We start from the raw sequence: 109,463 nt of genomic DNA, 5'->3' as shown, positions 1-109,463 counted from the left end.
ACAAGGCACCTTCCAAAATGGGTGACATTGAAAACTCTTTAAGGGATTGCCAGGATGTTTAAGAAATGCACTTGCATGATCAGGATTCCTTTTCATAGTATCCAGATGGCATGAATTTGTTACGGTATCAGTCACTGGATTGTTTGGTCCAGATTGGATTATTTTCAATCCTCTGTCATATGGCTGGACTATTGCTGAGTGCGATGGAGACCAACATATGTGGCTTGTGCCTCTGAATTTTGAAATCTGATGGAACAGCTGAGAACATGGTAGTCAGACAGTATCATCAGTTGTCATGGTTGCAACCCAGCTGAATGCAATACATTGTTTCATGGGGATGGAAATTGTGAATATTGTTGAATACATGTTAAATGAAACTTTGGTGCATCACATCTGATGCCCTTTATCAGTAAAGATTGATTCATTGTGGATGTCTTTGTACATTTTCTCTTCTGTATAATATTGAATTGATTGGGATAATATTCAGCTTAGAATACAACTACTTTCTGCAGGTTTTTCAGTTGACAATTACATTTGCATCTTGTGTATTCACTCGATCAAAATACTGTATCAACAAGCCTTAAGGACCCGCTTTCAGTTCTTAGATGTTGTACAAAAGATTTTCATTGTGTCTTGATAGACAAGGGCATTATTCGAAAAATGATCTTGGTGCAAAGAGTTTAGTACGTCTATGCTGAAGCCACAAAAAATTTAGATTTTCATCAAATGTGAGACAAGAGGTTTGTTTGCATATTTCGTTTTAGACCAATTACTTAGGAAGTCACTATTAAATGCAGAGGCATGTGATTCACATTTCATCAATGTTTGATAGTACTATGTATATACTGTATTTCTTTACCAACTACCGCCTCCGTGGTGTAGTGGTTAGAGCGTCCGCCTGGAGAGCGTAAGGTCGCGGGTTCGATCCCCGACTGCGACATACCAAAAAGACGTTAAAAAATGGTACTTGTTGGTCCCTGCCTGGCGCTCGGCATTAATGGGTACAACAAGGACTGGTCGGCTCTGAGTCAGTATAATGTGTCCGAGTGGGGTATTCATGCTTCACTGCGGCATGGTATCTCAGTGGGCTAGCACTGTAAAACCAGCTTAAGTCTGGGCTAGTACAAGCAGCGGCACATACACATACACATGCATGCACGTCGTCATATGAGCGAAATATTCTCAAGCACGACGTAAAACCCAATTTCACCTCACCTCTTTACCAACTAAAGCTAGTAAGATTGTGATTTTCTTATAGGTACAGGGTAATTTTAGTCTGTACTTGGTTGCAGACATGCATTTGAAATTACATGCTTGAGAAGTGAACAAACAATTGTTCTTCTTAGAATTACTTGGACCAAAACATTTTCATCTTTCTTTTTCATGTTCATGTTCTTGCTCTATCTTTAGTCGTAAGAGGCGACTAACGGGATTGAGTGGTCAGGCTCGCTGACTTGGTTGGCACATGTCATCGTATCCCAAATGCGTAGGTCGATGCTCATGTTGTTGATCACTGGATTGTGTGGTCCAGACTCGATTATTTACAGACCGCCGCCATATAGCTGGAATATTGTGGTGTAAAACTAAACTCACTATCTTTAGTCTGGCCCTTTTTTTTTGTCTCAACTATAAAACTGTTAGAACTTGTGAAAAAATACGCCCCAGCATTTTGGTTGATGAAATGTGTAGTCACATGCCTCTGCTACTATTGAGCTTCTCACTGATGCAACCTATATGCTACGTATGCTTTTAGAAGTTGTGAACATGAAGCGGATAACCGTACAGTATTAAAACACTCTAGAACCAAATGTGGTGATCTCCACACTAAAGCTAAAATTAATACCTCTTATTCAGAAACTCCATCCTGACTAAACAAAAATGCAGTCCCAGCCATGGTATTGTGGGCTTTAGCTGCTTCTGACACTGGATACACGTTGTTTAGTACTGTGGTGAATGGAGATGAAATTCTAATATTTTGTTATGGCTTAGGTATTGAAGTTACAGTCCTCTTTATGCTAAGAACAGGCCCTACTTCTGTTTTTGTTTTCCATTCCACTTCTGTTTGTTGTTTATCAGGTGCTTTTGCAATTAGGACTACGCTAATTACTGACGCAAACATTATATTTCGTTTTGTATCTGTATATGCCCCAGTCATTGAGCAATTGTTGTATATATGGACATGTCCACATTATTGTACATTGTACAGCACAGTACAATAACTGTTCATTGTTGGTGGACCACCTGTCGTATTGACATAATGTACATGCTGTTGAACAGGGTCTGGAAATATAATCAGCTTACTATACAGAACTTGTTTTGTGTTGATGCCGTCACTGGACGCAATTCATGATTGCGGACAGTGGTAATGTTGAATACATAAAAAATTTAATATTATGTTTTGTCTTTTATGTGTAGATTTAGTCCATTAAACATTGAGTAAGAGTTTGAATCAATGCCTTGCAAAAATCAAGTGTTCCCATGGAAACAAACAAATGGATTAATGGAAAATAATTATAGTGAGTGTGAGCAGGCTGTGAGAAAACACAGCTCGGACATTTTTGCATGGATCATTGTTACCTATCTTGGGCCAGTGGTGGAATAATTAATTACAGTGATACTGGTTTTCCCCCAAAGTATAGTCACACTGCATACACCACTGGAGCTGTGGAGTAGTGTCCAACACTGGGTGTTTTTATGCAGCTTGAAGCAGGCAGGTTAACATCAATCGTTGTATAATACAGGTTAAACGATGGGAATATTCTTGATAATCTTTGGTGATGATCCCATAAGGTGATAAGACAAACAATTGTTAATGTCTTGGGTTACATATACTTACCCAAGGTCCTATACCGCTGCTTCAGATGTCAGTACAAGGATGAGGCTAGCTCAGATTTCTGGTTTGTATCTCTAAATGGACTTGGGTTTTGGTGTACCACGCACTGGTTTTCAGATTTAAACCTGCTTGTATCTAGTAATTTAATCTCTGAAATAATGAGTCAGTTAATATTAAAATAGTCACTCCTGTTTCTAACCTTGAAAGGATGATTCTTGATTCTTAATGCTTCATACTTTAATTACACTGTAGGTGCTTGAAATTATTTGCTATTTAAACAGGGTTCCTTCCACAAGGCCATCATACTTCCTGTTGTTGAGTTTGTTATAGAATAGGAGTTGTGAGAAAAGAGGCCCAGTATTCAATATATTTTTCCTGCTTTATGCATAGTTTCAGTATAGTTGGACTTATTAGATTAGGGATTATCAGTAAGGTATATACATCAGAACACTCCTGTGTGTGGTTGACATGATTTAGCTTGTCTTTCAGACTTGTAGATACAAAATGTATTTTTTTAGTGGAGTATATTTAGTCAGTGATATATTTAAATCGTCAGATAATCATCCGTATTGTATTAAATCATCTACATCAACAGCAAGGCTGACACTGTGAAGTAGGATGTGAGACTGACTTGAAAGTGCAGTATTATGTGGTCACATGGCAGAGTATGCACTGGTCATGGAACACCTTTCTAGATCCATCATACTTCCTGGTTTTGTATATGCTGTGTTCTGGATCAATTAAAACAATTAAGATCTAGCTGATTAAGGCTTTAAAAAGAAATACATTTTTGGTAGCGATGTTGGATGTCATGAAAAGTAATGGTTAAAAAAAAAAGTTCTATAAACGGAACAAAAAAAACCACACCTTCACATCCAGTCTCTCATAACTCCACCGCACCCCTTTCATGCTCACCTTTTCTGCCCTCACCCTCATCATTGTCTGTCATAACCAAAGCATTTGAGCTACATTTTTTTTTCTTGTAAAGAACATTTAGGTTGTGTGTAAAACCATTTCTAAAGCGGTATAATATACGTTACTGTATTGAGACTGCATTTAGTATTGGATGCAAGTGTTGTCAGTTTGTGAAAACATCATTTCTATGTAGCTATAAAAGTCTTCCAGAGTTTAGTATATGAGCTGAAAATGAGAATTTTGATGATATTTTCTCAGATTTAATTTGTTTACAGAGTTGAGGTTATTCAGGGTTGTCACAGCTTTGAATATAGAGGCCTGTTTTGAAAAGTCATTGAAAATGGTTAGTGCTTTAAATTTTCCAAACCAAATCACCATCTTTCGTAAATGTCCTTAAAGATATATATATTTGCATGGCTTGAAATACACACTGCTGAAGCCTTTTAAAATGCGAGGAAAACAATTTATAGTCTGTTTATTTATAGCCAATAACTTTGGAGACTTTTCCTTCCAGCTTTCATCTGCATCTTTTAGTCTAATATTCCAGATTCTGTTGATGAAAATTTATAAGCAAGTGAAATGAAATTAGTTAACAAGGCCATTTTTATGGGAGCCTTGAAAAAAACTTGAATTTTGTGATATTCTGAACAAAACCCAGTTGTAAAAAATGCTGTAAAGGCTCAAAGGGAAGTACAAATATCTGATATCTCATCGGATGCTGCTTCTGATTGGCAGGTTTCATCATCAGTACTACAATGTTGGCAAACAACAGGGACATCATGGATCTGACTACATGCAGGATACAAATTTCCATCTTGGCAGTTAAGAAACTCATTACACACTTGGAATGACTAATTTTCTTGCAAAATGTTACAGGAATATATTGGACTATATGGTTATCAATAAGTAGTTTATTGAAACAATATGAAAACAAAGGTTCTTGCTTTAACCCTTTTTTGTATGTGTGAAAGTGGAGTAAACTGTATTAGTTAGATCCATCAATGAGATCACCCCAGAGGTATGGTCGTGCTGGTGTTAGTTTTTACCTCCAGTATGTGAGTAAACACCACTGAACTTTGACTGGAGTCCTGAGCAGTTTCCTTGTCATGTAGATCATCATTAGCTGGAAAGTCTGTTACATTACTTTTACTGATAATTAGACAATTATTGTATCTCCTCCCGAGATGTTTTGACTGTTAAAGAACGTCCATTTGATAGTCAGTGGCTGGGATATGTTTGTTGAAAATGAATGTATTTTCAGCTATGGTTTGAAGACAATTTTTTGGAGAGGAGCCAATTAATGATATATTTTCACAGAATTTACAAAATATACATTCTTTTAAAGACTCTTGACAAAAATCTATTATTTGCAAATTATTTTCTGGAAAAAATTTTAATTTCCAAGTCTCTACCCCCATCAATCACCATCCTCTGAATATCAAATGGTTGGTCGCTTATGGGCCCGGTGATGATTTAGACCAGGAAGCAGTGAAGCATTTTTCTTTTTACATCATAGAGTGGGATGTTCCTTGATGCAGCTCAAGTGAAGCATCAGGGAAATACCTACAGCTGACCGCATTTCACATAGGTCTGTATGTACATTGTTTTAATTGTGAAGTAAGGCAACAGTTTGTGTAATATGTTTCAATAGAAGTGTCTGAAGCCTGATAGAAGAGCAAGATGGATGAAGTTGTAGAGCTTTGCTAAACAGATTCCGAGTTGGTGCATCAGGCACATCGTGTCTTCTTTCTGGTCGCAGCCAAACTTTCATCTGCATTGAGTGTACATTATGTATCATACGTCCAGTATATCATATGTACCACAGTGTGTGTATTACTGTAAATATTGTATGATTTGCTTCATTCTTGAGGATATATTTTCATGATAAACTAATTGATATCATGGTAAACGTGTTCTTGTTTTCATTTATTGTCAGCTTTTGTTTCATGGCCAAGCCATACAAGGGAAGGACTCAGTGTTGCATGCCTTAGGTTTGCCAGAAACCAATGATAACTGGTTCAAATCTGATGGTTCCCTTGGGTAATGATGTTAGATTTTTACTAAAGGTGGTCTTCATCAAAGTGACATGTATCTATGCCCAACATCACTCTCCTCCCACAGGCTGACAGGCTGTGATATTATTATCACCCGCAACGCTTTTATGGGGTATTAAAATGGACTGGCGTCCGTCCGTCTGTCCCGTCCATGCACATTTGTCTTTTCAGGAGAAGAACTCTAAAACCTTTCAATGTTTCTTCACCAAACTTGGCACATAGATTGGTCTGGTGGTGTACTTGTGCCTTTTGGTATTTTTGGATTTTGAATAAAATATTTTTGGCATTTCCATGGCAACAAGCTTTTGACTTAGACTGAAATTGGTGATAGAATGAGGGTAGACTTGATGGCTAGATTGGCAGGTCGGTTTGGGAAATATTGGTGTCCCAGTGGGTCATGATGCCCCACCACCCTGGGAAGTTGCTCTGTCTAGAATGATTGTTTACAGGTTGCTGTACAATAACTTGCTTTTGGTGAGTGGGTTAAATAAGGCACATTTTGTTGAGTCATACAGTTCTCATTCTTGAGGTGAGGTGAGGTGAGGTGAAATTGGGTTTAACGCCGCGGCTTGAGAATATTTTGCTCATATGACGACGTGCATGCGCAGTGTGTATGTGCGGTTGCTTGTACTAGCCCAGACTGAAGCTGGTTTTATGGTGCTAGCCCACTGAGATACTATGCCGCAGTGAAGCATGAATACCCCACTCAGACACATTATACTGACTCCGAGCCGACCAGTCCTTATTGTACCCATTAATGCCGAAGCCAGGCAGGGACCAACAAGTACCATATTTTAACGTCTTTTGGTATGACGGTGCAGCTCTAACCACTACACCACGGAGGCGGTTCTCATTCTCAAGGCTGAACCTTTATTTGTGCTCATATTCAAACATAATTTGGTTTACTGGACAGTGTTTCCTCTGAAAGTGGAAGGACTGTGGTTCGATTTCGGTTGGATCATACTAAATGTTGTTGAGATGGTACATTTCCTTACCCTTCTTGTTGATCTGCTTCAGGGGATATAAAGGGGCGGTGGGGTAGCCTAGTGGTTAAAGTGTTCGCTCGTCACGCCAAAGACCGGGTTTGATTTCCCACATGGGTACAATGTGTGAATCCCATTTCTGGTGTCCCCTGGCGCGATATAGCTGGAATATTGCTAAAAGCCACGTAAAACCATGCTCACTCATGGGATAAAAGAACTGGTTGGCTTGGAGTCTGTAAACTGTGTCTGAGTACAATATCCTTCGTTACATTTGTGGGCTGGCACAGTAAAACTGATTAAGGTCCTGTTGTCACTTGTCACTATGAATGTCAGGCTTCCATTTTGTAGAAGCAAGGGTGACTGAGTGAGTTTGATCCCTGGTGATTAGGTGCCTCACTTGACAGTGATTGGACTCAATCCCAAAATAGTACTAGAATCTGTACTTTACACAGTGTATTCCCATTTTTGTGATGCGAAGATAATCTAGACAATGTTGGAGTTTTGTTGTCAAGATGCACCACCATCTTCTGTATCCTGTGATGTGGGAGTATCGGAAAAAAGATATGGGCCATTAAGGATGACACGTTTGTCCGAAAATGAGGGGCACTGATCTACGGCTTCATCCCGACAGTGAACATTGCCACCTTGGTCACGGCTACGATTTGCCGGCGGACGGAACTGAGCTTAATATGAAACAGGACTACTATCTGTGAGGAAACCGGACAGTGTTTGTACTCAAGTTCGCGGTTATGGCCCAAGTAGCAGACAAATGGGTAGAGAGAATAGAAGATATCTGCCTACCGCGTGGGACTATGGTGCATCTCAGAATTTTATTCAACTTAGGATAAAAGCTGTTTAACAAACGATCATAGTTTCAAATCGCTATTATTGGTTTGTATTACAAGGGAGTATGCACAATAAAATGAAACACCGAGAACAAATAGAGTTGGTCTAAGTTAACGCTCATCACGAACCGCACGTGCCTTTGTTTCACTGATCCAACCACTGCGCTTATAGTAGGTAGACTTGATGGTAGACTATACCTGTTACCACCATCAGATACCATATTTGGATTCGAACCACTCACATACCACTTCCGTTTCAACGGGCCATTGTCACTGCCGATACTATCCCATGGTTTGGAAGGATATTTTTACAGAAAGTCCGAAGACGTGGCATTGTTTCTAGCAGTTTTTGCCATCATCGCATCGATTCGTCGAGCGACAAACCACTTTGTCTGAGACAACTTTCAGTAGTCAACTTTCTCTTTATAGCGAACGATATTTCAGCAGCTCCTACTTTTCACAACTTTTGTGGAACAATCGAACAGGCAGTTTCGGAGAGTTCAAGGATTCTTCCCCAAAAGCTGTTTGATCAAGGTTCCCATATTCAAGGGTGTGTTCGTGGTTGGGTTAAAATGATAATTCTGAGGATGCTGCAGTCGAAGCTCGAGATCTTGGATGTGTAAATAAAAACAACGAGATCATTTCCGTATCCATAAAAATCTCCACCAAGAACATGGTCGTTCTTTACCGTGAATATATTCCGGAATGACTATGAAATAAGTGTATGGCAAAGCGGCATGACAGCGGTTTGTGGGGATGTTTCTGCCAAAGTCGTGAAACTTTGATGAGCTAACCTAACAGTTAAACCATACTCCCAAGAACTACAACCCACATGTACAACGTTTGAAGCTACTTCTTTAACGTACAATAACTGTCCATACATACACTTTCAATTCAGTTCAACCAATATCTGATTGACAAGATGTGAGTTTTGACCGGATAAGCAGAATCACCGGTGCCATTTGTAATGGAAATTGTGATGTTTGAATGGGGTTGTAAAGTTAAACTATAGCAATTGTTAGATGTATTTTTAGAGAGATTCACAGTTCACTGTAATGTAGGAGTCATGTCATTTCATATGGTGACACATGTCATCGTATCCCAGTTGTATACATCGATGCTCATGCTGTTAATCACTGGATTGTCGGTCCAGACTTGATTATTTACAGACCGCCGTCTTATAGCTTGAGTATTGCTGAGTGCGGCTTTCAACAACCCACCAACCATTCAAACAATTTGTCTTTCAATAGTAAGTGTCTAGTGCCCGAAGTTGCACAGCAGTATTCCTGCCCTGTGACGGCGGTCTGGAGACAAACCAGACAATCATGTGATCGATGATCCAGAAAAAGCAGTTGTTTATTCTGAATTACTACAACAGTGTAGAAGTACACAGATTCCGCTGCTTACAGGTGAAGAAAACGTTGTGGTCAATGATTTCTATAGATGAAGCCACATAAAATGGAAAACAATGCAAGTGAAACAAGGACATCATTAAAACCCAATACCCCACCTACCCACCACCTGTCAGTCGGGTCTGTTGTAAACATAAGGTCTCTAATACTGTGAGTGAGTGTAGTTTTACGCCGCACTCCTCTAATACTGTGAGTGAGTGAGTTTAGCTTTACTCGGCACTCCTCTAATACTGTGACATGATGTTGATTAATGATGGTCGTTTCTTGTAAATGTTACTGATAAATGACTGCAACATGAATGACTGTAAGGCATCATTAAACAGAGCCTCTTCCAGACGCCGGGGCAGCTGTTTGGGCGTCTACAAGAGAATATGCGGTAAATAACGAAGAGGTGAACATATTCAGCCACCATGTGTAGTGGACATATACATAGATAGAACAGTAAGCAGACGAAGCCATGTCATTTATAAGCAGTTGAGAGCGAGCGAGGTCAATAGAGAGGCCACATTTCTACAGGTCTGGGCTAAAATCTAGGCCTGAAATAGTTCGGTGTCAAGTTGTTAAAAAATTGCCAATGCTTTGGGCTAGCTCCGTCGTGTCGCTCTTATATCGTACTAAACTCGTTGGTTCATTTAAGTGAAATTCTTCAAGCAGAGTTTCAGTTGTAAACAGTGTCAGTGTGGACGTGTTGTAGGAGTTTCGGCGGGGCGACCAACCACGACTGTAGTCGGCTGAATACACCTTCTCGACAGTGGGTGCAGCAGGGTCGCATGGTGGCCTACATCATTCCCCGACTGACCTCGCTGTTGTTTCCGTGCAGCACAAATATTGTTCATGATGATAGCTTTCATTCGACAATAGAAATATTTTGCGTCATTACACAGAACTATTGTGTAAGGTGTTACTATTAGCAAAACGACCCAAAAATAACAGACATGCAGGAGTGAACAATATAATCACCGTCCGTTTGTCTCCAAATGAGAACGATGACTTCGCCAGTTTCAGAAACTCGTTTATTGAAAATAAATATATAGACAGACAGACAGACAGTATTTATTCAGTAAAGAGGCCCTCGCCCATAATACAATCAGACTGACATTGTATTTAGTGGGAGAGCAAAACAACTTTGCAGCTCTATGTCCTGGAGTTCAATTTCTGTACATGGTATAAGTATAGGCCAACATTGTATATGACAGCATCATTTTTGCTTTGCAAAAGATTTACGACAGAGTAATGAATAAGTGGTTTTTTGGTGAACTTTGTTATATATTTCGTTCTAAGTATATCACAGGCATTACAAATAAATAATACATGATATTCATTTTCTATATAATGCTGGCGTCTGGCTTTACAAAAAGGACATAGCCTTTCGTTATATTCAATTCCATTATACCTGCCACATTCAACAGCCGTATTAAAATTACTGCATCTAAACCTTGATATAGCAATTCTTAAATGCATAGGGGTATCACAACATAAATATCTTTCAACATTTAACAAAGTTTTGAACTCCTTGTAAAATATACATTTAGGAGATTCACTAATTGATGAGAACCAAGACTGTTTTAAGTTATCACCTAGCCTTAGCTTGAATAGATACACAAAATATTCCACATTTCCAATTTCTTGGCTTAGCCAAGCGTAACCAAATCCATATTGAAACAGGATGTGCCTAACTTTTGTTACCCAGGGGTTACAGCCTGAGCTATCTAGTGATCTTAACATTAAATAACATTGATGTGGGAGTCTATTTTGTGGCATATGTAAAAGTCTACACCAGAATTTGATCACTCTTGAAATGTACAAATGCTGTAATGGGAGTCTGCCACACTCGCCAAGAACCATACCATTTAATGTAGTTTTTTTCACCCTTAAGTATCGTTTACAAAATGTAATTTGCACAGCCTCTATTATTTTGGAGTGACATGTTTCCCAGATTTCAGAGCCATAACAAAGAATAGGCACAACCATTGAATCAAAAATATTAAGTAGATCAGTGCAAACTATGTTACCAATATTCCTCTGGAAACCATTTAAAGACATTATAGCTTTAGAGGCCTGAGATGCAAGACATGTCTGGGCTTTACTCCAGACAAGCTTGGGTGTGAAAACTAATCCTAAATACCTATAAAAAGAAAACGTTTCAACAGGGGAACCATTATAGAACCATTTCTCATAATGACGAAGAGGCCCCCCATTTCTAAAGACAATAATCTTGGTTTTGTTTAAGTTAACTTTCATCCCTGTACTATTACAAAAGCTCTCTAAAACATTTAATTATTTCTTTTGAAGCAAATTACACCTGTCAGATAGTGCTGAAATATCATCTGCAAACATAAGTGCACATAGATTCGAGAAAAATTGATTGATGAAGATTCCCTCCATTTCTAATTTCTTATACAGATTATCAATAAATATACTCATGCCAATAATGGTTGAACATCATGTCTAATTGTATCGAATGCCTTCGAAAAATCTATGAAGAGACAATAGAAGTTTCCCTTCTTTTTGCAGCAATACTTTTGAATAACAGCCTGGAGAATAAACATTTGATCCACAGTAAAGTAACCAGCTCTAAAACCTGCCTGGGCCTCATTTAATATGTTATTTTCATCACACCAAATTTGTAGCCTTTTGTTAAGAACTGAGGTAAAAATCTTACAGAGTGTGTCAATAAGTGAAATGCCTCTGTAATTGTTTATTTCCTGATTTATGTAAAGGGCCTATGATGCTCTTGCCCCAGCTGTTTGGGAAGTATCCTGTATTCAAAATATTATTAAAAAGAAATATAAGTGGTTTGATAATCTTTTGTTGTGTTGCTTTAAAGAACTCTGTGGCAAGCCCATCTGGTCCAGGTGTCTTGTTGGTTTGTAAGTTTGAAATACTTACTAATATTTCCTGTTCTGTTATTGGTCTGTTTAGTATACATGAGGAGTCCATGTTGGAAGTACATGTACTACAGTGGGAGGTGTAGTCTGTTTGAGTGTCTGTACTGAGGAGCTCTACAAAAATATATAGTACCGATTTCGACTCATCAAAAATGACTGAATGACTGACTGACTGAGTTGGGTTTTACGCCGCATTTAGCAATATTCCAGCAATATCGCGGCATGGGACACCCGAAATGAGCTTCACACATTGCACCCATGTGGGGAATCGAACCTGGGCCTTCGGCGTGACGTCCGAACGCTTCAGCCACTAGGCTACCCCACCGCCCCTGGTCTTGAATGAAGTCGGTGTTGTAAGTCAATGTCGGTTTACATCAAAGTGGCTATAAATAACCCTGTTTCGACCAGACAAACCAATGCTGTTGTCGAAACCAGAATCCAGGACTCACGTTATCTAACCCAATGCTCACCCCTTTCACAGACACCTGGTGTCTGATTTTCAGTGGGCCATTTACAGCTATTTTGTCCTTCACACCAAATACAATCCGTTTCTGATTACGTCTGGATCACACCAACGTCTATATTTACCACATCAGGTAAATACCACATTATACTATAATATTAACAATATATAATCTTATAATACATAATAATATATCATAATATAACACTATATCAGTAATAGTGTATGGATAATATACACACATGAGAATAATGCAAAACCATCCTTGTACGATTCCGTCCACATTATAGGCATGTGCTTCTGTATCTTTGTCAAATAATTACGATTACTTTTCACAGCTATTTTACCCTTTTGCATCAACTGAAATTTGTTTCTCGGGATAGTTTAGACTGCGTATTTTTTTCACCGACGTTCTATATTTACGTAACCTGGGTCCCCGAGTTTATCATCTCCAGGGTCATTTATCAAGAAATACCTGTATTTGCTGGGAGACATTAAACCTAACCCCTACTGTGTTGTACCTCCTGAATGCCTTAACTTGAAAGGGCGGTGGGGTAGCCTAGTAGTTAAAGCGTTTGACCGTCACGCCGAAGACCCGGGTTCGATTCCCCACATGATTACCATGTGTGAAGCCCATTCCTGGAGTCCCCCGCCGCGATATTACTGGAATATTGCTAAAAGCGGCGTAGAACCAAACTCACTCACTCACCCTACATGGGCAGAATATGTGAAACCCATTTCTGGTTCCCCCGCCGTGATATTGCTGGAATGTTGCTAAAAGCGGCGTAAAACTAAAACGCACTCCCTCACCCAGGTTTTCTATTGCTTAACGACCCGTGAAGGTTCGGGTTAGAATTGCTCTTCAGTAACCCTTGCTTGTCGTAGGAGGCGACTAACGGGATCGGGTGGTCAGGCTCGCTGGCTTGGTTGACAAATGTCATCGTATCCCAACTGCGTAGAACGATGCTCGTGATGTTGATCACTGGATTGTCTGGTCCAGACTCGATTTTTTACAGACCGCCGTCATAAAGCTGGAATGTTGCTGAGTGCGGCGGAAAACTAAACTCACTCACTCACTCTGTTGCTTGACCAGGGTCATCCGAGGTATTGAAATCGACAAGCTCAATTCCTGCCTTTTAACAACGGAATAACTGGGACCAGTTCTAGTGTGTGTTTCAGCAGGGACGCCTTTTAACCCAAGGACTCGTGTCGTATATGTTGCGGGTATGTTGCACTCGGAATAGATCAAGGCCGACTATTACGTAATTCGAACGGCCTAGATACAACCCAAATGTTTTAGTATGGGGCACGGTGTTCCTGAACTATCACGTGAGGTGACAGTCATCGCAGCTGTGTCCCACATTTTGACATTGAGTCCGCCGGGTCCCATTTAGCCAGCGGAATGTTTGATAGATAGACTTGCTCTTGGTCGTCGCTTTATCGTATTTTTGAATAAACATATTGCAGCTACTTCAGTGGCTTTAGGTTGTCTAACCAGACATTTTTTTCTGTTAGTGTTTCAATCAAACCGTCAAAACAGGACGAATTACATTGTTTGTCTGCCGATACTAGAATGAGGGGATTATGTTGCTTTTGCTTGCTCTGAATGTCACTTATTTCGTTTTGATGTCTACAGCTATTCTGCGATGATTAAACATTTCAGCAGCTAGTGAAGGTAACTTTATTCACGTATTCATTCATAAGAATGACCATTAATGTCTGTGCGGTTGTAAACGTAAAAGCCCCTGCACCTGAGGCTTTACACATCTTGGTTTAAACACAACCAGTTGTCGGTATGGTAGTATTCACTTTCGTACATAAAGCTATTATTGAAGGGGTTGATTGATTTGTTGTTTGTTGTTTAACACCACACTCTATGATATTCCTGCTGTATGGCGGCCGTCTGTAGAGTCCAGGGATCAACAGCATAAGCATCATTCTACGCATGGAATACGGTGACGTGTCAACCAAGTGACGAGGCTGACCAGTCTGACCACCCGATCCCGATATCTGAAGGGAAGTGATCAAGAATTAAGACAATAATAATAATAATAATAATAGTAATAATAATAATAATAATAATAACTTAATTTACTCAAGTCTTTAATGAATTGCTGGTCGACTCAACAGATGGTGCAGACTTCGGAGTCTATTCCAATCAGAAGGGAATATTCCAAGGGGACTCCTTCAGTCCTTTGCTTTTTGTTTGTCTCTAAATCCTTTGAGCTTTCTGCTCAACAGTTAGGGATGGGTACACACACACACACACACACACACACACACACACACACACACACACACACACACACACACACACACACACACACACACACACACACACACACACACACACACACACACACACACACGACTATCTTGGTCAAACCATCTGAAAAACACACTACTAGAGTGTGCAAGAGCGACAGGATGGCCTGCAAATCCGCGAATAAACGGCAAGTAACTAGGTCGTTTGTCTGTTACATCTCACCAGATTGCCTGAAAAGTGTCATCAAAAAGTCCAGATCTAATACATCTCCAGGGCCTGATGGCATTCGAAACCGGTACTGGAAACTGTTCCCCTGTGTCCAAACACCATTACTTCAATGTTTCAATTCTCTTGTGGACACAGGTGATGTTCCTCCATGGTTCCGCAAAGGTCGCACAATACTCCTTCCCAAAAGGAGACTTGACTGATCCCAAAAACTTCCGCCCTATCACATGTTTGAATACTCAGTATTAAATCTTCACAGGGTGTTTAACAAGTCACGTGTCATCTTACTGCTCTTCCAATGATATAATTACCGAGAGCAGAGAGGGGCGAGAAAGGGATGCTGGGGGTGCAAGGATCAACTTCTTGTACAGAAAATGATTTTGGAAGAGGCTAAAACATATCCCCGCAAACTCTCCATGTGCTGGATTGACTACAAAAAAGCATACGACTCTGTCCCTCATGAATGGATTCTGAAGTCTCTTTGTTGTATTGACCCCCCGGAGCGACTACTTGATTTACTCAAGTCTTTAATGAGTTGCTGGTCGACTCAACTTGAGATGTACTCGCAAGGCAGGTGCAGACTTCGGAATCTATTCCAATCAGAAGGGGAATATTCCAAGGGGACTCCTTCAGTCCTTTACTTTTTTGTTTATCTCTAAATCCTTTGAGCTTTCTGCTCAACAGAGGGGAGGGTAACCATCCCGGACCTCCTCAGCACAGATCCCCAACACCGCTTATCATCTCCTTTACATGGATGACATCGAGCTCCTTGCCAAAGGAGATACCAATTTGAAAAAAACAGGTTCTCCTTGTCGAGTCCTTTTCTAATGATATTGGCATGACATTTGGGCTCGACAAATGTAATACTCCTCATTTGAAACGTGGCAAGGTAGTTAATGGTGGATCGGTCAAGTTACAGGGGGGAGGAGTTATTGAGCATATTGTGGAAGATCAGGCCTACACCTATCTTGGAATGCAAGTTCGAGATAAGCTCCAGAATGTCCAAATTCAAGACAAACTTCAGGCTGAGTACAAATCTCACTTAAAGAAAATCTGGAGCTCAGAGCTAAATGCTCGAAACAAGGTCAAGGCCACCAATACTTTTGCCGTGCCAGTCCTTTCCTATTCCTTTGGAGTAGTTGACTGGACAAAACAAGACATCCAGAGTCTTGGCCGCCTGACCAGAAGGATCATGTCTGATAACAGAGCCCACCACCCTCGTTTCTCTCCTAACCGCTTTATATGCCAATCAATTCTGGAGGTCGGGGTTTGATTAATGTGGAGGCTCTTCATGAATTTTATTGTGTACTTTTGCACATATTTATTTATCGGATGATCCTCTGGTGATGCATGTGAAGACTCATGATGAAAGGAAGAAATTCCACAGCTATTTTAAGCGTGCTAAGGTTGTTGGACAGAATCTGAAATTTGATGTTGATTTTGTTGATGGCGATGTAGTGCTGGACGGTACAACGAAGGGAGTAAACTAGGTGAAGTCCTTCACCAAGTCTGCCCAGAGTCGGTCTTTTGTGGAGAAGCTTTCTGAGAAACCATTGCATCGTGTGTACATGCAGTGTGTGGAACAGAATAGCAATCCCACCGACTCCTTCGCCTGGGTGAAGTCGGCTGGTCTCAAATGTGAAACTGAGGGCTTCCTTTTTGCTGCTCAGGACCAGTCACTTCCCACTCGCAATCGCCTAAATGTGATTCTTAAGGAGAATATTAACATGAAGTGTCGACTTTGCAATGAATTCACAGAGACTGTCCAACACCTTGTCAGTGGATGCCCTTCTTTGGCACAAACAGCATATCTTAAACGACATGATGGCATGGCTCGTTGCTTTTACCACCATCTTCGCCATGTCTGTGGCTTTGACTCCGAGGTCCACCCATGGTACGACCCTGAACATGTCCAGGGCGTCATGGAAAATGATGCTTTCAAACTTCTGTGGAATAGGCCCATATACAGCCTCAGAAGAATTCCTGCCAAGAAACCTGATCTTGTCCTTTTTGATAAAGCCAATGAATTTATTTATATCATTGAATTTTCTGTCCCTTTGGACAGCAACGTGATTGGCAAGCTTCAGGAAAAGCATGATTAATATGCGGACCTCGCCTTTGAAATGTCTCACTTGCATCCCAAGTACACTGTCGTCAGGCTCCCCATTGTTCTCGGTACCCTTGGTTTGGTACCTCCTGATCTCTTAGCGCAGATCAGTAGAGTGCCCGGGTTCTCCTCCGGGAGCACTGCCCTTCTGACACTCTGGGTAATGCAGAAGGCTGCAGTGTTGGCCCTTCATATTCTCCGGAAAGTCCTTGGTGGGTTCGACTAGGCAGCGTTTCCTGGGAGAAGTCCCATTCGCTGTCTGGGCTGCGTGTAGAGGGGGCAAGGGCCCTGAGCTGATGATGAGCCTTACCAGCCTGACTGTGCCAGGATCACCCGAACTCTCTCTGCTGCATACTGTCTTTAATCTGTAAAACATAATAATAATGTGTCCATTTATATAGCGCCAAACTCCACACCAGGTATGCTCATAGCGCTAACAATCAATAAGGCATTATTGAAGTCCGTACAACTTTTTGTAGAGAAAGGTTTTGAGGTGATGCTGAAAGTTTTCAAGGGGTGGAGACAGCTTAAGGTCATCAGGGAGAGAATTCCAATTGACCGATGCCATGTTCTGGCAAGACTTGTAGCCAAATGATTTGAGGTTCCACTTTGGTACACAGAGCATATTAGACGTGGATGAACGCAGAGTTCTTGTTGGCATGTAAGAGAGAGGAGTTCTTGAAGATACACTGGTGCAATACCATGAATGGACTGATAAGCAAGTGTAAGGATCTTATAGTCAATGCGAGCCTCAATAGGCAACCAGTGAAGAGACATCAGGATGGGAGTGATGCGGCAATGTTTTGGTTGGAGAGTAACTATGCGGGCAGCTATGTTCTGGATATGTTCTGAAGCTTTTGGATGGACGCTTGTGAAGCTGCAACCAACAAGCTGTTGCAATAGTCAAGTCGTGAGAGAATCAGTGTTCTCACCAAGGCAGCCGCAGCATCCTGTGTCAGGAGATGTCTGATCTGTCCAATGTTGCGCAGATGGATGTAACATTTTCTGCATACATCCGAAATCTTTTTCTTCATGGAGAGGTGTGTGAGTGAGTTTAGTTTAACGCCACAGTCAGCAATATTCCAGCTATATGGCGGCGGTCTGTAAATAATCGAGTCTGGTCCAGACAATCCAGTGATCAACAGCATGAGCATAGGTCTACGCAATTGGGAAACGATGACATGTGTCAGCCAAGTCAGCGAGCCTGAGCACCCGATCCCGTTAGTCACCTCTTACGACAAGCATGGGCTGCTGACTACCAATTTTAACCTGGATCTTCACGGGTAATTTACTTAGCGAACATTGACAGACTTTTCTAAGTGATCGATCCCCGGTAGTAGTGACACGCATGTACTGAAGAGCCTATAATAAAGGATGCATTGATGAGGGGCCATGTACCTGCAGCTGTTTCGACATCTGCAATACAGCATCGGAATGTACGACAAACGCATACAAATGCCTATTTTTTTCGTGAACCGTGATTTATGTTTCACCAAGGACTCTCTGTATTCCGAATTATGCAAAGAACGAGTTTGAAGCTACTCTTTATAGCTACCAAATTAACACACGGATCGGATCCCGACAGGCTGAATGCGGTTCATACTATTAATCACTACTTTGGTCAGACGTCATGCTTTGTTATGCCGTGAAGTGGGCTCATTGGGAGGTATTAAACAACAAGCAGTGGTCCGTGAAGTGGGCTCATTGGGAGGTATTAAACAAGCACTGGTCCGTGAAGTAGACTCATTGGGAGGTATTAAACAACAAGCAGTGGTCCGTGAAGTGGCCTCAATGGGAGGTATTAAACAACAAGCAGTGGTCCGTGAAGTGGGCTCATTGAGAGGTATTAAACAACAAGCAGTGGTCCGTGAAGTGGGCTCATTGGGAGGTATTAAACAACAAGCAGTGGTCCGTGAAGTGGCCTCAATGGGAGGTATTAAACAACAAGCAGTGGTCCGTGAAGTGGGATCATTTGGAGGTATTAAACAACAAGCAGTGGTCCTGAAGTGGGCTCATTGGTAGGTATTCAACAACAAGCAGTGGTCCGTAAAGTAAACTCATTGGGAGGTATTAAACAACAAGCAGTGGTCCGTGAAGTGGGCTCATTGAGAGGTATTTAACAACAAGCAGTGGTCCGTGAAGTGGGCTCATTGGGAGGTATTAAACAACAAGCAGTGGTCCGTGAAGTGGGCTCATTTTAAGAGGTATTAAACAACAAGCAGTGGTCCGTGAAGTGGGCTCAGTGGGAGGTATTAAATAACAAGCAGTGGTCTGTCAAGTGGGCTCATTGGGAGGTATTAAACAACAAAGAGTGGTCCGAGAAGTGGCCTCAATGGGAGGTATTAAACAACAAGCAGTGGTCCGTGAAGTGGGCTCATTGGGAGGTATTAAACAACAAGCAGTGGTCCTGAAGTGGGCTCATTGGGAGGTATTAAACAACAAGCAGTGGTCCGTGAAGTGGGCTCATTGGGAGGTATTAAACAACAAGCAGTGGTCCGTGAAGTGGGCTCATTGGGAGGTATTAAACAACAAGCAGTGGTCCGTGAAGTGGGCTCATTGGGAGGTATTAAACAACAAGCAGTGGTCCGTGAAGTGGGCTCACTGGGAGGTATTAAACAACAAGCAGTGGTCCTGAAGTGGGCTCATTGGGAGATATTAAACAACAAGCAGTGGTCCGTGAAGTGGACTCATTGGGAAGTATTAAAGAAGAAGCAGTGGACCGTGAAGTAGACACATTGGGAGGTATTAAACAACAAGCAGTGGTCCGTGAAGTAGACTCATTGGGAGGTATTAAACAACAAGCAGTGGTCCTGAAGTGGGCTCATTAGGAGGTATAAATAAGCAGTGGTCCGTGAAGTGGCCTCATTGGGAGGTATTAAACAACAAGCAGTGGTCCGTGAAGTGGGCTCAATGGGAGGTATTAAACAACAAGCAGTGGTCCGTGAAGTGGGCTCATTGTGAGGTATTAAACAACAAGCAGTGGTCCGTGAAGTGGGCTCATTGGGAGGTATTAAACAACAAGCAGTGGTCCGTGAAGTGGGCTCATTGGGAAGTATTATAGAAGAAGCAGTGGACCGTGAAGTAGACACATTGGGAGGTATTAAACAACAAGCAGTGGTCCGTGAAGTAGACTCATTGGGAGGTATTAAACAACAAGCAGTGGTCCTGAAGTGGGCTCATTAGGAGGTATAAACAAGCAGTGGTCCGTGAAGTGGGCTCATTGGGAGGTATTAAACAACAAGCAGTGGTCCTGAAGTGGGCTCAATGGGAGATATTAAACAACAAGCAGTGGTCTGTGAAAGGGGCACATTGGGAGGTGTTATACAACAATAAGTGGTTCGTGAAGTGGGCTGATTGGGAGGTATTAAACAACAAGCAGTGGTCCGTGAAGTGGCCTCAATGGGAGGTATTAAACAACAAGCAGTGGTCCGTGAAGTGGCCTCAATGGGAGGTATTAAACAACAAGCAGTGGTCCGTGAAGTGGCCTCAATGGGAGGTATTAAACAAGCAGTGGTCCGTGAAGTGGGATCAATGGGAGGTATTAAACAACAAGCAGTGGTCCGTGAAGTGGCCTCTATGGGAGGTATTAAACAACAAGCAGTGGTCCGTGAAGTGGCCTCTATGGGAGGTATTAAACAACAAGCAGTGGTCCGTGAAGTGGCCTCTATGGGAGGTATTAAACAACAAGCAGTGGTCCGTGAAGTGGCCTCAATAGGAAAGCTTGTTTTTCTTGATCCTTTGACATTGAGAATGTGGTGTCGAGGTCGCCGCAATATTTATTATGGCAATCAAGGACACTAAGACACATAGATGTCAGATGTTATTGTCATTTATTCCTTACATTTGTACAAAGTTGTGATCACGAGATGAGCGTAACAAATTATAAACAAACGTACCTATTAACAGTAAATTTACAGCTCAGACTATTGGCAAACTATGTACAATTGAGTCATTGAAACTGTAGAATATCATGGTATCTCCTTGTACTTTGTTACTGAAGCCTTATCTCGATACTGATTGTAGCTGGTGATCAAATCATATCATATTTACACAATATAACAGGTCTCCGAACTCCTATCATTTCAACGAAAAGGGACGTTACTCAATACAGTTACCTCCCTTGCCAGCCTAAAACACAATCTCCTTCCCAGCGTGCCTGTGTATATTATACTATGGAGAGCTCCGGGAACGGGTTATCACTGTAAGGAGTTTGCCTTGAACACCATGAAATCAAAGCGAAACCTAATCTGGGTACCAAGATTATGAAAATCCCCTCTTAACTCAAGCATGTTTGGCCACCCTTGTTATATGTGCGCGCTCCCTGTTGCACACATATGTGATAAGCTGTGTCCCGTGAATGAAACCTCTCTTGTGCGGACCTCAATAAACCAGACAACTTGGCATCAGTGAATGTAGAACGTATACCTCTATTAAGCGGATATATATCCAGGCCAGACCTTCAAACAACAGGCATCCTATAATCCACACTTTTGTAGTAGAGTTAATAATGTGAACGTGGAAGTTAAGAGACACCATAATATGTGGATATTCCTTCATTCGGCATTTACATTAAACTACACAAGTCACCATAGATCCATGCATCGGACACTTGACAACCGACAATATTCAAATTTATCTTACCTCACACATAAATGTCGCTTTCTGATTGGCTGAGCGCTCTTTTATTATTTTCAATGTACCCCCTTACAAGCGAGTAACATTTCAATGTACCCCGCTGTCAATGTCAACTCATTTTGTACTTCGTGGTAGTAATTCTTTATCTCGAATTACATTGAATCACGTATACGATGTACGGAAATTACCGATGTTTTGCGAATGCAAATCGATGGAAGGGACATAACTCTAAATCTGTTTTTCTTGTCAGCAAAATCTAGCGATGGCTACAAAAACATTTGTACCCGTGCTTCAAACAATTCAAAATAAGATAAATACGTTGTTCACTGGTCACGAGGGGTGCATGGGTTGATGTACCCTCGATGTTTGTTTATGTTCAGGGCTCAGGGAACGTAAACAAACATCGATGGTACATCAACCCATGTCCACCTCGTGACCTTTGACCAACTTATAATGTCCATACCGGACATGTCAACTCTCGCCACAATAATTCGTATCCGGACGAGTAGACACTCTGACTTCCGGGAACCCAAATTAAATAGTCGAACGTACACAGTAGTACGTCTATCGTACGCACTTAATCATCCCAGCATACACAAGTACATCTGATTGGTTGGTATGTACTATGTAGGCCTATTATACGTGTCTGTGACAGTTTAGGAGTGTCTTTGTTTTGTCCATTTGACTTACCAACCATCCATTCAAGGTCGAATGCTCGTTCTAAGCAATACGTGTTCTTGAAACGAAGTTGAAATGATCGTGCTATTTCAAGCGTCACGTGGTTTTTCAACACGTGATCTGGGCCCCGTTCCACAAAACGGTCGTAGCGCTAAGGCGATCGTCACTCCCATACTTTAACATAGCCTTACAACAGTCGTAGCGCTACGATCGCTTTGAGGAACGGGGCCCAGATTTGTAATTATAACAGTGGCGCGGGAATTATATCATGAGGTACAGGTCACGCCCTGTTATTATCGATTGATTGAGACTTTCAAATGTAACTATTAGTAAACACAGAGACGGTGAAGAAAACAAACTATTTGCATACACAGTTCCTAGGTCACGGTGCTCACACAATTCGATTCCCATTACACGCACACCATTCAGACGCTCCAACTACGCATCTCTATAACACGCCTACGTAAAATGTATCATTCTCGCATTGACGATAATATTCAGGTTTACTTCGAGCAGATCTTTAACTCTACTATATATTTACCTGAGTCAAGATCTGACGACTTTGATCCCCCAATCAAAATGAGGGTTGGTGGACTTATTGAGTGGCAATAACTCGTACTCTTAACTCGTTCGTTTCGTAATGTATTTATCAGGACAATTTCACTGGGAATGGTAGGATCCAGATAAACCAAGGGAGATCGGCTTCCCTGTCTCTAGAAACTGTATCCAAACAACTGATGCAGCTAACGCTTTTACTGAGGGAGTTTTGAAAGTGTATTAATGTAACATTATTGTTGTGCACACTTGTCAGACATAAATTTGTGTCAAGCTCGTCAAAATATAGCCAGCTAGGCAGAATATGTTCATGAGAATTGCCAACCTACGCAGACCGATGCAGTTTGTTAGTCAGGCAGGACAGGCGAATAGAGCAGAGCCGACAGACATCGTGAAGAGCGTGGACAAACCAGAAGAAAGGCAATTCAGGGACTTGAAGGGACGAATTGACCGGTCAATACAGCTATCTAGTACTAAGTGTCAGCATCACTTCGCCGCCTTCCCCTGGGAGCGTCTGCCGGACTCAGTAAGTTGTGTGCAAGTCGTTCACCCTGCCCCACAAATTGTACATTAAGCAAGAAAGACTACCATTCTTTCTTGACACTAGGCCTCGTGTTGTCTCAAGACCTAAGAAGCTTTACACTGAAGTCAATCAAGTCAGACATACAAAATCACAGTATACCAAATGATCACAGTTACGTAACAATAGAATGCTTGTAAAAACTACATAAAACCTTTGTTACACGATTACAGCGTGTAAACCTCTTATACACATATATACACATTTGGTTCAGATGATCTTGGGTTATTCGTCTCCACTCGCTCCTTGCCGTAACCATTCGGCTTCTCCCGGAACAATACGGGTCAGACCACTTCCGTGATGGTTCTGTTCCTCTGTGCCGAATGCATCAAGCACCTGTTAAAGTTAAGTGGAGTTTTTACTTCCGATTCCTGCACTAACTAGTTAACACCAACGTGAATGATCCAAACAAAACTACAAATATATACTTATTCCAAACCTCGGGTTCGTTGCCACAGATATTCTTCTATACTCTCATTTATCACAATAGGTGTAACTTACACCCCAAACCCTTTGCTATCTTACCTTCACAAATTCGTAAATGTTTCCCAAAATTCAATCTCAAAATCATTTCTGCTCTGTGAGAGGTCTAGACTTTCAATGTCTGTTCATGAATATTTTATGTCCGCTTCAGTTACAGATCTTAAGCACTTCTTTACATCGGGTTAAGAAAAATCTAAGATTACTCGCCTCGTCTCACATTATCGATATTGAATAACATAGCAATATCCACCAACCCTAAGTGTACGAAGTTTGTTTTCTTCCAGCCACGCGAGTGCGAGATACTTCATACACAACCACTGTCAATTGCTAAGGATCGAACCGGGTTTTCGGTTACAGCCAAACAACTTAACCACTACGCTACTCTATTCCCCCTTTATTGACATCATAAGACACCTTCAAGGTAGATGGCGTTTCTTGTTTTCGATAGACATGTGCATTTTCTGAAATCCTCGTGCAGCTGATCACGTTTGAGGTCATCAAGGTCAAAGGTTGTTGAGCTGTTTGAATTTACATCTGGCCTTGATGATGAAACAAGTTGGTGTGATGTGGCTCGCTGTACACTAAGCTTTAGGATCATCTTCGTTTAAACGTCCGTGTTTGGTTTGTTGTCATTAAAAGCCTCAAATCCAAAAAGTCGAGGTTGGTCGTACGTGTACTGAAATAAACAGAGATAGGAAAGTTAATAAATTTGACTTTTCATTATTGTGTGGAAACTTTCATTTTTATTTTTCAATATTTTCCTTTCCTCGCAGTATGTTTTTCATATGACAAACGTTTCTCAGGTCGTATAACATTTACCACTTTGATGACAACCAGAAGGATCATGGTGGTATAAACCTTTACCACTTTGATGGCAACCATAGAGATCATGGTGGTACTGGAAGCGTTTATCAGGTCGTATAAACCTTTACCACTTTGATGGCAACCATAGAGATCATGGTGGTACTGGAAGCGTTTATCAGGTCGTATAAACCTTTACCACTTTGATGGCAACCATAGAGATCATGGTGGTACTGGAAGCGTTTATCAGGTCGTATAAACCTTTACCACTTTGATGGCAACCATAGAGATCATGGTGGTACTGGAAGCGTTTATCAGGTCGTATAAACCTTTACCACTTTGATGGCAACCATAGAGATCATGGTGGTATTGGAAGCGTTTATCAGGTCGTATAAACCTTTACCACTTTGATGACATCCATACAGATCATGATGGTACTGGAAGCGTTTATCAGGTCGTATAAACCTTTACCACTTTGATGGCAACCATAGAGATCATGGTGGTACTGGAAGCGTTTATCAGGTCGTATAAACCTTTACCACTTTGATGGCAACCATAGAGATCATGGTGGTACTGGAAGCGTTTATCAGGTCGTATAAACCTTTACCACTTTGATGGCAACCACAGAGACCACATGCGGATCCTAGCCCGTTGACAGGGTACAGCTATGGGTGTAACTATTCATGGTGAATAGAAACCGTTCCAGTGGATGAATGTTATTTAATTTAATTCACTATTCATTATGCTTTGTACGTAATACCAAGGGTTTAAGTTGGGCATCAGATCACCGTACTCGACTCCAGATTTGACTCAATATCCCGTGATACATGTCCAATGCCCAGGTTAGGGCGTTGTCCGTCGCGTAGAACTCGCAAAGGGGAGATTTCTTTTAATAATTTCATACCATTAATCATTTCTTAGCATATTTTTATCTTAATGTGTTTATGTTTTATGAAGTTTGAGCTGAATCAAAACAAATGTAATTGGTTCAAAGTTATTTTGTGATGTGACGTTTCCAACACCGGTAGGTCTGTTGGGGTACGTTGATGGCAGCTGACACTAGGGGTGGTGTGTAATCCCAGTTTACGTCAGAGAAGAAAACCAAACTAACTTACGTGTACCTCTGCTAAATTTTTCTCATTTTGATAATCATACGGTAGATTGCCGTCTTCTCTGTCGTTCGGAGTACACAGTGTCGTCGCTGTCTCCGTCCCCCTTAGGTACGTTGCTTGAGATGGCGAGCACGCAGCCTGTGAAGAGCGGTTGAGTGAGTTGGTGAGAAGGTGAGTTTGTAAGTGAGTGGGTGGGTGAGGTGAGAAGGTGAGTGGTTGGGTAAAGTGAGTTTGTAGGTGTGTTAGGTGAGTTTGTGCGTGAGTGAGTGGGTGTGTTTGGTGAGTTTGTGCGTGAGTTAGTGGGTGTGTTAGGTGAGTTTGTGCGTGAGTGAGTGGGTGTGTGAGTTGATGGATAAGAAGGTGAATTGGGTGAATTAGTGGTGTGTGACTTACAAACTTAACCGGGAAGGGGTTTTCTTGGAACAGATGTTTACTACTTCAAGAACATATGACTTGAGCACATGATGAAGTCCTCTGTAATGTAATTCTTAAATTTACTTAAATTTATTCTGCATGTTAAATTTTTTTCCATCAAAACATTAAAACTGTAATCGTATAGTAGGTACCTGAATCCACTTCTTCCATTAATATAAATTATTTCAGTTAAACATTCTGATAAATGGTCGCAGGAAGTGAAGCGTACCACGTGCCATGAAAACAATGTTGATACACTCGAGCCATTATCTCTTTTAACATGAGCCCTCAACCAAATATGGCGAACTCAAAAATAGTGTTGATGTTTGAAGTTATAACTGTACCTTTGGATTTTTCGCTCTAAAACACATAAACTCAAACACTCCCAGAATGATTGCAAACACCAGACCACCGACGAGAATGTAGAACACACCCGCAACGTTGCTTAGCGACAAAGACCGCTTCCCGGAGTCCTGCGAGAGAAAATAAGATCGTTGACAAACTGTGCCTTTTTACATGAGTGAGTGAGTTTAGTTTTACGCCGCACTCAGCATTATTCCAGCTATATGGCGGCGGTCTGTAAATAATCGAGTCTGGACCAGACAATCCAGTGATCAACAGCATGAGCATCGATCTGCGCAATTGGGAACCGATGACATGTGTCAACCAAGTCAGCGAGCCTGACTACCCGATCCCGTTAGTCGCCTCTTATGACAAGCATAGTCGCCTTGTACGGTAAGCATGGGTTGGTGAAGACCTATTCTACCCCGGATCTTCACGGGGGCCTTTTTTACACGAGTGTGAGTCTGTTTACTCCAGGTAAGGTATAGCAATAGTACACAAGGAATACGATTCATACAGCTAATGCTGTGACAACTATGGCCTTGCCCAAAGAAAAACAAACAACGAACCAACCAACCAACAAACAAACCCACGACGAAGAACATATGAAGACAAGACAATGAACCCCCCGAGCACAGACCAAATTCGAACATATTAAAATTGTATGAAATAATGCCTCGGTCATAAAAGTATATATCAACAGTGTTATTGAAGTGGAAGACACCTTAAAGGGTTTATAAACTTTGATTATGTATTGACCTCGGCTTGCTTTTATATACCATACGTACATTTAACGGGGAGAGTGTACAATGTTTAACCGAGAGCTATGTCTTCTGACCTTTGATCCCCCGTCTATTCCACACTGGCCTTTCTCAAACCACCATTTGTTCTGTAGTGTGTGGAGAGTTCCATCTTCTCGCAGAGTTAAAACGGCCAGAGTGATCTTGTCTCTGTCAATGAAATTGTCAGTGAAAGAGAATGGACCGAATGCACCTCCTCTTCAAAATAACAAGGGCATTAATCTGGTTTGAAATCAAAATCTTCACTTCAACAAGAATTTTATATTGCAAATATCTTTGGTAATCGCTAATGATGTGTTCTTGTAGATTTTCGGTATAGATTCGTGATTTAGAAGGTAAACTTATTACGAAATACTGGAATATCTACACGAAGAAAGGTATGTTTGTCTGTTCTATTGTGATCTCCTTGAATTAAAGGTGAATATCAAGTATTCACTGCGCAGAACTACAAAACCAGAATTATCTCCCCTGGCTATCACTTGAACGTTGCAACAACTATACTTTAATAACTTTAAAATTCTACAAATATAAGTGTATAAGTATATCAGTAACTGTATTTTCTTTATGACAAAAGTTAAAACCACGAGATGGGTTAATTCTTGAAATGCAACTGTGTTATTGGCCGCGCGGCCTGACATACTGAAATAAAGAAACACACATCAGACAGTCATTGGTTTCTGTGGATCGTTCTATTTTAGTTAACTTTTACGTTTTATTTGGTCGTTTCCGCCTCATGGCTCCTCAGTAGGGTAACATGTATTATTTCATCTGTATTTGTATTGATTGCGAAAGGGTCATATGACCTTCTCCAAAACAAAATATTGTCCTCCCAAGCCAACAGACTTAAAGAAGAGGAATATTTTCAGCAAATCTGCGAGAGCGTAAGGCAAAGTAGTCACTTCCCGTGCCATTTGATTCAGTTATTCCTTCCTATCTTTGTCGGTTATTAAATGTTCAAGTTAATAAATTCTGTATGTAATTATAAATAGTATGTATGTATTTTGTAATACAAAAACAATTGACCATCAAACATGACAATGTCCCAATGAATAATAAATAATTGCTAAATGTTTTGTAACATATGTTATATTTGGGATTACACTTTCTTAATAAAGTACAAATTCTAGTACTTTTTTGAGTTGAGCCCTATCCGGGATTCGAACTCACACCCTCAGAGTCAGGCACCTAATCGCCAGCACACAAAGTCAGCCGCCTAACCCGCTCACCCACTGCGACTTCCACAAAATGGATGTCGGACAACTGGTAGTCTAGACTGCGGGCTTTGTGTACCCCTCTGATAGATGTTAATTGGCACGGCTCCCACGGCCGAAAGCTATGATTACACAATGCCATTTAGAAAGTGGTAAAATGTAACAGTGGAAGTGGAAGTCGCGGTAGCTGAGCGGGTTAGGCGGCTGACTGTGTGCTGGCGGTTATGTGCCTGACTCTGAGGGTGTGAGTTCGAATCCCAGATGGGGCTCAACTAAAAAAGGTACTAGAATTTGTACTAGAAGAACTAGAACCCCAAATATAACACATGTTACATTTGACCTTTCTAAATGGCCTTATGTAATCAAATGTTTTGTAGGTGTTATTTCCTACTTGAATAATTCTGGGGAAATGTAGGCAAACATACTGAAGGGCCTGATTAAAACACAAGCTCTCCTAAGTCAACAGCAGGCCGAGCAAAGCTTCTTAAATACATGAACAATCCATGTAAGTATTCATATTGTATATGGAATCGTCTGGTATGCACACACGATACTTCTGTCTTTGACTCAAGACACCCTTGCCATGGAATAACAGATTGACTGAAGTCACATATAGGAATTGGATACTGCCCTATGGAACATATCAATACTTACTCATTTGGGAATAAGTGCACCTAGACTTACAGAGGGCTCCATTTGGATATTTGTATCAACTGCTGAGAGTATGAGGTTGCGACACAGTAGCAGCAATATGGATTTGTTGTGATTTAAGGTGAAAATGCGCTACAAATAGATGATTTGTTACAATATACTCCATGTGAAGCACAATGCTTCCTCTTGTGTATAGGTTTCAACCAGCACGTCATCAAATAACTTAATGGCTGACAATCGCTACATTTGAACTCTTACGGAATATGTATATCATTTAACAATATGATTTTCAAAGTATCAAATTACCTTAATTCCGAGCCCCTTGGCGTAGCAACACACCGAAACCCTTTGAGTTGAGTTTGGGGCCCACCTTCAAGGTATCGCACGGCTTCCGGTTGTTTTCGTATTCGTTGAAGCAGGATTCCAATAGGAACGCGTACTTGCCCTTAGAGTCCCTGACCTTGGCAACGCCCTCTGCTGCCGACTTGACGAACACATCCGGGTTAGCGCTCATAAAGTTCCACATCTGTTTATACGTGGGTACCTCGGAGTTCTTGCAGGAGTTGAGGAAAAAGATACATTGTTAGAGAGAGATTGTTAAACCTGACCTATAGATATTCTGAGGAAGTGTTTGGTTGTAGGAAGGTCATTATTTGAAGGTGCAACTGGGATACACCCGACCACCCGATCCTTTTAGTCGCCTCTTACGACAAGCATGGGTTGCTGAAGACCAATTCTAACCAGGATCTTCACAGGTATTGAGATGTATGTATTCTTGGTGCACAGTTGCATATGTGGTTTTACAGCATATTTTTAAAGAAAACGCCGCATGACCGGACAGTAATTATTATTTGTATTAGAAATCATGCTAAACAAAGTGGGTTTGTTAATGTTTAGGTTGGCTCGATCACGTTCTTAATGATATCGTTAATATCTTTTTCGGTTTTCGCTTTTTTGCTTAAGAAAACATATTTCGATTATAGGCGACCAATAGCGAGTGTATGGCGATTCGAGCATGCACAGAGCGGTGAGTGAGTGAGTGTGCGTGTGCGTGTGCGTGTGCGTGTGCGTGTGTCTGCTTGTAGTACTAGTCGAGACCAATGCTGGTTTAGTACCACTAGTCAAATCTATACCATACCGGAGTTTAAAATGGAATCCGCACAGATTCTGATACTGAGCCGAGTAGTCCTTGTTGTATGGAAAGACAAGATAACAACAAATACCATTCTGAAGGCTTTTTTGAAGTTGTATCCCCTGGCTGACCTAGAGGTGCTGTGTCGTTAATACAGTCCTACTGGATGTCCCTCGCCTCTTTTGTCTGGTATCACCTGCCCTTGCCATACATGCTTATCGATTGCTGTACAGTGAGAGCTTTGATTGGCCAACCATTAACGGAACCATTTGCTTCAACTTTGAGCTTCCGGATGTTTGGTCCAGTAATAGCTGCTCTGTAGAAACACGATACCATTAAGGTTTTAGGTACTTGTGAACGTGACTCACTTTGAAAAATAGTAACGATGTTCCTGAATCAATTGTTCCATATTTGATTGCCGTCTGCTTCGCAAGGTCGTCTGCCGACTCTATAGGTGTAAACATCCGCTCTATAGTGAGGAAGGCAGCCAGGTTGGCAGTATAGGAGGATATGATTATGAGGACGAAAAACCACCACACGCCACCTATTATACGACCTGACACCGACCTGAAACAGAAGCAACTACTGAGGACGAGAAAACATTCAGAGGAAAATGAAGAATGGTTTTACATATCAGCTACAATATCTATCATCTTGAATGGAAATTCAGTTGAATTGATGTTCTCGGTAAAAACAATACTTTGATGAACTGTAAAGTTTTGAAAACACAAGATACCTTAATATTTACTTCATTGAAAATTATATATTAAAACTCAAACTCCTTCAGTTAGATGTTGCTATTGTAGTTCCGGAGTAAGGTTATATCTATGAATACGCCGTGCCTACTTGGAAGTGAATGTAACAAATGCTATATTTGGGATTACAATTTCCCAGTAACTACGATTTCTTGTTCTTGAGTCCCATTTGGGATCCGAACCCACACCAGTAAGGCACCAAATCGCCAGCACAGAAACTCAGCGATCTAGCCCACTCAGCCACCGAGATTTCCACAAAATCGTCCAACAAGTCTTAGTCTACACCACGTTAAATTATTTGTGTACCCCTCTCCATGGCTCCAATGGCCGAAAGCTGTGAGTAAACCATGCCTTTTAGAAAATGGACAAATGTAACAACTGGTATATTTGGAACAACACTTTCTCAGTAATCGGCGCACAAAATCATTATGCTTTTTTAGAAGAGAAACTTTATCAACTGTCTGGGATAAGGCATGCAGATCAATACTAATTATAATATATGCGTATGTATTTTCTCCTTTTAAACTGGTGTCGTATTAAATGATCATGAGTGGCGCAACACAAACGACCCCCTTTAAGATATTGTATCAATTGCTAGGAGCCCCAAAATTGGCATGTTTCAGTCAGTTCACAAGTCTCCAGATTACGTACCATCAGTCTAGCAATTAACACCAATTGCATAGGCAAACCGTTTCGACTAGTCTGCCTCACAGTCCCTGAACCGCATTACTTTCCCTTCTAAAGCCCAAAATGAATCTAGTCCAGATTTCCTCACGTTCTGAATCTCCTATCTCACTAGGGCCCATTTTCAATTTAATAGGTATCGTTAGTTTCTATCAAAATTCTCTCTATATAATATAAGATACGTAGAGACTAAGCATTAACCCACGTCTCGCCCTCCAACGTGGCACTGCAACTATTACAACTCCAGATCAAGACTTGAGATTGGCACCCTACCGGACCAAACCGTGAAGCTTCCCTCAGCCTATTCCTGGAATGGTCTTGAGTAGATACATCACATAAATAGATGTCCTCACAATGCACAATCGTATACCGTTATGCCATTTGTAAACAGATCATTGAACGCTGAACACAAACACGTAGAATGGATTCCTTTGTGTTTTGGGTCGATGATCTGAACTAAATTTAGTTCATATTCCTGCGGGTACATTCGCCACCGCCTGTGTCATTCTGGAGTTAACTACTATATTCGTAACCAACTCGTTTCATTCTTGGGAAGTCGAAAGCACTGTTTTGCAAAGTCGTGTTTCCACACAAAACATTGATAGCAGGGACGGCTTCCTTCATCGTACGGAAAATCGCGAGTGTTGGCGATTGAATAGGCAAATATGGAAATGGTCTTTAACGCCTATAATGTATATGCACGCAGCGGAATAACCCGTTAAACTCGAACGATGTGAACTCACCTCGGACAGGAGTCGCTTCCTTGGAACATAAGCGCACCCATGGAGAACCAGAATGAGTTGAGTAAGGAGAATTCGTTGGCTAGCTCCTCCTCTGTGGCATCGGGGCCCTTCTTCCACTCGAGTGGGCTGAACCTACTAACCAGGAATAGCCCCACACTGACCCCGATGTAGGCCACTGTGATGCACACCCAGATCTCCAGGCGCAGGGGCTGCATGAAGGAGAACACACCCGGCTTCTGTTTGTCCGGCTTCTTGATCATGATGCTGATGCCGAAGTTCATGAAAGGTTTGGAGAAGTCCACAAAACGTTCTCGATCAGCTGTGATTGTCAGTGGAGCTATTGCCATATCAGCTTCCTGAGAAACAAAATACAAGTTTTCTGAGGGATCGACCGTTTAATAGCGTGACAAAATGGTATTTCTATCCCCCAATTAAATGCTAATGCTGGTTTGGTTGTGATGTGAATAGAAAATAGGCTTGATGCGGTAACTGTTAACATGTTCTCTCTTTACTTGACATCACCTGCTCATCAGGTATCCTCGATAATCTCCAGGGTATACCTTCCGATAATCTCTACTAGTGTGGAGATACCCTGGTGATTATTGATGATGCCAAGGGATACAATGCGTGTCTCTTAAACACGCTGTGCATTATTTTCATCACTAAATCATTTTCCGACTTTAACACCCACTGGAATCTCTGTTTTTACATTCCATTAGGAAATCACCAACGCAGGTTAGCGTTGATCCCAACTATCTCTGTGGTGGTTTGTGAGTTGGTAGTGAGATGGCAACAGCTGTAGGTGTGATGATTTGTGAGTTGATAGTGAGATGACAACAGCTGTAGGTGTGGTGGTTTGTGAGTTGATAGTGAGATGACAACAGCTGTAGGTGTGGTGGGTTGTGAGTTGATAGTGAGATGACAACAGCTGTAGGTGTGGTGGGTTGTGAGTTGATAGTGAGATGACAACAGCTGAAGGTGTGGTGGGTTGTGAGTTGATAGTGAGATGACCACTACTGTAGGTGTGGTGGGTTGTGAGTTGATAGTGAAATCTCCAATGCAGTTTTGGGCTGATCAGAACTGTGTGGGTTTGTGAATTAGTAATAATGTCACCAATAAAGGCAAATTCAGTTATAAAGATATGTCTAAGCATTAATATTTAGATAATACCAAATAAATTAATATAACAAGTTATGGCAATGTGCCATTGTGATGTCTTCTGACGTTTCGAGTGAGTTCTCCAATCATCCCGTTCCAGGTGTTGGTGCTGTTGTCCTTCAACCCATAGGCTCCATCGTCCACCAGCTTAATGGCGAAGTCGAAGCCCACCTTCACAGACATAGCGTAGGACAGGTCAGCGGCGTAACCTAGCAACAAGGAACAAACACAGACGATCTCAGAATGAGAGAAATACCAAACGCAAGAACACTTAAATGTTGGCAAATCCTTCCTGAAGCGATGTGGTATGCTAAGCATGCCCTTTATTCAAAACAACTAGGTATAAACGAAGTGAGATTTATCAACTCGTGTTGATATAATTGATAACTCTATATCCCGAATATGGCCTGAATGCAATAAAAGCCTTGAAATCATTTATCATGAAATAGAAAACAGCAACACCCTCGTGTCGAACTACAAATGTTATAATTTTTCGAACTGATTGTCCTCTCCCTGCACATCTCTTCAGTTTAAGCCATAACTTATCTCTGATATGGTGTTGACGGATATCTCCAGCTTGCCTTTTTGTCTCAATAACATTGCATATGGAAGGGTCGCCTTGATCAGAATAACTGAACATTTCCATCAGTGTTAAATGTGCCTACATTTCGGATTAGCCGAAAACGTATTCTCAATCAATCAGAATTCGACACAAGAGCGTTCAACTGTGTGGAGACTCCGCTCAAGAATAGCTACTTTGTGTATAAGTATTACCCTGAAACCTGTCATTTCCAAGCTTTGGTCTTCCAGCGTCTTCCTTGGCCCACATCAAGAAAGGATCTACCTGAAAGCCCACACTAACGGTCAACAGTAAATAATCACTTCAGCTCCTGTAGAGAGAGCTGGACAATCGCCATAGAACGTAAACAGTCTGACTAACAATCCGATATACCAATCTATCCAATTATCTATGAACAAACTGAAACAAACGTTTGTTTTCATGTTTTAATGCTTTTGGAACACACCCGTACGAGAAATAAGACAAAAAACGTATTTTTATATAAAATGTTGGGCAAAAGAAACTATACCGAGTTTGCTTCTTATATACTACTCATCAAAAGTTTAGACTCACTTAAAACGCTCACTATGTTATGTGTGTATATGTATGGTTACATCGAAGATGAATTTGTCCACTAACTTGGGGGAACCAACTGCAAACCTTATGCAGATGAATTGCTCGAGGATCATGCATCAATTTTCTGAAATGCATGTACAAATATCGTGCATGTGAACTGCTGCGTTTTGGTGTAAAGATTTGTTAAGAGTTCGCCCAGTTTCATCATTTATTGATCTCATGACAGTAATCTTTTCAACGTTACGAATTTCTTTTACAATACATCAGTTCATGTGTAAAGAGTACCAGTATGGAATATTTTGCAAAAGTTCTAGTTTAGAACAGTTGACTGAAGTAAGTGGCTACAGTTACACTAGTGAGTCTAAACTTTTGATGGGTAGTATACAAACGAAACTTGAATGAATGTTGTTCAGTGTGACCATGTTTGCTTAGCCAGCACTTATCTGTGCAAGAGTTTTTAAAAATCATCTGTATAAGAAACATTGGTCAATGAAGACTTGGGCTTAAACGGATTTTTAATGAATTAAGTCTTAAATCAAGTTTTAAATCATATCATACTCAAAAACAACCGATAACAATAAAGGAGTGTCCTTTGTGTGCTGGCTAGTATTTTTACAACGGGGTAAACTACAGCTGTATGACCCCTCTGTGAGACCACGACAACACCCACGTCAGTGTGAAAAGCTGAATACATAAAAATCTACGCGTGTTCATACGGTTTTCAATTCATACGGTGTTCAATTCATACCACAGTGAAGCGACAATAATACATTAGTCAACACCAGTGTATAAGATAAGCCAAAGCCCAAGACAGACATCAGAATTTGTAGTAACAATGAATAATTTAATGAACCTGTATCGTGTATTTACTGTCGATCAGTCTATTCACAACAGTAGTTTTCAGAGAATAGATCTTAAGATATGGGGGACATTTACTCAGATGTATGGTCGGATCCAGAGGGGGTGGGGTGGGGGTGCAGGGTGCGCACCCCTTTGGTGCTGAAAGTTTGTTAAATGACCATTGAAACTCGGGTGAAAATGAAATGTGCACCCCTCCTTTTCTCAATATTGTGCATCTCCCCTTTCTCAAAAAGCTGTATCCGCCCCTGATGGAACATCTTATCTAAAAGCGGTCGACGGGCCTTATTTCATACACTGTCAATACTCAACTGAATATCCAGGATGAACTGAACGAAAAATATGACCTCAATCGACATGCTGATACGTAACTAATCAGTGATAACGATCTTAATCAAAGAGGAGCCAAAGAAACCACCTCTCAGTTTATCTTATGTTATGTTTGCTTGATCCGTACCCGAACATATATTCAGTTGACTGTACTGGTGCTTGATCATCTCTACTGCTACTGTGTTTTAATACCTTTCAAAATATTATTATCGCATACTAAACAAGAACTGACCGGTATTTTAATCATCGTATCTTAGTATAGGCCCGTCTACCATTCTCACGGGTTTCCTATTCTCGCGGTAAACACGTTTTCTGCCGAAATCGCCGATGCGCGACACTTACCGGTTGTTTACATCACCTACTGGTAACTAGGAAGTGGACCAAGACTGTAAGTGATCAAAATCTTGCAGTGTCACGAATATTGTGGAGTTTATACCAACTTGGACATGTCATTACTTTTTCCCGCCTTTTCCGGCAGGATTGCTCTTACATACACTCAATAACGTTAATTCCTGGTAATACCGCGAGAATGGGAGAAGCCTCGTTTCGTCAATGGCGGATGGCATTGTTTATCACCGGGCTCACGAGTGGTAATTCACCTGATGGATCTGGCAGCTGATAGATTTAGATGTTAGAGGAGAAGGCCCTTCATTTAAAAACAACAAGCATGAATACGATGTTTGTGTTATTTTTTCAGCCGATATCCGTAAGTACCGCGAGAATAGGAAACGCCTTCCTTCATATTGTTTCATTTTCTGGCACATTGACAACATCTAAACCATGGTTGTACTTCAAAGCTTACCCCAGTGTTCACTGAATCAATTTATTGCTACACAAATTTACCCACCAGTTTATCACTTTTAGCAAACTTGCAGGAATGAGTGAAAATTAAACAGATATAACATCCAATTTAACAATATACAGGTCCTTCAGATTTTTCAGTGACACACTCACCCCAACACAGAAAAACTCGGTATCTGGGCCTCAGTTTATATATCAACATGGCTTTAAACTGGTCATTCAGCTAACTTTAATTACATTAATAAATATTCAGGGTTGGCGTTTTAATGCATATTTACTTAGAGACCGGAAATCATTTCACATTTAGAATTTTACAATATTGCAAAAAAACTAATTCCACATGAAAATGAAAATGGAACGTTTTTAGTGAAAGTGTGAGGCCCATGTTCAGCAAATTGTCCATGCTCCTAAAATCACATCATTGCATATAAGCTTTTGGCAATATTAAATTTGCCTTTGGTACATATATCCCCCCAAAGTGTCTGTCGGATATGGAAATATTACGGCAAGTTTTTGAGGCGGTTGTATATGATGTGTGATAAGAAGGCAAAGTGAATTATATTACCAGTATCGACGTTATAATCTTGGTGGAGTTAGCTCCCCTGTCTAAATACTGTATATCTGGTAGATGGAGTGTGTCGTGCTCCTCGCTCTCGAACCCCCGCTCGCTGCTGTACCAGGTGCCGATCTGCAAGTGACAAGTGACAGTAACGAATCAGTGTGTATGTGAGACATGGTAATTATAGTAAGTGAAATTACAAACTGAAATACATTCTTCACAGGCCGACATGTTGGAATAAAATCGTTATGGAGCGTACAGAGATTCGATGCCCAGGGCTCCCTTAAGCAAAGCGATCTTAGCGCTAAGACTAGTTTAAATATTGCGAGAGTTTTGGTGGCATGGCTGAGGACCATCTGTCAGCTTGTGTCAATCGGGGTTTTCAGTCTCTTGGTTTCATACTTTTAATGTTGAATATTTCATGTTTCAGTTTAACTTTTAACAAATTAATCAGTAATCCCTTCAAATAATTTTGATATTTATTTCAGTCATGCACCAAGCGATCGTACAATGCTCTTTTTAACCCAGTATCCAGGGCAAATGAATACACCATTGCTACATTTGGCAGGCCAGTATCCATGGTTACTAGATACACTACTGCAACTTTCAATAGGTTCTCCTACATATCTTTATGAGCAGAGAATATAATTTTTACCTTGGAGGGACCATTGTCCAGACTGACGGAGTATACTCCGAGACTGTAGTCCTGCCTGAAGCCCTTCCTGTCGAAGGACAGTACGCCGGACAGACCTGTTGGCTGCATCTGTAAACAGGTGCCATATATTATATAAAGCCATGACCGATTGTAGCAATGCCACACCTTACAGGACAACTTCATTCTCCATTTAGATACATCGGCCATTTGTAAATCATAAATTCCTTTTCTCGTTCGAAATCAAGAAGAATTTGGGAATCGAACCGACCACCAGTGCATCCTTGCAGTTTAGTTGGTTACAATAGACCGTCGAGCCACCAGTGTCCCATTTAACTGAATGACTGAGTTTGGTTTTACGCCGCTTTTAGCAATATTCCAGCAACATCACGGCGGGGGACACCAGAAATGGGCTTCACACATTGTACCCATGTGGGGATTCGAACCCGGGTCTTCGGCATGACGAGCCAACCCTTTAACCACTAGGCTACCCCACCGCCCCGTCCCATTTAAGATCGGGTTGGGGTAATCAGTGGACGTAAATTCTCGGTTGTTTTCAGGGTTGATTATAAAGAAATATTAGCAAAACGGATAATTGATTTATAGATAATTGACCTCTTATGAAAATATTAGATTTCACTGGTCGCTTTACGCGATAAAGACGAAATACGACTGGAAACAATATTCCCCTTGTGGACTGGAAATCGTCTTCAGTAAACTATGAGGGTCGATATGACCAAGTTGACGGGGTGGTCATGGTCGTTGTCTTCCCATAATGTGGATGTTTGCTCATAATATCCATCACTAGTTTGGCCTGACCAGATTCATTTATTTACATCCTGCCGTCATGTAGCTGGAATAGATTGAACAATGCACGTGCAGACGGACGCATGCAGACAGAAACTCCCACGTTTTACCTGTTTTATTCTGTGTAGAATTTCCTCCCCGTGCATCCAGGGTACTGGCGGGTTTTTATCACAGGGTATCCCTTTAGTGTCGTTGTAGGTGTACAGGTCTCCTCGCCTGAAGTTGTAGCGGAACACCTCGCTGTCGTTCTGCATCATGCTGTAGATGGCCTGGCCCAGCAGATACACTGCATCCACCAACAGGGCCGCACGGACCTGAACATGGATAACAGTATTGAAGACCACGATACATTCATAGAGTGTTTAGACGACATGAGTCTAGGTAATAGTGAGAATATATGTATGTATATCCATGTATATCGCGTACCGTCAGGTATCAGGTAACTGCCAAAACAAATAGTGGTTAATAGCATGAGCAGCTGTCCACTCTGTCGGTGCACGAAGACACACAACCTGGTATCCCCTTGTCATCAAGTCTACCTCGGGGCTTATGACAAGAAGTGGACACCAATACTTTGATCTAATGCTCCACTGAATTCTTCGAGGAGTAACTTTCAGGAATCTTGTGAATGCTTATGACAGGAATGTTGTGAAACTCCACGAATTCTTCATAGTAACTTTCAGGAATGTTGTGAAAGTGTAACTTCGTAACATTTGTGAACTGGGCCCATATGCACAAAGCGATCTTAGTGTAATGATGATCGAAACTCGCATATTCTAACTTAAACTTTAGATAGTAGTAGCGCTACCAGGGTCCCTGGTGCATCACGAGGTGTATTGACTCACGGGGACGGACTGGTAATCCTTAGGGGAGGAAAAGCGCCCGGGGGTCATGCCCAGGGCCTCCAGAAAACCTCGGCTAATCTCGTTTTTCTCGTCGAGAAGTTGAAATCCCGTGACGTTGACTCCACCGTGGCGGTAGCGTGTCAAATTTAAATTTTTGAAATCCTGAAAAGAGACATTTTTTACATATAGACGAAAAGTTGATAAGTTAGAAACGTGTATATAGTGTGGTAATATGTTTTGTTATCAGGTATCACTTAATATTTTGTCTGTCACTTGTATTGCAACTAAACAAATACTTTAACATTACCCCTGTTGAATAATTTTCGGTGATTAAAAAGGAATTGACCAAAAGCAACACTTCCAGGGTCTAAATCCAGACTTGTTTGTTGTATTGTTGGTGGGATAAAGACTATATAACGGAGAAGTCCATTCTCTCATCACACAAGCTTATAAAAAGGCAGACTTTGTCCCTCACTGTTGCCAGACATACATATTTCGATAACTTGCCGCGTGGAGAGCTTTTACACACTGATCAGCGTAAAGTTACGTTTTCTGCGTTAGATCAATAGCAGATTTTAAAATCGTAAATTGAATATGGTTTTACGTCACTTATTCCATACGTATTTCAGCGGGGGACACCAGAAATGGGCTTCATACATTGTACCCATGTGAGGAATCGAACCCGGGTGGTCGGCATGACGAGCGAACGCTTTAACCACCAGGCTACCCCTCCACCCTTACTTGTTTTAAGTAGATCTCAAGAGTGACATATTTGCATATGCTATCGAGAACTCAGTGAATGACACGAGAAGATAATCCACTCACCAAAGAGCCAAGCAAATAATTGTAGCCATATTTGTTCATACCGACTTCAGGTATCTGAAAAAGAAAATGATTGTCAATGTTTCTGCTACAATGTTGGCAAAACGATATTTTCATTGAAAAATGATCTTACTTCCGATGTGAAATGTTTGAAAGAACTTGGCATTTCAGCGTCGTTTAATGCCAAACCAGTAATAACTAATTAGGTTAAAAACACCCCTAATCAGAATACAGATGTAAAAAAATCACGTTTGAAATAATGAACATGTTACGTCAAGCTGAGCAACAAATCTAATCAAAACGTAAGGGAGACAATCGTTCTTAGAATGTTGAAACTCGTTTGTAGAGGTTATCTCCCTTAGATCGTTCTAAACTACCTCACCACAGAGCGTTGCAGAACGAAGATGGATGGGCGTCTATACGCATAACTGGATTGACTGTTGTGCAAGTTATCGATCGTGGTGTTGATATATGGGTGACAGTGCCCCGACCAGACATTCCATGAAACACCGAGCTGTAGCCAGCAGTAATGCACCGTGTTTGTACCAAGTGATGAAGCGAACGGGTAATTGTATCGTTTGATGCTGGTATGCGAGTTGCAGGCTCGCGTCCATTATGAAGGCTGTGACAATATGAAACAATTCTATTCCGCCCTATTAGCTCTAATAACTAAATAAGTTCCTGGTTTAGAGTCGTTATCTGGGGACGTGGATACAGATACGACAAACATGTCGTTAACAAGGAGAGAGTGAGTGAGTAAATGTATGATGTTTCAAGCCGCTTTCACTACTGTTAAGAAAACTATATATCATGGGATGTAATTGTGAGAACTGTCGGGACTTGTGTCAACTCTTCTTCAGAAATATGTTTACATGGAACTAAGGGACACTATTCATATATCACACCCACTGTGGGTGTTAACCACAAACGCAGATAGGAAGTGCAATGTGCACACCCCACCCGCAATAATCACGCTCTAAAAGAATATTAGTAATACAACTAATCAACGTACATTGTCCAAATATGTCTACACATAATTGTTTTTAGTGCTGCCCTGTTATGTGCATCCCTTTCACCATTTTTAAAGGTTTCCGAATGCTGAGTACTATCCCCTCCTGTTCTAAGGCTTCCTTCCCATCTCCCACTTCCTTTGTCTCAGTTTTAGTAAAAAACTCGTGTTCCTTTTGATTGGTTAAGAATGCACAAAATGAAAGACTCTCTTTTATAGTAGGTTTTATACCATTTTTCAATGGTTTAATCAACATTAAATATCATTTTTTTTATCATAAAAATTGAAACTTCAGTGGATTACGAGAACAATTATACATAAATACATCTGATATATCGAGTCGTTGTCTTCCCGGGGATCCATTAAATGAATGAAATCCAGAGTCAGTAAGACTGATAACAATAACTATTCCTCTTATAGCAACTCGGTGTTGAGTTGTCAGAACCTCGTGTTACACCATGCCAGTCCAACAGTGCACAAGTCTGTAGCCAACATGGCTGCACTGCATGACAGTGGCTAAGAACTCGTTTACCGTATTCATCAGATTTGGCACCGTCAGATTTCAACATCTTCCCAAATTCGGAACAAACAATTGTCAAGCATTTTGCAAATGGTGGTGAGGGTATTTTCAATAGAAAACCTACTTCAGTAGTGTCCATGTATGGGCGGACCTCGGAGGGGTTGAAAACAGTTACCAATAAATTCCATCGCCAAAGTCCATCTCAGATGCAATCAGAAATATTCATTCACCATTCGTATGTAGTGCATAAATAGTTTCAGGTAATATCTTCTATTCAACCTCGTCAAGGTGAAGTAACAGTCGGCATCGGCCAACTTGCTCGTGTAATATCGTCACACGTGTTGACCCGTTGGTGCCAAGTACGGTTAACTCGATGGTACGAAGGACATCGTATTGTGCACTAAATAAACTCTTTAGATGAAACTGAGAAAGTAACAGATAGAAAACATAATCAGGAAGAGACTGACTGAGTTTGGTTTCACGCCGCTTTTAGCAATATTCCAGCAATATCACGGCAGGGGAGACCAGAAAAGGGCATCACACATTCTACCCATGTGGGGAATCGAACCCGGGCCTTCGGCGTGACGAGCGAACGGTTTAATTACTAGGCTGCCCCACCGCCCCCAATCTGGACGAGAGAGGGGATGCGGAAGGGGGACGTGGGAATGGAATGGATCTGCCCACTTCTACTGGACAAAGCCTTTGAAACAGTATATTTTAGTAGCGCCCGGAATGACCTACTTAAGCACATGTTAGAATTAGATTGGTGGCGAAACAGGTTGATAGGCTTCAAAGTACGGTTATTACCGCTCACTACTGTTCGGTAGTGGTGGTTTTTGCAGATTTTGTTGGATGTTGTTAATCTGACATGCGGCAGGAGTCCGCAGGCTGTAGTCATAGTAACCGATGGAACGATATACAGCTTTGGCTTACAAGTCTGTCCTAGACTTCACATGCTTGAAGTGAAACCAGGCACCAAGTACTTGAACATCCCTCCTCCTCTGAAGCGTTTAATGCCGACGTGTATTTGTATGACTATTGGGATACGCTTCATCTCAGACATGTATCGTTAAGATTGAGATAATGGCGGTATGTGACTGACAACTGATATCATATATTGTTTAAGACCTGGAAATTGTAAGGACGAAAATATATTAATCACGATTGAAAAAGATCTTGTATTTTGGAAATGCTTGTATTTTGCTGACAGAACGGAAACGAATATTGAGCCACAATTGGTTTGTTGTTAGTATTATAGAATGATTAGGTACAATTTTATGGTTTTATGATCGTTTACCCATAATTGTTCATGGTGGTGATGATTGTCATGATTATTTTTGTTATTATTATTCAGTAACGTCCCTTAAGTTGTGACGAGACCAGCAACGTCATCGGAAAGTCGGGCTTTCCAGACTACACTGGCGTCTCGCTCTGTGGTAGACGTCTGTATTGCGTCCAGAAACTCTCGTAAAAATACGCTCCAAAATATGTCCCATTTTTCCTTCAAAGAGCAAACATCATTGCAAATTTGCAATTTCACTTAATTTCGCGCTCAACTGGAATCGTCTGCAGTCAAACCGGTGTGTAATTTGAAGTCACTGCATAAAATGACGTCTGCCTGCTGCTGGCTCTTTCTAACACGTGCTGCGATAAAACGCCGACATAAACATTACCAGTGGGCTTACATCCACGTCATCGACTGCCACAGCCACTACGACAGGTGCCCGATAAAACTACATATCGGCGGTGTTTCAAGATCAAGAAACCCAAGGACTCTTTACAGTGAATGCCAACCCCTCCCCCGTCACACCCACCCTCTCCCCTTAATTCAAACATAGAAAACCGTAGGATTGTTAACAGAGAGCGGAGTGCTGGGCAGAAACCAAGGTCAACCCTGGCATCGATGTGGGTGAAGTTCACCGCATCTCTAAACGGCTGCAACTTACTGATTACAGTATTCACGAGAACTGTGTGTAAGGGAAAGCCTTTAAAGCAAATTCACACATTGCATTTCGTCTTACGCTCGTTTAGCCATCTGGTAGTGCATAGGTACGCGGTGAAATTGACTACAAACGTTTTCAAGCAAATGAATTCTGAAATTTGGGGATTCCTGTTAGACGGGGTCCGGAATATAAGGATTTATGGCTTTACCTGAAATGGTATTCGCAGTTGCCATTGCCAACTTTAACATAAACATTTAAATAATTTGAAGTTCACATATGGGTTCCCAAACGTTAATTTCAAATGGGGTGAATATCGAAGGAAACGTGACTTCATTGCGTATTACAAATCCATATTCAGGGCTCATTGACTTCCAGTTCCAGTCTCCTTACGGTATAACATCTGTATTTAACGACAAGATAATGATAGGTTGAATTTGCAAATACTATCTGACATTGTAGTCCCTACGTTCACGACTAATAATCATATCCCATTACCAGTACCATCAATACTATTTACGATTTGCAGTCAGGTTGCAACGTCATCACGGCGTTAGACCGCGTTTGTCGTTCCCGTCCGTGACAGGATAATCTCTATAATTCGCCATACAAATGTCATTTGTGTGTTAATTCAGTCAATTGGATTTTTTCACCCAAATACCGTTTTTTTCCACATACGTATCAAGGGATGAAACGCATGTGCCACTGTCGAAAATAGGTGTCTTGTAACTGACACCACGTGTGCGATGAAATCGATTTGCTGATATTTGTTAGAAATTTAATTAAAATGTATCCATTTTCAACGTTTGTATTTAGCCTGCAGCCCTTATCAGGGATTATCACCCGAAACAATCATGGTTTTGGTAATTGTATCTGAGGATGGCCTTATCACAAACCGTGGAGTACATCTCGCGAGATCCACTCTGAGTGATTCTGTATGTTCACCTGCGGCCCTTATCAGGTGTAATCAAAGTTTCGCGTGGGTGAGACTGGTTTTGCAAATTGTATCTGACGTTGACCCTTGTGGAATCAACTGTCCATGCTCCGACTGGACAGAGCTGAGTTTGCCTTGGCTAATTGTATCGGACAGATTATCTCCACTCGATATCCGCACGTGACACTGGCTCCGCGGAGACTAGGGGAGATTGACGGATCACGGCGCAACAATCAGAGTACATCTGAATCGGTGCTTCCTCCAAGTCTGTAGACGTGAGGACAATCGTTAAGGCGCAATTGTGGCACAGATATAACTCTAATCATACGGAACCAGGTGTATCACTAAATGCCATTACTGCAACAGCCTCTTTTTGTAAAGTGAAGTGAAAAGAGGTGTTAATTTGGAGTTAAGACTACGGCGACGTGTTACCACGTGCGTGTGTGTGTGTGAGAGTGCAGCAGCATTGTTCTCTAACACTCTTTTACATGTAGACTCACCCTCTCAATTCCCTCTACAATATAATGATTCCGAGCAAGACTGCAAGTGACATAAGACGCTGTGTGTTTACTGTGGAAATGGACTCTAAGTAAATGTGGAAAATATGAATCGTTTCAAAGCCGCCAAAAATAATTCAGTAACTTGTAATATCTGTAATGCTTTGAGTCAACCCATGTGAACTACTAGGCGAATACTTTTTTTAAGTTGAATATGTGCAGGAAAAATAGTTTTTCTTTCTGGTTTGAACTTGCCCATTTTAGCAGAGGCGCATCCCTATCCCCTAATACTTACTGCTAACCCCACTATGGCCAAGGAAATAAATACGCATAGTTTGTAGTACAGATGTAAATGGATAAAACATAGTACACCATCCGTATTCATAATAGAAATACAACCGACAGAACCTTTCACTATCCTCAAGTCATATTTGCCTTAATCAGTCACTTTTACCATTCTCACTGCATCATGAACATGTTGCATGAATCTCTAATAACGGGTGTTCGCTAAAAGGTGAGCGTTTCCTGCAACACCGCAAGGCACCCGTCACAAACGTATATATGGTTTTGTTTAGCATATGTTTAATCCTTGAACAATATTCAGATGGGAGACAACCTGAATGGTAGTTTTATGGGGAAAACACGATACCAGTCTCGGAATCGAACCGAACGGACCTAATAACCGGACTGGCTAACTAGATCCCCTGTGTGTTACAAAGAATGCCATATATTGTTACACCTCGGCATACACCGGAGCGAACGGACCTAATAACCGGACTGGCTAACTAGATCCCCCATGTGTTACAAAGAATGCCATATATTGTTACACCTCGGCATACACCGGAGCATTCTGGCGGTAACATGAAGCACATTGCTATTCTAATCATACATATCAATAGAGGTGATTAGAGTCTGTAAGTGACCTACACTTATACATACAGGGGACACACGTAACTAGGTCTGTTCATTGTAGAGACGGGATAAAAATCAATATTTGAAACAATTCTATGTATTCAGTTAATGACACATGGCCAAAACAATCGCTGGAAGAAAGCTTACAAGTGCTGGCGAGACTTTTCAATTTGAAACTGAAGATTGTGTGATGCACAAAAACTGAAACAAGTTTTGTTCAAAGTCAAGTGTCGCCCATGACAGGAGTTATTTGGCGTCGTAAATTCGATTAAATTCTTGCTGCAATGACTGTTGTGTTTTGCAAAACACAAAACACACGCCTTAAGAGAGGTGACAGAGTTGGGCTACACGCCGTGTTGGTAATTATTCCAATTACGTGACGACATAACAGCTAAATATTGGAGGAAAGGTCTTTGTATCCTGGCACTTTCAAGGGACGTAACACCTGTACGGATTGACTTGCGGAGTTACCATATGGTCGCTCCACAGGAAACTAAATTGATAATCAGTAATTTTTTAAACAATTTCGATTAAATGATTCACAGATTAATCCGTGTGCACAACGAGTAAAGACAGATACGTGTGGTCTATAAAGTGTTTATGCGTTAAATCTAATATTGTGTATACTTCTTCGGAAAGACTCCAGGTTCATCTTCAGCCCAATTAAACCAACAAAATGCTCTTTACATATTCAATGACAAAGCGATGTTTTTTTTCATTTCTGTGCTTGAAAATAAATATGCTGTTTTAAGGTTTTGAGCTTCCAATTTGGTTAATAAGAAAACATGGCGTAGCAGCCTAAAAACATGTCCATGTCCCTTTAAATGTATGGGTTGTTTTAAAACTCTGAAAAACCCGTGCTGTGTTGAACGTGTGCTCAGAAAACGTATGGCAAAATTAAGTTAAACCCTGTTAACGCGGACTTTGTGGTTCCCAGATTAACCAATTGTTGATGTCTTTGTTATTGTAATTCATGTGATAAACACTTTATTATATTAAAGAGAAATTGAATTGCATCATTACATACATCACTACCAACATTCAAAACAACAGACGGCCTGAAACGTTGACTGCCTTTCTTTGCTTTATAAGTTCAACAACTGACAAAGATAATGGGTAAAAATATTTTGTTGTTGTTAACAACAATTAGAGAACGTCAGGCAAAGAACATGGCAAAGTGTATTGTGGAAAACTTCTCTGTTGTTTGTGTGTATGCCAATGTGTACGTTAATGTTTATGAATATGTGTATTTGTACGCATATGATTGTGTGTGTATGAATGTCTATGTGTGTGCATGTGAATATGTCACGTGTGTGTTTACGTCTTGAGTGAGTGAGTTACTATTTAACGTCACATCGGCAATATCTCAGCCATATCGTGACGAAAACAATCCATACAATAAAAAGTGGAAACATTTTGAAGATTAAAACCTGTCGACGATGGACAGTAAAAATACTAGAGAATCACAGATATAAATATAAAACTAGCGAGCAAAGTTAAAATATTCCAATCAAAGAAGACATTACAATATAAAATACGGGCTATAGATCGCCAACAACTGAAGGTAGATCACCATACTAAGGCTTACGTCTTGATGCGTATATATGTGTATATATATGTATAATGCTTATGTTTATGCGGACATGTATATTCGTATGTGTATGTACATTTGTAAAGATATGGGTTTGGGATTGCATACAAATATTTGTGTGTGTGCGTGTGCGTGCGGGCATGCGTGTGTGTCAGTAAGTTGTTTACTGCAATAGAAACTTGGTCGGGATGGTATAATCACTGTAAAACCTGCACGCGAACTGTATCAGAGGCCTCAGGAATAACAGATCGCAGTGGAAGACGACTGTAGAAATTACACCCAAGACGTCCATCAGAATAAATGATTCATCACTTTTGAGAAATTTCCTTCCACGGAAATAAAGACCTCAGCACTCGGCGACTGGTCCAATAAAAAGGGAAAAAAGTTTAATTTCCAGCGTCTATTCAGATGGGGCTCGTTGGGACCATCTACAATCGGAGTTCAGAAAGGGATAACCTGTCTGAAATGACATCGTCCCGAGTCAGTTCTTGCTGAATGAATGCGTGTCTTCGCGATTTGTGGCTCCACTGCAGTGCATAGGATTCACAAACGGCTCCATGTGGGAATCGAACTGGAGCTCTGGGCGAACGCTGTACCAGCTGGGCCACCTCTTGGGTTTCTTGCTTGTCTGCAGAATGTTGATCAAACATCTGATGTAATTTTTAATGTTGAGATGAACGTGGTGAAATATGAACATAGCTGTATCTGTCGTAACGTTTTTTTTTGAAGTGACGTCGACTACGTTATATGGTGTTCAGCGTATCTGAAGATATTTTATTCGGTATAAATAGAGCTAAACACATAAAGTATGTTTTGTACAGCCACTACACGTCTTTAAAGAACCGATTCTGTTGCCATCATAATTGCTGATTCGGAAATTAGATATATTCCCAATAATGGTTTTGGCGTCAAATTTATCAATATTTCATCCTACCAATTATTCCGTTACAAGATTCCCTAATACATAATGACATGTGTACGCATTTAGAGCCTCGTAAAAAATACTCGCATGGAAAGATGAAAAGATACGCCAACGGCAAACAAATGGGCTGGAATTATCGTTTTCAATATCCAAATTTTCGGCTTTTTGTATGAAAGTGTTTGAAATTTCAAAGCATCCGGTACGAGTCCACGCAGAATAATCGACCGCAATCTTCAAATTAAATTTTCACCTTATCCTAGCAATTTATCAACAAATTGCCAACTGATAACAAAAAAATAATGATCTCGATTCCGATTTAATCCCAAAGCCTTTTTGTAGGAGTTCGCGGCGACTGCTCTGTATTTGAGAATGAGGCATTGTTCGCCGTCGAAACAACTAAATAGTTGACCATTTACAAATTGCTCTGGTTTGAGTGGGTAATAAGGATCCTTATTTATGTCGCTGGCTGATAAGGATCAGATACAGTTCAACACGGTTCCTGCTATTGATCCTGCGTGTTTTAAAGTGGCAAATATAATTCAATGTAGCAAGCGCACTCCAGCTATTGCTTCGACGTTCTGCTCGCCGTTCCTCCGAAACCCTCCCTCACTGCAACGGATCCGCTCGCTCCAAGCATCGTTTCTAAGCTCTTGCTCTTCCATATCGATTTTTCTTGACAAAGGCTCGCATTAACGCCGCCCTGTCATGGTGAATAATTTCAATTGGCAAGGCGATCCCCTCGCACGAAATGTGACTCTGTTTGTCAGTTTAAATCACGTTTTTGGTTTAAATGCTTCAGAGGACCTCCACACATACCACGAGTGCTTCTCGACGATCTGAGAGCTCTTACAACGTGACACAAGAGCATGCTGTTATATAAGAGCTTTTGTCCTTCGGAGAGGGTTTTAGCTGGTTGATATTTTTTTGAACAACGGGGTCCTTTGTTCGCAAGTGAAGCTGTCGAGGCTGATTATTGTCTTGTGTGACATTATAGCATCACGAAGGAGCTGACGAGTGTTTTTGGGTGCGTTCTGTTCAATGCCGATCTGTATTCCATCTGTATAACATAACATGTAAATAAGGCGGGACCAGAGCGGGGGGCATTTTGAACCGCAGCATCTCGTACAAGCAATTGGAATTGGTTGATGCTTGTGTTATGACTGACATACAAAGCTCCGAGGTACAGTTTGATTCTATAGCCACAATGACACTCTCTGCGCTGTTGTCATCTGAAGTTTTCCTTTAACCCATGAACACAGGACGATAAGTCCTTTATGCACTCAAAGGAAGATAGGTGTACAGTACCGTATTTATGGTGTAAACAACCTTGCAATGCGTCAGTGTTTGTTCGTGACGAAATGAAACACGATTCTAGTCTATGGTGATATGGGCCGATATCGGAGTCATACTTTTTCTGTTTGCAGTCTTTCGGGGTTGTTCTCAGCCTTGTAACAGTCTGAAAACACTATTTTTGTCACATCAAGTTTTCATGTGTTAACTTTCTTTGGACGGCAGTTTATGTTTGTGGAGCACTCTCTTCCATTCTCTGACAACAGTCTGGTATGTAGACCATTGACAACCAGTCTCATTAGTATCAACGACTTGACTCCGATAGATATCTCACAGGATGTACCCTTAGATCCGTTCTCGGTAGCATTCAAAAAAGGTAACCTAATGTGACCCCCGAGCGTCCATTGACCACCTGATCTAAATGAAGGACGCTAAGGTTACTGTGCCAAATCAATGGTCAGCTTTCTACAACAATTTGGCTTCATTTCTTCATTATCTTGTTTTAACAAGTGACAAGACAAGCCGGATACACATGTACGTAAGATTGCATCCGTCTTGAATGTTGATGTCATTGTCTAATCTAATGGTGCGGCCTTCGTTATGTATATCCGGAAAAGGCCGAGAAAGGTCTCTTTCGAAAACAAAGCAGACCTGCTAATCTGAACGCTTCGCTTACTGACATCAAAAACCAAGAAGCTCCAACGTTGATTAACTAATCACATAAGTCATCTGACGCGACCTTCTATTTAGGTGTCCTCCGATTTTCTCCTAAAGAAATATTTTAATGCGATTGTCTGTAAGTCGACAACCGGCGAAATGACTGAAATCCTGTAGTCAGCGTACTTCAACCCAACTCATTCACCTCCCACTTTTTTCGAAAGAAAACTATAAAAAAGTAACTTAAATCTGATCTGTATTCATTGAGCATGACAGAATTATGATCGCTGCTATTTCACATCATGCAAGGAGGTAATCTATTCGTATCCCCGAGAAATGTTGAACAGGATTAGATTAGTTGCATATTGAGACTTTGCATTTGTACTTCTTAAAACATAGACCAAGCAAAGCAGTAAAACCCTTTAACCATTAAGCCAATACCACAATGAAACTTATATATTGCTTTGATATTCTTAACATGATTTTAAAAACAAAATCGACTAAGGGTGTTCAAGGGATTCGACACACCCACCCCCTGAACATTCCTGGATCCGACTATAACATGCCCGTGTGAACCATACAAATAATTCATTTCTGGCCTTGTGGCAGCGGCTATTCTCTTCATTCAACCCCAAATGTGTTTTGTAAGTCATTTATATACTCATAGCGTAAGGATTCGAAAGCACGTCACATCTTATTTGTTAATTGCCTTGACTGGGCATCGATTAAGTAGCCATGAACCAAAGCATTTCCGATAGTGTACAACACACACCAGGTAGATCCCTGTACACTTAGTCCCAATCTGCGAGACAGGCCTAGTGTGGGGAACAGTGCCAACTGACAGACAGTGTTGCAACTGAGACGGAGTTCAAAGGAATGCAAAACAGGGTTCACCCACTCACCACTTCTCTGTTTACATTGAACCAACCAAGTCCTATAAACACAACACAGTTCAGTGTACCTGATTTGTATTCAGTGACTGAGACCAAATAAGAACTGCTGCTAGAAATGAAAAGCATATTGCGTGCCGAGGTATTAATGTCGGTTCTGGCAGCACGGATCTGCAATTTCTGTAGAGATCAGAGAACCAAGAATAACCAAAACTCAACAGATTTGTGTTTCATGAATAAATACATATAGCAGGTGAATATTATAGCTTCTTTCATCAAAGCAGAGCTGGGCAGTGTTGGTGGGTCAGATATCTACTAAAACCATCACGTGAAAACGGATGCAATGACTTAGCTGATAATCCGGCTTATAAATAACGTTTGGCTACAGTGCAGTGTTGAATATTTACAACGTGCAGTAGCGACGATAGATAGTGCAGCTTTGAATGAACGATATTTTACGCCGCAGTGTCACAGAGAGACAGGTTAATGTGAGAAGAAAGCTGGAAACGATGTTGGTCTAAGACTAAGAGCACTTTGTTGAACAGAGTGTTGACATAATTCGGGAGAATCTTGGAATGTAACAACGATCACAGTTTTCTGGCACGTCCAAGGCACGCAGCTCTGAACAGCGAAATGCGATGCGTTAGATAACTCGGCCACCTATGACGTCATACAAAATATAAAAACATTGTAAGCGTTAAAATGGCGTCTGTATCTTATCTTAGTTCACATCATCTTTAAGTTTATAACATCGTTTTCGGTACTAACAGACTCTTCTTAAAAGACGATAACTGTATTGGAGATGTCGACGTCCAGGTTTTTAACGACATCCTGTTATTCGACCTCGACCTTTGCCGAAATCCCCAGTCAGAACCTTGACCTTCATACCTCCACGCAGTCTGAGCATCGTAAACATTGACTAGCCGACGCATGAAACTTGAATCGCTCCGTAACCAGTCTGAGCAGCGTGAATCTCGGCCTTTACTGTAATCCCTAGGGTCAGTGGATCGTGCGCATTGACCTTCATAATAATCCAAACAGTCTGAGCATCGTGAACTTTGACCTTCACAATAATCCCCACAGTCAGGGTATCGCGACCTTGACCTTTACAATAATCCCCACAGTCAGAGCAGCATGAACTTTGACCTACAAACACATTCCACCTAAGCCGATCCTCCCAGTTCGACAGACATGTAGGTCAGGAACATCCTGCTGGTAGGCACAACGGTCACAAACCTCCCCAGTGTTTCGCGTTTGAGTGACTGTCTGACATTTGGGGTCACTTTAAGGTTACTATATTAAAAACATGGAATGGTTGACCTTGGAGGCTTTTTGCATTGAACCTTCTTTGTAGTGTTTATGCGACCACATCAAGAGGATATATTTTGTCAACTGAGTATTTACACAGCATCCGATGATAACTGTTTTCTGTTGCTTCTTCTACAATGCACAAGCGTTCAATAATCACGTATGTCATCAGAAATTAACTTATATAACTGTACAAATATCTAATTTGTAAACTATATCTAACCTTTCATGCGATAAACTTTTTAAAACATATTCTTGATAGTTTTATCATCAACCGCCGTGCTTTTCAAATGAACATGCCCACGGGAATATTCCTCACTGGACTAACCAGCGTCATCACCCGCCTGCACGCTTCGATAAGAGCAGCATCCCCATCTAACTAGTGTTTTACTGCGAAAGCAAGCCTTAATAGGCGAAGGGCGGATACAGGTTTGTTTTCCAAGAGATTGCATCGATCCCAGAGGCTCAAGTTTAGATCGACCACTGTCTTCTTCTGTCTTAAGAAAATAGTGGGATGCTGCATCGGCAATTTCCCGCACGAACATGTAGGCTGATGAGGCAACGGTACGAGGTGGCTGTTTCTTCTTTTGATTTCTGTTAATGATGCCCATTCCCATCTTGCCATGCTAAGACCTTTCTTTGAAAGCTGGGATGATGAATGAGGGTGGGACCTTGTCTGAAATAGTCTTTATAAAGTTGGAAAACTTAATCAAAATCTCTCCCTGCTGAGTGATAGGAATGAGGTAGCTGGTGGAATGGTGGCAGTACATGGGGTCTTTGTCTGTTGGGGTGTATCTGGACACAGGGCTGTTTGAATCGTGATGAAGTCTGTTGATGCATTGTCGTCATGCCTATATTTCCATTTTATTGTCCTGCTCCGTTGTGTGGAAGGTGGTCTTGGGCGACCTCTGGTGTGATACGATGGCGACTGTCAGCACCGATACTGTCTGGATCTTGTTTGTTAAAGACACCAATCATTTGATTTTCCCGGTTGATTTCACTTTCAACCCGCTTTGAGATGCAGTCACTCATGAATAAACCGTGCAAATGTTAACAATCCTCAATATTTAAGCTGCTCCATAAAAAGACACATTCGTAGAGAGAATATATTACCCGTCTATGAACACAAGTCATTACGTAATACAAAATTAAATAAATAAATGTAAAAAAAAAAATAAATAAAAAAAAAAATAAATAAATAAATAAATAAATAAATAAATAAATAAATAAATAAATAAAAAAATAAATAAATGACATGTCATTCGGAACAATGTTGTCTGTATCGCTTGTTACAGACCTTTGTTGTTCAACCATATATAGTTATCCTTCCTTCTCTGGGATTCCAGACAACAACAACAACAACAACACTATAACAACTGATGATATTGAATGCGGCGTTCATGAACAAGCAAACAAAATAATTTATATGACTTAATTCTGCTTCCAGGATGTGATCCTAAAAATGACAATTCTTGTACCTTTTGCCCGCTGATGAAATATTCATGTGATTCTGTGATATGTAAAAGGTATACAATAACTTCGTATATTTCCTGCTTATAACTCAATCTACATATTAAAACATTCTTTTAACGTATTCAAAGCTTGACTGGCAACTGCTCCATCTTGAAGGATATCTGATTGACCCGTGTTCATGAATATTCAGTGGAGAACTATCGTATTCATAAACAAAGAAACAAATTCTCAGTCGGCGACCATTACGGTTAACCAGTGTCTCTACGTTCTCAGGGGGTCTCGAGTATCGATGTGAAAGACTTGGCTAAGGGTAGTGCTTTGTAGAGTCTATGTGTATGTAGAAAGTAATGGGAGTTTGTTAGCTAAGTGGTTATGACATACACACACGCAAATTCCGTGTCCGATTCCGGTTTGTTTACATCCATCTTTCTGGTGCCACAAATTTATTTCGCTGACGAAGTTGTCGAAGGACAATCTGTGGTCACGATGTTGATGTTGTCAATGTCGTTTCCCAACGGCATACGTTGTTACGAACATAACCACTGAATAACTACTGGTTTAGATTTGTCGAATGTATGTCTGGCTTGTCGTTATATATATACTTACTATTGTTGATTGCAGCTAAAAGATGTTATTACTCACTTCCCATTTTGGAAAGTTCATACCAAGCCAGGCTATCTACAATTTAAAACCAAAACCTTTCGGACATCAGCATAACATACTGGGAATATAACGTGGTACGTGCATATTTCTTCGATAATTCCTAAGATATTTCACCAAAATCGATATGCTATTTTCATTGTGTTAATGAATTCACCTCAATTAGTGTTTAAAAGTTTGTTCAAAGAACATCTGAGAAATCGATTACAACCAAAATCATGAAAAATATGACCCACTTCAACAACTAATACTGGTTTGCCGATTGAAGATGACATTCGGCTCATCGTTGATTTTTAAACGAAGGCAAGCGCTTTCTTATGAAACTTTATTTTTAACTATCAGCTCATTTCAGCAGTTGGAATTGGCTTTGTTCTGTATAATGAAGATAGATGTCCTCTTGTTCAATATTAATCGCATTAATATAAACCTCTCGCTGCTAGTGAGACGCTACACGACTGAAGAAATACTTGTAATAAAATCACGTCAGTTAAGACGACACTCCGACATGAGCCCTGCCACACAAACATCACTATTCAGTCAGAATGGAAACAATTCACTGTATGTGATATCAATAATTAAATATTCAAAGTCAGGTTCAAATCAAATTACGACACACATATAGTTTCCCTTTTCGTGTTACGGTCCTATGGTATTACACTGGTTATATGATTAGACGGTCCCGTGTTAGGAAATAGGCCAGTTCGTATGCTACATACATGTCCATGAACATGGTGTTGGTAACAAATGTATAGGTGAAACAAATGTTACATTATCACAACGGAAATATCAAAGGTCACACCATAAATGTTCCACTATCTCCTGGGCAGAATAATGTTCCTTTGCCGAATGTCTTGAGAAATAATTTTATATATACGAGGTTCCTTCTTTATTGAGAAAACCTATACGTCATGGAGCCTTACCTAATGGAGTATTCCAATAAATGAATCAATGAATGAATGGAAAATAAATAAATAAGTAAGTAAATAAATACAAATAAATAAATAAATACATACATACATACATACATACATACATACATACATACATAATAAATAATTAAATAAATTAATAAATAGATAAATGTTCCCCGATAGCCGCAAATAATCCAATTATCATTGTAAAGGAAGGCGGAGAAAAAGCACAGTTCGAGTCCTTTATATCAGTTCGCCAACATATCATAATCAATTGTAATATAAATCATATCCATAACATGTAATTATAAGGGCACGTGTACATACACGGTGATTTTAATCAAACCAAGATGTAAACAACATGACAAGGTAGATACACGCGACAGTAGCATTTCCATGGTGATATTCATTTTAACAGTCCTGTTCCGACTCTATGTCGGATGTGTTTTTGAATCACTAACAGATAGTGAGGATATCAGGTGTCCGAAGAACATATCGGTGGCGCATGTCACAAACACATGCAAAGGCAAGCAATTTGTTCACCTAACAAACTAACTCGGGGCATATCGTACAAGCCAACATAGGGACTACGCCAGACAACATTGTTATCAGAGAGATAGGTCAATTTTTGAATTATCTACATGTCAACCATTAACATTTTTGAAAGCCTTGAATGTTTTTCTTTGAATACATTATTCATGTTGCATGTCTTCACATTTCAATTCACTGGATTGTCTGGCCCAGACTTGATTAGGTACAGACCGCTGCCATAAAGCTGGGGTATTGCGGAGTGCGGCGTTAAACAACAAACCAACAAAATAAATAACATTACAGTACGATGTGGTCTCCTACATACTGTAGTTAGAGTGCTGGCTTCGAACACTGGCAGGTCGGGTTTGATTCCCCATGTTTACAGCAATTGTATATTGTTATGAAGTACTACTAACAGCGGCATATATCCTTTCCCATTCCTCACAACAGCGTTTCAAATCGCTCGACAACCACTTAACGTTCACAAGCCGACGCCATACTATCATCGTTAAAAGAGATCGAAACAAATGCAATGCATCATCTACAAAAAAATTCAGCCAGAGTTTTAGATTTTTTTCACGAAATTTTCCATGCGCTTCTAGGATAGAGTGCATTGTATCCCTGAAGAAGAATTACAAACAGGGGCAGTTCTTGCCTGGTCGTATGAGGCGCCTCAATTCGCCTCAAATGAATGTGTCCCATGGGTGTTCAAGAAACCTACGATTGTGAGACACATAACAATCTATTTCTTCTCCGGTTTATGTTCAATCGATTATTGTGAGCTGTGATATATGTTCCTGTTGGTTTCCGCGACCTGTGGGACAAATATGAAGCGGTTTTGGAACCAAGATGGCGACCCCCTGACTTTGTATCGAATTTCAAATTCTTATTAAACTTTCCAGTTCAGTGAAATGTAATACACCATTTAAGACGGTGGAACATTGTATTATTTTCACCCAACAGGAGATATAGAAGTCATCTGAAGAATTCCACTGTACATTTTCAAACGGGCCAATCCCTACTCTCGTAGTGACATATTGAACAGATGATGGTAAAGCTATCTTTTCCCAGCTGTATCTGGTTCGCATCACTATGCTCCTTCATCACAGGATACAGCGCCCCCTGGGAACCGGCTAAATGAAATATTACACCACTGAAAATGTTAGAATAAACAAGGTTTGGAATATCGGTTTTAAGATCTCGCTTCCTGCTCCCAAAGTTATAAAACTAATCACTGTCCGGCTGCTAAATGTCAGACAATCATAACGGCATAAACCCAGGAGATATGAATTCTATCGGGCAAGATGATCCCTAAAAGTAGGAATCTAGATTTACCAAATAATGACTGGAATATCGAGCAGGGAAAGACGGAAGCGAGGTTTAACGAATGATGATTTGAATTTTCAGTATCAGTTGAGAGGCTGTGTCTAACTCGTACATGGCCTGGTGCTACCATTTACATATAAATTACTTGAATTAAGAGCTATTCACTGCATTTCAAAAGTACCTCACATACTATTAACCTTTTAGCGTGAAAGTAATTTATTGAAAATGAGTTTGATGGTGTTATACTCTGAAGGAAACCTTTGATAAGAAACGAAATTACCATTTTTCCGTTCGAAGGACCAAATGCATTACCATTATATACCAGCTACATATAGCTTCTTATAGACGTATGCATGATTTATTGGCCCCGTAATGAACGAGGTCTTGAAACTTCGAGCAATTATCGGGAAAGTGAAATATCAATAAGAAAAATAAGAAATTTTAGAAATGGTGTGTGCCGGGCGTTCAAAGAGGCTTTGACTGTCAGTGCAGCTGAGGTGAACGCACGCTTTGTCCAGCGCTGTCCTTGTTATCATCTAGGGTTAAAGCTGAGTTATGTCGGCCATGGAAACGTTCCTTCTTCCTGGGTTCTGTCCAAAAAGGCAGTATCAAACGTCTTGATATACATCCTATCCAAACGCAACGAGTGAGTGAGGTAGATCTAATAGCTATAGCAGAGACAATGACATTAGTGAGTGAGTGAGGTTAGTTTTACGCCGCACTCAGCAATATTCCAGCTATATGGCGGCGGTCTGTAAATAATCGAGTCTGGACCAGACAATCCAGTGATCAACATCATGAGCATCGATCTGCGTAATTGGGAACCGATGACATGTGTCAACCCAGTCAACGAGTCTGACCCACCCGATCCCGTTAGTCGCCTCTTACGACAAGCATGAGTTTCTACAATGACATTAAATATAAGGGACCGTCAGTATTGTAATCACGTTGGGTGAGTGTAGCGAACAGTAATTTGTTCATATATTGTGAAACATAACTCTACCACAGTTTTCAACCCCCAAACATATGTTAAACAATCCTTTCAGTGAAAAGAATTTATTATGCTTTTAATCAGTAACCAAGCCTTTAAATCCCATTCCCAGGCATATAAATGTATATATGTATATGTATATTTGTAAATAGAAATGAATGAAGTTGTACGCCGTAAACACAAGGTTAATGATATTCAAACATTGTTTAGATATCACGGGCCAAGGATTCACCACAAACATATAAAGTTCATTAGCATAATACCAAAGGAATATTGACGACATCATGGGCTATACGACTCAGTTAGTGAGTAAGTGAGTGAGTGTGTGAGTGAGGTTTTACTCCGCTTTCTTCATATAGTTCAAGAACTTATTTAAAACGTCAGACAATAAAAATAATAATAATAAAAAAATGCGAGGTTATCGAATCATACATTTTCAACCTTGCATTAACTGGTACTTAACGCTAACAATCCGTAACAATATACAGATGACACCGCAGGGTTGGCGGGTAGTTGATGTTAAGATACATACATGAAGAAACACAACAATCCTGGGCCTAGATGTTCGAAGCTCTCTTAGAGCTAAGATAGTCGTAAGTCTATGTTAATGTATGGCACTTACGACTATCTTAGCGCTAAGAGAGCTTCGAAAATCTAGGCCCTGCTGTTACGTGACCTACGATCGGAGTTAACATCTCTCTTACTGCTCCCACAGTTATAAAACTAGTCATTGCGTAAATGTCACACAATAATATTTAAACAAGCGTAAACCCAGGAGATATGAATTCAGCCGAGTAAGATGATTTTTAAAGTAGGATTCCAGAAGTAGCAAATAATGTTCGGAAGATCGAGTTAAAAAGAATGAAGAGACGTTTAACGAATGATGATTTGAATTTCTAGTTTCAGGTGAAAGGTTGTACACAGTCTCTGTGCTACCATTAAAATGAATTATTGTCCTAAAAACTATTTACCGCTTATCAAAAGGGAAAAATTGGGAGCCAACGCTAATTCTGCTAAATATACCCAAGAATTGGGATGTAAACGAAATATATGTATATCGCAACACATGCTTGAGCATTAGCTGAGATCCTTCGTTAACACGGACACCCATGATGAAACGTAAAACCGCAGTCACCCGTATTTAACATTGATGTCTGTTATGCGTAATCAAGGTAGCAGAATCTACACCATGTACTTATTGAAATAAGTTCACCTCTGACCTCGACCTTCACTGAAGGCGTGTAATCTTCTAAAACGCCATGAATGCTCTTCATGAATTCATTCATGATCGTCATTCGACTTGAAACAACCAAAGAAGCAGCGACTATGGCGTAGAATAACTACTCAGAATATTAGTAAACAAAACACGGATTGGAGTTTGGCAGAATTTCTGCGGGGACACGGAACCAGCATCGATTCGACGTCATCGTGTATTAGGTACCACGGGGGAATGTCCGGATGTATTTGATCGGGAATGTATCATAAATTGACACTTGATTTGGGAAATATAATATTGGAGGATCCTAAGAAGTCTGAATGTTGTTTGCAAGGTTTTGAGCACAGTGTGAGATGTTTGGAATACGTTCTTCCCACAATTATTGTCTATTTGCCATTTTTGTTCAGATATGCTCTGTGGAACATCATGAGATGCCATCACCCGAGGAAAGATTGATTTCTTTAAAAAAAACGTTAACTTAATAATTCTCACCGTTTCGCAACCAAATATGAATAACAATGAAGTTCTACCGACCAAACGCTATTACAAATTTGAAAATGAATTACGTCAGTGAATATTGATTTAAATTGGAAACTAAGTGTCACTTACCACTCCCGCCCAACGAAAATAAAAAAAATCCTATACACCACCACAACACAACAAACGATAACAGCAAAGCAAAGCAAAGCAGCGCAACGCAAACTCCTACCCAAAACACCATGGTGAAAATACCAAACTGCCCACCCCAACCTAACAACAACAAAAACGAAATAAAAATCGAAACCAAGAAAACCACGAAAACCACAGAAGAACGCTACACAGAGGAATATATATATCCCCCGGTGCACATATCCCATGATCGGAATCCTCCAAAGAACATTATGAGATAACGGACATGGATATTTGTTTTAAGATTCCCCAAATACAGAGATGAAACATCAGTCATTACGTTCTAGAAAATGTTTTCGTAAAGGTGCCTTCACTTATTCCATACTTCAATGCAGTTATCAATTATAATCCGCTCGTATAAACCGCCAATATTTGCAAAGCCGGATCTCATAATCAGATTAAACATACAATGTTTGTATTCCGTTTCAAATGGAGCCTTTTCGTGAGTGCCTTCAAAGTGCTTGCTTGTCAGACCAAGGATAGATTTCAATCGCAAATAAATCAACGAAACCCTACTGGAAACATTCCACGTCAATAAATCCCCAGTTAACAACCACTATTACATCGCCATTGCCACGTATATCGATTCTCTCCGTCATTGACAAGAGGTTGATGTTCCCCGATTAGCTATACTTGACAAACCACCTTTCAAATTGAATAAATCAATACCCGAAATGAATGGATAATCTGGTAAGTAGTATTTACGTGAGAATACATCCCTCCAACGAATTATCCAAATTGTAATTTCACGTGTTTAGCGGGGTTTTGTGGGTATTCTGGTAATAACTGGGTAATCAGGCTTTTATTCCAGGTTTGAATTAATTTTGTCTAGCCGGTATTGAACGCTGGGGGTAATTGCACGGAGGGGTTTGATTCTGTATGTAGGTCTACATACATCTCGAAAGACTTGTCGTTAAGGGAACATTATCTGCATGAGTCAGCCCCATGCGCCAGTGCATTTGTGCCAGTAAGCATATAAATCTATAGATCGGGACGTGAGACGGCGCTTTGGATCTCACATTTCAAAAGAAGTGGAAAGACATTATGTGGTTTCGGTATTTCTGTTTTTAAATTCCCTCTGCATGGGGAACTAAATAACCTACCTTTGTTAATGTGACATATAAAACGACACCCCCGCTTTTTAACAAGGAGTTGAAAATGTGTTTTCGGAATTCGGAACACAATATCAGACTCGTTAATCAAGAACCCGTTGTAATGTAAATACTGTAATTGTTTCGAAACATGCTGATTTAACTGCTCCTTATTAAAACATATCCTAAGTATTATCCCCGGAATTCGTAAATATGAACCTGGTTAATACAGAACTCGTTAATCCGAACTTGATAATCCTATCACTCCTGACTAGTTGGTTAACGATAGAAGATACATCTACGTGATGGCATCCTAGGATTTCTACATGGTGATGGAACTGGATGGATTCTGATTAATGAGGTTTGACTCTGCAGAGATGAATATTATTGATTATCACACGGTGTTGCTTTGGTAATCATAACTATTGACACAGAGCGTAGTTCAGCTGAGAGCTCGAGTCAGAGTGATTGACCGTCGCTACACAACCAGCGTCTATGGGACCAGGGCTTTATGTAGATACAGAATAAATAGATCTATCTACCGCGTACTGTTGAACGCTTCAAGTGCACTTTAAGATAAAATCATATATACTTTGACATGTTTGACAGATTCGTTTTCCGTGGAAAGAATACGGGAATGGAAATAGGCTTCGAGAATCGTGAGAGTTCAGTTATGGTTGGGATTGGGAGCCATAGAGTATGCATGTGCAACCCACTTCTTAACATTCCGAACATGCATGTGTTCCTTAGCTTTTTGGGGTATTAAGATTTAATCAAAATTAGATAGTATTAATTAAAACTGAAACGTATTAAAAAACTACGAAATATTTTTAGCAAAATTAAATGTTACCCAAAACGTGCCCCTTTGAAAAATATACAAATCCCTCAACATCAGCAACAGCAGCAGCAGCAGCATCAACAAGCAAACTGTATCCGTTCTGACAATGAAAAGTTTGCCCTTATAAATGTACGCTTACAACTTCATCACTTCCTAGATTATTTCTGACAAAAGACCATTTCCACCTGTTAGTGGTTCTAAAGTCTGCGCATGGGTTAACTGGTTGGACGACACTTTGAACATTACGTCCTGGCTTGTGAGGATAATGTAGTGAAAATCCCAAACTTGTGCCAAAGTCTTTCAGGTAATGCTTATTCTCTCAGGTAATGCTTCTACATGATATATGATTAGCGGATCCTGTACAGTGAGTTACGGCGCCTTGGACTCATGATCAGCCGACGCATTCCTTATTTTGATTGAGCACGCAATTTTCACTCATGAGTGGGTGCGGTTTTACACCGCTTTCAGCAATATTCCAGCAATATCGCCCAGATATGGGCTTCACACATTGTCACCATGTAGGGAATCAACTTTATGTCTTCACCTTAACCATTAGGCTACACAACTTCCTCTCTAAATGAGGATGGCACATTTGTGCAGCAGGTTTGAAGCGTAATGTGTATGTATTAGTTGGGTGTGACTTTTCCCATTGTGCGTATGTGAGGAATCTTCGGCGGAAAGAGGGAACACCAGAGCCATTAGGTTAACCATCTACCCTTCTAAATGAGTCACGGGAAACTCCTAGTACCAACATGAGCTATATAAGTAGGATTTTAGAAAATTATTATTTTTTCAAATCCACAAAATGCCATCAAAACATTTTGAAACACAATACTTCATCAATTACCCACAGCAGATATTCCCAATAGACTGCCAATCCTCACGGCAATAGACACAATACCACAGGGCGATATTTGAAAGTGACAGATTATGTGATACCAATGTTAATAAATAAACCGTAAGGGTTTCAACTCTCGGACCAACTGAGACATCTGGTTTTGTTGGAGGCTATAAATGACACATCCACGATTTGAATGATAATGGGCAATGTTTCCAAGGGCATCGCCACTACCGGTGAGGGAGCTGAACGTGGCACGTACTGATGTGAAGCCTGAGGGGAATGCTGTAGTGAGGCACGTCATCTACATCCCTTTGCGCTCATGTCCTAATGGCCTGGGATTGTTCAGCGTTTATTCCCAGACCATTGCCTTCCGCTTGTAAACAGGGACTTTATAATCTTGAGCTGTTACAATGAATGTTAAACAATAGACAAAAATCAATTCCTGTCAGAAAAGGATTTTTACCTGACGTAGGACATGGTCATATGCTTCCTCTGAGGAAAGGTCAAGGACGATGTTTTTGTAGGACCCAGCGTAACTTCTGTCAAGGTGACGTAACTCGTCATGGACGTCTCGGACGTCTTGAAGACGCTGCACGGCAAATCCCTCGACAAAGTGTTGATCTCGGAGGGACCAGAATATCTGCTGTAGCCGCAACAAGCCTGGCAATATAGTTCAGGTGTCAAAAAGGAACTAGGCCAAACCAACTGGTATTCCTGGCAATTTTGATGAACCAAACGTATCAATGAAATAAAGTTTACATTTAGAATCATTCTCTGTTACTCTTCGCAAACAACTAACTCAACACAGAATATGTATGCATTAGGGACATAAAACAAGTACTAGTCAGCACAGGGTCAGTTTAATGTGTCTTGGCCAGTTATCCATGTTAACCTTTGGCATTCTATCTCAGTGGGGAAACATTATATATAAATCGGCATTACGACTGAATTCAGCTCTGACCGCTGACGTAATGTCGCTCTCAATAGGACAAAAATGGTCTTGACAACGGATGTCATAAGAGCATTATCTTTCTTTCCGACCTTCACCTTCGTCACTGTCATACAGGAAGTGGACCTGTCCCCAGTTGAGGTACTGGATGACGTCAGTGAGGGCGTACGTGTAGTCGGGGCGCATGTGGAGTTCGAAGATGGATTCTTCACTGACGGCGATGCGGGAAAGACTGGGGGTGATGAACGGCATGTGGAACGTCTTGGAGAAAGACTTGACGATGTCGGTGGACGTCATCTCTTTCTGACCAAGTATTGCAAAAACCCCATCGCTCATCTGCTGGCACACTGTAACCAATGAAGGTAGTTTCACGTTCAACAAAATCATTATAACAACAGCGACAACACCAATCTGAAAGCCAAGGTGGTTCTGATAACAGCAACAAGAAGAAACAGTAATAATAATGGTGTATAAACGCATCAGAAATGATTCAATCACAAAGCAACGAAAACAATAAACGTGATGATGATGATGATGATGATGATGATGATGATGATGATGACAGTCGTTTTCCTGAACACACCTGTTTGAAAGAGGGGACAGTCATATATTGTTCAGATAGTGTACTGAAAATAGCGATAAATATGCAAATTATCACGCCTGGTATCCCCTGTTGACAGTGTGTCTTGAACACATGCGTACGTAAATACTAGTTGTCGGAATCGTACAGTGCACTCTGCTGTCAAAATGTTTATCTTATGAATTTGGAAAGGATTTTGGCTCACATATGCATGTAAGACTGTGGTTTAAAAGCTAGCGGGAATGAACAATCATAAAGTCAGTAAGGTCTTTGTTAATAGATTTATATTCATAAGAGTAATGTTTTGAGAGATAGTCTTTTCATAACTGAGTACAAATTCTTCTGTTTTCCACACAGTTTTACCAAACCACACACACACAATAACTAGATTAATCAATATACACTCTTAAAAAAACCCCGCACAGGCGTTTTCAGCAGTTCATTTCGATCTATTTTGACAGCAATCGTCACTGAAGACAATTCCTATGTTTAAATCCCGTTAAGCAAGTCGTGGTTGTGTATTACGCGCAAACGCATCCCAAAATGTATTTATAAACGTTTGTCATAAAAAAAGAAAACGATAAATGAAAAGTGCATGCAGAAAAGGTTTTCCACGTAATGCACGTGCAATATTTCGGAAACATGAGGCTTGCTACAGCAACGGAAACTGAAGGGCAGGTGTCTGGTCTTCGAAGAATTGCCGATCAAACCATCAGAAATCCCAGAGAGAAGTGGGAATTCGAACATACTAACCAAAAGTTGGACCTGTCATGACACGACGACGTGTCCAATTGTGCAATAGGGTACAGGCATGGAACCTGGGAACTGGTTGGGACGGGATGGGAGACAACGTATCTAACGACGTCGACACAGACTCTTTGCGCCGAACTGCGTTCGACAGATTGACATATTTCATCAGATAGCGTCATGGTGTGGTCAGCCATGTCCTACACGTGTAGATCAGAGCTGGTGGTGGTTCAAGGCAATCTTACAGCAAATCGCTACATCGACCAAATCCTGCGACCTCCCTCCTCCCACTATTTAGCCAGAGGGAGCGTTCCAACACGACAACAGCTCGTTTAACAGGTGCCTATCTCGCCAATGCAAACGTCAATGTCCTTCCCTGGCCTTCCAATTCGTCTGATCTGAACCCGATCGAGCATCTATGGGACGAAGTTGATCGACGTGTCCGTACACGTCACCATCGTCCTCAGACACTTGCAGAACTTGCCAACGCGGTGCAGGAAGAATGGCGAAAAATCACCCATGCAAAACTCCGACGACTTGTGCAATTCCTTCCAAGGCGGTTTCGACCAGTGACGGCTGCAAGGGGTGGTGTCACCAGGTACTAACCTGAACGCCCCCTTGTGTCCACACATGTGCAGTGAGTGAACTGAATTAATGCTGACAATGACAACAATACATATGTTTATCCGTGTGTCGAATTTCCTTCATCTTTGTTCAAGTTCATGAAATACATTTAATACATTTCTATATTTTTGACCTGTGCGTTAAATTTTTTGAAGAGTTTATGTTTGAAGAATATTTTCTATTACTGAAATAAACGCCGGAACATTAAATGAGTGCGTGGGTTTGGTTTAACCTGACTTTAAACAGTAGTTTCGAGTATCATTATGCATCAGATGTCTGTTTGATGAAATCAAGGATAAAAACATCGCAAAATGATGAATACAGTCACTGGGAGTTAGTTTAAATGTCAAACATCTACAATATTCCAGTTAGGCCAAATAACATGTTCTGTTCTAGCCATCATAAATACCGTAGGAAGGTATTTTATATTACTTTCTGTATAAAACATAATTCGATAAATGCAATTCTGCTTTAAAAAAACTGAACAGTTTAATCCATAGTAAAGTACAACAAATGTACGCTTGTAGTTTAAAAGACGGACGATATAGGAGATGAGACAAAAAGCTGTACAACTCGACAAACATTTGAGAAAAGGTTTTGTCTGCTCGCACATGGGGCGGAAATATCTCAGGAAACAGGAAACATTCATTGTGTTTCTATATGGCTTGCTTGCAGCACTACATGCCCGGTTTTGTTTGAAGAAAGGTCTGAAGTGAACCTCACTAGCTAGCTTGGGCATGCTGCAGGCGGTATTGTCCGACCTTCACCTGCGGATCCTTGCAATCAAGGGACAGACAAGGAAGTCATGACAGTTTGAACACCAGCGGCAGAGATTTAATCCAACATCTGAATAACTTTCTAAGTCAGTCCTGAATTTTTAAAGCTGAAGACGCTTTAATGCGCCAGAATAGTCCGCGTAACTAGGTTCCCATCTTTACAAATTGCCATCACACGTCCGCTCTCATATTTGTACGCTATATGAACATTTATCGATTGACAATAATTCTTTTGGTAAAAGAGCAATCAGTCACTGGTTATGCCGTTCAAACCAGGTTACTAATTTACTTCATAAAACCTCATCAAGTGATCTCTCTACCTCTGTAGACATTTGGCACTCTGTCAGTCTTTGATGTCCCTACTGTGAACCACGTCCTAGTCCCGCGAGTGTTATTGGAAAGGTTTCCTTTGATACACCAAACAACACAAAACATTCACTGGTTGATGCTAGTAGTAACCTCCCAGGCTGTTGATGTACCTTGGCTTGCGATCATGAAGTCACCGTGCTTGACAACCCATTACGTGATCTCTAGTGGGTGACGTACACAACATACTGTAGCCTGGACTCCCCTCGAGCATTAGTTGTGAGATTTTGAAATTATTCAAGATGGATTATAATGCTATCTAAAATGGTTTAAAATGTTGAAAAAATGTCTGCGAACGAATTAGAAATGAAACTTTAGTGAGTGAGTTAAGTTTTACGCCGGTTTTAGCAATTTGACGGCGGGGACGCCAGAAGAACTTCTCACATTGTTCCCAAGTGGGGAATCGAACCCGGGTCTTCGGCGTGACGAGCGAACGCTTAAACCACTAGGCTACCCCACCGCCCCTTAAAGAAATGTTAACGGTTGACTTGTAGAACACTGATTGATAACAACAAAGCGTATCTAACCTTTCTTTTAAACCATTACACATCACACGCAATACAATAAAGTAGTAAATACTCGACTATGATCGGACGATTATGGGTTTATAAATGACGATAACACGTACCCGAGACAAACATGGCTGCGGTATTGTGTTCTAGAAAGCACTTCTGCTGGCTTACAATATGTCAGGCTGTGGCTGATGAATGTGTCCGACATTTTAGGGGGAATAAGAACGGACCCGACTGACACACTGCACTTCAATTTTCAGGGAAACCTGAAACCTTGACATCGGGTTCTTCACTATCAAACAATTTGACGTTACGCGTCACAAGAGAAATGTCATTACGTCATGTAAGTGGCGGACGGTGAGACATTGGTGTGATCATCATCAACATGTAAAGCTCGCTAATGTTTTCTTAAGAACGGGCGATGGGGTAGAGATGGAACGACCCGTGAAGATCCGGGTTAGAATTGATCTGCAGTAACCCATGCTTGTCGTAAGAGGCGACTAACGGGATCGGGTGGTCAGGCTCGCTGACCTAGGTGACACATGTCATCGTATCCCAATTGCGTAGATGAATGCTCATGCTGTTCATGACTGGATTGTCTGGTCCAGGCTCGATTATTTCCAGACCGCCGCCATATAGCTGGAATATTGCTGAGTTTGACGTAAACCTAAACTCACTCACTCACTAGAGATGGAACGGCATGGAACACCAATAGGGTTTGACTATAACGGAACTGTTACATGCCTCTCGACGTCTTGGTAAGTACTTTTAATATGATTGAAAAATATGTTATTCATTATACATATGGCAATGTTAAAAGTTGAAGGACGATTAAACCAGCACTCAACTGTTAACATTTGGTTATCAATTGTGTGTTCGATCATTTGAGAGCAACCGATTTCGATTCCAGATTAAATGACAGGAATCACTTTCAGTCTTTGGCGGTGGTATCAACCCTTAAAGCACATGTATCAACAAAGTATTAAACACAAGACCCTTGCATTAAAAAATAATTGCAGAATTTAAAAGAAACCACTTTTAGCACCAATGGTTTGAAATAATCCAGTCTTTGAAACTACCACTAAAATCACCTTAAAAGCCAGGGATGGCACATGTTTTGATCCCTAGTACTTAGTGGAAGTCGACCTTTAAATCTAGATTCTCATCCTGAAAACCACTTGAATTGACTTCCAGACAAGAAGGATTTATATTTAGCTCTTTCTTGACACTGACCCGAGGAAGGACGCATTCATTTTGAAAAAAAATAATTGGACTCAGGTGCATTTGCTGTAAGAGAGTTGAAATAGAGTGACCTGTTTTTTTCAAAGCTTCCACTTCTCAATTGAGCCAGTCATGTCGGAGAATTAGTGAAGTGAAAGGTTTTCATGCTATTTCAACCAGAGTTCTGTTTCCTTAACACCGATATTGAAAGGACATTTCACTCAGCTACAGGTGTATCGAACTTAATCAAATAACACTAAAAGATCGTGATATCCGAACTTCGTTATTACAATTGCCAGTGGTAGCAAAGATGGGACTTAGTTACTGGTTTTGTCGATCATTCGTATTCTTTGTGCAAACCATTGTTCTAGCCGAAGTTGGCAACACTTCTTGATTAGACGAATTTCGACTCTTCCAGTTCGTGATAATCATGGTTGACGAGGCAGCTGACAGTAATAACTGACTGATTTCACTTTCAGAGTGTCCGGTCTGCTGTTCCAGAGTTGCTTCCTTTAAAATGCCCTGATCCTAGGATCGTCGATGACTCGAACCTGTACGTCGTACTGATTATTGATGTAAGTTTGTCCACGGGTCGAACAAAAACTGTAACTGTCAACACCCTGCACTACTTGCATCCCCACTAATAAACTGTCATGTTCCTGCATAAACTGATGCGTGGATTAATCTCTCACTCACCCAGGATAGATGGCTTTGGAAGCCTCCAAGCATGCTCTCGTTTGTCGAATTGAATTAAGTACACGTAGAAATGACAGGGCCAGACATAAGCACTGACCGTAGCTCGTGAATCACGCTATGCACAATCGGCTTATTCATCCGGTGTCTCGAACAAATGGCAAACATTACCGGGCTGTTCAGACAGGTGATACGCTACACTGACTACCTGAGACCACAGTTTCTCCCACGATCTTTCCGTCCCACCTGCAGCGTTGTCTTGTATGGTTATGTCTGATGGCAAGCAACAGGTATGATAGAGGATAACCTAAATAAATGCAATAACTGATCATGTTTATGTGTACATCTGAGGCCCGGCAGAGAGACAGTGGAGAGATATGTTGCCGTTGTCACAACTATAGTTTGGCATGAAATGCATGTGGACCCGTTTTTTTGTAAATATCTCTTCAACCAATGACCCAATCGATCTCAAACTGTGCAAGTGGATGTTTTGTCAGACAACCTAATCACATTGTAAATCACCGATTTTATGCATTTGGATTAAAGAATCTGTCTATGTAACTGTCAACAAAATAAACAGCAGACCGCAGACTGCTTGCAGAGGGAGGGAGCAAATGACCTGTAACAGCGGCAGTGTTTGGTCATAAAGGTCAATGCACGTGCAGTTCATGATAGTTACCTGTGCACTGCACAGTGATAGACCGTTTGGATCATTCACATTGACTACTTCTAGCTGTCATCATGAAAGCTTATTCAGATGATGCTAAACGTTTAATTAGAAATGTGTTGAATTTTTTTTAAAAAGAGAGCAAACGTAGCAAACCGATTTATAAGGTGTCGGATTACACGAAACGTACACAGCTGACCTACATTGACGAACGTTGACCTTTATGACCCAACACTGTTGCAGGTCATTGGCTCCCTCCCTCTGCAAGCAGTCTGCGGTCTGCTGTTTATTTTGTTGACAGTTACATAGACAGATTCTTTAATACAAATGCATTAAATCGGTGATTTACAATGTGATTAGGTTGTCTGACAAAACATCCACTTGCACAGTTTGAGATCGATTGGGTCTTTGGATGAAGAGATATTTACAAAAAAACGGGTCCACATGCATTTCATGTGAAACTATTTTTTATAGAATCTTCTTTTGTCCTGGGCAGGTGGGCCGAGGTACTTTTCAATACTTTTTTCACTTGATGACCTGACTCAAACATGTTGTTTACTTCTGCCTTTCATTATGAAGATTTGTTTGTTTTGAATTAGTACAGAAAATACACGTTGTCTTTAATACAATATCCAAACTTTGATTGACTCCTACACGCTAACCATTTGTGATATACCCTAAATACAAAAGTTATGTGTTTAGCTAAGCTTCTCCATGTCATTTAATCCCTTGCGTATATGCTTTTAAAACACACACACCCACGCACGCGCGCGCACACTTAGACAGACACACAGCGACAGACACAGACACACACAGAGAAGAAATGTGGTGAAGAGTTTCACGTTTGGCAAGTAGCATTAGAGTCCGATTGAAAAATTATTTTCTACCGATTTACCAACGTGTCTAGAAATGCAACACATCACTGAAGCCGCTTCACATGTTTCATATTTAGATACATGCACCAAGATTCATAGTGACACAAAACTATCCCCAATACAGAACTAAATGAGCTCCAGTAGCTCCAGTCTTTGGCGTCTTGACACCAAGCATTTCCCACGAACGTTCACAGAAACTTTAAAAGACTCTTAATCTTTTACAACATTCAAGGCTTCAGTAACGCATTCAAAACGTTTTATGCTAAGTGAGTGAAGGACATTTGCATACTTGACATGACTTACACACGCTCAGTTTTTAAATAGCGATTCATAAACACATGATTATTATAACGTATACCAATGGTGTTACTCAACCATCTCGGACTAGACAACCTTATCAACATACAATGGTGATCAGTCCGAGGTTCTCGACAAGTCATCAGGGACGGCTGTAAGAAGCCTACTGTTTTTTTTAAACCTATAAGCATCTTTACAGATTGACGGCCTAAGACACAGCCAATGGGTGATATCTTACTGTCTCCCTATGTTTAAAGTTACAAACGTTGGTCTTGCAATTCAAATATCTGTTTTCACAGATAAAAGTCAACGGTTGCCATGGAGATCGTAAAAATGAATTTCCTCAGGCAGTTTATTTTCAATTCATTTCCAAGCTGTCATTCTTGGTGACGTCCCTTGCGACAGCGTCAGCTGCCGCACGATGTTCACGACTCCTACAGCAGCAGCGGCACTCGGTATTCCAGTCAAGTTTAATCACATGCGTTGGTGGTGAGGAACAAGTACTTGACTATATCCGTCACTGTATGTAACATAAGGTACTGGAGGTGGATGATATGCTTTTACACGAGAAAATGAAAAAGTCGGGACAGAAAGATTCAGATTGAAATAATCGCACTAAGGCAGAGTATTATACATGATCAGTTAAAGCCCATGGGTGTGTAAATAGATGGGCATACCTCTTATGAAACGATAGCTGATGTCAGGTGACTGGTTTTAATCGTAGGGCTACGTAGGATTACGGGTTACGGGCTACAGGTAATGATGTCCCATGTCAGGTGACGAATGTGGATCAACAGACTCCGAGAAACATATTTCCTACGTCATATGACGAATATGGATCAACGGACCATGGGTAAACTATGTCCTATGTCGTGTGACGGATGTGGATCTACAGGGTACGAGTGGCATGTCCTATGTCGTGTGACGGATGTGGATCTACAGGGTACGGGTGGCATGTCAGATGTCGATTGACGGATGTGGATCTACAGGGTACGGATGACATGTCGGATGTCGGGTGACGGATGTGGATCTACAGGGTACGGGTGACATGTCAGATGTCGGGTGACGGATGTGGATCTACAGGGTACGGATGACATGTCAGATGTCGGGTGACGGATGTGGATCTACAGGGTACGGGTGACATGTCAGATGTCGGGTGACGGATGTGGATCTACAGGGTACGGGTGACATATCAGATGTCGGGTGACGTATATGGATCTATAGGGAAAGGGTGGCATGTCAGATTTTGAGTGACGGATGTGGATCTACAGGCTACGTGTGACATGTTGGATGTCGGGTGAAGGATGTGGATCTGCAGGGTGTGAGTGGCATGTCTGATGTCGGGTGACGGATGTGGATCTATAGGAAACGGGTGGCATGTCAGATGTCGAGTGACGGATGTGGGAGACAAGTGGTTAAAGCTTTCGCTAGTCACAGTGAAGACCCGGGCTCGATTAAGTACATGGGTACAAATGTGAAGAGCATTTCTGATGTCCCCAGCTCTGATATATTGCTAAAAGAGCCGTAAAATTGGCCCACTCAATCGGAACAATCCGTGTGTCTAAACGGGCGATAAACATCATCATTGCACAATAGCAGTAATTATTACACAAAACAAACGGGCTGGATAAACATAGAACGACGTTGAAAATCAGTGATGCTTCAAGTAAAGTAGATCGAATACATAACCAGGCATTGATACACGACAAAAACGAAACAGCAATATTGAGTCTGGTATATGGTGACGGTATACACCCGACGGGTTCACATGTAACTGATAATTTCAAGACGTATACGCCCAGGCATTATTTTAGAAGAATGTGTAAACAGTAATCTGATATTTTCATATGTGAAATGTCTATTGCTGTTTTGCTGTAAAACGAAATCAGTCGAGTCGTTGCAATAATCCCACATCGATTTATCATCGTTGGAACCATAAAACTATCCCATCAAGACCATTTTGGTTTCTTCAGTTCTGGGATAATTGTGTAATTCCAGCTTTTATTGTTATATGAATATGACAATAAGGCCATTAATCTTCTGGAAAGCCATTTGAAATATCAAAGTGACCTACAGTTTACTGTGACTGATGATGGAGTACATTTGATAAACGGCTGAGGATATTGCAGTCTGTGGTGAACGTACTCAGGCTGTCTTTTGGCAGTCCGGGTATTCACCATCAGCATCGCATCCTGTTTAGGACGGGTGCTGGTTAGAATAGTCTGGGTGGGATGAGACGGCGTTATAAAAGGGCGATGGGGTGGTGGTGCTTGTGGTGCTGATGGTGAATTGGGTGGTACTGGGGCAGAGGTGATGCTCTGTAGGGGCGAGTAGTAGGGCAGAGGCGATGCTGTGTAGGGGCGAGTAGTGGTATTCGGGTTGGGGTGATGTTGTGTAGGGGCGAGTAGTGGGGTTGGGATGATATTGTGTAGAGGCGAGTAGTAGTAGTGGGGCAGAGGTGATGCTGTGTAGGGGCGACACGTAGTGGGGTTGGGGTGATGCTGGATAGGGGCGAGTAGTGGGGTTCGGGTGATGCTGTGTAGGGGCGAGTAGTGGTAGTGGGGTTGGGTGATGCTGTGTAGGGGCGAGTAGTGGTAGTGGGGTTGGGGTGATGCTGGGTTGGGGCGAGTAGTGGAGTTGGGATGTAATGCTGTGTAGGGGCGAGTAGTGGTGGGGTTGGGTGATGCTGTGTAGAAGCGAGTAGTAGTAGTGGGGCAGAGGTGATGCTGTGTAGGGGCGAGTAGTGGGGTTGGGGTGAAGCTGTGTAGGGGCGAGAGTAGTGGAGTAGGGGGTGATGCTGTGTAGGGGCGAGTAGTGGTAGTGGGGTTCGGGTGATGCTGTGTAGAGGCGAGTAGTGGAGTAGGGGGTGATGCTGTGTAGGGGCGAGTAGTGGTAGTGGGGTTCGGGTGATGCTGTGTAGGGGCGAGTAGTGGAGTTGGGGTGATGCTGTGTATGGGCGAGTAGTAGTTGTTGGGTTTGGTGATGTTCTGTAGGGCGAGTAGTGGTAGTGGGGTTTGGGTGATGCTGTGTAGGGGCGAGTAGTGGTAGTGGGGTTGGGGGTGATGCTGTGTAGGGGCAGAGTAGTAGAAGTGGGGGTGGGGTGATGCTGTGTAGGGGCGATTAGTAGTAGTGGGGTTGGGGTGATGCTGTGTAGGGGCAGTAGTAGTAGTGGGGGGTGGGGTGATGCTGTGTAGGGGCGAGTAGTAGTAGTGGGGGGTGGGGTGATGCTATGTAGGGGCGAGTAGTAGTAGTGGGGGTGGGGTGATGCTGTGTAGGGGGCGAGTAGTGGTAGTGGGGTTGGGGTGATGCTGTGTAGGGGCGAGTAGTGGTAGTGGGGGTGGGGTGATGCTGTGTAGGGGCAGAGTAGTGATAGTGGGGTTGGGGTGATGCTGTGTAGGGGCGAGTAGTGGTAGTGGGGTTTGGGTGATGCTGTGTAGAGGCGAGTAGTGGAGTTGGGGTGATGCTGTGTAGGGGCGATTAGTAGTTGTGGGGTTGGGTGATGTTCTGTAGGGCGCGAGTAGTGGTGTTGGGGTGATGCTGTCATGGGGCGAGTAGTAGTTGTTGGGTTGGGTGATGTTCTGTAGGGGCGAGAGTAGTAGTAGTGGGGGTGGGGTGATGCTGTGTAGGGGCGAGTAGTGGTAGTGGGGTTGGGGTGATGCTGCTATGTAGGGGCGAGTAGTGGTAGTGGGGGTGGGGTGATGCTGTGTAGGGGCGAGTAGTGATAGTGGGGTTGGGGTGATGCTGTGTAGAGGCGAGTAGTGGAGTTGGGGTGATGCTGTGTAGGGGCGAGTAGTAGTTTTGGGTTAGGTGATGTTGTGTAGGGGCGAGTAGTGGTAGTGGGGCAGAGGTGATGCTGTGTAGGGTTTAGTAGTAGTAGTGGGGCTGGGGTGATGCTGTGTAGGGGCGAGTAGTGAGGTTCGGTGATGCCGTGTAGGGACGAGTAGTGGGGTTTGGTGAAGCTGTGTAGGATCCAGTAGTAGTAACGTTATGGTTAATATAAGCTGTGTGCGGGGTGGCTTTGCAGTAATGGGGTTTAGATTACCTTATATTTCCGAATTGTTTCAGGTGAACAGTTGACTACTCTTATGACGGGTGTAAGGTGGGCAGGATACAATCACCTTTCGCGAACACTATTTCATCACTATTTGATAGTGATTCATTAAGACATGCTCTGTCATCGTATTGCATGCTGTGAATCACTGTAGTGTCTGGTCCAGGCTCAATTATTTACAGACCGCGTCGCACAACAATAACACTGCTAGATGCACTGTCAAAAATCACATACTCCTGGTATAGTCAGTATTGTACAATCGACTCTGCTTTTAGCAGAGGGTTCTTACTGATGTAGAAAGGGTTTTGTCGTTTCTATGCTGCTCTGTGTGTGTCGAGTAGTGGCATGGTGAGCTTTGATTATGCTGTTTGTTGTGAGTGATAGCCGGATGATGCTTTGTGGGACAGGTTGTGTCAGGAAGAGGGAAGCGATTATGCTGTGTTTGTGTGGCAAGCGGTGATGGCAGATTATGTGAAAAGCCATTCGCCGAAGTTAACGAGCTGGGCCACTGATCCAGTTAGTCGCCTGGCACAAGACGTACACGTCGGTGTCCGTTGACCTTTCTAACCCGGATTGAACAATGACGGACGAAATCAAATACTTTAGCCCTCTACGTTTCTGTCCGTTTGACAAGAAAACTCACAGGACGAGGCGGGGCCGGTGGTCCTTGAAGTGCCTGACGGTTACCACTGTGCCAGTATAACTGAATCCAGATGATACTGAACATACTGGACACGTCAGTCACTGACCTGGTAAACTCAGTCTGGAGGTAAAGACTGTAGGATTATCTCCCGATTAGTACCAATGACAGAGTAGTGTTTCTGTCACTTCAAGGCGCCATTTTGTATCTGAAATGAGTAGCAGACAATTGTCTATCTGCCAATCATCATTGAGACTTTAACTTTCATTCTTATGCTTGCAAGACCCGCCCTGCACACCACAACCCCACCTCACACAATCACCTGGTGGTTATACAGATACACACATATAGATTGCGTTCGGGGAAGAAGCAAAATGATATTCTGTTGTCCTTCGTAACCCTCTTAGCATCATTATAATGATTATGTATATATAGTCCCAGTTCTAGATCTGATCATATACAATGGAGGTAACAGAGAGTTCAAAGAGAGGTGTAGGCGGTCGCAACAGATAACAGTCCATTGAATTGCTTGATATGTATACGTTAGCACCCTCCTCAAGGGTGATATGGATTTCAACGCTCGAGCCGTAGGCTCGAGCGTTGAATCCATATCACTCGCAGAGGGAGGGGTGGTGGGTGGTGGTGTGTGTGCTAACCTACTTACACCACGTGGGCGCCGAATGGACTCGTTCATTGCTTGTTGCACGTGCGTTTCCTGCATCGCCAAGGTTATGTGTACACGTGGTTTTGGGAAGAGAAATCTTTGTGCAAGATGAATTCAGACGATGAGCTTTGTCGGGCCTCTCAAGAAGAGGAGGCAAGCCATATCGATAACGATAGCGATTCTGAATTGTTTGAAGCATCTCAAATAATTGAAAAAGAAGTACAAGAAGAAGGTAAAACTGCTGAACGTTTTAATGAAGCTAATGATGGTGAAATTGAGAAACGTGCGTTGGATGCTGTGCCCACTAACACCACCTCTGCAACCTCTAGCACCACCGTCACGCTGTCGGCAGCAAAACCAGGCACCAGATTCTCATCGAAAACTGCGTTGTAAATTTCACAATGAAATAAATCTAATCGTTCTTGTTTATGTTATTATTTTAGATTGGCACATGGACGGTATCGCTGTATTCACACCCTTTTGACACTTTTATAGAGGTAATTTTCAAATATTGTTTCTAGGCGAAGCCGAGAAACGATATTTGAAAATTACCGATGTCCAAAATTCCGTGGGGAGATAAGACAATGACCGAGGTCTGACTTATCTACCCTAGGTTAGTCAGTCCAGCTGCCAAATAACATACCCGGTTGTTATCCACATATCAACCTCTGCACGTGCAGATAGAAGGTTGATACACAGAAAATCAACCTGCCAGAACAATGGAAATAACATACCCTAGTGGTGTAACTTTGTGTAATTGATGTTGGGATCAACTTAAGACCAACCTTTGTGAAGCATTCGTCACAACATGACATAAGCTGTTACCAGACCTGAGTGATCAAGGTGGTTGATGTTGGTGTATCAATCCACTGAGAACATGGCCTGTCTCGTATCAGTCAGCAGTATTCCAGTCAAACAACATTAACAAAATCCGTCTGGGCACTACCAGGCACAACAACCCGTGCCGTAGTCTAACGAAAACAACCATATTGGATACACACAGTACAAGATACACTCAGTACAACATACACTCAGTACAACATACACTCAGTATATGATATTGGTGCTGGAGGCGAATTGTATTAGGGATTGGAGGCTGGAACATGTTATGGTGGTGCTGAAAACACTACAGACAGACTAGGAAGAACAGCTGTGTCCACTGAAAATACAGTACGCTCTCGCGTTTCATGTATTCAGTTTTAAATCATTCAACATAAACCTGTGCACCCAAACATAACAATTCACGCTGGACATTCCCTTTGTGATGAGAAATAGTTTACAATGAAAACCGACGCTGTTCAAATAAAATAACGTAAACTAATGATTTCGCATACGTGCCAAATGAACTGTTCATAATGTTTTTTATTTGATAATTGATAACCGGAAGCATGAAGAACCAGCCACACCCTTCTCGTTTTGAAATCTGCTGCGAACCTTTAGCTCTCCATATAGCATTTCCGCACTCTTCTGTCTATTTCCGGTCTCAGCTGTCAACGGAAGTTGCGTACAAGATTCGATTTGATCGGCTCAGCAGTGCCCGACTTATTGCTGTTTGACGCGCTACGACTTAATGGAACATCTCAGTATGGACTAATTCCTACCAGGCCCCGTAATAGCCTTTAACAGATCATCAATTTGTGGCATGGGGAACTCGCTCGGCTTCTGTAGTGAATTTCAGTCAATGGTTTAAAGAAAAACATTTCACAGAGGAAATATTTGCGCTGAGTTGAGAGAAGTAGAACGTCAAGGCAGATTATGAACAACTTCCCAAACAGCAAATTTAAGTTGGTATCGTTTGACAATAATCAAACTGTTACACGGATTATGCAATGGTTTTATTATTGTTCTATGATTTATCATCTGTTAGAAAATGACCTTAAGGGGACTTTTGCATCGATTTCCATTGAAGAAACGTGTTACAGTGAATAATTTTAAAATAAATAATTTTGAAAAATGTTTTATTTATTAGCTTATATGCATAACCACTAGTTATTATCTTCTGGAATTCATGTCAGACTTTGACTAACATCAGATGCCATCTAGGGAGGTTTCGGATGCTCAGAATGTCCTTATCTCCCGTACTCATACACAGACATGATCCATCCTTGGATTTTCCCACAAATTACAAACGTTACCGAAACGCTCTTGACAGGAAACAGTTGCCGAAAACTGAGGTCAAACACACTTATGTGATATCCATATACACCGTTTGTTTAGATATCATAGACATGTAGCATGGAGAGTGGAACTGTTCGTGTTTGTTTACTAATATTAGCAATAGTTTAACACTACGTTTTCAGTATTTAACTACATGTATTTATTCTGTAAGTTGACACCGCAATGTACACTTAAGGTGGTGAACCCTGCGAGGAAGATATTAAATTAGATAAATAGATATTTTGCAAACGGTAAATTAAATCTGATGCAGAATAATTCATTGTTTTATTTATGTGCCTTCGTTTCGCTAAAATTGAAAAATTGTGCACAAATTGTAACGCCCAGTGATTCCATTCATTCTACAGCGCATGATTCACTGCGAATGTTAAAAAAAGCGTTTTCGACCGTCATTACACAACAGAAAACTAACTAAAAATTTAGACTTTATGTGAGTTCGAACAAACTGCCACAAAATTGCGTATTGACTGAAACTGTAAATGTAAATTATTAACAATTACGTTTTAAAACAGATAATTAAAACCCCTCAGCAAATTCATGGGGGACACGAACGACATAGTTATAAAAGTTGGATTATCGGCTGTTCATGTGGAGGCACATGGAGGCCTTACATTATGCCCGATTGATGCGATTCCCGGAGGTTAATAAATCATTCGACCTGATTTACAAGTCCAATCCAAAACCCTAATATGTCTCTGAATCACTGGGAAATTGAAGTGCAATCAAGAACACTAGAATCTTGAATATTGCCTTCTAATAGTTACATTTAACCTACACCATGCTTTTGAAAGCTAATATTGGATGCACATTAACACAAGCTATAGTTACACACTGAATTCTAAGATCAGCAAGACTGTTATGGATAATCACGAAGCTGAGAAAGAGAAGGTCATCATGGCCGACAATTGCAACGCTGAAGAGACTGCGGCTCTAAAGGTAGGACCTCTCTTTGACTTCGTGTTCTTCCCAGAAAGACCTTATTTGGTCTGAGTGGCTCAAAGGCCGCGTCGAAGAAATTGAATTGTGGCTCGTAGAGAACCTATTAAGAGATTTGCAATTTTCCCTAGCTTTTTACCCAGTGATAAGGAACTGATAGAATTCAGATAGCCCCGAAACCGAAAACAAGCCGCTCGAAGAAACACATTAGCATGGAGATCACGTGTCGCTGGGTGGCGTGGTTACACCGTGCATGTGAATAATGCGCCTTCCCACGGGATCACGTGATAATTGTCGCAGTCGTCTGCTGTAATCGTCCCTCCCTCAAAAGGTTTAGTTTAGTGATAGTGATTGGATGTGGCAAGAATGTGTAATCGCACGAGAATCAACGAGATTTACTTCTTCGAAAGTTTCATATGCACTAGCAGCCACCTCCTGCATTTGAGTACTTGGTTTAGGGCAAAATCAACAGACTGAGTATCTGCCATTCCTTCTGGTTAAACCCCGAGCGTCATCATCAACGTATATGCTTTGGAATTCCGTCTAATACCAGGCCTGTATCTGTGTTGCGTTGAAGATAAGCACGCAGCTCTGTGCCCGAGCAAATCAGTGTCTTTGAAAGATAAATACCATATTTAACGATGCCTTTCCCCAGTTCCCTACCCTTGATGGTAAACAGGCCTTGACGTGCAATTAAAGTCTACAAATTGAATCGATATTGCGTGCTACTGTAAAATGGCACTCCTTCAACCTTTTCCCTCTCCAGCCAAATCAGTCTTTACATTTTGAAAAAAAGTTCTCTTGGAACGTCTGACATCGTCACTGTAGCACGAGGTAAAATAATTATGTTTGAGCATCGTCTTGCTGGGCATCAAGTGTGATACGGGGTTACCAGATCATTTGAAAACAAAATTGAAGAGACATCATATTGTTAAGTTTTGTATTTGTAAACAATTGTCCTTCGTTCACAAGGATTCTGAGACTGACATCAACTGGGAAAGTGATAAGCAGGAAAACAGTAAGCAGGCTAGTTTGAATCCTTTGCAAATATAAAATATATGTACTGTTTGTAAGAAATATTGGTTCACTAAACAGTATTGAACAGGCTTTAAAACCATTAAAGATGGACTCTTACATAAAGGGGCTTCAGGCACGGGTTATAAAAAAAATCCCTTTCTTCAAACGAGTTCATGAAGGATCATTTTCGCTGTTGTGATTAGTAGTACCATTATTAATAGTGTGTAGATGTATCTGGTTCCAGCAATCACTGATGAAAGGTTCTTTACCTTACAAGACTGTTCCACGTGATCAAGGTAGGCAAATAGACAAAATGGCTACTACTAAACTCATGGTCAGGTATATAATCATGTCATATCGATATGTGTCCAAAGTCGACCAAGTACCAAATGGTTATTGACGGAAGCTAGGTGTAAAGAATATGTAGATTTCTCTTGCAGATCCTTGCGCGTCTGCTTCAGAATGGAGGCCATTTAGTATGGATGGTGTGACCTGTCGTAAGGGTTCTCGCAGACTGAAATACGGATGATTAAGATGCTGTAGAGTATTTTGTCAGAACCCTTTAGCCGTTTATTGCTTGATGTCCCAATCAACAGTATAGAATACTAGCGACAAACAAGTGACCGATAGCATGAGCATATGGGCAAATCATCAGCAAAGTCAGAGACTGACTGCCTGGTCTCCATTTTATGCAGCTCTTTCGGCAAACATGAGGCAATGGGACTTTTTCTGATTCAGATTTCCCACAGAGGAAACTTATCGTGTATTACGCGATGGATTACCATTTATTATTTTACGCATATCGGGACGACTATTGATTAGTATCATGGTAAGCGCGAAGGTTGCTTATCCACAACCATGGTAAACGCGAAGGTAGCTTATCCACAACCAATAGTGACTCATTACGGAAGAAGAAATTAACGACGTCACTGATGTGAAACGTTTATTATTCCAAGAAGAGTGTGGATAACATAGTGTTAGTCGCGATAAACCAGAGTCTATTCAGAACGTTTATCACACTTCCGGTTGAGTACGCATGCGTGACAAGATTCATTGGCCTCCATTACCGTTGGCGCTAACAAATGATTTGTCGATGCAGTGGAGTTGCTATTTAGTAGTGTCAAGATTAACACTCCATCCATGCTTCCACTCAACATCGTATCGACCAGGCTGGAGAGGTGTGCGGCTAACTCGATAGCATTTAAGTTTTCTAATGAACAACTGGGTTTCAAAACACCCACATGACGCTCGGCTGAAACCATGAACGAGTGCGAGTTTCCTGAAAGAGTTCATGTTTGACTGCTAGCATAATTCATGATATTGTTTTGAAAGGAGAGGCTAGCACTTAATGTTCGCCAATAAACATGATTTAATTTCCTTGGTGGAAATGATCCACATTGATTACGAATAATATTTTAGTTTCTTCAGCTGAAAAGATGGGTCTGATGTTTCTTCAGATTCGTGAATTTCATGATTTAAGCGTGAAAACACGCTGTCAGGTTTGCAGTTGAAATCTCATTAGGGCTCTCTCGGGAGTGAACTCTGGGGAATGAAAAGACATCGGTATCCCCAGAACATCAACCAAATTTTAAACATTACTCCAACGAATACACACTGAATACACCAACTTATACACATTGAGAGAAATACCAGTGTCCGGAAATACCGGGGATGACCTCAAGTTCAACACCAATGCAGTCTCTGATACTCACTGCCACATATAGAAAAAATGTAGTTTGCGCGCGCACACACGCACGCACGCACGCGCACACACGCACGCACACGCACACGCACACACACACAACACACACACACTGCCTATAAACACCAATATGAACATATCGACGTGGGTCCCTTTGTCTTCTAATGCTCATTAAATGCTCCTAACACCGGGACGGGGGACATAGAAGAGCAGCCATATGTAAGATTAAAACGACTACACTTCACAGAGGCCTGCCAGTATCGCCTGATGCACAACCATCGTAACAAGTAAGCTATCCAATCGTTCCCTTTGATAAACGCATCGTTCTCTTTTATAACAGCGGCTAGCATGGTTTGCAGACACAATGCGCATACCATCAATTGCATATCGTATTACTGAAACAAATTGTCCATGAATGAATTGCATCGTTTTTGATAACCTGCGGGGCAAGAGGAGGCATGTACCTGAAAATTGGATTTGACCAAAACATTAAAAACGTATCAGAACGTTACCAGGCTGAAAACAGTGCAAACTCTGGTACAGTAATGTCCATGATTCTTGCAATAACGACATCACTATTCGATATCAATTTCATGTTTGTTTCAGTCTGAGCCACCATCAAACATGGTGTATATTTTCTTTTACCAGGCAGTTTATTTTCGTGCACGAGGACTCGTCTTGCCGATGCAACGTAGGTAAACAAGAACATGACGACATATTTGAAAACACCCGGTGTCACTGATATCATGTTACACCAAATACTGAACAAGGATTGTTCGGTCATCTCCATGGCTGTACAGAGTTGTGTCCCCTAGCACCCTGTCCAGATCGGATCATTGCTGATATTTGTCAATGACCATACGTTTGTCACCACCATTATGATTACCCTTTGTAAACATCCACGACAAATAGTCATGATATCTTCGCAGTGATTTTCAAATGGCTAAACCCCAAAGAATCATACTTTTACACCTGGTCAACATAGTAACAGAAATAGACGAGGAACGTTTCCTGTGATGATATCTGATGTGACCGATTCACCGATTGTACACTACACACTTCCTCTGGTAGAATGTGGGGCCGCTCTACATAAAGACCAAAGTATGGAATATACATGAAGGTAATAATATAACATAAAGAGTGTACCCACCATTAGTGTAAATACATTTCCAATGTACCATGGCAATAACATTAGTGGAGCTGGAATTTGTTAAAAATTAATTCTTATTATGATATACACTCATTTGTAATTCCTGATCCTGCTGAAAGTCTTTGGGGAATTTTTGTTTGTCGATATTCTGCAATTCCTCGTGAGACTGAGAACCTACATTGAAGCGTTCACACTTCCTTTGACTGGCTACCACACTGTGATGTAATACCATTAAAGATTTAACACGCGTTCTAACTACTAGAAAGTCATGTCACATCAATGGAAATAATAAAATACACGTGTTCCCTAACATGACAAATCAAAGCAATAAACCAGGAATGTGCGTTGAAGATTTTGGCACCAAAGAATATCATTTCTAATACGTCCTTGATCAATATTCAGGCACACTGAGATTTGTCCCTGTGCATACTCACCACTTTACCAGATTAAAAGCAAAATCCCCAGAAACGATAATAAAACTCAAATGTTATCTCAATAAGCTATGTCTGGTAGTGCGTTGCCTGTCGTTTTGACAGGCAGACATTTCAACTTTAGGAATGGGTCCACGCTACATGGTCTAAAAGGCATGTTGACTAACGCGAAAATGTGATTAAAGAATGATAAGAAATGCTTCAACCCTCACCGTTATGACTGAAGCGATATTGGCGATGCATGCATGGTTGCTTAATCAATTTGAGCGTCCTCCTCTGAACAGGGATGCATTTCTTCATTAATAGCTGCACTTGACCTACCAATGCCTCTTCTAACTGTGTGTACATTGCATGTCAATTTCGATGTATACACGCGGTTGGGACGCGAATTTCGATGAGCCGTTAATTGATAAATGGTGATAAGAAAATGGAATTCCATTAGTCTGTGTATTTTAATTTGTTTTTGAGATTTGTAAAAGCTATGTCAATCCCATGTGATGCTTAATCGTGATAACATTCATAATTCAGGTTGTTTAAGCTGATAATTGACAACAGGGCAAACATGTGTGATCGCCTTCCTATAATGCAAACGTCAATCAGTCTCACGTAAGTCGGACGACAAGTGTGATGTTTGGCGAATATAATAACTCTTGAATGAAATAGAACACGGATTTGACATTACATCTCCAAACACTGATTTCATGGATGGGAAGTGGGTGGCATCGTTTGGCGACTGATGTTGTATTCACACTGAGACGAAGCGGAAGACAACAAACACGACGGGATAAACATGTCGTAATGTAATGAAACGTCAGAATGTATTATCAGTCAATTAATATCGTGAAGTTGATCAATCATCAATCATTTGTAATAAATAAATTTATGTCTTAAAATAGTTTAATCAAGCCCGTTCTGTTTAGTGTGTTTTAAGCTCATTTCACAAAGTCATTTTTCCCCAAACTGGTACCCCGTTAATCTGGACGCTGAACAATGAAATCGTCCGAATTAACATATATGGTTAAATACTAATCATAGATGCATAATAACGCCCGATTAATTACACATTGACTAACTTTCGTAAAGTAACCACTTAGATAAGCCGAACAGTGTGTTTCGGATACAAAGGTTTCTGGTCACTGGTGTATATATGACACGCTTGTGTTGTACATGAAATAACATGTTCTTGTATTAGTTACATTTGGTGTTTGTAAGCTAGCCTAGCACCCAGCTATATGGCTGCGGAGTGTAAATAATCAAGCGTAGTCTAGTGATTGATATCATGAGCAGCTACCTAAGTCGTACGATGACATGTTACATATGACGTCTCCCAGCCTGGTAACCAAGTCCAAGACCAACTTCAGTACTTCCAAAGTCAGAAACAACTTGAGCTGCCGGGGTCCATGGGCCGCCCTCCTCGTCCAGGTCCTGAAGTCGTATTGACGCCAACGCATAACTCCCTTCTCGGAAAAGTCACAGAAAACGATGTATTCAGACTTATTTGTGTGGTTTTTCAACGGACATTCTTACATTTCACATATGAATCTACTTTGGCGTGAGATTTATCAGTTTTATCTTGAGAGCGCTTTGGAGTTATTAATGCGTGAGTCTCGAGATAAATGCGTGAGAGTTGAAAGGTATGCAAGTTAGTTTCCTGGGGATCTATTATAACCCAGTATCCCCACATGGCCTGGTAACACAGTTAGGAATGAAGGTTTCCCCCCTAGACGAGGAATTCTGTCAGAGACGGATTAATATTTTCGGCATTTCTCCAAACAACGCGCCATTTTCTTCAATGATTTCCAGGCCACTGAGCATGTCAAGCTAACAATTTATTTTGTTGATAGAAGCTTAGAACACGTTTTATCGAAGGAAATCCCGCCTACACCAAGGTAATCAAACGATCGGTAATTTACCTGTCTTTTTGTATAATAAGCTTTATTGGCCAAACAGTATTTATTGATTGTGTTTATCCTTTCACGTGCTCTAGTTAAAAACAAAATGTGTAATGTCAGTCTAACGACGATATTTATGAAACCTTTTGACAAAACAAATCCGTGAAACATTTTGCGTATACATAACAGAGCAGCCCGACTGTGCCACAAGTATCTGTTTATGAATCTCTACCACACAGTGATGATACCAGCTGCCGCGAAATGGTACACAGCACTTACGCCTTGTGCTGAGAAACAACCAATGTGGCATTGTTGCCAATTCCAGACTAAGACACTAACGGTGGCACCAATGGTACAGAGAGATTAGGTATATGAAACATCACTCATATCACAAAGCAATCCCAGAACCGTTGGTGCTCGCTCCCCCTGGACGCACCAGACACAATTCGTCACTGTGACACTTGGTATTTTTCACAACATCTCCAGACAACCATTGTCTTCAACCGCCCTATGATGTATGCCTGTTTCGTCTGAGAAAGTACCATTTTACTCCAGCGTGTAATAGGTTAAAGACAATACCCATCCCTTATGTCAACATCCAAAGACAACAACGTTCTATTTCCAACGTTGCCCTCAACCAATTTATGTCTGGGCTTTGTTCCGTTGGCTATCAAAGGTCTGAACGTGACCCCTGGTCATTCAAGATAGAAGAACCAAGGAAGACTTGACCTGAGGGATTTCCTGTAGACTCTGCAGTCGTTCAATCATTCAGGGCTTCTCAAACCCCGGGCATATGCTCGAAACACCTGTCTTCTGATAGGGAACCTCACAGGGTTATATTCTAGAAGACAATTACAGGGGTCGAATGTCATCAATCCTCCATGCCCAGTGCCAAACGTTCATCTGATTTTAAGCAAAACTTAAGCAACCTCTTATTTGTCAATAACTGAAAGATGTTTTGAAACAAACTGAATTTATTAATTGATAGAAGGTCATCTGTCAGTCTCGAAGACGACAATGCCTTTAGACCATTAAGTATATTTTTCTTCAATAATCTAGTAACTAAATACTGACTGAATAGTAACACATTGTCTGTCCAGGAAACACAAATATATAACAGGAGACAAGGTGCCCATTCTACATGTGGATCCGCATTCTTAGAATGACACATAACATGTGCACCCATGATGCTATTGACATAATTGTACGCTGGACAGTTGACTGCGTCCAACATGGCCGATTTCATTTACCTTGTCTCTGAAGAATTCGAGTAATAGAATTTTTCTCTCTATTAAGTACGTTGTTATACGTTTAATTGTTTGCTTGTTTAAGGCAGTGTCAGATATCTTTAACACTTCTACACCATAAACAGTAGACATACTCGATCTACTTTCTGAAAGCATAACTGTAAATACACATTCATAAAACAGGGCCCCCGATCCACAAAGAGTTCGTTGCCTTACGACCTATCGTAACCCTATACTTTATCATGGGGCAACGAATGGCGTAATCCTACGAACGCTTTGTGGACGGGGACCCAACCTCTGTGTTCTTGGTATCTTTAGTTCCTGTAAGGACAGTTCATTGGCCATCCTGTCACAGAGATATGCGATCTGAAGTAAGTGAGTGAGTTGGGTGAACATTATTTCACTTGTATCACGGCGTACAAGCTATATGTGAAGAACGATTTGTTTGTTTGAAACCGCACTCAGCATTTGTAGAGGCAATCCAGTGATCAATATCGTGAGCATCCATCTTCGCAATTGGGATACGATGACAAGTGTCAACCCAGTCAGCGAATCTGACCACTTGATCTCGTTAGTCGCCTCGTACGATAAGCATGGGTTGCTAAAGACAAACTATAGTCTGGATTACCACGGGTTGTGAAAGAACGAAGTAACTCTACAAGTGGATGTATATCTGGGGGAAAATGTCACATTTCGTTTGCTTGAACAAAAATTGTGAAAAACTCCCTCACGGGCTAACCAAGAAGACTAATCATTGCGATACAGAGATTCGAACCCAAGATCCCAGCACATCAAATTGTGACGCCTTAGACGACTGATCACTTGCGCCCAAGTAAACGTATCTTGAGGTCAAGACGGCGTGAAGTTAACGAAAATGTGTTGACGATGTCGTGTGTATGAGTAAAACAGTGATATCAGCGACTGCAATCAACTCTACAACACCGGTGGGACTACTTCCCAACAAGACAGTTGGAAACTGCTCCAATGATCGGACCACGTCTGGCGGGAACTATATCGCAGACACGTTGGCGTCTTTAATGCATGTTTGGGAACTCGTAAATATAATTATTCTGTACCTCAAGTTTCTAATCCAACTCTCAGTCAGTAGCGGGAACGAGTAGGGATAAATTGTTTAAAACCCTAGCACTCATTTAAACTTCTTCTTCACTCTTGGCTGGTTCGTTAGAAAGGGAATTAGAGAACACATGCTATTCAGAAAATTATACTGAAATTGCCTTTAAATTGATTAAAAGCTTCAAATTACTTGAGTTTAAACATTTATTGTTTCAAATTATGTCTAATCATGTTAGACCTGATGTCAGTACGCACTGTTTTACAAGGGCTGGAAATTATGACTGTGGATTCAAATAAAATCCAAGACTTTTATGCATGTCTTTCATTCACAATTTAAACAATAACTGCAAATATGGAAAGGATTATATCATATTGGACTTATGTCAAAGATTTGATTTCCTTGTGTTGTTTGATATTGAGAGAGTGACGGTGTTGTACATTCAGTCACACGTCGCTTTGAACAAGTTTTAGTTACATCACGGTGTTGCAGATTGATGAGGACAAAGAGGCGGGGTGATGCAGGCGATGCCGGTTTACAGCTTCCATGAACTCCACGTACATGTGCTGAGAAACTAATACTCCTAATCTGGGATTCGAACCCACCATCATAGGTTTCCTGATGGACGCCAATCTACAAAGTGAAAAGATAAGACTGGAAAACCATGCGAGGATTTCAAAGATTAAAATGACATTCACTACTTTTCATTTCAGTTGTCTATATAGGAAGGCGTCAAGACTGTTTAATGTCGTTTAACCACGTTTTTGACTGTCTGCCTATTAAGACTTAGTATTTCAAGAAGTATTTCAATCCAACAGTATAGTAGCTCAACACAAACTCAGTAGACCGTTTTCATCCACCCAGATATGGGCACAAGCTGTGGAACACAGTTCTCCTGGCATGCCAGATGTCTGATGTATATCAGAGACATGTTCCAGTTGTTGGAAGGGCAGATCAAGGATCATATTGGGAGCAAATCTGGGATCCGACCCCACGACCAACAGATCCTGTCACGTTAAAGGGTCTCAACAAGGCATCTTGAATGGAGGCGCCTAATACCGCCGGTCGACGTCTGTAAATACGTGTATTCATACATCATGTTCAATAACACAAAACCTTACTTTGTTCATCTGTCAAATTCAAAGTTTTCTTTTGTATATTAAATCAAACGCTCCAAACTGTTGATAAATAAGGAAGAGATATAAAAATATCTTCTGTTCAAACGTTGCACAGTTCCACTGGAGACAGAACTTCTTCGCCATTGTTGGTTTTCCATACATATCATCCTTCTTCTATGCTTGGTTAACGACGATTAACAAAGTAATTGGACATAATTGAATATAAAGGCCATCCTGCAAATGTTATCAAAGATATCCTTTACAGCAAACTGAGTCAAATATAAAAACAAAATAATCTTTATGGCCTCTGTGATGCCTCTGAAGTTCTGTAGTCTGTGAAGTCTGATAAGTTTATTGGTAGCTGGAGCGTTGTGGCGTCGGGATAAAAATCCCACAACTTGGAGAGACATCGCAGATGCCCCCGGACCTTTGGGACATAAGCTCCTGACTCCCAGACAGGGCTGAGCTGGACAAAGGGTGGCAGTTCCACGGGCCACAGGATGTGCTTCCGGCGAATATACTTTGAAATCCATAAAAATAGTCACGACGAATGCGCCTTAAGCACAAAGATGACTTATATGAATGTTGACTGCAATCTCAGGATGGGATAGGTTTGTATTACTCTCCAGTTCTTCAGGAAAAGTATGTTAATGTCAGGAGTAATTGTATACGGGAATTGAAGCTATGTCCCGGGTGCCATTTGGTCACCTCACCCGTTAGCCTTTCTGTCAGACAACGACTAGTAGGAATACTTGGGGGACAACATACATTTGAAATAACCTGTTTCCTGTTTATTTGGCAGCAATAAACTGGATTTGGAACCGAACTCGCTGTAGGTTTCAGACATTAACCTTATCAACCAGTAGGTAGTTATTGTGAGTTCAAATAAATGATCAAAGTTTTCTGGCACCTTCAGGAACGCACCTCTGCAAAGGGAATTTCGACGCATCTGACCCTCGGTTCTCCCTGTTATTAAAATTATATGCATTGTTATATAGTTGATTGTTAATACAACAAAAGTCTCCTTCCCCAAAGTGTGTGTTGCAGTTGCACCAACTATTGTCAGCACCACAGACTGGCTCTGTGAAATTGGCCCCTCGTCAGCTCCATAACCCAATATAACGATTGCATAATTGCTAATTCGTTTTACTACAACACAATTTAGTTATTGACTGCAATTTTGAGCTGATCCCAGCCCTGCAATTATTGTGCAACATTTGTTGAACGATCTGATCGTGCTCAGTGGGCTATCATCAAATAATACAATAAAATACATTAGGAACAATCGCAAGAGATGGCATCATATCAGAATTGGTTGACCACTGACCACTACAGGGTCATAGAGGCTTTATTGCAATATGGGATAATGCTTTTCCAGTGCAGGAACACAGTTCCGAGTTTGGATCACCGCGGCGTCATGGCGCCTCTGAATGCCATATAGTTCCACAGTCGTATACAGTTACGTGAAACGAAGAACGATACCTAAATTCAACTATCTTTTCTGTGATGACGTCAGGTGTCTTCACAATGGGAGTGATCCTGTTGAATTACAGAGTTACAGAGTGCTCTGAAAAGGAATTAACGAATCTGGAAAGTTCCTTGGTCCTAGAAAGTCGTCGAAATGTATTGCTACATTGCCAACACATTTTAAGATCAAACAAAAGTTACCAGTCCAGACACCACAGACAATGTACATGTACCGTGACTGCACACATGCCACGGACCACGTCTAGATCTTGATTGTGACGTCAGTCAAACGGAGATTCGTACTTCCTGGGATTCGATATCGTTATTATCCCCAGCAACGCGTTATGCGGGCACTATTAGAATGGACTCCGTCCGTCCGTCTGTCCATGCACATTCGTCTTTTCCGGATCAGAACATAAAAACCGTGCAATATTTCTTCACCAAGCTTGGCACATAGATAGGTCCGGTGGTGAACTGGTGCCTTTTGGTAATTTTGGATTTCGGACTGGAATTTGTGTTGGTGGTCTTTTCCGGAGCATACCATTAAAGCCGTTTATTATTTCTTCACCAAAATTCTCACATAGATAAGTCTGGTGGTGAACTGGTGCCTTTTGGTAGTTTGGGATTTCTGAATAATTGTTCATTTGCGTATCCATGACAGCAAGTTTGACTTCGACTGAATTGGTGGTCGTGCTCTTTTCCGGTCTTTTCTTATAAAAACGTTTAATGTTTCTTCAACAAGCTTGGCACATAGATAGGTCTGGTGGTGAACTGGCTTTTTGATAGTTTTGGATTTCTGAATAAAATAATTTTACTATTTCAACAGCAACAAGTTTTACTTTAACTGAAATTGATGGTGGTGCTCCTTTCCGGAGCAGAACTTAGAAACCTTCTAATACTCACCTTCCACTTTGTGAGTATTCCAGAACCTAATGACATAAATCACCAGTACCACTCTATTTCCAGTATCAACATTACTGAGGTACATCAAGCCGTGGAAGCACTCAGGCAGTCTGTTTTGATACAAACATGCTTGTATGTGAATAGTTTACATCTCCATGTTTTCGTTAGATCAGACCCGTGAAGATCAGGGCTAGAATAGGTCTTCAGCAAACCCATGCTTGCCACAAAAGGCGACTATGCTTGTCGTAAGAGGCGACTAACGGGATCGGGTGGTCAGGCTTGCTGACTTGGTTGCCACATGTCATCGGGTCCCAATTGCGCAGATCGATGCTCATGCTGTTGATCACTGGATTGTCTGGTCCAGACTTGATTATTTACAGATCGCCGCCACATAGCTGGAATATTGCTGAGTGCGGCGTAAAACTAAACTCACTCACTCGTTAGATCAATGTGAACAATGTTTATATTGCCTGACAGATCTGGAATTATGTGTTCATGATGAATGATGAAGCTAGAATGTTTGAAGAGTGAATGTACACAGTTATTATGAATGATGAAGATAGAATGTTTGAAGAGTGAAGAATGTACACAGTTATTATCTGATATTATGACTTGTTTACGTAGCTCCTAATCTGGAATCAGTGGTCGTCACCATTGTGCGGAATTATGATCATGGGTTCAGTCTGGGTTCGCCCACACTGTGTTGATAGGTTTGTCTGCACCAAACCACGTGGTAGGTCTGCTTTTAAACAGACACGCTAGAAAACGACTCGTCAAAGTGGAGATAAACTAGATTAACTAATGAAGCCAAAACATTCCTTCGTCCAGCATCATTCATTTATGTGATTGTTGCGTGCTACTTTAAGCCTAAAGACTTGTTCTCGGCATTCCGTGCATTGCAACATTTTGGTGTGTAAAAGCACATTACTGTCGATATTTTTATGATCTCTCAAGCAAGATATTCGCCTTGTGCAGGCCAAAATGCATCATCTTTGAAAACTGAGATTCTTAAATCAAGGAGAACCTTCTCATTATTGCAGTTCTGCATATCGGATACCAAGGAGAAAAATACATTATCGTAATTATTCTAGATCTGATTGAATAAACATCTGACAAAAAGATAAACTGAAACATTTGGGCTCATAGTTTAAATTACAAAAATATCTGCTTTTGCTGCATGAGCCGACGTTGGCATTAACGCGAATGTGAGACTGAATACCCGATGTTTAAAAATCTTAGAGAACCTTTTACAGCAATGAACTGAAAAAAGAAATTGAATTCAATCTAACTTCATGTCCATAAACTCATTCATAAAGTGCTTGCTTTCGCTAAAGTTTGAGAATTCATGAGACTCAATTTATATTTGAGTCACATATTCGAGCCCTTTTAGCCAATTCACAACATACTTGAGGGGAGGGTATTGGCAAATCTGTTAGAGAGGCGCTTGGACTGCATGCACAATCATACAGGCAACATCAAAACACATCTTGAATTACCAGTTAAGGGAAAATTTTCTTTTTCAGATAGAAACTAAATCTTCTTGGCACAATACAGAACGCCCCATAGCCACCGAGACATTGATTATGTTTATTGAATATTGATCATTATTATGATGGACAATATGAGAATTATGAACAACGCTGTAATTTTATAGCATCAACGCCAGAGTTAACCAGTCTGGATTTTCCGCTGAAACATATTGCATACGGCGTAGAGCGCAAGTAAAGGCGGAAATGAATGGAGGATTGATAATGATGACCAACTGGAAGCACCTTCACTGGCGTAATTTGCATATAAAATGTAAGTGTTTGTCTCCTGGCGACGTACAGCTGCAGAATTCGGCGACGGCATATTAACAATGGATGCCATTGCTAAAAGAAAATTAACTTGGTAAAATACCGCCTACTTAATGGTACCACTACCACTATGCTTCATGGTTTGGCAGAGCCATATCTGGTCAGGGAGTAAATGGTGATCGTCTTAGCTCCGAACCAAGTGATAACAAAAGTCAATAGTCGCAACACACTAACTCTCTCCTAAATGTGTCTTTAGAAGTTTTATACCAGAAGCATACAAACAACTTAAACATGAGACCTTGAAACCTGAACACGCCCGACTGTTGCAGCCTGGAGTCGACCCCCGCCCACGGAGCCCCCGCCCCCTAATGTTGTCTCTGATCAGACATATGATACATCACGTCTCCGAAGAGGGTTGCTCAAGACTCAGTCCACTCCTGTATGTAATTATACTATGTTCGTGTTCACCCCGAACCGATATCCGTACATCAACGCCAGTTAAACCCACTAATTGGCTTACACTGATAAAGAACAGACGTTCCCTTGTGGTATATTGGCATCATAACTTCATATTAGACTATAGGGAATTCGCCATGGTGTCAGTTGTATGAATAACAAGCTTTTCTGTCCATCTTCTACACTGAAACACACTGTAGCAACCTTGAAAACATTGACCTCTTACCCACTGCAAGAGATGTTCCATGGTTAGAGGAACTCAGGCTGCTTCGAGCACTCCTGCATCATACATCTATAATTTTTCAGCGTTGTGGAAACTTACTGGTCTGTTGATGAAAGATTTTGCCATTTTGTTTTAGCTATGACAATACAGTCAAATCCCGATGAGTCGAATTGCTTGGGACCAAGTAATAAATTCGACTTATCGATGTATTCGAGACATAGGTATGTCTATGACGAATTCAAAATGGTAGAATGGTCGGGACCGACGTCTGAGTTATCATAATACGAGAACCGGCATTCGACTCAGATTTGACTGTATTTCTAAATAGCGTCATCAGTCAACAATGTAATTTGTCCTTGTTATTTCACACGTTGTTTTTGTCTATATTAAACGATCAATATCAATGAGCATTATATGAGACAACCTTATTCAAACTCGGATTTGCTAATTCCCTCGTAAATATGTAAATGTACATCCTAACTTTCAAGTTTATTACAGCACAACGCGTCAATAACGCGATAAGTACGAGGCACTGACGCTCGATGCAACGGTGAGTCTCGCGTTCCGTCTCGTGTGAGGTGGTGGGACGTATAAGATACATGTGATCTTTGAACAACATAGGTTTTCTCTCTTGAGTCCGGTCAGCCATATCAGTCCACTCAGTACTTACTTACGTAAGTGTGTAACATCTGTTATATTTGGGATTGCACTTTCTTAGTATAGTACAGATTCTAGTACTTTTGGTCGCGGTGGCTGAGCGGGTTTGGCGGCTGACTTTGTGTGCTGGAGATTAGGTGCCTGACTCTGAGGATGGGACTCGACCCAACAAAAGTACTAGAATCTGTACCTTACTGAGAAGGTGTAATCTGAAATATAACATATGTTGCATTTGACCAGTTTCTAAATGGCATTGTGTAATCATATGTACGTATGTTGTCATTAACGTATTCAAAGGTAAGTGATTCGTCCACTGGAACAAAATCGGGACCGTAATACTATTGTTCAAGTCAAACTAATGAATTGCATACAAACCAAATATGATCATAACCATTAATATACGTAACACATAAAGATGTGTAAAAATCGGTTAATTCCATGGAACCTTCAAATAAATTAGTTGTGTCCATAATTTCCTATTCACACGAACAAAACAGTTTGATCAGATTTACAGACGGATGAGTGCAGGCTTGTAATTAGTAATGATGAGGAAGGTTGTCTAAGATCAAACTGCCATGTCGGTAGCCAATAATCGATTTACACTATTTATCCTGTTAGATATTACTGGTTGACTGTATCAGTAATTAGTGATGCTTAAGCGCCAATACCGTTACACACATGTGAATAATTAATGTGATTTCATCCATACATGTGCCAAGTGATGGCCCACAGCGGCGTGAAGTGTCCAGTGCTCATCAACTACTTATTTCACGATTGGCTTGCGTTGGACTTAACTCACAGACACAGGAGTAGTTACATTTGTTTGTTCACATTAATGGCTTCGACGAAAGAAACCAATCTCCGGAAACTGTTACTCCATTCTGCGTAAAAGAGAAAACGTAATGAGAATTATACTCAAAGGCCATTGAATATCAGTAATCGCACTGGGCAAATCATGTCCTGTTCTACAAAGAGCATCCGCCACAACTAGAATAGACCTGTAAGTGTTCGCTTTACATTGCAAAGAGCAATAGGTTAAGATATTGAGTCTTGATCCGACAATCCAGTGATCAGTATTGTGAGCACTGATTTTGGATATTTACGCCAAGCTGTCAACCAGTGTCCACACAGCCTTAATGATGTGTGCGGTAAGTATATTCCGTTTGACGCATCTAAGTCACGTGTTACTTCCGATTTTCTTGTTGTCTTTAACAGAGGAACAGGTGCACGAGAATTAAACAAGACGCACACGCGAGAACGAAACATGAATCTGTCAAACTGAGCTGATAGATCGGAATAGCTATAGCACGCTGGTAGCGATTCTTCTTAACCTGATAACATATTTATAAAGGCACTTTTGTAAACAAGAATCTGTTTGAGCAGGCGGCCATTTCAAATGGTCTCTTTCACGTGGCACAACGTCCACAGATTAAGTAAGCGAGTTTGGTTCAGTACGCATTAAAAAGGATTATATTTATATCTTAAGATACCAGTATGTCGAATGGACATACGGCCTGTTGGTGTTTATCACTTTCTCGAAACACTAGAACAAGAGGGTGGAGTTGAAAACCAACAACGATCATCTACAATTTGAACCAATTAATATTTGTGGAACCTTAGACCGCTGGACCAGCCGTGCCAGCCGATGTACACATGTACACAGTACGCCAAAAAGTATAAAATGTCAGAGTTAGTGATTTTATAACACTAGGTTAAAACATACAGGTATCAGAGATTCATTACACTACGTTATCTTGCATATACGTTATATATGTACAAAGGTGAAACCAACGATGCCTGTTATAAATCTTCAAACTAGAAACATATTCAGAGCGAATCTGAAATTCGAACTACTGGCCATTATTTTTTTTGCACATCTGCAGAACTACCGTCTGCCACCCGTGCTCCGTATGTGTTGGAGAACGAGGATGATCGCGTGATTGTGTGAATGTGACATAAGACTGAAGAGCGAGAGGTTCCGAAGGAAGTCCCGGAGAACATTTGTCGTCTTCATCTTGAATCAATCGCCGAGACCACACTGACCCAATTCCTTCTGAAGTTGGTGTTACGCTGGTGGTAATACCGAAATAATGCAAGATAATTCTCTTGGGGCGCTGGTATAATTTATATTCATATTTTGACTTTCATAACTGAAATAATGGTGTGAATAGGAATTACGTGTTTAGCAAATGCTTGCATGAAATGGCAGTTTCGCGTTTTTCACGATCAGTTCATGATAGGCATTTGTTCCGACTATACGTGAATATAATGTAGGCAATAAAGGCACCATGCCAATGTACTCAGCACAAATGCCATTGAGGGAATTTAGCAGGAGATATGGAATGGCGTTTAGTTTTGAGACACAATGCTTGCAGGAAGTATTGATTCCGCGTCTCTTGTTCCCCTATTTGTTTCCACGCATGGCGAAATGTCTCAAGCGTTATCAGACATAAAATTTCCAAAGTCTTCCCCAACAAATATCTTTAATCAGACATCACACAGTAAAATGCTGATATAAATTTTATTAGTTTGATAAAACCTCTGATCGTCCTATCACACGCAGCCAGACTTCCAAAAGCAATTTAATGGTTCCGTGGTCAAAACAATCCTTCTAAGAAATCAGTCTGGGCCCTTGGTGAACTTCGATCAGTTGTCGAGAGAGTAGTATCCCTAGACTAAGGAGGGACCGGAAACGGGAACAACTTGATCTTCAAGTTAAGACCTTATTCGAAGTAGTGTATCATCAGAAATAAATCATAAATCAGTTTCGACATTGTTATTCATTTGTCAGAATTCACACGCCTTGCAGACCAGTGCCGAAATAGATTCAAAATGGCACCCACACGATAATTCAGAGATTTGAAATGAGGGAGATTTGCACTGAGCAGTTTCTTAAACTGATTTGCGTGATCCATCATCCGAGAAGAACTCGATATTTTCAGATTCTCGCAGTTATGATATTTCACTGTATCACTGCGCCCTGATGCTTTCATTGATTTAGTTGAGATATTACTATTTGGGTCTGTCTAAAAGAAGACTTTCTGGATTCATCTTAAGAGGGGGAACTTTCTCCCTGAAGAGGCGAACACCTTGAAGCTACAAATGCACGTATAGACGTATACAGTGCTTTGACGGTTCATACCAAAATATATGTAACTGCATGATTCCCTTGCAGGAGCGAAGCCAGCCAATTTTTTCGTGTAAGTCCAATAGGTTGCAAAGCTTTATATTTAGATAGTATTGAGGGCTTGTCCAACCTTTTTAGCAACAATCATGTGTAAGCCCGGATTTTCTATAATTGTAGCCACGCCCCTGCCTTGTGGGTTGTAAGAAGAAGGTTTAGTAGTTTTATGTACCTGATCAGGTGGCTGTTTGACCAACAGTATCTATCACGAATACAGCAAAAGTAATGTAAGTCCCCATGGTTCCTAGAATGGTGATCTACCTTCAGTTGTTGGCGATCTATAGCCCGTGTTTTATACTGTATTGTCCTCTTTAATTGAAATGTTTTGGCTTTGCTCGCTAGTTTTATTCATATCTGTGATTCTCTAGTATTTTTACTGTCCATCGTCGACAGGTTTTAATCTTCAAAACGTTTTCTCTTTATATTGTATAAATTGTTTTCGTCATGATATGGCTGAGATATTGCCGATGTGAAAGTTAAATATTAACTCACACACTATCACGAATACACAAAGAAGAAAGAACAGAATCTGCTTGAGCTGAAATTGGCCTTTACGTATCGCTCCAGATCGTTGCACTTATATAACGTGTGTGTGTGTGTGTGTGTGTGTGTGTGTGTGTGTGTGTGCGTGCGTGCGTGTGTGCTCCTGTGTGTGAACTTATACAAATCCGTGTTGCAACGAGTTCATATTTGTGATTTTACAACCTTGTACACACCTATCGGACATTACACATTTTTGGGGAAAACTTCGTTTCTTGATCCATGGATGAATTGTTAATTAACGTGGTGAGAATAGATATTATCTTCAGAGAGTCGGGACAAATTACAGGTAAATATGTGTCATCTGAGATATAGTCTACAAAAAACACAACAATATGTGAAAAGCTGCACTCCCTCATTGATAATATCTATGTCCAATTTGTAGCTAAAACATTTATACAAGGATTGGCGATTCCCCTGGGCACCAGTTGTGCTCATTTACGGATCTAATAGTTTATGTTTTATGAATGGGGATTTCTGCTCGGGCTTGCAAAACTGTAACAAGGTATTTTGGCAAAGAAGTTCAACTCGGGGTATATAAAAGATTGGGTATCATTCAACAGCTTTGAAATAGCCGAATCCCTTTATCTGATTTACCCACCTGAACTTTATGAAGAGGAGACAAGTGAAAGCCCCTGTGTTTCATATTCAGATCCATGCATAAAGATTCAGAATGATTAAAACTCTCCACATTACTGTATGGCAACAGGGATGATGTCAACAGTCCAATGGTCACCTTTACGTTTATTGACCAGTAATATTGCAACAGCTGCAGCCTTTGTTTACAACCACAGCTTTTCAGATACAATCGAGCATGATCTTTGTACCAAGATTTCAAAGAGCGCCATACTACTCTTGCTGAGAAGTTGTTTGATCAGGTTTCAAAATTCAAAGTCTCAGTAAACGTTCAAAACGTTTTATGGTAGCCATGTGGAGGACATTTCCAAATCTGACGTATTAGTGACAAATATGATGAATGATGCAATCCCTATTTCGACTTGAACCTTACGCTCCCGATTCTTTTCCATGCAAGAGAACAACTGACTAGCCTTTGCATGACGGGGGCACGCGTGAGGCAGGATACGCAGGCTGTTCCGCGAATTTGATAGTGATTCATAAACACTAGCTCATGATGTAGTCGAAATCGTAAATTCCACTTGATGTAAAGGAGTTTTATCGCTTATATTTCCAATACTTGCCTGCTCAGATACCAGACACAGTGCAACGTGGATACCCCACTCAGGCACACTATACTGACTCAGCCAAGCAGTCCAGGTTATAGTCTAGCTTCTTGTATGATGCCAACCATCTTTAAACGTGGGATGATGCCAAGGATCAAACCAACGACCTTCCGCTCTTCGGACAGAATCTGTATCCACCAGACAACGGAGATGGTCTGTTCTGGATAATATATCAGCTTAGTAGTTTCTGGACCGTTAATGTAATCTCGTCCGGCTAGGTGAGAGTCCAGTAAACTGTTTTAAGTTACCTGAATAGTTTCTTGTAGTTAAGTTTATTTCTTATAGGAAAGTTTTATAGAAGATCTTTGCATTTATATAAGTAACTAATGACAAGATAGTGTGGATATTTTTACAGATCATAACAATGTTAACGAAGAAGTGGTAGTTTATCAATCTCTGCTCTTCCCATGCATAGTTTCATGGAATCTCTAATATTCACATACACATCTTCATGATACCACTCTTACAATATAGAACTAACCACGTACACATTTTCACCCGCGGAATCGCCGACGATGTACAAAGTCACTCAGTGTTCAGTATATGCAACGTCCAGCAGTCAATCCCGACTAACAAGTACATGCCTGCGTCGTCTTGAACTAATCTATAAGCCGGGGATGCGTAGGAGGGTAAGTACAGTGTAGGTCGGAAGGATAAATGCTCATAAATCCAAGCGATTGCACGTTTGCCTTTTCGAAGGATCGCATATGTTGCTAATCTGAAACCTTAAAGCAAAGGCGTACATCCAAAGCCTTAGTAGGATATTTCATGTATCTTTAGTTTGTCTGCATTATTTAATTAAAAAAAGCCTCATTGGATGTTCTAGTTCCAACTCCATAATTGTACAGGACCAAGTCATACAAATGGAAGACAAGCAAACCTGATACTTGAGTCAGTTGATTAAACTAAGATAACATAACAATGGTGTTGACATTGGTATCTCTCCATATCTCCAACTGATACAAAAAGTAAAAAGTAAGTAACAAAGCCTTTCTTTAATTATGAGAAATCTTTCCTAATACCGCAGTCCATTGTAGACACCGACTACATCATGAGCATGATACCGTATCTTGAAATGTGTATTGCCTTTGTTGGTCAATTATTGTCACATTGTCTTGCCTATACTCGTACAATGGAATCATTGAACAATGAGTTCTCTATCTGAAGCCGATGATTGACACCAGAAGCAATGATCCAAGCCGTCCACCGAAACCACCAGATTCGTCAACTATCCTCATACTGCCATCATACGTTGCTGTGGACCTATTCCTATAGGAATATCCACGGGACAGCATATGAAACCGGACTGACCTACAGGACAGCTGGTTTAAATTCGGCTGTGTCATGGACCATGGACAACGTCGGACGTTGGCCACATCAGTCACTGTTTGTGCTGGTACGGACTCGATTATTTACAAAATGTCATTACAGATGACATGTCCGGAGAAGGATATTTCTTTTTTCACAAGAGGGTGTAATTGTCCATTGTTCTTTTTCAAATCGGGTCCCAATGTTAACCATTTGTATTAAATATAAATCAAGCAATAGTGCATCCATTACAAGTGTATTGTTTCCTCGTTTTGTATTACTAAATATATTTTAAGGACATTGATTTTTGTTTCTCGAGCACAGATGTTCGGGTCTCTGTTTACAGCTGGATGTAATTGCTTGTGTTCATCTCAGAATATATCTGGACAATCATGAACAGATCGGATAGTAACAACAGAAATGAGTTTCTGTGTGAAATAGACCACGTATCAAACGTGCTTGTCACAAATTAACTAAATTACCAAGGTTTTTGCTTGTGCCATTGGATGCTACAGGATAGAAGAGAGAAATGGCGAACAGACTTGGAAAAGAGATTCGTGACAAAGAGCCATGTTCTCCCAAACACCACCAAACCCAGGCACGTTTAATGACAGCCCAATAAGACGGATCGTGCCGTCCGTGAAAGAGAAAAATTAATGCCGATTTTCCTGAATTGGGAATTGCTTTAAAAGATCATTTGTTAACTGTCCAGGTCCGTTTCGGGAAATATATGGTATCGACTGTCGTGGTATTGACAGAGATATTACTGAGCGGTGGACCTCATACTGTGACCTAACGTATATTTCACGTACATCTGTATTGAAATGATTGATAGAATGCAGTTCAATACATTCAGGGACACCTGGTGTCATCACTGTTTAATAGTGATTCATGAACACATCATAGACTGGGAATGATATAATTGACTCTGCTTTAAGCAGATTTTTGGAAATAGTTCCATTGTTTATATTTTATCATCTAGATCAGAGGTATTATTTTCCATGTTTTCATTTCAAGACTTCTAGTCGATATCTACTGAATAATTATCCGGTTTGGTTGTGTTCCATCTGTATGACATTGATCTGTACAAACATCGAATCAGAACCATAAAATCTAATGATCGATATTATGAGCGTCTCAGATAAGTAACTGATCACTCGATCCACCGAGTTGTTTATTACGGCCAGCACAGGTTGCTGGGACGCCATTCTGATCCGATAATCCTATGCAGAAAACAGTGAGTGCTTTAGTGAGTACTAATTTACGTCTATTTTAGCAATATTCCAGTAACATCATGGGACACTAGAAAGGGGCTTCACAAATTGTCCCCAAATGATGGTTCGAACTAGGGTCTTTGGTGTGACGCGAGAACGCGTTATCCACAAGGTAACCCAGCTGCAGAACAAAGTGAACGCTCTATATATGTAAATTCATGGTTAAGTATATCTTTCATCAGAATTGTCTGTTTGTAAGTCCTACATGTATTTATGTACAATAGACACTCCTGAGATTCTTGAGTACAGTGAGATCGGACATGCAGACTGTGTAAGTAGTACCTTATACGCTGCTCGGACGTCATGTAATGGGAGAACCAGTGTTTAAAGGAAGCTTATCAAACAGTCGTGCACAGACAAACACTACGTCGTCCTTAACTGTTTCCATCAGACGAGTCTCTAATCTGAGATAATGGCTTGATATTTAAGCTTTCAGGAAAAAGACTGCATATATGTACTGAAACATTGTCTTCTGTTTCTCTTTAACTTTTAGAAACGAATTCCAGGTAAGCAAGTAGATTATCCTGTTTGTGATGCCAAAGTTTACGGATTGACATTTTAACTGACAGTAACATACTCAGAATTACATAAACATTGTTATCATTAAGACTTCTTGACATTTTGGTATGTTTGCCTGATGTTAGGAAAGAATGACGATATTCTAGAGCTCGATAATGGATTAAGCTGCATAGCATTTGCCTAGAAATGTGATATTAACAACTTTTATTGTGTTAAAACAGGTACACGATCAAACACACAAAGATAAACTAATTACGGAAACTGTTTAGCATTTTCTCATTAATCGTACCATATCAATTCAAGTTACTATCAAAAGTTAATATTGTTAAAACTTCATCAAAGGGAAAATACAAAAAAATTATCGAAACGTAGGTATTTAAGAAATGAAACTTCTTGACTGACATTTTGATAACAACAACGTATGGCTACAACTGCACGTATTTCTTACAACATAACCACAAACTGCGGTTTTTAGTGTATCTCTGAAATTCGCCATAGTGTCAACCAGATATAACAGACTCTGAAGCTGTTATTCCATACTCCATATTCCATACTCTTAACCAATATTTTGCAACTTTTCAAGAAAGTTCATTGTTTGCTGTTTAACGCCAAACTGAGTAATTTTCCAGGAATATACTGCAGTCTGTCCATACAATCCAGTGATTGACATCATGAACATTGGGATATAATGACATGCAAATGCCGTCATCCCCAATTTCGTCAACTCTTACGACGAGCGTACTCTGCTGGGAACTTAAACACTTACCTGCTGTCCCCAAAGGTCTAAAGAAATAAACTTGAAACCAGTGTAAACCTAGGTGTCGTACAGGAAGTGAATGCTCACACCAGAGCTTCACAGTGGCCATAATGCATGTATAGCTCATCGAAAATCAATAGAAGTCCATGTCAATGAGAAGTTTACCCAAAACCTCTACCCAAAACAAAGAAATATACTATCGATAATGCTCTTTTAGAAAGCACCTTTATTTCACTGCAATGATAGTTTAAGCACAAAACTCCCCTGAAACAATGAAGTTTTACATTACAGGCAGTTTCTGTTTCTGCAAATATACGGTTTTATGCTTTAATGCCATGTTTCAAGGTGATGGTAGTGGTGTTAAACACTGGTACTTACTTGCAGAAGCCAGCTGGAAGTTATCCGATATATCTATCAACTCCACCGTCACATTAAACTGGAAGTACTGCTCTCTGTCTTCATTCGCTGCATGTTGGTCAACGGCGTAGTCAAACGCTCGTTTGGAGATCAAGTCATTTTTGTCAAATATAGCACCTGTTGGGAAAATAATGAGAATAATTGATGTGGAGCGACATGCGAGTGATGTTGTGGAATATCATGTGTCTTTGATCTTCTATATGGACGGTTTGTCACTTTTATCATCTGCAACGGCGTATCGGAAATATCAATGTTTTCACCTCGTTAGCACAGAAAGTGACAATTCCCTGTAGTTCAGACACGGTGTTATTAAAGCAAAGCGGCTATCACTGAACCCGAATGCATGGACGGGTCACTGTACCCTTCCGTGATCACAGACATTCCTTGGTGAATTTAATTGCATGCAAGGAAAATATTATACTTGGGATTACTATTACAATACATTGTTACACTGTAATCGTGTATATTATGAAAATAACACGTTCCATTTTTTGTTACTTAGCTCTAACAAACATATAAATATGCAGACATTGATGTTTCAATAAAGTCGATTCATCACATTTATGGTGTTGATATTGTGGTACAATGGGCTCTGAGAGGAGATTACTGACATACGAACACCTGGTGTCATCAGTGATGTTCAGTGATACATTCATATAATATAACTATTTTCCTCTTTACACATAGCCGAAATTGTTTCTGAGGATGTCCAAAACTGGGTTTTCATTTCCACGGACGTTCTATTTGTTATTTTTGGAAAGGACATATTTTGTCGGTTCTATTGATAACCTTTAATAAATATTCCATAACCGTAACCCCCGGGGTAGAAGTTGATATGAAATATGACATCTTTTACAAATATGTACATACCGTTATTATTTTAAAAAGCAATTTGAAGAAGTTTCCGTTATTATATTATTGTTATGATTTTAAATGCTGATCTTTATGCGTAAAACTCATACATGTATTGTGTGATTCTGTAAAAATAGCTTGACAAAATGCGAAAACATATTTCCTAGTTTGAATGAACTAAGATACGAAGGCACATACTCCTGCTACTGGTAATGTTCTGTTTTTTGAGGCATCATTATGTAATGCAAATGAGAAAGATTCCATGTAGATACGTAACATATCTACATAGAAGGCGAACCATGTATACGTATTTTCTTTGTTCCATCACCAAATCTGTCCTCGTTTACATTAAACCTCATTACATTTAACACATCACATGTCACGTTGCCATGGGGATAACGTTATTCCATTATCTCAATTACAGCACGTGGGGAGACTGTGCCAAACACTGAATCAACACAACAAATGCCGTTTTGTTCCCCGATCAACACCCACTGAAGAAGGAGAATGAATTTTGTGTTATTAATTAATCTTGTAAATTCAAAGAGAATGAAAAATGTGATCTTTGATCATATTGAAGTACAATACCACGTGTCTGGACAAGTGTAGATGGGAAATGTCTTACAACGGAAATATTATATACAAATAGGGACATAAAGATATATGATTATTATTATATATATGGCTAAGGTTTGTAACCGTCTCGTTTCTTAAGAACTAATGAACACACTTTCCTACACTGAACACATGATACAATTTTTTTTGTATGTAATCCCGACAAGCTTCAAAATGAAAGACATTTGAGGAAATGGTTTTCATATCGTTAAGCATCTTGACATTGTGATATGTTAGTCTGCCAACTTCAAAGTAAAGGGAACATTTACGAGAACATTCGCTGTAGTTGAAGCACGGTATAGACGTCGTGATTAGTGGTTGCGATTAGAATATGCTGTCCAGACTACTGTGTACGTGATGGTCAGATAGATGCTGCAGCATCATGAAACATTGATAAGAACAAAATAATTGCCTCTGCTTTCTGACCAGTTTAAATATTAAGGAAACGGGAAAACGTGCTAGTTTTGTAACATAATCTTGTAACGCTCAAACATCAGTTAATACACATGGAATGAATAATGGATATCTTCCTCTTGTCCTGAAATGAATAACAATGTAATATGTTGGCTTGATTAGGCTATAAGTTTTGCTATTTACGCTATTGGATGTACTTTAGCAATGGACAGTATTAGCAATGGATGTTTAGGTGAAACAATACATTCTCGTACTGGGCATTTAAGCCATTGCGTTAAACGACTATGGTCACCTTGTATTATGTAAAACGCTGCACTCTCCGCAGCAGCCAGTGTTGTTCAATACCTACCTATTGGTATGAATCTCTGGAATGCCCACGATACTTCTAAACACAATAACACAATTGCACAAACCGTATCCAGGCCAACGCATCTCATTCTTGGCGTTTAATATAAATTCCTTTGCGAAAACACTTTAGATCCAAGTCACTTTCACATAACAAACACACACGTGCGTTTGGTGGTTGTCACAGTTCATTTTGCGCATGCTCATACAGCCGCTTACTGGTGACACCCTTCTTTATCTTTATTGATTTTTACGGCAAGTCGTAAAGATACAGTGCAGGCGCAGTGCTTTCCCTTACACCGCTCTCCTGCCAAGGAGGCGAGAAAACAGTTGGCAACTTGTTCACTGGGAGGACCGTTCCGGCATTTTCAGATTTTCATGGAAGAGAGTAAAACTGTCTTAAATACACGAGGCAGGCAAGAAGCGATCTGCACTCGCTCTGAGCTTGGTATGAGAACAGTAATTGATTTCGCTGACACTCGTGGCGTTTGGAATCATGGCGAAATTCAATCAGTCATAGCATTATTCAATCTAACTCAAGAATACGTAATAAATAGCCTTAGATTGGAGGCTTCGCTTCGCAATTTCGGTTAAATTGTTTAATTTTTTACCGGTTCTAAATTTAGTATGATTAAACGTTAGTTGTTCCTTCTGAAGTCCAGCCAAACAGCCTTTTCTGGGCCGTAGTTTACCACAGAAAATATTTAACCCTCCCAATCCTCCTTGACTCAAGATCGATTTTCACACGACATGGCGAAAATTAGGTATATTTTATAAAGCAAATATTTAGCCGATCCTGTTGTTATCTCCCTGTGTAAAGGGTTTGTATAGTGGATGTTAGTCTGGCAGCGGAATCCTGAAATCGATTGCCTGTTCCCCTAGGGGGTGGCGGAAACACGAAATCTAATTACAGAATGCTAGCTGTGGAGGTCAGTGTATTTATGGTCGTTATAATGGGATGTCTAGGGGCTTCAGAAAGCTTAAAGACAAGACGGACTAATTTGAAAATTTCGAGAGATACTTCAGCAAAGAATAGAGCACAAGTGAGTCAATTTCGTCTCGCATGGAAAGAATAGTCTGGTGTAACGTCTCTTCCACAGACTGGTTGTTATGGAAAATTGGTATTCACGGTGCCAGAGTTGCTTCTCTTTCAGAAGCATGCTTGCTTTGCAGCAGAAAATTGATAAAGAGGGTGATTAACGTTACCCGAATGTTTTTCGTACAATGTCAATAACGGTATTGCATGTTCCTGAGTGCATATACTTGTTATGCTGTGGATATTTTTTCAATGAATTTAAATCTGGCCGAACTGAAACCAGAGGTCTCTGATATGACTTTGCGCCTGATGATGGTAACTGGGCTACATTTACTTTGAGATATCAACACTACAGGGATAGAAACATTAGAAATAAATATAGAGTCAATTTATGTAATCTAACAGCTGTATATTTCAAATTACTTTTCTAATTTGCATGTGTATATTTTCATTTATTTTGGTTGTTCATTTGTTCGATGTGAAAGAATTAGACGTATCAGTCCTGTTCATATCGTTAAAGATGTTTTGTTTCGTCTTTCCAAAGGTTATCAAACTTTAATTTATGAAAGATGAATGAACACATTATAGTCGCTATTACCACCACAATGCATATAACCCCCGCATCATTTAATACAATTGGATATTCTCGGTGTTGTACCATATTTGACATTTCGTTCAATACTTGCGGTACAGACAGAACTGACTAAAATACTTCAGGAGGCTACCTCTAATGGAGAAGCTTGTACTAAATATTTTAAGGAGCTGAGACGGCATACCTCAAATAGTCGCAGAGGAAACGTCATATAGCCACGCCACATGGAACCGTTCCAGTTACAAATATGGCCACTGATTATTGATGCTAATATGGTGTAATTGCTGGGGGCTCTCACAGCAAGCTCTGCCTGTTTGGCTAATTGTATTTGATAGCTCAAAGTAGTGTTGATGATACACAGAGAACGGATAATTTGTGAGTTAGAAGAAGAAAACTCTTTGAAAATATGCCCTGGGACAAAAACGCGCCACCTGGTTTAAGTCACTTGACTTCAATACATTTGTCAAGTATTGTTTTATTCCATCAATTCTAAACTATTAGGTTGAGGAGTTTACTTGCACTCAAACAATCTGTAATCTGTCTCTGTCAGGGAAGGACATAATGACCTTCAAAGCAAAAATACAGTCGGGACTGTCTTTATAGAATCTGATCATAAACGAAAAAGCGGTAACAACATGGTTAAAGCCTCGTCTACCATTTGCCCCGTATACCACTGTTCGATTCGATGGGTGCAAGGTGAGAATGCCATTTCTTGTGAGTTATTGCTAAAACACACACCTATGAGCATAGGTAAACCAGACTCACTCACTCACATTAGAAACTTATGTTTTATGTTTCCAGTAGATGGAGTTTGTTTCTTGAAGTTTCAAAACAATTCAAAAGTACTCGCACGAGAAGACAACAATTACAGATACGTCCCGCAGTGAATCAATAATGACATCGCCATCTTGTCA

At 40.8% G+C, this 109,463-nt stretch overlaps 1 protein-coding gene across 1 annotated transcript; it reads right to left on the bottom strand.

Annotated features, from left to right (window-relative positions):
* Positions 1-21,946: 21,946 nt before the first annotated feature.
* LOC124283079 (glutamate receptor 2-like) lies at positions 21,947-107,139 on the bottom strand. The gene is given in 19 exon segments (XM_046719101.1): positions 21,947-24,598; positions 25,845-25,973; positions 26,594-26,722; positions 27,430-27,541; positions 29,560-29,588; positions 29,591-29,806; positions 30,754-30,952; positions 32,568-32,923; positions 33,792-33,934; positions 34,500-34,569; positions 37,415-37,537; positions 38,064-38,171; positions 38,978-39,181; positions 39,713-39,874; positions 40,538-40,591; positions 64,015-64,211; positions 64,599-64,847; positions 104,657-104,812; positions 106,926-107,139. Coding segments are annotated over 19 exon segments (2,796 nt in total). The 5' UTR covers positions 107,014-107,139; the 3' UTR covers positions 21,947-24,526.
* Positions 107,140-109,463: the final 2,324 nt, after the last annotated feature.

The sequence above is a fragment of the Haliotis rubra genome, unplaced genomic scaffold (assembly GCF_003918875.1).
Source record: "Haliotis rubra isolate DU_JTF1 unplaced genomic scaffold, ASM391887v1 Scf31, whole genome shotgun sequence".
Classification (NCBI taxonomy): Eukaryota; Metazoa; Mollusca; class Gastropoda; order Lepetellida; family Haliotidae; genus Haliotis; species Haliotis rubra.
Note: the sequence above shows the minus strand (reverse complement) of the source record. Positions and strands in the feature narration are given on the sequence as shown.